The sequence below is a fragment of the Melanotaenia boesemani genome, chromosome 13 (genome assembly GCF_017639745.1).
Source record: "Melanotaenia boesemani isolate fMelBoe1 chromosome 13, fMelBoe1.pri, whole genome shotgun sequence".
Lineage (NCBI taxonomy): Eukaryota > Metazoa > Chordata > Actinopteri > Atheriniformes > Melanotaeniidae > Melanotaenia > Melanotaenia boesemani.
This window is the reverse complement of record NC_055694.1, coordinates 16,831,863-16,976,041: the sequence shown is the minus strand read 5'-3', so window position 1 is coordinate 16,976,041 and position 144,179 is coordinate 16,831,863. Positions and strand designations below refer to the sequence as shown.

General features: G+C 38.4%; 8 protein-coding genes across 10 annotated transcripts; 4 read left to right on the top strand and 4 right to left on the bottom strand.

The window, feature by feature from the left end:
- Positions 1 to 6,453: 6,453 nt before the first annotated feature.
- fignl2 (fidgetin like 2) lies at positions 6,454 to 22,609 on the top strand. Its single transcript, XM_042004351.1, has 3 exons — positions 6,454 to 6,574; positions 8,076 to 8,216; positions 18,040 to 22,609. Exons 2-3 carry the CDS (start codon positions 8,192 to 8,194, stop codon positions 20,079 to 20,081), a joined length of 2,067 nt encoding a protein of 688 aa, XP_041860285.1. The 5' UTR covers positions 6,454 to 6,574; positions 8,076 to 8,191; the 3' UTR covers positions 20,082 to 22,609.
- A 6,815-nt stretch (positions 22,610 to 29,424) lies between these two features.
- On the top strand, positions 29,425 to 54,378 carry stat6 (signal transducer and activator of transcription 6, interleukin-4 induced). The gene is made up of 23 exons (XM_042004067.1): positions 29,425 to 29,769; positions 40,469 to 40,614; positions 40,812 to 40,956; positions 41,631 to 41,711; positions 42,070 to 42,217; positions 42,819 to 42,919; positions 43,551 to 43,699; positions 43,920 to 44,036; positions 44,157 to 44,324; positions 45,601 to 45,688; positions 45,771 to 45,893; positions 46,197 to 46,289; positions 48,939 to 49,142; positions 49,213 to 49,307; positions 49,400 to 49,533; positions 49,996 to 50,145; positions 50,248 to 50,308; positions 50,414 to 50,479; positions 51,071 to 51,154; positions 52,617 to 52,679; positions 52,851 to 52,940; positions 54,142 to 54,234; positions 54,317 to 54,378. The coding sequence occupies exons 2-23, from the start codon at positions 40,481 to 40,483 to the stop codon at positions 54,372 to 54,374; spliced, it is 2,445 nt and encodes an 814-aa protein (XP_041860001.1). The 5' UTR covers positions 29,425 to 29,769; positions 40,469 to 40,480; the 3' UTR covers positions 54,375 to 54,378.
- A 4,273-nt stretch (positions 54,379 to 58,651) lies between these two features.
- Positions 58,652 to 59,970, bottom strand: mipa (major intrinsic protein of lens fiber a). Its single transcript, XM_042003853.1, has 4 exons — positions 59,611 to 59,970; positions 59,138 to 59,302; positions 58,934 to 59,014; positions 58,652 to 58,837 (listed from the first exon to the last, which is right to left on the bottom strand). The coding sequence occupies exons 1-4, from the start codon at positions 59,968 to 59,970 to the stop codon at positions 58,652 to 58,654; spliced, it is 792 nt and encodes a 263-aa protein (XP_041859787.1).
- Positions 59,971 to 62,670: 2,700 nt separating this feature from the next.
- ptges3a (prostaglandin E synthase 3a (cytosolic)) lies at positions 62,671 to 67,203 on the bottom strand. Its single transcript, XM_042004720.1, has 8 exons — positions 67,012 to 67,203; positions 66,006 to 66,119; positions 64,833 to 64,902; positions 64,648 to 64,746; positions 64,281 to 64,370; positions 64,138 to 64,194; positions 63,957 to 63,984; positions 62,671 to 63,575 (listed from the first exon to the last, which is right to left on the bottom strand). Coding segments are annotated over exons 1-8 (480 nt in total). The 5' UTR covers positions 67,014 to 67,203; the 3' UTR covers positions 62,671 to 63,555.
- Positions 67,204 to 72,917: 5,714 nt separating this feature from the next.
- Positions 72,918 to 78,693, top strand: dtx3 (deltex E3 ubiquitin ligase 3). Of its 2 annotated transcripts, XM_042004275.1 has the most exons (5): positions 73,134 to 73,274; positions 73,469 to 73,509; positions 74,012 to 74,814; positions 76,416 to 76,633; positions 76,837 to 78,693. In XM_042004275.1, exons 2-5 carry the CDS (start codon positions 73,497 to 73,499, stop codon positions 76,910 to 76,912), a joined length of 1,110 nt encoding a protein of 369 aa, XP_041860209.1. In that variant the 5' UTR covers positions 73,134 to 73,274; positions 73,469 to 73,496; the 3' UTR covers positions 76,913 to 78,693. The 2 variants fall into 2 exon arrangements, with proteins under 2 accessions (XP_041860210.1, XP_041860209.1); XM_042004276.1 differs by lacking the exon at positions 73,469 to 73,509 and having other exon boundaries at positions 72,918 to 73,274.
- Positions 78,694 to 83,499: 4,806 nt separating this feature from the next.
- On the top strand, positions 83,500 to 86,814 carry LOC121651075 (probable E3 ubiquitin-protein ligase DTX3). The gene is made up of 3 exons (XM_042002942.1): positions 83,500 to 83,889; positions 84,977 to 85,194; positions 86,097 to 86,814. The coding sequence occupies exons 1-3, from the start codon at positions 83,590 to 83,592 to the stop codon at positions 86,173 to 86,175; spliced, it is 597 nt and encodes a 198-aa protein (XP_041858876.1). The 5' UTR covers positions 83,500 to 83,589; the 3' UTR covers positions 86,176 to 86,814.
- Positions 86,815 to 99,413: 12,599 nt separating this feature from the next.
- Positions 99,414 to 110,337, bottom strand: rnd1b (Rho family GTPase 1b). The gene is made up of 5 exons (XM_042004949.1): positions 110,079 to 110,337; positions 109,463 to 109,550; positions 103,388 to 103,497; positions 103,091 to 103,225; positions 99,414 to 102,397 (listed from the first exon to the last, which is right to left on the bottom strand). The coding sequence occupies exons 1-5, from the start codon at positions 110,196 to 110,198 to the stop codon at positions 102,152 to 102,154; spliced, it is 699 nt and encodes a 232-aa protein (XP_041860883.1). The 5' UTR covers positions 110,199 to 110,337; the 3' UTR covers positions 99,414 to 102,151.
- Positions 110,338 to 115,580: 5,243 nt separating this feature from the next.
- cacnb3b (calcium channel, voltage-dependent, beta 3b) lies at positions 115,581 to 140,054 on the bottom strand. 2 transcript variants are annotated; one of them, XM_042005044.1, is made up of 14 exons: positions 139,971 to 140,054; positions 125,087 to 125,206; positions 124,822 to 124,944; positions 124,557 to 124,678; positions 124,278 to 124,330; positions 123,942 to 123,961; positions 123,663 to 123,743; positions 119,105 to 119,163; positions 118,810 to 118,910; positions 118,486 to 118,637; positions 117,865 to 117,960; positions 117,606 to 117,776; positions 117,478 to 117,525; positions 115,581 to 117,379 (listed from the first exon to the last, which is right to left on the bottom strand). In XM_042005044.1, exons 1-13 carry the CDS (start codon positions 140,007 to 140,009, stop codon positions 117,496 to 117,498), a joined length of 1,167 nt encoding a protein of 388 aa, XP_041860978.1. In that variant the 5' UTR covers positions 140,010 to 140,054; the 3' UTR covers positions 115,581 to 117,379; positions 117,478 to 117,495. The 2 variants fall into 2 exon arrangements, with proteins under 2 accessions (XP_041860978.1, XP_041860977.1); XM_042005043.1 differs by lacking the exon at positions 139,971 to 140,054 and adding an exon at positions 128,625 to 128,699.
- Positions 140,055 to 144,179: the final 4,125 nt, after the last annotated feature.

Below are 144,179 nucleotides of genomic sequence, written 5' to 3'. Positions count from 1 at the left end.
TTTGATAGTTTTTAACCCAGTAGCATAATCTTACAAATAATATTCCTTTTACTATAAATTAGCTTTATATTATAGCTATTATAGATCTAAATGTCACTCAAAGAATTGATAAAATAGGGACGTTCAACTAAATCAGAAGTAAATCCTGTCAGCATTTTGTCTGCTGCCCGAAAACAGACCTGAGGCACACCAAAACATGACAACTCTCTCCAGATTGTAATCTGAAACAGCTAAAAGTCCATTTAAAATCTAAATTCAACTTTCTGACCTCCATATGTCCAAAGTTCTGTTTCCACACCATCAGACTGCATGCCTGCATGGTGTGGAAAGGTCAGGTTTCCCAGTGTTGCATGTCCCTCTCCAAATTAACAACATACACGGACATGACCGCAGACCTCCAGACACTGCAGATTCGTGTCAATCATGTATGTAACAGAGAAAGGCCATATGTGCATAGGATGTATTTAGAGCAGTGGAGTTTTAACATGTTTTTTTATTATATAGTGGATTTTCTTCCCTGTTCCTCGCTGCTTCAGGGTCATAATTAGCAGTGTAATGACCGAGTGTTGAGACTTTCTTTGTAAATGCTACACATGCAGAATTGCATGTGTTTAGTTTGAGTTTTAAGCTTTGCAGGCTTGTAACACTTCAAAGTTTTAAGCTTTTAGGACCACTAATGCATCCTTATGTTTTTCAAAGGCTCACTCACTTCTGAAGTGTGAAGCTATTCATCGACCTGTGAAGTCCGTGAGTGTCTTATCACTTCAGAGCGGTAAATCTGATGTGTCTGTTAAGTTTTCTGAATGACCTCTGTGGTGTGTGTCTATGTGCTGCGTCAGTATCTATGAGCGCTGTCAGTGTGAGCAGCAATGCCACAGGGTTTAACCCCTCTGCATTGATCCCCAGGTTCCTCGGGGCTGCGGCCTAATTCTCCAATTTTCAGCTGTTAGAGATAGAATTGGAATAATAAACAGCTGAACCTCCCACTAATAATCCCACTCACACCCCCACCTTTCTGCCCAGCTCTTACACACACACTTTGTCCCTTCCTCCACCAACCCTTCTTAGGACAACTGGGTCTGGGGTAGAGTTTCTCTGTCTGCCCTAATCATAGCCAAAGCTACAGCACTCACTCCTCAGCGCTAATGAAATGATATCAGCCAACCTTGTGAGACTGGAACTGATTATCACCACCCATGCACACTCTATCACATGCTTAAACACGTGCACATTTGTGGATACCTAAAAGTGATTATACTTCAAATAAAGTAGTCTTTGCATATGCACGTAAGTGCACAGATTAAAGTGAATTGTTGTTCAACATAAGACTGCGTGAGCCCTGAGATGCTTTCTCAGGTGGAACACAGGAAATCACATGTAATGTGTTTTGGATAACAAGATGTGAAAATTTGTCTGGAATCTTTTTATGTTTTACTCTCAAGCTAATCTGTTTGAGTTTAGATTGTTTAGTTTACCTAAATCAGGAAACCCTGCAAATAATTACTTTATTTAGTTCAGACCTACCTGAGAGTCAGGGGTATCTGCAGTAGCAGCTAGAGCGACTGTGGACTTTAAATTTGGCATTACAGCTTTTTTTTTTTTTTTTTTTAATAGTTTTTTTTTTTTATTAACTTTGGGTCAATTCTCTAAAAAGAATAATTTTCTCAAAGCAGTATGTTCAGATGTCTGAACAGTTTGTTGCTCACAGTGGTGAATTGTATACCTCGGGTCCTAAAGCATCCAATTTTCCTGGCCTTCCTCAACCCACTTCATAGAGACATAACACCATAGCATCTTGAGATAAATTAGATTGATCAAACTGTGTCCATATATGGGACAAAGTCAGCTTCCACCAAGCTAAATCTGTTAGGTAAGGCTTTACTGGGGATGAAAGGATAACAATAGAGTTCCCTTTTCCATCCTTCTCATTCCTGAGTCAGACAGAAGAGTTCCTTTTAGTTGGAGGTGGAAAATATACGATCATCTGCCACAAGATCAGATGTCTCTGTTAGATGCCACGAATACAGCCTGTGAAGACGTCACAGGCGATCATTGCAGGGGGTGGTTGCAACTACGTAAGGAGGTTTTTCCATTTGATGTTTTCCTTGGCATCAAATGGTGACAAATCTCTCAGGCCAGTTCAAAATGAACAACCATGGATTTCTATCAATATGAGAACTTGTAGATGTTTAATAAATAACCTAAAGAGGAATAATTTACTGAAGATCTTTTACTGTATTCAGGTGTGCATATTTCCTTATAGGACTGACTTTTCTAAATAGTACTGTGGTAATTTAAGTCTAAAAAGCTCAGTGTAATACATAACAGCATTCATCTTGTATAAAGACTAACAAATATATTTCTTATAAAAAGCTAATTTTACAGCCAGACCATAAGTGCAAGAACTCAAAGTTTGACTCATTTTACCTCAGGTGACGATTTGGAGGATGTCTAGCTAATCAGTGGTGCTGCTCTGCATGCAGATTTTCATGTGAACATATTAAATGTAAGTCTGACTCATCCGTTTTGTTAAATGAAAAAAGGCTGACCCCCTAAAACAGCTCATCCTCAGATGAACAACCTGCTGAATGGAGGTGTTGAGCTGACAAGAACTGGAGTATGAGGTCAAACACTAGCATGTTGACCTACACCCATTGTTCATCCAGGAGTCATTTTCAGCCATCATGGCTCTTTTATCTGCCTCTCATGTCTCTCTATTAACATTCAACCACGAGAAAGCTATGTCAACCCTGAGATTTATGTGCCCAAATACGCACTGCACTGAATGTTCATTGAGTATTAAGGAAAGCTGAGCTGTCACAGGTGTGTAGAAATATCTTCATTTATATATTGGAGAAAAGGTTAGGACCTGTAAAACTCAGTTATGATGGAGGTAGTTGTCTGTGCAGGCAGTGCCTGCTCATTCTCGTTGAAACTGTATTTCAGTCTTATTTTTCTCATTTTTTGGCTCAGTTTGAGTCCTGAGGCCCTAAAGTCTTTGTATTGCAGCAGTGCTGGGCTCAGCATGCTGCCTGTGTCCACACACTGCTGCCTCAGCACTAATAAGGCAATAGAGTGATAGAGAGAGCGCCAGTTGTCTGCTTTCAACATCCCTACTCAACCGTACCCTCACCTAACCCCCCACAGAGACACCATTAGCAAATCTATTGAGGATCCCATATTAGGAAAAACATCAAGGCGTCTAATTGTGGTTCTGAACTGGTACTCAATGAGTGTGTTAAGTTTTGTATTCAGACTAATGAGTTGTGGTGTTTCCTTCAGTGGGTTTATTGCCCTACATTCCGATTTGAGCCATGTCACTGACCACTGGAGCATCTCCTAAAATAGCTCAAACCACATGTCACGTGACAAATTAAAAGTGTTTAAAATGCAATTTTAGTTTATTACATATTGTTTCTTTTAAATCTCTTTCTCTCTCTCTTTTTTCCCTTATTTCTGTCAGTTGAACTTAAGGAGTTGGCACAGTTTAATAACTGACAATATAACAGAGCAAAACACATGAGTGGTAATGAGTTGCAAAAAGGACAGCCACAAGAAAACAATGTGCATGCCTGCTGTATCAGGATGTTGGCTGAAAGTTAACTGAAGCTAACAGTGGACAGAGTACAGATTTTCAGACTTCACTAAAGACCTTAACCATAGATCTTAGCAGGAAAGATGTTAGGGATAATAATAATAATTCTTCACATACAAGCATACCACTTAGCAAACACTTTCAGTTATGTAGTCACATGAAAAAGTGCATGGGATGCTCCAGGCACCGAACATATGATCACTCTATTTTCAGCCAGCCCAATGAGTCTTTATGCTAACTTCTGTATGTATATGTGGGGTGGACTGTATATATGTCAGTGATATCCTTGTGAGGCTGTGCTAAGGGAAGCTTGAGTGTACTGGCTCCGTGTAACAGGAGGAGATGACTGGGCCATTTGGCCCTCAATGTGGCTCTAAAAACAGCCTGACAGCTGTGTGTGAATAGCTGAAACAGCCCGATCATGAGCTGGGTAGACCACCAAAAATGTAAATGTGATGATATTCATATTTAATCAAAAACACATAACACAAGTTTTTATAATGTTTGATGTAACTGTTATATGATCAGTGTTAGATTTGTTCTCTTAAAGGTTTTAAGAACAGTAACAAAATACATCTTTGAAATTTAATACAAAACAGTTTAAAGCACCCAGCAAGTGTGGTACTGGCATGCTTTAGTTGTTTATTTACTATCTTAACGGGAGTCAAATGGAAAGCTGACCCACTCCATCTCCTTGCAATCACTTCAAATTGGGTTAGCTTGGTTGTTTTGTTGGATGTGAAATTGATCCTGACACATGCATAGTCAACACACACTGTCCATATGATTTCAGACTTTCATGGCAAACTCTTGCAGAATGTTGCAGATGACAAAATTTACATCACACAGGCCTTACACACAAACAGATACAATAACCATGAAGTTTATTAAATTATCAAACTAAAGCAATGTGATACTGAAAGTATTTTTGATTTAATATGGTTTACCTGGACTTTATGAAAGACTGTTTACTTAGAACAGATTTTGTCTTTAGATTATTTTGCTCAAACCTGACTCTGTTGCTGATATTCAGATTTCTTGCTGCTGTGACCTACATGTTTTGGTTTGTATATCAGTTTACATTGCCTTTAATTTTTACATATGACTCCAATTCACTCATTATCATGTGATCAGCACAACTTCTGTGCAGTTTGTTTGCCAACTCAACTACAAACTTCAAGCATGAGACTCTCAACAAGTAAACAAGCAGCACAACACCAGCTATTCAGGGACATATTGATTGAACTTTAGCACTTCCACCTGCGATGTTTGTACAATTAGAAATGTAGATGATGGTCTACAGTTATTAATGTCTACAGTTAAAATGTTCTGTTTATTACCAAAACATCTTCAGAGATACAATTAGGATGGAAATATATCATACGTCTGTTAAAATTGATCTAAGTATTGCCCCTAAAATTTTAAATAAGGTGTACCAGTTCTGGAAGTGGATAAAGATCATATCCTGTCCAAGTCCTGCCCAAATGAAGCAAATGGTCCAACTGGTCTAAAAACTGGCCAGGGATTCAGATAGTGTCAAGATCTGAATCTTACTGAGAATCAAGACAGCAAGAATCATGGCAAGAAAAGTGGTTTAAAATCCCAGAGGTGGGTGACATGCAAATAGCTTGTTATAAGAAATATTTGTTTGTTTGTGACATAAGTAAAACGTTATCAGTGATTCTTATTAGACACTAAATTATTACACACCCAGTGTTTTTGTGTAAATCCCCCACAACCCCCGCCCCCCCCAAAAAATAAAAAAATAAAATAAAATGAAACATGCATCCCCATGAAATAAAATGAAATATTAATATCTTTAACAGTGTTTCATTGTTGTTTGTTAACAGTTTTGCTTTTCATTCATTCGTTCATTTGTTCATTCATCCATTTTCTATACTTCTTATTCCAGTTCAGGGTCTGGAGCCTAAACAAAAACTGTACAGATTAGAAAAGTTACCATAAACCTTTTAAATGATTGTAAATAAAATAAAATCCACTTTTAAGTTAAAATTTCATCCGAGCATGAATAATTTTGGGTCAAACTACAACACCTATATAAAGCAATACAGCATAAATTGCTGGGTCAGTACAGCCTAGTATTGCGGCTACAGTGGGATAATGGTGTGAAAGTTAAGGATCAGGGTTTTGTGTGTTGCTAGTTTGTGGCTGGTAATTAGTAAATACCTACAAACTGACTGGCCACTCGTTAAACCACATTGTTTTGTACTTTCCCTTGTTACCTACAGGATATGAGAAATGCGAGTATGGCAGCTCGGAATTTTTGAAGGCATCTTAAACAGAGCCGAGCTGCCTAATAAGGTTATGCCACTGGAAGTGTGACATTTTTCTGAGTAATTAGGTAAGCAATGTAATTCCTTTCTAACTTGTTTTTTTTTTTTCCAGCAACGATGGACTGTTTCAGCCAACCAGAGAAGAAACAACAGATTCCTTTGACAGTCTTTTCACCACAATCTGTCCACTGTTTATCTTTTCTAATCCTCCCAGGCCGAACCAAACTTATACTGGTCATTTCACCTCTAAACAAAAACTCTCTGTCCACTGTCCTCCAAGTCCAAGCTTCAATATAACAATCTTCTCTCTCCTTCATAGGATGATTGGTCAGTCCCCCTACCTCCCTGTTGCCCTCCCTTTTCTCTTTCCCCCTCTTCTTACTTAAATACTTTTAGCATAAAGAGAGAGAAGGAGGGGAGGGAGAGGGGGATGGGAGATCAATGGGGGAAGGGATCTGAGCGCTCACTCTGTTGTCACTGGCCAGAGAGAGAGAGAGAGAGAGAGAGAGAGAGAGAGAGAGAGAGAGAGAGAGAGAGGAGAGAAAAAAGAGACAGAGGGAGGGAGAGAACAGAGTTGTGTCCCATATCTGGAAAAAAAGCATAGCAGTGCACACACGGGTCTGGTCTGCTCCAGGGATTATCCTAGTGCTTTCAGATCTGATGGAGGACATGCAGGCATGAATAGGTAAGCCCGCTTGTCTTCTCTGGACTATGTGTTGATCTGCTGTCATGGCCTGCTGTTCTCCCCGCTGTTTGACTTGGCTCTGCTGAAGTTGAAGGAGGACCGGAACTGAGCGTGTTGAAGCAGCTCTCCTCTTTGGCCACTGACCATGAGACATTTCCCCCAAGCAAACCAAAACCTTCCAACTCGGCTTTCTCCACCTGGAGCTCTGTTTGTTTTAAGTGGAAACTGTGGTTTGCTGCTGTAGCATAGGTTGTTATTCAGAGCTGAGTGTTAAAAGTTAACTGTCAGTTAAATCAGAGGAGATTGTAGCCAGAGACAGTATTGTGTGTGAAGGCTGTTGGTGTGCAGAGACAGCCGTGTGGTTATTGCATAATATCTCCTCCATGTGAACAGTACATATGTGAATATAAACTTGTAGATGACTTGTTCTTTTAAAAGCACAGAGTTTCTATTGACACAATAATATTGCTGCATTTAGTAAAATATGGGTTAAAAAGTAATTTTACATATTCTTGAACATATATTCTAATAGCCAAAGTGTCCATTAATAGAAATATTTATTTGTGTCTATAAATATAATTTTTTCAAAAAAAATTTTTTTCCCACCTTATTTTCTTTGTAAACGGTGCAGATTAATATTGTGCTTTGGTGTGTATATAATAATAATAATAATAATAATAATAATAATAATAATAATAATAATAATAATAATAATAATAATAATAAAAACATAAACCAAAAAGAAACAAGTGTTCAGTGTATAAGAGGATAATTTGTAGACAATGAGTTACTTCATATCAGAACAAAACAAGAGAAACTGGGATATTAAACTGCCTTTAATCTTTCCGTGATTAAAATGGACATTTGCAACCCAAACTGGAATGGAGGCATGCTATATTTTATGCTGGCTTGTCTTTTTTTTATAGACAAATTGAAGTTAAGTAATATGTCTTACGTTTAGACTGAAATGTTTCCTATATTTTAAAGAAGTATGATTTTTATCAATAATGCAACTAATTCACAGGTTTGTTGTTAGTTGAGATTGCCTGGGAAACTTTTTTCACTGATAACTTTTTTCTTTTTTTTTTTTTTTTTTTTTTTTTTGGCTTTACATTTTTGCTTGTACAGCTCCGAAAGTATTTGGTGTCCTAAGAATGCGGTCTTTATTGCCTCAGTGCACAGAGCAATGGTATGCATGAGTCTTTTTGTGAGGCAGATTTAGAAAGCCTTCTTTAGAGGCTGGACACAGCTTCACAATCAGCTTAATGCCTGCCTGTAATGAATGCCCTTGTGTGCCTGAATTTGGCAGACTGTGTGCGAGTGTGAGTTCTGTTTTTGTTACACTGATAGGGCTCTCAGGTTGGTCCGTAATTCTATCATACTCTGGTTCAGTTCTGCTCTGTGTATTTGTACTTGCTTTGCCTTGTTAGCTTGCCTGAGAAGGTTGGTTGACATGTTAGTGTTTGCCTCACCTCTTTCTTTCTTTCTCTTTCTCTCTCAGGGCTGTTCTGTTGTCAGTGCAAGCTCAAGCCAGTGATGGACTACAGCCGGACCGGCGCTAACCTTAGCTGGCATTCATGAAACAGCATTCCTCCTTACCGAGACCAGCTCCACAGAATGCTGAGTCCTATTGTCCCCTATAGTGAGTATGAGCTCTTCTTTCTCTCTACCCTACACACCAAAGAACCTCACTTGACTTAGTTGGACTTTGCTTGAATCAATGAGTCCCCACTCTAAAAATAGAGGTGGAGGCTGTTTTGTAGTGTGCAAACAGAATGAAAGATATGCCAGTAACTGAAAATCAGCCTCTGTGCCAAACTTGACTTCCTTGACGTGGGCTGTGGAAATGCTAAACCCTAGGGCTAGCACCAGCCCTGTCTAAATGTTTCATCAGCAGGCGGTAGACATAGATGGGAGATGGGGGACGGAAGAGGGACAAGGTTGGAAAGATGATGGTTCATACTGCCAAAACCCGTCAACTCTGCAAGTGTCATTTTACCTGAATTGCATCGCAGGACTTACCCCACTCACCACCCCACATGCCGCCTTCGGCTCCTCCTTCCCTTTATCCTTTTCTCTCCACATTGTTGACCTAATAACTGACATGTCCAGTGTTGGTGCCCCTAACACCCTCCCATCCCTTGTGCACCCCCCCACTAGGTTTCATTGGAGTCCAGTGCTCTGGCTCTCCAAAACAGCATTGTTTGCTGGCCAGCATGGGGCTGCCTCTGTGGCCTCGGACTCAAGAGCCCCTTTCTCCCAGCTCTTTAACTCACCTCAAAGGAGTATTATTGGCATGACAGTTAGAAGAAAAGAGGGAGAAATCAAACAGAATGGTTCATTTAAAAAGTATGACTTCAAAACTGATAATAGAAACTTCAGATTGTACATTAACATTTCAAAATAAGTTGTAACAGCAGTGTAGGCAAGTGTGTCTGAAAATGGCGCGATTAAAGCATCACTAGCATATATTTGGCAGTTACCATTACTGTTTATATGCTTTTTTGTAAAATTTACCCTTGAAATAGCTGGATAAGTAATTGACTTCTTTTGGTGTTTTCATATACGTTCTCTCACAAGTGGCTGTAGATTTATTTAATTTAGGTTATTCAAAAAATTATTTTGTCATTACATTATCCTTATATTGTTAAATGCTATCAGGCTGACTTGTTTAGGTAAAATTGATCAATGTTTAATTTGCAAGAATGTGCATGTTTTTGCTGTTTTCCACCACATTTGTGTGTAAATCGTCATTCCATCAGCTCCCTGAACCCTGCTGGTCCATTCTGACAGAATACACTCAGTGCTGCTAGAGTGGACTTCTTGCCCAAGAATGTTACAAACTGATGGTGGAATATTTGGCATACCTTCAGAGATGGCACACTGATGATTCTTAATAGGAAACCTAAAGAATACTACACACCAACCTTTGTGACTGATTTTCTTTTATAATGAGAAATCACAGTGCTGGTCTGGTCTACAGTGTACCTCTGTTCTGCAACGGTTGAGATAATTTCAGAACAACCTGTGTGTATTTGCAGATGGAGGGATCATTTGAGCACACACAGCAGTGTTAAGTAGTCACGCTGTTTACTCTCAGAACAGTGACACACAAACTCACCCCTGTGCTTGCTGGTGACACTGCTGCTCACTGTCTTTTAGTTAAAGACTGTAGTCATGATTCTGCTCAGTGAAATCTAACTGTGAGGGACTTTGCATATGTGCTGGACATGCGAAGACTCTCACCTAAATGTTGAAATCCCCTTCATGGGAATGTGGAGCATTCCTGCTTCCTTGGCTACTACTGGCTCCTGCTGTATGGCATTTCTGGTCTTGTGCATGGTTGAGTCCCAGTGTACAAATGTTTACACTGTGATATATAGTTAAAACAAGTACACACAACAAACCCCAGTCTTTCCCATCAGGAATATTCTTACTTTTTCAGTATCAATGGTCTGGATTCCCGTAGCGAGTGTCTCTCTCTCTTCCTTGGCATGTCCGGCCATAGTCCTTTTCTCCGGACAGTCCAGAATATCTCAAGCTGGGCTGAAAAGCTATGGCTGGACCTGAGAAGAAACCTGAGAGAGATTCCAGGGGCCATGGATACTCCTGGAGGGATTTGGTGCAAAGAATCTGTAATCTGCACTTCAAACACACTCTTAAATCAGTCCCAGGCCGCCAACCCAGGAGTGCCCTAACTCTTGTTGCTGGGGGCCCCCGCTAGTGTAGCGATACCTTTTCTTTTAAAACAGCACACACACACACACACACACACACACACACACACACACACACACACACACACACACACACACACACACACACACACACACACACACACACACACAGAGAATGAGTCCAGATCTGGCAGTTTTTATAGCTCTCCTCTGACTGACCCCTTCTCTTTTCTCTCTCTGGCTCTGTTTTTATGTTTTCTGTGAGAGTCTTTGTAAATGACTCTGCTAAGTCATGGAGCAGTTTGTATAGAGAGAAAGAAGTAGATCTCAACCTGGCCCCTGGAGGAACAGGCTGGAGAGCCATGCCAGCATCTATCCCCATTGTAGACAGAGTGGTATGAGTGGTGCAACAGAGGGCCCTACGAGGTCCTTGAGTAAACACACAGCTCGCTAATGTGTGTGTGAATAAGACCTAGGATCATTAGTGTGGGTGTGAATGGGTTCTAATTAGCCTCCAGTGTATGTGTGTGTTTGGTTGTGTGCATGTGTGTGTCCTCAAGAAAAGAAGGTTAGGGACCTAGGCCCCAGTGTGTCCATGGGCCCAGTGCTCTGTCTCTCAAAGGGTTTATCAGCTCATTAAGAAGGCCTCTGCTCCCATTAAGGGTCCAATTAAGGAGCAGGGTGGTGGGGCTCATTTGGATGGCAACACTTCACTGGATTCCTGAGGCAGCAGAATTCAGAGCTTGACAGTGTGATGCGTTTTTCGTACAAGCACAGCTAATTAGTAAATGACTGCACTTGAGAAATACTTTAATGACATTAGGTGTTTGTAGTGCGATGACCATAAAAAAGCTCTGCCAGAGAGGCAGTTGCACATATTGAACTTTCTCTAATTTGTGCTTGTACTTACAGAATACAACAAATCCCAGAGCTGTCCATGTGCTATGAGCATAAGCTGGGAGCACAGAGGGGCCAGGGGATTTGGACAGAAAGGAGGGAATGCAACATGCTCAGTAGGAATGAGGGAAGTAAGGGAGGTGGGGAAGCAGAAAAACACAAATAGAAGTAGATTGGACAGAAAAGATAGAAAAGAGAAAGATTGGTTGTGTGAGACAGATGGAAGGGGTGATTGGTCATCACAGAGCTTTAGGACAGCTGTTCTTTGATATATTAGTGGACACAATGACCCAAAGCCAGCCTGCAGTCACAGAAAATAGGGACCCTGTTTTTCTTGAAAGGAGGGGGGGTCGGTGGACGGGCTTTTGCCATTTGTGGACATGCATTAGCAGGCACGGGGGATGGGGGAGTTGTTTCTAAAATTACGAGCATGAAGTGACGCATCTAGCAATTATTCCCAAGGCTTTCTAGTTTTAAAGAGTACTGAGAAAAGTCTAAAAGTGTAAAATGAGCACATTCTCAGATGGGAGTTTGCCTTTTGCTGCACTATCATTAGCAATGCTAAACACGTTTGTCAATTAATCAATGTTTAACAAATGCCATCAAGTAGTTTGGCTGCTCTTCCTCTCCATTAACTGTGCAGAATAGCAAGCTGTAATGACACTGGTTATTCGTCCTGCACTGATAAATTGGAAAATAGAAGTTTGTTACATTGGTTTTCAGTGATAAATGTCATTTACCCCAAATATATTTTGTGAGAGACTAGAGCAGTTTAATTTCATACTTCATTTTCAGAGCACAGTGCAATTTTGTCCTTTTCTTCTAATAAAGCAAATATAAGCTCCACATACTGACAAAAACTCTTCTGACAGCTGGCCCGCAACATTCCCAGAGGAAGCTGAAACAAAAAACAGAATAAGTCAAACTGTCATTCTGATACATAGAGTACAGATCGCTCTATCCGCAGAACGACAAAAGTACAGAGAGCGGGAGAGGAAAAGAGACACAAACACACACACAGAAAGGACATCCCTCAATGCCACTGCAGGAGATGGGCTCGCTCCTCCTGGGACTGGACTGGCGATGCGTTTTTGAAAAGAGCTGCGTCTGCTCGTGCCCTGGGCAGCAGGTGTGAAAACTCCTCCCCACAGCTCCTGCACTCTTCTGTTATTACATCTTTTTTAGGGCCATGAAAGAGAGAGCAGATGAGCCAGAGGGAGCGAGAGGCAGAGTGGGAGTGTGAGATTGTGTTTCCTTTGACTGAGGGTAGGCCCGTGACTAATGCATAGATTTATAATAATTTTTCCCTGGCAATGCCCAATTATGCATGGCTGATATATGATGATCCCTGTTGTCCAGTTTTCAAATTATCCCTGTCTCCTGGCAGTTTGGCCAGGGCCTCAAGGACTGACCTTGCACTTCCTTTAACAGCTTTTAATACCCCACACATGATAACAGAGGGCACTCAGGATCTGTTGAGCAGAAATTTACAGAGCAATGTGATTTTGTGTAAAGTAAATATAACACAACATAAATATTATAATATATTGAGGAAAATTTGTAATAATCTCCCAATATGTTCAGATGGAAATTGTGCAAAAGCTAATAAAATGTGCACTCTGCACCAAAGTAAGAGGACGCCCCAAGACAATTTTCTACTGTCTTAACCAACCATGCAGTAAAATGTGGCTGGCCCCTCAGATTGGTGCTTTTATGACTGAGCAATAGTATGCACCAGTGTACGGCCAAGAAAGAATGTCCTGTTTGATATTAGTGTCATAAATCACAGTGAACTTGAGAAAAAAAAGGCTTTAGGGCCTTCAAACAACAAATCAAGATAACAAACATAAATAACATATTCTGCTTTGCTTCTCACCCTCTACTTGTGATCATTTGTAAAAAATTTCTTTGTAAAACAGCTCTTTGGACATGTTTGTTAAAAAAATGAACAGTGGTTTTGAAAGATTACCAAAGAAAGAAATAATTTGCTTTGCATATTTATGACCATCAAGCTGCAGTTTCATCCAACAATTCATTGATCAGTTTGTGCTTGCTGAATGCATAACAACAGATGCAGTCATCACTGCAACAACTTTGTGATTTATCAGCACAAAAACACAGTCTGTGATACTTCCACACCCCTTTCTCCACTTCTATCAATTATTCTGGTGTCTGTGTACTTTGTGTTGTGGACTGCAACCCTTCCCAGCAGTTTTCTTTAAAGTGTCTGTTTCTGAAATGTTGTTTAAATTGAATCCTGGAAACACTGCCAAACAACCGGAGCGTCAGTCTCAAAGCAATTACATCCTTCTGTCTCTGCAATGTTTTGTTTAGGTAAAGAAAGAATTTTGTACGATGTTTACTTATATGAATTAAGACCTGCTGCAAAGAAGAAGAAGAAAAAAGTGTAGATATTTATATATATATATTTATATGTATATATATATATATATGTATTTTTTTTTCCTATTGAATAAACAAAATGTCCTTTTTACTAGGGCATTTGAATGACCAAAGTGCTCAGAAAGATAGGTTTGACTGCACATTTAAATATATTTACATCTTCTTTAAAAGGGATGTTGTTCTACTCAATGTGTGCCTCTGTGTGGAGGTGTATGATGTAGTGGAGGTGTTGTTAGTTTTTTTTCTGATTGGTGAATGGAAATTGAGCTCAACCCTCAATAGAGCCTGATTGGATTGATCCACACTGCTCTTGTTTACAAGCGGCCCTTTCACAATCGGCACAGTTTAATAGCATGCTGTCCCAGAAGGCTTGTTGCATCCGTGTACGGTTTGTACCTCACGGCAGGGAAAACAAGTGCTGGGAAAGGAGAAAGGGAAAGCAACCTCATGGGAGCTGTGAAACGGCACTGGAACCCTCCATCTCGGGGCTTCCTGCCAAGATAATGTTTCACCTCACCCACTGATATTTTCTTTTATAGAAAACCACAACACAGTCAAGCGTAATACCAACCTTCATGGGCCAAAAGCTACTTGGATTTCACCCAATCAACTGGAGATTGAGTGACTTTGTAGGTAGCAGTTCTGAGCATTTGGGGGCAGAATTTACAATCACCCTTTAGCCATAAGTGGACTTATTCTAAATGTAGGGCCTCCTAAAAGTAATGTTGCTGAAGAGAGCAACTCCACTGTCTTCATCACACACTTCTACAAAAGGATGCAGCTCACACAGGTCCCTCAATAAATCCCAGGCTGACACAAAAGCTGTCAGTGGACTGCTGTGGAATAGATTAATAAGATTTCCATAATTAGACAGGCCCTTGACAATAGGATCCTTTTGGCTTTGTCTCAGGGCCAACTGGATTGTCCGATCTATGCACGTCTGCTGGATGGTCATCCACTACAATGGCTGCACAGACAGTAAGGCGGTCAGCAGAAGAACATCTGTCTCTCTTGGGGCCAAGAGCACACACACAAAGAGTGTGAAGTTTCATGTGCATACACAGAAGGTTCTTATCAACCTCTTCACAGCAAAGTAAAGCCATCAGTCAACAGAAGAGCCATCTATTCACATATTTATGAATACTAATAAAGACGTTTATGTTTCTTCACTCCAAATTCAGCAGTGCAGCTCACGAATAATAAAATATTGAGTCATTTATTTAGCTCACATCATAGATAAAAGTACGTTTATGCACAGAGCCCTCATCAGACACTCTGATGAAGGCTCAGTGCTGTGTAAGTGTACTTTTATCTGTGTTTTGAGCCAAAAAATGACACATTGTGAGTTCGTTGTTCTCCCTCATTTGGATACTTAGATGTGCACCTTTTCCCCTTTTTTTTCCAATAGTTGTATTTTGGGTTTAGCACTCCACAAAGGATTTACAAGTAGAAGCCCAACTTCTTTCCCCCTTTTTTTGGTCTGTAATAATAGAATATGAAATCATTTTCCAGGCCTACTGTGACTAGTTTACAGATCTACTTATATATCCAGCAGAAACAAAGGCTTCTAAAATAATGGAATGAACTAGATTCTGATTTTTAGACATACTAATGTCCATCTGCATCCTTAATATACGTTTTAAATCTATAATCTTCCTCCGGTATAAGTAAGACTTGATGAGATTGTGACAGGAAAAGAAAAGCATCACTGGTATATAACTGAAACATGTTCTGTAAGTAAATGTAAGTGAATGTTGCAGTATTCTGGCAGTAAGATAGAAAAATTCAAAAGCTGTTTGCATTGTCTTGTTTCTTTGTCATCTGAGGTAATTTTTAGTCTAGCCTTGCACTGAAGCATGCATTGAGGTTGATCAGATCATTTTTACAGCTATCCACAGCATTCCCGCATTGTCCTGATTTCCTACTTCTAATCTTAGCTTTCTTCTCGTCCCTCCAGTGAATTAATCTACATGATGGCTCTGATTTAGGCAGATGTGTAGATTAGAGCTTGCACCGTTTATTGCAGTGTTACTGCTCTAAAAACCACAATCCAGCAGCAGGCAAAATCTAATTACACAGAAAGGGCTAAACTGTGCTTTAACACGCCTGTTTTCATCTGAGGTAAATGTCATCCTATCACTCATTTAACTCTCTGCAGGCTTACCCAGAAAAAATTATAGTATAATGCACTTTTTGGAAAGGTTTATAGAAAGTAATGACTTAGATTTAACAGTGAATTTGTTCTTCAGGTATGGGCAGCTGGTCATTACACTGGTCAGGGGGGTTGTGTACCACTCTGTATTAGTGCTACTCTGATGATGGAGTGGACAGCAGTTAGCCCGCCTCACTGAGTCCTCTAATGTCTGCTCCAGTCCGCTTAGGAAGGACGAAGCGCCTGCTGTCCACTCTTTTGCCTCCCTCCCTCCCTGCCTTCTTCCATCCCTCCCTCCCTGCTGCAGGTTTTATGAGCTCCCCTGGGCTCTCATCCATCTCTGTCACACACAGGCCCCATTATTGGGGCTGCTCACAAACTGGTTGGGCTGCAGATGGGAAGGGCCTGCAGGACATATATGGTTTCTGCAGCCTGGACAAAGACCTGCAAGTCAGACCACAAAAAATATGTGATCATCTGGGTGTGGACGAGCCAATGTCCTCTGCATGTTTGTAAAAAAAAAAAAAACAAAAAAAAAAACTGAAGTGAACATAGTGTGAGAATGTTAGTTTGCTACAGTGGGTGTGTTTGTGTGGGTGAAGCTTAGGGAAGTACTTGAATTGGTATGGCCATTGGGAACTTAAGGCAGTGCATTTGAATATGAAGGACATGATAATCCAGTGGCCATCTGGTCTGCTGGTCTCATCTGACTGAATAAACAACAGGCGTAATCTGAAAACACACATGGGAAGGTTTGGAAAGAAAGAGGCCAAAGTTTAGGAATAAGCTAGAGAGTGGGAGAGGAACAGCAGAATTTTGGCCTGTGGATATTGAGATTTGATTTAAATGGCAATAAGAATCCTGGCTCCACTCACACAGACAGCCATGAATAATGAATCATCAGGCGTCTGCAAAGGAAAGGCAGAGTGCAGCAATGACGGCTTTTGCCATATTCCTCTTTACCTCCCTGTTTCTGGCAGGAGTATAGTCCTCACCTCGGGGTAAATCATGACAGTTCAATAATGCCAAGCTATGTGTGGAATGTCAAGCTAATACCTCAGCAAGACGCAGCACTACCCTTCATGAAATAGATGACTTTATAACTACAACATAGTAATGTAGAAATATTGACACATGCATTATACATTTGGACAACTACTCATTGTATGTTTGTAAAGATAAGAAGGAGAAAAAATAGGATTTATGAAAACTTTTTCTTTTATTTGCCTTCTCTTCTGTAAAGTCAGTGATGATCAATCAGACTTCGACGAGTGCTGAAGTCAGCCAGAGGAACAGACATTCCACTTTCCCAATGTTCCATAGGAGACTGTGCTGATGAATAGCACTCTATGCTGCATTTTCAATAACCCCCTTTCTTTCTTTCTTTCTTTCTTTCTTTCTTTCTTTCTTTCTTTCTTTCTTTCTTTCTTTCTTTCTCTCTTTCTCCATAACAGTGTCCACACACACACACACACACACACACACACACACACACACACACACACACACACACACACACACACACACACACACACACCCTCCTTTACTTCTCCCTCCCTGTGTCCAGCAAGCCAATGGGCCTTTGGCGCTCTGGTGTATGGTGGGTGGGTAGATTGGTGGGTGGTAGGTGGGGGGCGCAGAGCGCAGAGAGCAGGCATTCAGAGCAACATGCACAGGAAGAAAACAATAGCTCCTCTGGGAGACCTGCAAGATGCTACTAGTAGAGGGAATAGTAGTGGGATCTTATCACTACGCCAACATAAGCTGGAAAACAATAAAACAACACTCGCATCCCACTGATCTGCTTCTATTCTCTTTCTTTGTAGCTTTCTCTGTTTCTCTCCACCTCCTCTTTACCTTCCTCTCTCTCTTTAGGAAATTCAGCCACCTTCTGTTGCCATGCTTGATAGTATAACTGAAAAAAGATTCCTTTTCAAACACAAGAAGGGCCTTTTTATTTATTTATTTATTTTAAATTTTGTCAGTGACTGCTTGGAGGGGATGTACTTTGGCCATGTGTCACTATGTATGCGCCAGTGAGGAAACTAGTCATTAAAGAGTCTCTAAAGTTTTGTCTGTTTAAACTGAATGTCAGATTGTGTTTTTGATTGTGAAGCAGCATCCAGCTTGTTGAAATAAATCTCAAAATCAAAATAAAATAAAATAAAATAAAATAAAATAAAATAAAATAAAATAATGGATTTATTAACCACTAAAGCACACAGCTAAGTAATTTTAATTTTGTCAAATCTTATCACTCCAGCACCTTTATAATATTGTTTTCTAACTTAATTGTATTTAAAATAATGATAACTTGTCTGTCTGTTTATTATCAGGCTTGTTAAAGATGCACTGGAACCCAGAGCATGCCCAGCATCTCAGCCAGTGGCCTGAGCAGCACCTGGACGTCTCCTCCACCACTTCCTCTCCAGCCCACAAGTCAGAATTCTACTCTGGTCGCAGCCGCAGTTCTTACAACTATGCCTGGGCCAATGATGACATCTCTGCTCTTACAGCCTCAAACTTGTTGAAGCGCTATGCTGAGAAGTACGCAGGTGTGCTGGACTCACCATACGACCGGCCTCCAACTGTGGGCACCTACCCAGAGCCAGGGACTTTTGGGGGCCTGAACGGCCAGAAGACGGAGCTGGAGCCTTGGCCGCTGACGCACAGCACAGATGCCTCCTATCCCTTGGTTCCCCCTGGAGGCCATGACAGCCTTTCAGGCTCCAAGAATGTAGCCACATCCTCAGGCCCTCCAGGGGTTAGCAGCGTGTCAGTAGTGAACAGTAACCTTTCAGACTCTGGCTACAGTGGCAGCAGCTCTTGTAGTGGTTCAAGCGAGTATCCTTCTAGCTACAATGGCACCTATCTTTCCTCAGGGTTCTGTCCACAACCCAGCGCAGCACTTCCCCCTGCCTCCCTCCATACTCTTCAGTCTAACCCAACTCTGGTGCCCAGCTACAGCCCTACTACACCAGTCTATAACTATCCCGCCAGCACATACCCTCCCCAAACCAGTCTTGCCCCCACCTATAGCCACCCCTCTACCACTTACCTTCCCTCAGGTTTACCAGCTCCTACCCCAGTTCCCACAAGGCCCACAGTGGTAGGAGGCAGCTACAGTTATCAAAGCGCTAACCTTGGGGCATCTGAGTCTGGAGGGACATTGAAAAGAAAAGCATTCGAGATGAACATTGAGGAGGATGACAGCGGGGACAGGTCCCGGTACAGGAAGTATAGCTATGACCCACTGAAAGTTGGAGGACACTCTCCCTACAGTGTGAATGAAAAAACAGAGTGCCGGGGAAATGGCTTCAGCAGTTCAGGCAGCACAGACACTCAAACCTTCAAGTCCACCAAGCCTGCCTCCCAGCCTCTAGTATCTCCTCAGTTTGGGTCAGGAGGAGAGTACAGTCCTCCAGCAGGCATGACAGGAGAGAATGGGGTGGCAGAACAGGGCTTCACTCAGCAGCAGCACCGCTCTCAGGCTCTCAAACGCCCTCCATTATGTACTCCAACTGTTGAAACTATGAAGAGCCCAGACCCTCGACTTATGGAGCTAATCAATGAGGAGTTACTGGACTGCCTTCCTGCACTGGGCTGGAGTGAACTGGCTGGGCTTACCCATGTTAAGGCTGCCTTGGAAGAGGACCTTCTGTGGCCTGTGTTGAGGCCCAGTCCAATGGTGCGACCTCCAAGAACTGTCCTGCTGTTTGGCCCGAGGGGAGGGGGTAAGACCACACTGACTCGTTCATTGGCCTCACAGTTGGGAGCTTCCTTTTACCACGCAAGTGGAGCCATGCTGGCCTCTAAAGGGAAGATTGAGGCCGAACACATTTTGAGCTCCCTGCTGCAGGTGGCAGGGGTACGGCAACCCTCAGTGGTGATGCTTAGTCAAGTGGAGGCCATGGAAGAGGAGGGGCTGAGGCAGGTACTGTTAAGTACTCTGGAAAAAGCTCAGGTGGGGACTACAAGTCTGGTGATTCTTATATGTGCTACTGGAAGGCCAGATCTACTGCAAGATGCCGTACATCGGAGCTTTGCTAAGAGATATCACGTTGGCCTACCAGATGTGGGTATGCGTCGACAGGTGCTGCTGCAGGCCCTGACACCCCAAGGCTGCAGCCTGAGCGAGAGGGAGCTGAGCGCTGTGCTGCAGCGCACAGAGGGTTTTTCAGTATGGGAGCTGCTGCAGCTCAGTCAGCAGGCTCTCTCTTCAGCATCCTCTCCAAGTGGAGCCATGCATGGCCTATCCACATCCCCCAAACCCCCAGACTTCACAGACTTTGAGAATGCTTTCTGCAAGGTGCGGCCACACACAACCACAAAAGAACTGGACACTTGTATAGAGTGGAGTAAGATGTATAGCCACTAAGAAGGCAGCCAGTCACTCTACTTGGACTGCACTATGACCCTGTATTTGCTTTGACATAAAAAACCTTGAGAATTTTTTGTTTGTTTTGGTTGTTTGTTTTATTTTTAATTACAGATTATGCAGCCAAAAGAGCAAGAGAAGCTCAAGACTTGGGGAGTGTGGACAAAGTTCTTTCATTGGCAGAAGATGCCATGGTGTGCTGTTTTGTTGTGCTCAGAATACTCGCAATATTTTATTTCAATATTTTTTCCCAAAGATACAAAAGGTGAATACATCTTGTTGAGTGGGTTGGTTTTGGCTAATGGAAAACTACATTTGCTATTTGGATATTCTCTGAGATCCTGATTAGCCTTGGTCCAAATCAATTATTTGTTGCTAGGTGACATGGTCCAAGATGATGGATAATCAGGGTTTGGAAAATCCCACCCTTTGGCTGGTACTCTCAGGATGATATTTATTTCCACTCCACTTCCATGTTATTCAAACGTCAATTTGGTAATTGGATTGTCACTAATCATTCAGTGCAAAGGGCTTGGGATCAGCAACACTTCAGCATATTTTGACCAAAAATAGTCAAACCAAATACATAATCAAGAAAGTACTGTTAAATTTCTAAAATTGGACTGGTCCTCTGAATCTCATCATGTTAATATTCCTGATAGCTTTCTACCAAATCATGACATAACAGCTAATTTTCACTATTCTAAGACAAGTGAAACATATTTGAACCTGTGCTTAGTCTGTCCTTCAGTTGTTAAAGTGAAATCTTTTTGTTACACTCAGCTTGTTTGGTTGCAGAATTACTTCTCATGCATCCTTATTTAACACAGCAACGGTATTGTGTTCTCACTTAATGTGGTACAATTAACTGATAAAATACTTTTTTATTCACATTCCACATCGACTGCAGTTTTCCTGAGAAAACCACTTACGGATCAACATAAGCACATCCAGCTTTTACCACAGCATGTCTGTTTTCCTATTTCATTTACTCCTTTTGTTTCATATAATGTAGTCTTGTTTGAAATGCTCAGGAAGAATTTCTTTACCTCAGAAATATGAAATAAAGAATGTATGTAATCTTAGGGTCTTAGAAGAAAGTGGCATGAAGCGAGATAAAGGTGCGGGGAGAAACCTGACAGTCTTGTAAAACCCACTGCAGCTGGGCTTGTACCTCGGGTGAGAAACTTGAATATGCTACAAAGAGTAACATTGAATGTAATTCAGGTATTTCAAAGGATATTTGATGCCATAAATCCATGTATTATTATATATGAATATATAAATATGTTTTTTTTTTTTCTTTTACTCTTTTTTGTTGTAGTTTATGGTGAAGTGATGATTGTCTTCAAGAAATGCTATGTAGAATTCAGAAAATATTCCTTTTTTGTTGGACAAACTGTTCTCTTGTGTTTACATATCTTGTATGTGCATGTCTGCTCTTGACAGTTTTACTGGTGCAAAATAGCTTCTAAAAAGTGTAAATGTAACACACAGTAGAACATGTGCAGTCAGAAGGGAAAATTTCGGCACAAAATAGCATAAAAAAGTCTAAACAAGTTGTTACTTTGCAGCTTTGAACATATCCTAAAGCATAATTTTTCACAGCTAATGTGTAGATATGAAGCCAACATGTAGACAATCCAGGAATATCTCTCTTTTCGCAGCAGTCCTTCAGCTCCGATTTAACAAGCTGGAAAAAAACAGTCACGACTCTGCAGGCGAAGAGGTCGTATGTTGTGCTGTTACCATGGTTGTAAAGAGGTACACACAAGATGATGTAATATTTCCAACCATCCTTTCCTCCCTCTGTCTCCCTCTTCCCCCCACCTTCATCATTCTTTTTCTCTTTTTCTTCTTTCCCCAATGCAATCTCATTAGATTGGATTGCCCCCTGGCCACAAGCCTCAGTAACCATGTGGCATTGTATCTTCTCCCCATCCCAGCCCCCACCTTCCCCTTCCCTTATAGCGATTCCTCTGGAGTGGAAGTGGGCTGATTGATGTCCGGCAATCCTATATCACAGCACACCCTTCTGTCACCAGCTGGTGGCTTCAGTCTTGCCATACAGCCAGGTCAATCAGAGTGACTCCCAGAGTGCATCCTTATCACTGTCTTAGAAAATGGAAACGCATGTACAGATTACATAGCAGCCCCTGCCTCAATCCGGATTATGTCAGTGATTTTCACATGTAATTATGGAAATGAAATAATAATGAAGACTTGGAGTTGCTTTGTTTTGATTCCTCATAACTTTTCCTTCACTGACAGTTTGTCCAACAAAACAAGACTTTGTTTTGTACGTTTCAATCTGTTACTGCAGCAACTTTGTTCTTGGTTGTTGTACATTTTCTGTAACCATTTCTACCTCATTTTTGCGGCATATTGTACATGAAAGTATTTATTTCATGTCTTTTTGATGTCTGTTTTAAAAATGATAATAATGTTCTTGAACTGTAATAGTCTACCTCAGAAAAGACTGTATTTTAAGAGAAGAGTATCACACAATATTAAACAAAATTTGTCAATACTGCATTGCGGCTATTTTGTTAGTGCCCCACACTTCACTTCAAATTTTAGCTGTTATTTTAACAGAGTGCATAGCTCAAGTCTCTGTATTTAAAGACTTTCTTAATCCCATTACAGTCAGCATACTAGCTTATAATGATGTTGCGTCTCATCCTGTCAGCTCATCAGGTTGTATTATTAGTTTTTGGTTTATTCTAAGATAAATGTTACTAAATCAGTCAGCAGATGAAATCATTCTAAAAAACATAAGTGCCTACTTTAAGGGCTCAGGTGTGCCCCTACTAAACTATAAACTATTTCATGCTTGTTTGTGTATCTCTATAGACTGGAAGATTACAAAGAAGCTGAAACTGTGTGTGCTGAAGATGAAAAAAAAAAAAACACTGTTGGGCTTTGTGCATCTGTGTACAAATAATTTTGCTGGCCTGCATGTGCATGTGAATCTGTGTGTTATGCAGCGTTCAGACCAGCCACAGAAGCTGTGCTAGCACACCCCTGAGGCTGCAAGCCCAGCACCAGAGCGCAGAGGTCCTTCATCCCTGTCACTGTCTGTAAACAACAGCACGTCCCAGCGGCCTGCCCCGTGCTATTTCTGGCCTTTCCTGACATCTTTCAAAGACTCAAAACTAAGTGAGAGTTGTAAAATAAATTTAAAAGTTTAGTTCAAGCACTAAAGAGGTTCCATCACTCCTAAGTTGTGGAAAGAGTAGTTTGAAACATCTGTGACTGAATCCCAGCAGAACAGCGGTGTGGCTGGTGTTAATGACAAGAGTAATTAATTGTCTAATAATGATGCATAGCTCTGTTGTAAGCACAACCTTGTGCAGCAACTACCCTTCATCCTCTGGTGAAGGATAATTGTTTCTGCAGCTGTTTCAGAATTATCTCAGAATTATCTTTTGCTGTCACCAACTCAACAACAGAATTGGCCAAATAAACCACGTGGAAATGTGACATCACTGCATCTTGGTTACAGGTGGTAAATAATATAACAAGTCAAACTTCTCATTATGAAACACAAATAAAATTAGCAGAGGTTTAACCTCTGTCACGATAATATTGCTTTAGAAAAATTCATGATGGTTACTTCTACCAGTGACGTTACAGCAGCAGCTAACCTCAATATTCCAATTTCTGTGGGTCACTTTCCATCCAGTTAGTGATATAAAACCACTTGTCCTTTTTGTCCTGAAGTGAGTCTTGTCCTCCAGGAAGTCAATCATTTTCTTCTCCCTGCTGATTGGAGGTAATTAGGCGAGCAGAGTTTGTAATTGGATAATAAAAGATGCTAATGAGTTGCTGTCCTATTTACTCATGCTGTGAGAGTGAATAGCAGGACAAGACTCAGCTACACTGTCAACACTGTAGCTATGGCTTTAGAGAAATGGCTTTAATAATTAAATAATATGCAATTAATTATTATAACAATTGCATTTCTTTAGTTGAGTTTAAAGAGAATTCACAGATATGAATGATTTAATGATCCTGTAGCAGCTTTTATATAACCTGATTATTTCAAATGGTTTGTCATTTGTACTCAACAGGACAGAGCTCAGGTTAAACAGCACATGACTGATAAACCCTCTCAGCATGCTCTCAGCTTAAATATCTGATCTTCATGGTGTACATCAACAGTGTGTGCTTCATTCAGAGGTGCCTTGACAAAAAACTTGGATATTATTTATGGTAACAACCTTCATAAAGAAAAAGGTCACTCCCTGAATCTCATTTCACACCGACACAGTCCTCTTCTCTACCTTTGGCCTTCCATTGTGTGGGCCTTGATACTGACAAGGTTGACATCAGAGGAGAGCTCTGACACTGGGTGAGTTAGGACTGCCAGCTGTTAGCAATCAAGTCTATTTTGAAGTCAGGGACACACAGACCCCCAGGGCCAAAGTAGCAACTAGCCCAGCCCCTCACCCTCCCCTAACTTAGCCTACAACCTCCAAGCCCCCCTGGTCCCACAGATAGCCAGCACATCTGTATTGATTCCAGATGTTGGAAGAGGGTCCTTTACCTAAAAGCACCCTGAAAATAGTAATAAATTGGCACAAAATATAGAAAATGCAGCAAGAACATAAACACTGAGGATGGATATCAGTGCTAAAGCTGCAACTAACAAGCTTCTCTTTATCCACATCATTTTAGAGGTTTTACAAATGCCTCTCAAGCTGTTGTTCATGACACAGGAAAAGCTATGGGTTGCAATAAAAAATATCCTTGTCACTCAAGATGTCCTTTATAATGTAGATTTATGTTAAATATTATCTCTGTCCTCACAATTATAAACCTGATTATGTACCATCCAACCTGTGTGACATGAGGCCTGCAATATTTAGCAGTTCACTAAAAATTTAGAACAACTAACTAGAGCTTGTGGGTAAAGTGAATCTGAGTCATTATATAATTTCTAGCTCCATACTAAAAAAAATAAGCTTGTTTAAAGTAAAAACAGCACAATGGAAACTGCTTGGACTGCTTGACAGGAAATGATCAAACCTTTGCAGCTGCATTGTTTCTGCATTAGTCTATCAAAACTTTCAGGAAATTGGATCTGACAGGTGGAATGTCCTTGCAGAATGCCTTGGCCTGCCCCCTCTCACATGACTCAAACATAATCACAAAATAAATAAATAGTTAATAGATATACAGGAGAATAAACAGATGGGTGTCTAAGAGTGATTGAACAGAGGTGTCAGTGAGAGTAGCAGCAGAGACAGATGCTGACTGATGTAGATCAAAGTGTTCATTAAGAAATTCTTCAAAGTTACATTGGCTTAACATTGGGTAGTCTGTAGATTATCATGTGTGGTGTGGGTATAATGGCATCTAATTTCAGACCCCTGAACATGTTGAAGACAGGCAGGTTTCATATTGGTCTGTACTTTCCTCATCCGGCCGATCTGAGAAATGTTGGACCTACAAATAAGATAACATATAACACACATATTAATTACATTTATCCAAAGTTCTGTATACTCACTTGAAATATGAATATCTTATGAGTGCACAGATGGCTTAAAGTTTGTCTGATTTAAAATGTAAATAAAAACCAAGGAGATGGTTCTGGATCTCAGATCAGTGGGAGATCATAGTCCAATGGTTAGACAACATACAAGCATTAGTCAGGTCACTGACAACACCTTCAGCCAGGTGGCATGTGAAGAGCTTGTGTATTAATTTTTCATGTAGACTGAGAGTGTATGGTGTAAGCCAGAAGATTACATTTCTTTTTTAACAAGCAGTATTGGACAGCTTAGTGAGATACAAGATGTTAGCATGGTACAGCAACCTGACTACACAGCTGAAAATTAAGCTCAACCGGCTGGTACACACTACTATGAAGGTGACTGGGAAGAGGGAGTACCAGTCTCCTCCAACCATCTTTGAGCAGTCTGTTCTCAGGCAGGTTCAGAGAATACTGCCCGACTCATCACATGTTCTCCACACAATATATATGAACTTTCACCAACTGGCAGATGATACAGAGTCCTCTGCTGAACCACTGAGCCGCTATGAAAACTTATGTATGCCAACTTCAACTTACATGTCTTACGTCTTATGTGTTATGTTGATTATGTGATTTTGTTGTTGTCTGGTGAAGGCAATAATAGACACACACACACACACACACACACACACACACACACACACACACACACACACACACACACACACGCACACACACACACACACACACACACACAAACAAAACAAAAACAAAAACAAAAAAAAAAAGCTCAGCACATACAATATAATCCAAATAAGAAAAAAATGGATCATTTTAAATTGTTATTAATTGTGGCACAGAGTATGGTACAGTACCAGAAAATACACACAAACGCTTCAACTTCAAACCCTCAGTCACAACACAAGATACACATACCAAACATTAAACACGAGTGCCCCCTGGTGTCTACTTTTGGGAAAACATTGAAAATGGTTTGAAATGTATCTGGTTATTTAAAAGAAAAACCTGTACAGTTCCTCGACAAAAATCAGCGTTTTATGATAACTTATATTAAATATACTTAACCTGTATGATAATCATGTTATCATGTGCCATGTCTAATTAAAATTTTTAGTAGTACATGTGAATTTATATAGTACACAGCATGTCAGGAACATTAATATGCTACAATATATGACGTCAGAGTGAAGGTCTTTTGGGTAACAAAACAGGTTCATGCATAAAACAATCATTGTGATTGTTACACAATATGTGCAGACTTACACTGTTCTATAAGCTTTAAAAAATTGTAATGTGATAACTGCAATAATAATAATAATAATAATAATAAAAATAATAAAAGACATGTACTTATACCTACAGAAACCACATAGAAACTATAATTGCATAACTAATTGATAAACATTTGGTAAAGTTATAAAATAAAGAGATTAAAGTACACATGTTATAAAAGAAAGCATATGTGCTGCAATGTTTGTATGTACAGTTATTTTTCAAAGTAACTGTTCATGCTTGAATGTTTGGTTATTATAATTATTTGATTAAAACACTAACCAATTTCATTTCTTGTCACCCCTGAAATTTCATTGTGGCCACCCCAACTCTGATTAGCAGCTTGTCAAGTTTAATAACATGGGAACCAACGTAAACACCTGATTTCTTGCTTTTATCACTCTCTATGGAAGAATTTATTATTACATGCAACTTGTTTGTTGTATTGTTAATTTTTAATATATATATATATATATATATATATATATATACATATTTGTTTTGTTTGAATTATTTTCATCATTGTATTCTTTCATGTTCTTTGTTGCTCTGTAAAATTTTGGGTTGCTCTTATGCATTTGATTAAGTGCTGTATGAATAAAGTCAAGTTGAGTTTAATATTTTCCTAAAATATAAATCTCTGTTTTCTAAATTAATTACAGAAAGTGTTGACTAATCTTACAGATGTATTTGTTCAGTAGAGCCAATGTGATATATGTGACTAACCAGAATGCAAAATATGTGCAGACACGGAACGAGGGTAGTAAAATTTGAAGGTTTGGTGAGTAACTGTCTGTTTTCCTTAAAAACAGAGTATTTATTTTCTCTGTGAATGTTTGTAACACAAATGAGCTCTTTTTCAAAGTTCATATATTTTATAATATTATTTAAGAATGTGGTGATGGAGTGAAATTCAAAGGCCACAGATGCTTTGATTGCAGTGTTTTTATTTTAATTGTGAAATATGTGTATACATAGATTTGTTTTAGACAGTGAAAAGGGCTCAAAGCTGTTTTGGAAGGGTTTTCAGAGAAGAATTGCTGTCGTTTACACACAGATATTAATCAAAGTTAGCAATGATTCAGTTTCAAATTGTAGTTAGTGTTTTAAACACACCAACTTTTTCTCATTTGGCCACCCTATTAAAAGTTTCCTACCCACTGACTCTAGTATTACTTGTACATTATGGCAACTTTCCAGTGTCTTTTCCAGGACTGTTACTGGCAGTTCCAGCAGAATAAAGCTGTTAGTAAGCGTTATGAGTAATTGCATGTGGCCTTTGCTTGTATTTTTTACATAATCTTGTTTTGGATTTCCTCCCTCTTGCTTCCATCCATTGTTTCTGTTAAGCTCTTTGATGAAGTGCATGGTCATTGTGTCGTCTGCTGTCAGTGTTTTCAATGTGCCTCATTATTCAGATATAACCTTGCCCCTCCTGTGTTTTGTTAGTTTGTTTACTTGGCTGCGTCCACCTACTGTGGCATCAGTAACTGTTGGCCCAGCAGGTGAACGGTTACTTGCATTTATTCTGCTAGTCTCAAACAGTATTTAAGTGTTAATTCTTTTTTTCCTTATTTTTGCTTTCTTTTGTTTGCTTATCCCACGTGTTTCGCCCAGGTACAGCTTCACCTGTCAGATTTAAACTTTTCTTTGAAAACACGTTATTTCACTCTATAAGAGTCAGTGGCTGCAACAGCTTTATGATGTATCACTTTTTTGTTACAAATAAATTATGGGGCTACTGAAATATTTACACAAAGACTCCATGAATTTTAAAGCTTCAGTAATTTGTTTATAATCTGAGACATCTGAGTTGGGAAAACTTACTTAAATATACCATCTATTTGAAAAAAATGTATTTAAACTTTAATTTGCATAATAATTCACATTTGTATCACATTTTTAATTGTGATGGAACAATAAAGGTGTTTTGAAATAATGCGTAAGTGTAGGGTACTTGGTGGTTGCATTTAAACTGGGTCAAAGGTGGAGATCACACAGTTGCACCAAAATCTATGAGGGTAGAGAAATAAATACATAAAAAAAACTATATATATATATATATACTTTCATCAGGCATAAACTGCGGGAGGTCACAGTTAAAATCCTGAATATTGCTGTATGGGTACTATGAGTTACCGTTGGGACGACGTCTGGCTCCAGGGCACTGTCTTGTGTAGATATGGTATCATGTGTCTTACTGGAAGTTAGAGCATGTGGTAAAATGACTCAACATCACGCCACCTACGACTCGCTCGGTGGAAGTCTACCAAGCCCTCGTACACTGGCTTGTACTTTCTGTTTCGGTGTCGGGGTGTCGTGAATACCTATCGTTAAAATTCATATCCTGTTTATATTGTATAAATATGTTATATATAGGCCTATAATACATCGTTAATGACTATACTTAAAGCCACAAAAACAACTTATAGTTTGTTAACGCGTGCCAAATACTAAATATCATAGCTTTTGCAGTGCAAATTCCTCAAAATGAATTATCACACTTCTGTACAGCAAACGTAATACTGACTAGTAGCTACATCACAGCCTTGTAGTCCTGCGTGGACTTGAATATGAAGGCAGGAAATAGAGCGCGCCCCATCGTTTATGACACATTGTGCGTAACGGGGAAGTGAACCTAACATACTTTCTACGTTCTTTCCAGTTTCCCTCATCCCGTGTGAACACCTCGGCCTTCGAAGTGAAATTTTCCACGACCAAAACTACAGTAGGCTTTTTTTCTAGTTTGAGGACAAAACATCAGCGTTAAAGTGTTTGACGGTGGCAGGAAACGTCCAGTATGATGTTGGGCCTGACGGAGAACTTATGAGAGCAAGGAGGAGGAAGAAGCCACGGAATACAGCGTCTATCATTTTTATTTTTTAATGTTTTGAAGTCTCCGTTTAACAAAAGGTAAGACTGCATTATGATTGTTATTTTTATTGGAGCTTTTTTTTTTTATCGTCAAATCCTGTGTCTGTGGCTGATAAGCCTTCGTTATTTGTACGAGTGATACTGATAGCCTTTTAAAATCATAATTAGTTAAGAAAAAAACTGTTGCACGATACATGTCAACCTCAAACACATCCTTAAAACCCGCTTTATGCTAAGTATGTTTCACTTTCACTGGTCGTCCTTTGTTATTCTTTATTAGATTGCACAAAATAGACAATTCAATAATACAATAAGCATGAAAATGGGCTTAATCGCCACCCTTCATGCCTTGTTCCCCGAAGATAGTTGTTGACTTTTAAAAGAAAATTTTAACATCTTAATGCGAGTTATCAGGCATGAACACTAAACTGAATAAATCCTAATGTTGATACACTATTTATACCCAGTAGTACTGCAATCCTGGCTAAACAAACTGAATTAGTGTTACGAAACTGCATCTACTTCTCACACAGTCAACAAATTGAAGACAACAGGTATCAGTTTGGCCAGCAGAGGCGGTGACTGGTAATGGTTGGGTGTGTGTTTGCAATTTAATAACCGAGCCAAGGTTTTGAGAAAACACGCAGGGCACATAAACATGTGGGGACATGCAGAAACATACCTGGGAATACAGAGGGACACAAAGTGCATGGAAAATTATTCACATAAGGGTGCACTTCCCTAATAGATTATGTAGTGTACAATAATAGTTCTTATTGAGTTTCCCAGATGCCTAACAGTCCTTAAAAGATCCACTGTGCTTTTACCACAACCAGGCCTCCCACACTACACGAAAGAGGAAGAAAGAAGTATTTTGCTGCTTTTTCTTTTCAAATAGAAATAAATCACAAGTTATTTGATATTTATGAGTGCTGCTATTTTTGGTGAATGAATTCAAGAAATATACATCATAACTACAGCAACATGTTTAGAATAGTACTATGTTGAACTAATTCTGGTCTCAGAGAGCCTTCTGTATGCTTTTTGATATAGCCTACAGTATCATTTCATTATTTTTTAAAATCTAAATAGCACCTAACACATAAGAGCATTAGAAGTTACCATTTCCTCTCTCCTGGTGTTTTATGCTTGCTTACGTGTAAAAGTAGCTCTTTGCTCCTTGAGCAGGATGACTGATGAACAGCATATTTGCAGGATCAGTAAATTAACAATTTTACTGTCAGTTTTTGGCCCATCTCCCATATATTGGTACTGGTGCATATATTTAACAAGATGAAAACTTTTCTTCTCTTTAAATCAGTGGTTCAGGTTCAGTTGATTATAAATCAGACAAAAAACACATTTGGGTCTAATCTGCTGTAGTTTTGGCATTTCATGACTGCTATGATGGCCTTGTTATTAGTTACAGCAACTGTTGTGATGTGGCAGATGTGATCCAAAGGTTCAGAGAAGTTTGTGGATGTGTGGCTGGGTTTAGGCTGCGTTAAAGACAAAATGTGGGCCACAAGAGCACTAAAGACGTAGGCCATGTTTACACTAAGCATTTTTTCCTATCTAAAAATAATCTGTACTTGTAACAAAGTAAGCGTCACAGCTGAACAGAACCACATGGTGTCTTCACTGTCGGATGATTGTTGAATACATTTTAATTGTTCTTTATAATCCCATACTTAAATACAAGCGATTTCAGGCAAAATATTGAGTTCTTCTCTGATAAAGGATATTTGGGCATTTGACTTTGCATTATGGTTTGTTGATCGATAAACAAGGGTGAACAAATACTTTTCCTGTGCTGTTCATTTTCAAGGACTTCATTTGAATTTAAAAAATTCACATGCTCCTTTGTGCTTTTTGTAACGTCAAAAGGTATTTAGTCTGCTACCAGAAACAAAAGTAACAAATATTTAGACAACTTGAATAAAAATTCTAGTTCCCAAATGATATTTTTACCATTATTTGTAAATTTGGCTGTCTTGAGTTGAATTTATTTCATAACTTTGTTGTTTGATGAGATCTATTAGTAAATATTTTCAGTTAAATAATATACTGTTATCTATTTTGTCACATTTTAAAGAATAGATTGAAAACAATTGTCAGATGAATCTGACATTACACACACACACACACACACACACACACATATATCTATCTATATATATATATAAATATATATATATGAAACATTATGTATAACTGTTCCTACACCCATCTCCCCTGGGTGGGGCGGGTGGCTGTTCATCTCAAGCTCAAGTCCTGTACCAGAGTCATGAGAGCTTAAGGGTTCTATGCAGTATCTAAGCTGTTCCTAGGACTGCACTCTTCTGGATGGAAGGGTCTGATGTTTTTCCAGGTATCTGTTGGAGCCACTGCTCCAGCATGGGAAACACGGCCCCCAGTGCTCCGATGACCACTTGTACTACTGTTGCCTTCACCTTCCAGGCTTCCGCCAGCTCTTCCTTAGATTCCTGGTATTTCTCCAGTTTCTTGTGTTCCTTTTTCTTGATATTACCGTTGTTGGGATGGCAACTTGGATCACTACGGCTTTCTTTTGCTGCTTATCCATGATCACTATGACCGGTTGGTTGTCCACCACCATTTTGTTGGTCTGATATGGAAGTCCCACAGGATTTTAGCCCTCTCATTCTCCACCACCTTGGGAGGTGTTTCAAATTTAGACAAATTTAGACATAGGTGTCTCCAGTCCATATTCTGTACAGATGTTTCTGTTCACAATCCCGGCTACTTGGTTATGGTGTTTCATGTATTCTTTGCCTGCCAGTATCTTGCACCCTGCTGTGAGGTGCGGGATTGTTTCAGGGGCCTCTTTGCACAGCCTGTACCTGGGGTCCTGCCTGGTGTGGTAGATCTGGTCCTCGATTACTCTGGTACTCAAGGCTTGCTCCTGTCCTGCAATGATTAACACCTCTGTGCTGTACTTCAGTCCTCTCCAGCCATTGGTAGGACAAATCCACCACTTAAGCTATCTGTCAGTGGAACATCCCTTACAGCAGTTTTTCCCTCCCATCATGGTTCCTCCAACTTCTTTCCCTCCAGTTTCTGCTGCCTGAGACATTCACTAAGTGCTTCATCCCTTGAGGCCATCTTCCTGATGTTTTTGTGGAGCTTGGATGTTTCATCTTGCAAAGTGGCTCTAAAGCTCATTAGTTCCCTGATTCGCACCCACTAGAGCCGGACTGATGGTGTTGAACGCACTGGAGAAATAAAAAAATTTGACTTACACAGAGCTTGTCCAGGTGAGCATAGACGCGATTCAGCAGGTAAAGGACGGCACCCACATCATCGAGCTAGGGCCGGTGGTCGAACTAGAGTGTATCCATATGTGAGTAGATCATGACTAAAATCAAATGTGACTTTTCATCACCCTGCTTTGCAGTCGTTATGTTGTGTTTGTACTGACATGCTGTGTGGTTTACACAAATGTGGTACTATATATTTTGGTCATATATTGCAGCTTTGGTCTTGTCTGTCCACAAAGATATTGTTAACAAAAATTTTTATTATTTTGCAAATTTGCAAACCAAAGCCATGCTGCTATGTTTTTATTAAAGAATAAAAAGTAGAGTCTGTCTTTTGGCAAACCTTCAAAATGAGCCGCACTCAGTCTTTTAGTAATTGTACCATCATTAACTTTAAAATATTACATGCTAACTGAGGAATGTCTGAGATGTAGCTGTTGTCAGCTGTGTTCAGTGCATTCCACTCGAAGTGAAGTCAGCTTCTTCAACAGCTGGACAATGCATTTTCATGTTTTGTTTATTTTGTTTTTGTCCATATAACAGCTGGTAGTTTAGCTTGAACATGCTCCACACTTTTTTTCACACTGTAGGTACTGATCCATCAAGCTTGTGAATAATCTCTCTTGCTGCAAGTTCTCTAAAATCTAAAAATAGCTGATTTCTTTCCTTCTTGGCATTATGTAAACACATACTCGAAATTACCAGCACAATGTTGAAATTTCAGTTTCTAAAGGTATGCTCACAAGGTTGCTGATGATCACTAAGGGTGTTTAATTTTTAGGTTAATAGCAATGATTCACTCATTTTTTTACATTTAATTTCATTCATGAATGAAGGAAATGTAGCTGTTACACTGTGGGCTGGAACACGAAGTTGTAACGTGTTTTTTCAGTCATGGGATGGTGTAGGGCAATGACAGCCAAAGTTTTTTTTTTTTAGCATGGAGATTAACATGAAGCCAGAAATCAGGTTTCCTGGTAACTATGTATATCTCATTTATAAACTGAAAACATTAAAAAAAACAAAGTCTAAATGTATATAATAGCTTGGATGTCTGATCATATTTTGAGCGGGATTTGCCAGTGAAACTTAATTTGACAAAGACACCAGTCAACATCCTGACTGAATATAGACAGATTAGAGCTGCAACGATTAGTCGACGTTGTCGACAATAGTCGACAATAGAAATAGTCGATAACGAATTTAGCCGTCGACTATTGTCGGCAAAAAAAAACAAAAAAAAAAACAAAACAAAACTACCGACTGATACATCGTCTTCTAATCCTATCTCTGCTGAGAGTTGCACAATGCACATGCGCAGAGAGGGTAAAAAAAATACATCGCACACTACATACACTCTTGGCGATTCGGACACGAAGCGGCCTATTTTTTCTTCGACGCAAACCACGTGACTACCGCCGTCACCACGGCAACCACAACCCGCGTCACTCAATGCAGTATTCTCCATCGGAGAAATGGCACAAGTTTTAAATTCTTATTGACGCTAATTCAGCTTTTAATCGTCAAAATAAGTAAACAACGGCAGAGAAGACGAAGGAGACATGTGATGAGGAGAAAACGGATGAGGAGAATGGCACTTGTTGCGTTAGCAAGACACCATGTAAGTAAATAGTTTTTTGTTTAGTTTTTTTTTTTTTTTTTGTATCCTGTTTATCACAATCAGACAACGCCATCTTCTGGGCAAAGTTAAATGTACTTTTGGTCCTCATCTCAAATTAAAAGCTGCTGTTACAGCTAGTTTTATGGGAGATCAGTCTCCTTTCTCTATAGAGAACACTGAAGGCCTTTATATAGACCAAGAACAGGCCTCAACCCCAGTTTATATCACATCTTAGTTATACATGTTATAAATTGTATGTACACTGGATTTAAACTAAGAATAAATTGAGACACTAAATAAAATGACTATTTGCATAGAATGAACTTTATTGGTTAAAAGAACACCACATTGGAAATTAACCAACAGAATAACATGCTTAACAACAAACAACACTGAGCTCCTTCAAACATTGAATTTTAAGTAGCTACATTACTTGGAAAGTTGTTTTTTTTTTTTTTTTTTTTTTTTCTCATTTTAGTCTTTCATTTTATTTTTTTCCTTAAGTGTTTCACACAAACTCACAAAGTTTTATTTCTTTTAGGGACCACCACTTTACTGCCAGGTGAATAAAAACGTTCTCCTCCTGACCATGTATTTTGATGGTCACTCTGACCTCCGCCCTGACTTCCGCCTGAACCGAGACACCGTCCCGGGTCTGATTGGGCAGCTTTGGGCCACAGATCACCATGATTGGGGGAAACACCTGGACACGCTGGTGTTTCTCTTCTGGCTGGCAAGTGGCACATCATACCATGTTGTGGTCCGGGCCTTTGACATGCCCAAGGCCACGGTCTGCGACATTGTCCACAGGGTTGCAGAGGCCATACTGGCTGTGCGCAGAAGGGTCATCAACTTTCCCTCTTTGGATGGACTGGCAGAGGTTTCAGCTGGTTTCCAGAAGCTTGGTGGATCTGCAGCATTTAGGAAGGTGGTGGGAAGCATTGATGGCTGCCACGGCAGGATCAAGCCCCCTGGTGATAATGCGGAATGTTATTTTAATAGGAAGCTTTTTCATTCCATTTAGTTCCAGGCAGTGTGCGACCATAGAGGCAGATTTCTGGACATTTTTGTTGGAAATCCAGGATCAGTACATGATTCCCGTGTACTGAAAAACAGCCCCTTGTACACCCAACATCTTTACGCACCGAACGGCTTCATCATTATCGGCGATGGTGGATATCCGTGCCTGTCACAGCCCATCACCCTCCTTCCCCCTGACAGGGAGCCTGTAAGGAGTCCCGTTGAAGCCCAGTATAATTGACACCACTCCAGGGCACGAGCTGTAATAGAGAGAGCATTTGGTGTTTTGAAAAGCAAGTTTTTTTCATGTTTAATTCCTTTGTCTTGTTTTGTTCTGAAGTCAAACAGCAAATTAAATATGTAAAAAACATTTCAAAAGAGACAAGTGTAAATAGTTTCAGTAGAATAAGTGTGTCCCTATAAATATGCCTTTAAAAATGCAACTATAATTGAAATATCCCTTGTTATAAGTTATATATAAGTTTATTGTTTGAGTTTCTATTTTTATTTTAAATAAAAAGAACTCATCATTAAATGTTCCAACATTTTCTTTAATTTTCTCAACTAATTTTTCTAATAGAGACAATAATCTCTCCTCCCTTTCCTCCTCCTTTTTCTCCCTTTCCTCTTCTCTCTTTTCTCTCTCTTCCTCTCTCTTCTCCGCCTTCTCCAGAAAATGGAGAAGACTCTTGCGCCTCGGCTGCTTGGCAGGGGTGTTGCTCTCGCCCTCATCTTCCTCATCATGTGGCACTGAGACAGAGGAGGGTGCCACAGACATGGAAGGGCTCTCCTCCCAGGATGAGGCAACGAGGCAGGGAGGTCGTACAGACGGCTTGCTGCCTATCGCCTCATCCATCAGGGAGTACCACTTCCATGATGCAGCAGTGGGCTCCTCCGTCTCAGTGCCAGTTCCTATGGGTGGTTTCCTGAGCTCCTTCAAACATGGAATTTTAAGTAACTGTAACATGGTATTTACAGTGTACTGTATATACCGATCACATTTGAAACTACAAAAGTCACAAACCTTGTAGGTTTTTTTTAGGTTCTCCCACGTTTTGGCTGCCCGGGCAGGGCTGACCTCCCGGCTCAGCCCCATTTTCTGCAGCACAGCCCGTAAACCACACACCACACACAGTATTAAATAATTGCAGCAGCAGTAGTATTTACATTAAATAAAAATAATAAGCTTACTCCCAGCCGGCAGCCGAAGCAAACCTCCTCCCATTAAAGAGGTGGTCCTCCGCCACACGGAGGCGGACCAGCCTCTCCACGTCCTCATCCGTCCCTAAAACGACAAAAAACGGCATATATCATATACTACAACATAACCTAAACATGTACCCAACTTATTTTCTGATAAGCAGTTAATTAATAATTAGTGTTAGAAGATGTCATGAACATCGCTGAGCAAATGCACGGAAAGCTAACAGAAGCTGAGTGCGATCGTTGACTATCCTCAATTTATTTATATATATATATATATATATACGTGGTCACAATGACCAAAAACCTTCACATCATAAGTTGTTTTTTATTTCAATGCATTAACAACACTCAATTATTGAATATGATTAATAAAATACTTACATTTATAGGTCATTTCGCGCCGCTCGATATTTTCACCTCCTTGCGCCATGTTGAGCTTTGGCCCGCAATGCATTGTGGTCTATATTGACCCGTCTAGTGACCATTGATGCTCACTACTTTTTAAGATGCATTGTGGGTAATTTTGAGTGCCCTTCTTTTTTCTTTCTGGACATTCGGACACCCCTACAAAATGGCGTGTTCCCTATATAGGGCACTATGTAGGGAGTAGGGTGCACATTTGGACACAGCCATCGTCTTCTTTTTTAATCTCTGCTGAGAGTTGCACATGCGCAGTGAAGTCCACCAGGGGAAAATTATGGACTTGGAAAGAAAACGGCGGCGGAGAACGTTAAAAGTCTGGGATAACTTAACGTTAAACTTACAAAATAAATAAATACATTTGAGATTTCTAAAGCGGACCTTGTGTACCACGGAAGTACGTCTGCAATGCTTGAACATTTAAAGAGGAGGCACGTTAGACTTAACAACCTTATGCAAAATTTCAAAGCTGAAAGTGAAATAAGATCTATTTATAATAATTGTGAGATACATAATCCGATTGATCGACTAGTCATTTTAATAGTCGATGACTAATCGACCATCAGAATAGTCATTAGTTGCAGCCCTAAGACAGATTAATTAAAAAAAAAATTTCATGCATTTTTTTTTCACTACATCATTGATAAATTACCTGTGTCGAACTAACCTGCTACAGTTTTCCTACATGATAGAAGTAGATGCCAAAGTTAGGCTGTCCAGACAATCAGACTAGTTCTGCAGCTTTATAGTTTAGACCTGACGCACTGTTTAACACATCACATTCCCATGATAAGTATCTGAGTGATTTAAGGTGTTAAGGTGTTACAATTAAAGGTAACCAGGATGGCATTCTTAATTTGAGTAGCTACAACATCCAGTATGTCTATAGCCTGACAATGTTAGATAACTTTCTGATATTCAGATTTTATTAGTTGTGGTGTGTCTAAGGGCTAGGAATGCTTGCTGTCGGCAACATGCTTGCATGTTGGTTTTGCACGTAGGCCGCTCACATTTAGTAGATGCCTGTTTCTTTTGGACCCAATCCAGTCAACAGGAAGAACTGGTTCATTAGGAAAGGGAAACAATATCCTCAGTCTAGGATGTGGTGTTTTTCCATTCCACAGTAGTTACACACTCAAAGTACACCCACTGTAGCTTGTATACCAGTTTTATATAAGGCAGTGAAAGAGTTTTGCTAAAATCAATTCAGTATACCTTTTCTTCTGTGAGCAGGCATGTCAGTGCTACAGAACTGAATCCTGTAGGCTGTTTTTCTGATACTCAAAACTCTAACTAGTTTACTGCTTTTGACTGGACCTCAGATCTCAGCATCACAAGCGGGACTGAGAATATGCTTTCAGCTGTCTTGACTGCATGTTAGAAAACCATGTTTCTATGTGAGACATTATGGATAGTACACATGTGTTTCTGTAAAGTAAAGTGAACTGTGTCTGTCTTTTGTTGTGTTCCTATAGAAGCTGAGCCAAGTTTAATAAACAACTATTTGACGTAGGTCTGAATGCCAAATAAATACTTTCTCACTGCAGTCAAGATAATTTTTGACCAGTGCTTAACAGTCAGTGACTGTCTATTCAACCTTATTTTAAATATCTGCAGAAATGACATTATCTTATGATTGCCTGTTACAGGCCGCATTACATATGATTGTTTAAAGCGCATTTTATACCAATAAATGCAACATAGCTTTGTGTGTGTGAGAGAGAGTTTTTAAATTGCTGTTATGTGTTAAGTGTATGAAAGCTTTTAATTTTTTTGAGCATAAATTATTTTTAACATGTGAAGCACTTTCTGTTGCTTTGTACTTAAAAAGTTCTTTTTAAAAATAAAATTGATTTGATCTGTTATAACATGTTTGTTGCACTGCTGACATGCTATGTTCATATACTATTTTTCTTTCTAAATTATGTTTATAAATTCACCTCCTATATTAAAATAATAGATAATAATAGATAAATACAATTGAATATGAGGGTTATGGAGTTACCTTTACTGTTGAGGATAACATGCTAAATGTTATGTTTATGCTAGTTGATAGTCTTTACTATACTCTTAATCAGGGCTCGAATTACACCGAGGCTTTCAGGGGAAGCTTGTTTTTGGGTGTGCACTGCAGCTTCACAAGTCACGTGCATGCATATTAGTGCACGTACTGTGATAAAAAATATGGTTACTACCAAAAAAAAAAAAAAACCAACAAAAACCTTCTGCTACTACTACATTTTGCTTATTTAATCATAATTATGGAGAAGAAGCAAAGAAGCATATCAGTTGTATGGACGTAAACAAACAAACAAACAAACAATGCTGCTGTTCACGGTGCCGAAGGAAAGAAAACGGATTTGGAGCATTTAATTAAATTAAATAAATGAATAAACACACAACGCTGAAAAATTTATGTTATTCTTTAAACAACATCCAGAACCTTATGGAAAAAGGAAATGTAATCTGAAAGTGGACAATTTTTAGGTGCTGTTAAAGTTGGAGCTAAATGTCTTTAGGGGAGATCCTCTGCTTTTCAGGAGAGCCAAGCTCCCCGTAGCTCCCCTGTAATTTGAACACTTCTCTGCAACAAGATTGTTTTAATCATATGCATGATATTAGACCTTTAATGGGTAATCAGTCTTGATAAAAAAAAAACAAACAAAAAAAACAAACAAGAGGCTTGACATAGTATCTCTAAATGAGTCGTTATTTTTAATACCTAACACACGCCGGAAAGGATTGCAGCTAAAAAAAAAAACCATCATGACAACAATAGGCTTCACACATGACTTTGTCAGCCATTACACAATGCCTTGTTTTTTCACTGTGACTCAACACTTCAACAGAATTGCTCAATGTTGCTTAGTAGATGGCATGCCTAACTCACAGTGAGCCTGTAAGTTATAGAAATGGAAAGAAATGAAAGAGAAAACAAATTTGTATTCTTACAAAGACAGAGAAGTCCAGCTATGACTAAGTGGTTAATCCACATGTGGTAAGCTGATAAAACTGTTAAAGATCACAGAAAACATTGTATTTGTTTAAATCTGTTAGATTTAAGGTATGTCTCTCTGCATTACCATAGTTGTTTTTGTTCAAGATGTTAGTTGTTTGGTATCCCTGCACTTATTGTTGATGTTGCAATATTTAAAAAGGCACAAAATAACAGACTGTTGTACTATTTTTGTAGCTCTGCTTAATCATGGCTCAGTGGGCGCACATGACAAAGTTGGTGCAGTGCCTGTCGGATGAAACAGTCAACAGCCTCTATCCTCCAACCACCTTCCCCATTGAAGTCAGACATTATGTCGCTGAATGGATTGAAAGTGAGAGATGGTATGATGCAAACAAACACATGCTGGATGCATCCACATACTACCTATAGAGCAGTCAGTTTGACCGATTGAGAATGCTTACAAACCAATTAAAGCTACATACAGTATTGCATCTTATTACATGCCGTTATTGATCTCTATGTGTGAATTCATACATACATGCATTATGCATTTATGTGTGTGTGTGTGTGCTCACAGGGAAGATTTTTCATTGGAAAAGATGGAGTTGGAGAGCCAGGCTCAGACTTTGCTCACCCAAATCATCAGCATGCTGCAGATGGTTGCTCAGCAGAATGTCAATGTAGTGGACAAGATGAAGCTGATGCAGATGAGCAGAAACATGGTACGTAAACAACCAGGAGCTTTCAGGATTAGATTTAAGCTCCCGCCTGCATCTCCGGCTCACAGTGTCTGATGTTTGTTGCCCAGTTTCTTCATGTTGTTACATAATTTTGAGCAGCTTTCATCAGTTGCAACAGGTTTGACTGAAAAAAATCGCTTACAACATCAATTAAAGCTGCAAGCAGTGATGAATGACCCTCGTACACCATAGTAACGTGGGTCCTAATATCCACTGTATCAGTGCATTTGGGCCAGGAATCATTTGAGACCTCACTCGAGGAATGTACACATACTTTCTACATTGTATTTCCCTACAGAATTCCCACTAATAACACATCAAATTAAATCACCCACAGATACACAATGTATATTACCTTAAAAATGGGAGGGCACTTATGAAATCAGGCTTTTTGTGCGAAGCAGTACACCAGACCTTATGTACAGACCTTAAGAGAGGGTTGTCCAAATTTCTTTAAGTACTTTGGTAAAATGAATGAATGCACTGCATCTTGCATTTTCAATGCATTGAATGTTTTTAAATGTAATTCCTTAAATATATTTGTACCAACCTGCAACAACATATATTATGAAAGTAAATAAAGGAATCTATCATTAATAGATTGTGGTATATGCGACTGTTTTTAGCATTTCACGAGACTTGTGCTTGCTTTGCAGGGTATGTTTCAGCAGCAGCCACTGAAGTTTGCGGTCATGGTCAGGGATATTCTCAGGCAAGAGAGGGCTCTGATTGGCACGGTAAGACTTTTTTTTAGGATGCCGTTCGGTTTAATTAAAACAGACTTATTATGTTGTAAGATTTAAACAGGCTTACAAGTACATGTTAATAGTAAGAGAAGGACCAGGAACAAACAAACAAACAACAAAACATAATGCTGGAGAGATGCAACATTGGTTTTGCAATATAAAGTGTTGATGAAAAATGTGACATTTATAAACTGATTTTCTAACTCAAGTTCATTCCAGGAGTGTATGGATATGACATAATAATATGGATTTTAATTAATCTGGAGAACAGAGGAGTCATGTGTAAAAACTGTTTTTACATGTAAGTGTTCATAATTCGGTTCCATGTTTGTGGAACAACTTTCTGCAGTACCAAACATTCCCAGCTAGAGAACCCAGCACGCAGGATGTAGACCATCTGGTACAAAAAGTATATGATGTCCAGGAGATCCGAAAGAAAATGCACCAGCTGCAAGAGGAGCTCAACTGGGAGAGACAAAATTATGAGAGTTTACAAGGTAAACATGGTTTTCTTCAGTTAAATCTCTTTCATGTCCACATCATGGTACTAATTTAAAGTAAGCTCTGAAGGAACTGCAGCCTAATTTTTAGTATTTTTCAGTTCTTCTTTGTCAAGATTAGTTGATAGTTTTTCATTTTTTTTTTTTACCTTTTAATCATGCTCAATAATGCCATGGTAACAGGTTGAGTGTCTCTTTCATGTCACTGACTATAAGATCAATTAATTTTACATAAGAAAATAAAAGTAAATGATAAGTTGTTTCAAAAGCAGGTACAGGAGACTTGTGAGTACTTTCTTCCTAAATACATACAAAACAATTGCAGCAGTACCACTCACATCACTTGCACCTTTTCATCTGATAAAGATGACTTTAATTTGTGTGTGGCTTTATTTTTGTGTGTTTGCTTTGGTTTAATTAACTAACATATTGTCATTTTTTAAATTTTCATAGAACTGTCAGTGTCCTTAAATGTAAACCAGCCTCTTTAGCAGATGGGATAGGCTCCCGTCCCCTTTAGACCTTGAACAGGAGTAAGCAGGTGTGGAGAATATATGTATGGGTTAAGCCAGTAAAATAATAATTGTTGTTTCTGCAGTGTCATACCAACCAAATGGACTGGAGTCTTCAAAGGGAGAAATCTCAAAAATTCAGAAGAAAATCCAGCAGCTGGAATTCAACATGAATGCGATGGCCTCGGTGAGCCAGTAGCTTAAGCTGCTAATATCAGTTTTATTAAAAATTTGGAGAAAATGTATTTATTATTTCTATTTAGATTTCTATTTAGATTTCTTAATAAATTAATTAAATATAATGTCAAAGCCCCGCTAATAAACAGCAGATGCATTTATCAAGACAGAGGATATTGTCTGCTCGTCATGTTTAATTATGTTTCTGTATTTATTAGTTTTTATTTAACTAACAAAATATATTTTCTTAGCTGTTTTGTGTATTAATACTAATTAAAACTGGTAGATTTGATTAAAAAAAAGTTTAGATTAACAGCTAAATTTAGGGTTGTTCTCTTAGTCATGATACAGCCCTCCACTTAATTTTATGAAACATTTCCCAGGAGTTTTTATATGACCTTGCTAACAAACAACAGTGATTATAGAATATATCTTAATCTAATGCTTATGTAATGCTTATTCTTAATGGTTGGAATTGATAATAATAATTATTTTTAATTAATTCATAAATAATTTAATATTTTACAATAATAAATAGTTAATTGCTGGAATTTTCTATGAAGTGATACAATCTCTTTTTATAGTACGCTCTGGTATGTGTAAAGTTTCTGTGTTTGTGTGCTTGTTGTTGTTTGCTGCAGAATCGTTTCCAACTGCTGAGGGAGTGTGTCGACTGTCTGGACCACTGTCAGGGCAAATTCATCTCCAAGATTAAGTCGTGGAGGGCGGAGCAGCATAGAGCAGTCATTGGATTTCCCTTTGATGAAAACCTCACCCCCCTGCAGACCTGGTGAAGTTCACTCAACTCTGCTTATGATTGCCTTTGTGTTAAGTTGCTACACACAGTAATGAATTATTACCTAATTTTTATTACCTAATTTTTGAAGAACTGCCCAATGTTCAGTGACCCCAGCAAAGCCATCTTGATGAACTGAAGTTGTTCTGGTCTCAACATGACAGGTGGATGGCTTGGCTGTTAGTGTGCTTATTTTGCCTATAATCACTATTAGGTCTGAGCAGCTGCTTGGAATGAACGGGAACCTGAGACAGGAGTTGATGCTGATTGGTGAACCAATCTCAGACCTCCAGGAAAGGCTTGGGAAACTTCTACAGCTTCTGATTGAAAGGTAGTGGTATTCCACTGTCATAAATCCTGTTAATGTATCCTTCTTACGTCTGAAAAATATGTGTTTCACGCAAACTGTCCCTCTGCTTCTTTCACAATATGTGACTTATGTCCATTTCAGCGCTCTGGTAGTGGAGAAGCAGCCCCCTCAGGTCATTAAGACTCAGTCAAAGTTCTCCACAACTGTGAGATATCTGCTGGGGGAGAAGGTAGCACCTGGGAAGCCTATGGTGCTGAAGGCACAAATTGTTAATGAAATGCAGGCGAGGAACATGGGCTTTGTACCTGGGTAGGTTACATACAACACACAACATTAATTTAATTTAATTTAATTTAATTTAATTTAATTTAATTTAATTTAATTTAATTTAATTTAATTTAATTTAATTTAATTTAATTTAGTTTAGTTTAGTGGAAGACAGCATTTGCGATCTATGCACCCTGAAATAGTTATTTACCAGTTCATCACAATGCTGTGGTTTATAAGTTTTAGGGATCATACTGAGTTATAGGGTTGTAAGTTATGTAAACCTAAAGCATTTGATTAATGATTGATAATAAGGATAATAAGAGCAAGGTAGTGAGAAAAAACACAAGATACTGTTTGAAATCTTTTTAAAAAGTCTCCTAACTCCGTGAAATGACCTGGAAATATCTAACTGTCAGCCATGATGAAAGCTGGGTGAATTTTGCAAAATGCTGAGAAACAGAACAGTTCTTTCTTTTCTTCAGTATTCCTTTATCTTAGGAAACACTGGACCCTCTTTTATGAAAGGAAAGGAGAGGATTTTGTTCTGCATACTCCTGCAGCCACAACTTTCAAAGTAATGCTTCCTTATTTTATAGGATTGATGTAAAGAAGTAGGCCGACATCAAAGCATAGTCTCAATGTGATCAGAATCAGATTTCAGTACAGCTGTCTTTTCCTGAGTTCTACAATTTTCCCTACAGCCATTCCTTAACTCCATAACACTTTCCAACAAGGCCAAGGAAAAGTATTTTGGAAAAGACTAAAGGATACCCGGTTTTAGACTATTTGATAGTTTTCTGGGTAAAGTAAAGAATGAGAGTGGTTCATCACACTGTGAAAGATCGACTTAGAAGATTCTTCGTCAAGTAGATTTTTTCAATGCAAATGTGAAAAAAATTGGAAATCTCATCATCTTCATCAAAAAGTGAGGATGGAGCGAGTAAAAGAGTGTAGGTGGGACATGGCTGAGTGGGATGGAGGAATAGTAGTGGTGTCACAATATAATAGAAGTCCTTGTATGAGCTGCATTCTACCTCTCTGTCCACTGATTATTTATATTATTTGATAGTATCAGAATGTTTTTAGAAGATTTATAAAAGAGAAAATATTAGGTTGATCTTATCACCTTGCTTTCTTAACTACATGAAAGTTCACCCTGTTTGTTTTTCGGATTCTCATTCATAGTCACATAAAAAAATAGAAACATTGAGTAGAATAAAGTTGACATACTGAAGTGGGTTCCTTTAAGCTACTTCCTTTAAGAAGTGCTTCGTACTTCTTAAAAAGGGACTAACAATAAAACTGTTACTTGCAGTGACAATGTAGGGGAACTGATCAATGCTTCCGCCATCCTAGAGCACAACACAACCACCAAGAGCACATGTGCCACCTTCAGAAACATGGTATGTATCAATTATTTAGCATCTAGCATGAATATTTTTGAGCCTCTACTAATCAACTGAAATGCTTGTTTTGATTCAACAGTCCATCAAGAAAATAAAAAGAGCAGACAGAAAGGGATCTGAGTCTGTGACAGAAGAGAAATTTGCTTTCCTATTCTGCACAGAGATCACAATCACAGGCTGTGACACTCCCTACAGGATACAGGTATACACTGTTGATTGTACACTATATCCTGTTCTTGAAGACATATAATTCCTTTGGGTTTGTAATATTTTTTCCTGTGTCATAATACATTTAGGACAGCTGCATCTGACACTCTGGTATATTATAATGGTATATTATGGTACATAATTTGTCACCATACAGCTTCATGTGAATGCTTACTAATCTTAGATCTCTGTTATGTAGAATTCCAAAAAAAAATATTTTTATAAAACTTTGATAATTACCTGTGGTGGGAACAGGTCTGTTATAAAACATGGACTGACTGTACTTAACTAATTGCAGACTATCTCTCACCCGACTGTTGTCATTGTTCATGGTAGTCAAGACAACAACGCTATGGCCACCATCATCTGGGACTGTGCATTTTCTGAACCTGTAAGTGTCAATTCATTATTTCGTTTTTCATTTTTTTAAACCTGTTATTGATTTAATATTCCATTACTTCTCTGTCATCAATAATGCATTATTTCCATCAGTGCTGTTGAGAGCCTCTGTGAGTCAACACATTGATCTCCAACACTGTATGCACACCCTGTACATATAGTGTAAAAGATGTGTCGACTTGTCTTGGCTTGGCTTTGACATTTACACCAAGGAAAACCTAAGCTCAGTACAAGCAGAGATTACCTCTGTAGAGCAATTTTACGGTGTAAGGTGTGTAATGTACACACATTATGAGATTAGTTTAAGCTTTGCTATATCTAGTACAGATTCAGAGACCTGCACCAGTATTAAGTGTGATTAGCAGACTTAGTTTTGGCTGTGTGGCCTTGCACCAACAAACACCTATTATTATTTCAGGGGAAATGTAGTGAAAGTAGTACTAAACTCACATACAGCCCTGCCGGCAAGGCGTAGGCGGTTATGTTGTGTGTATTTCAGGGATTATAAAAAGTTTATTTTCTTTTGTGATTTTTAAACAAACAAGGGTAGAAGCAGTATAGCAGACCATAAGTTTCTTCCAAGATTAATAAAAATCGTGACAAGGTATTGTGACAAAGAAAATAGAGCATGAGGAACAGTTACTATTGGGGATTGCATCTCCTCCATAGATTTATAAAATGTGATGTGTTTAGACGTGATGAGATTTTGTCATTACTTGATACCAGAGAACAGAGACTAACAGAAAAGGATTCAGATAAACATGAGGCATCGCCATAATGTGGGATGTCCCATACTTTCCTCATTTACTACTACTGACCACTGAAAGTGATTTAAGGGACTTAGTCACTGAATGTGTTGCAAAATTTGAAATCACACTTTTTTTCAGCCATGTGGCTATTCTTACCTCTCATCCTAGGGTAGTGCAGGCAGAATCCAGTTGTTTTATCTGATAAAAACCAGCATCAAGGATTCTTTTTAGTGACCACCCACAACTATATGATCTCAAACACTATAAAAGCATGCATATTTCCAAAAAGGTATTGCATTCAAATGCTGAAACAATACATTCACTGTTGTTTAAGCTCTAAATCTCACCAGGTAATGTGATGTTTCAGTTCAGTATTTATTTCTTTGTGAGTCGCTGTTTCACTGAACTAGTATTTATAGACTGACCTGTTGGTCGAGGTGTGCCTGACGATTTATGTTTGTCTTTGAAGTAATACATCATGCCATTTCTTACCTTTTGTGTTATGTATAATAGTCTTTAAAAATATATACAATATTATGATTATTATTATTGTTGTTGTTGTTGTTGTCAATATGCCCAGCTGTGGAGGATGTCAGACTTTGGAGTTCTTAGCTAACTAGATAGAGAATAACTGTAAGACACGGACCCCTCAGAGAAAAGTGCAGGTAAACAGATCTTTATTAAGAGGGAGACAGATAAAGGATCTCACAGAAGCTGACCTAGGTGGAGCAGACGTGGAACCTCAGGGAACCTGGACAGGATAGGCAAAGCGTCCATAGGGTGCGTAGATTATGTCAGACGGGGAGTGACTGTGGTGCTGGGGTATATAAGGACTGGTGAGTAAACAGGAGACAGGTGTGACTTGTTGGGCTTGATTGGAATGAACCAATAAGGCACAGGTGTGGAGGATCAGGGAAGTGCTGATGGAGGAGTGGCAGGACAGGCTGTGGTAATAACCCAGTCTCTAACCTAATTAAATAATATTTGAAGTTGTTTTTATTAAGGAAATTTAATTTAGGAAATTTTCCTCGTGAATTTACAGCAGAACAGCTGTAGATTGAAACTTTTTAACAATTGATTAATTCATATTTAAATTTTATTAGGAAAACTAATAACTATTTTGTGGCCATTTGGGGAATTATGTTTATGTTTTTTCAAACTACAAACTGATTTATTTATTTTAATAAAAGATAAAAGATTTTGTTAAGCCTTTTTTTTGGGGGGGGTGATTGACATGGCAACGTACTGGTAATGCACTGTGGGACTTGTAGTATTATGGTGGTGTGTGCACTCTTATCAGCAGGCCAGCTCTAATAGTGATTAGTCTGACACATGTGAATTTGTGGAAGATCATCACCGTATTGATGGGCTCTGTGATTGACAGAGACCATAATTGTATCTGACATGCCAGTAAAATGTTTGGATAAACTTTCCTATTAGATTTAAGGGAAAGTTTGACTGGTAGTGTAAATATAAAAAATATATAATAAAGTATACTAGATAAAATATGAGTGTCTGCATGTCCTGCTCTGTGGTAGTCACTCACAAAATGCAGACATAAAACAGGATTTTTTACAGAAATTTTATTTCTTCTAAACAAAAAACAAAACACCCAAACACTGTATTTAGTAGTGTCTATATAAGCTCTATGAATTTTTATCAGTTGAATGTTAGTTATATTTTTTCTGTCAGTCAAACTACTCAAGTCCAGGGACCGACTCATGTTACTATATACTGAATTATATTACCACTTACATAAAAATAACTCGATCTACTGCAGTGAACAGCATGGTTGCATATTTGTAGTGTCTTTCCCTTTTCTTTTTCTCTCACATTCATTTAAATGGATGTCAGTCTTCTTTCCATGTAAGCCTTTTTGTCATTGTCATCAGGACCGAATTCCCTTCGTGGTCCCGGAGCGTGTCCCTTGGAGGAGTATGTGCGAAACTCTCAACATGAAATTTGTCTCTGAGGTCCAGACAGACCATAATCTGGACCAATTCAACCAACACTTCTTGGCCCAGAAGATATTTGACAAACCTGACTACATTGGAGACTTCAGCAACATGATGGTTTCCTGGGCCCAGTTTAATAAGGTAGGCATCTGTATTTCCTCGAACATACACAGAATGACCTGTGACTCTTACGCTGCCCTAAACCTTACAGGAGGTTCTCCCAGGTCGAACATTCACTTTCTGGCAGTGGTTTGAGGGAGCGATGGAGCTGACCAAGAAGCATCTGAGTAAATACTGGTCCAAAAGGTGAGAGGGTTCCCTCTACTGTTTCACCAAGAAATGTTAACAGCCTTTAAAAGCTGGTAATAATTACATGTTTGTGATGTTTTCTCCTACAGGCTGATATTTGGCTTTATTGGAAAGCAGCATCTACACCTGATACTCAAAGACAGCACCAACGGGACATTCCTACTTCGCTTTAGTGACTCTGAGATTGGAGGCATTACCATTGCTTATGTGTCGGCTTCTGAAAGTAAGTGTGGTAGCAGGTTCTGATTTTTTTAGTCCTTCACAGTCTCATTTCCCTTGTTTGGACTGCAGTGATTCAAAAGTAGAATCAGTAGACACAGCTTTGACATGGTCTTCGATGGAAATCATTCAATACAACTTTTTCATGTTGGTTTTATATGAAGAAGTGCAACTACGTATGATAATTTTTTAAGGAATTTGTTACGTTGCTGTTACAAACACAGTGTTTTAAATGTAGAGAAATATAGTCTAAGTGTGTGTTAGTTCATTGTACATAGTTTTATACATTTTATGTGGAGTCTACTTTTGCAATTTATTACGTTTACTGGTGCTGTTGACTGTGAAAAGTGGCAGTAAAAATACAAACAGTAATCATTACAATACTAATAATATTCGCTCACTTACCTTCCTTCATATGTCTGATAAATACTTCTTTGCCCTGACAAATCAAACATTTTTTTCCCAGATGGGGTTAAGAGGATCCAGAATATTCAGCCTTTCACAAAGAAAGATCTTGAGATCCGAAGCCTTGGGGACCGCATCCGTGACATCCAAGAGATAGCATTCTTGTATCCCAACTTACCTAAAAATGAATTTTTCAAGAACTTCTACTCAGGTAATACCCTATGTAAAGCCCTACATGCACAGAATAAAATGGCATTTATTTAAGACATGGATGGCAATTTAATGTTTTTTTTTTCTCTTGGATTTGAAATAGAGCCTCAGCAGCCAACCATCACTGGCTACATCCCTGCGATTCTCCAAACTAAAGTTGGCCCGTAAGGAACTATTTAATGCAAATAAAAAATGTTAAACTAATTTTAAGCAAAAACTAAAAACACTCACAACATGTCATGTACGTGTGCCTGTTTATACATGTGCAGGGATGCCACAGCTCCGGTAACCACTATGGCACCTATGCATGACAATACTCATGTTGCCTTTTCTTCGTAAGTGGCATTTTATTTTTCTTCCACATTCTCACCCTTCTGTAAAATTATGATGCACCAGCTAGAGGTAAACCCTACAGCAACAGAAACTGTCTGTAAATTTGATATGATAATTATATAGAAGTACAAATACACACCAAATGCTCCAGTATTGTGAGCAGGAGACCTTTAAGATAATGCCCTCACCTCCTTTGATTCTTTGTTAACAGCATGTAATGGTAATGGTGCAGTAGTTGAGCATTCTTTTCCACTTTCACCTTTCTGACTTTGTGGTTTAATTTTACAAACATGTGCAGGGAATCTCCATCTCCGGATCTATTATACATATACGATGCATCTTCTGTGAAATTTTTATTAAGTTTAGAATATCTGTACAGGGAAAAAATAACTCAGATATTTTGGTAATATCAGTACAGTAAAATTATTTAAGAAATCTACTTCAGCATCCTCTAAATATAAGTTAGATTTTGTTTTTTAACTGTAAAGCACATTTACTGCTTATGAATGTATTGTAGCCTGATGAGGTGATTCAGGTCTTAGTGATTTGAAAAGTCTTGCTAGCAGTGCTGCAACAGCTGCTGTTTCTTTCAGTTCTCCGTTCCAGCAGTTCAACCCAGTAGACATGTCTGAGATGATGGAAAGTTCAGCCCAATCTCCTGGCTTCCTTGATCTTCAGTAGGTTTTTCTCTTAATTTATTTCTGTGAAATTCACTAAGTTATTTTTCCTAATTAATTAAATAAATTTAAAGTAGTTAATTGTCAAGACACCACCATACTGTATCTAATGGAATTCCACCAATTTTGCTCAGCATAGAGATACAAAACTTGACAATAGTTTCACCAAAAATGAATATCCAAAAGCATTAGATTGATGTGCTACTTGGTAAGGAAAATACGACTAAACCCCTAATAATTTTTTGTTGTTTATCTTTATTTTAAAGATGAGTTTGCATAAACAAATCATATTTAACAGTGTGTAGTGGGTATTTAGAGGCTTGCAAAAGTATGCACTCTTGGCCTTTTTTTCCATCATGAACTACATGGCCCTTAGTTTGGCAGCATCAGGCCCATCATCATGCCTTAATGATAGCAGTGAAGACGTGACACAAGAGTATTGTTATTCAGTTTACAAGTGATAATCTGTAGCTGATTCAAGTGAAAGGATCTTAGCAACAGTGTTTTTTTGTTTTTTGTTTTTATAGCGTTGGATCTGTCCTTGACAGAAGGGTATGGGGCCCACCAAGATGGTTTAAATGGTTAGATTTAGCCATTAGATTTATTAGGAAAGAATTTTTCTAAATATGTGCCTGGTAGAGTACATAGGGTCCAGAATGTTGTGCTATTCTCCTGCATACACATGCACTATTTTTATTTATTTTTGAAATTTTTCATTTTTTTTAATGTCATTGTTATATATTTTTTAAATACATCAATTTAAATCCAAAATCCTTTTAAATTACAGATTGTTTATTTTTTGCCATGGAAGGTGAATATTTTTAGGTGGATACAGATGAAAATAAGAAAACTTGCAGTGTACAACAGATGCATAAAATGACTGTTTTTAGCCTCCTTGTGTACTAAAAGTAGGCTTGTACTTCTAGGCTACTATTTGTGCACATACACTACCATTCAAAAGTTTGGGGTCACTTCCCTATTGAATCCCATGGCAAAGTGACCCCAAACTTTTGAACTGTAGTGTACAGTGTGTGTGTGCATACATATTAAACAGGGAAAGGCTTGCATAATAATTACAAACAGGCATCCCAAGAGTGTGAATAAAGGTACCTGAGCTTTCTGGGTTCTGGATGTTTCACCTCTCATCTGAAACCAAGAAAAAAGAAAAGTCTAGTTGTCTTGATTTAAGCTCTAATGACTACCGTGGCCTGGCCTTCAGAGAATCTACACCAGTAATTATGAACAGGCTTTACATATGGCTGTTTTTTTATTTATTTTTTTTTTGTTGTTGTTTTTTTTAAATTAAAAGCAGATTAAAAAAAGTCATTAAGATAATGCCCTTAGCCCCATTTAAATATTGAAGTTTTTTGTCAACAGTCTGCAGTGTTAATGGTGCAATAGTTGAGTATTCTTTTCTATTTTCACTTGACTGATTTTGTGATTTCATTTTACATATGTGCAGAGATGCTGCATCCCCGAATCCTAATATGTCAACTCTTGGTGACAACCTACCTGGTTTTAACATGTAAGTTTTTTAACAAACTGTAAACTAGAGATGTTTTCCCGTCAAGCGTATTTGTGCTTATATTTGATACTGACTGTAAGAAAAGGTGTTTGAAGTGTTGATATTAAAATGAAATGATTGCATGAATTTGTGTCCACCTTGAATTATTACAACAGCTGTTTTTCTTTTCAGGTCCCCGTTCTCACAGCAGTTCAACCCAGTCGAGACCCCTGACATGATGAGAAAGACAATGGAAAACACTTCCCTCTTCCCTGATCTCAAGTAGGTTTTTCTCTTAATTTCTTTCTGTAAAATTCACCAAGTTATTTTTTCAATTTAATTGAATAAATTTAAAGTAGTTAATTGTCAAGACACCACCATACTGTATCTAATTGAATTCCACCAATTTTGCTCACCATAGAGATACAAAACTTGACAATAGTTTCACCAAAAATGAATATCCAAAAGCATTAGATTGATGTGCTACTTGGTAAGGAAAATACAACTAAACCCCTAATAATTTTTTGTTGCTTATCTTTATTTTAAAGATGAGTTTGCATAAACGAATCAAATTTAACAATGTGTAGTGGGTATTTAGAGGCTTGCAAAAGTATGCACTCTTGGCCTTTTTTTCTATCATGAACTACATGGCCCTTAGTTTGGCAGCATCAGGCCCATCATCATGCCTTAATGATAGCAGTGAAGACGTGACACAAGAGAATTGTTATTCAATTTACAAGTGATAATCTGTAGTTGATTCAAGTGAAAGGATCTTAGCAACAGTGGGTTTTTTTTGTTGTTTTTGTTTTTTGTCTTTTGTTTTTATAGCGTTGGATCTGTCCTTGACAGAAGGGTATGGAGCCCACCAAGATGGTTTAAATGGTTAGATTTAGGCATTAGATTTAATAGGAAAGAATGTTTCTAAATATGTGCCTGGTAGAGTACATAGGGTCCAGAATGTTGTGCTATGCTCCTGCATACAGATGGGCTATTTTTATTTATTTTTGGAATTTTTCATTTTTTTTCAATGTCATTGTTATACTTTTTTTTTTTAACATACATAAATTTAAATCCAAAATCCTTTTAAATTACAGATTGTTTATTTTTTTAAACTAACTAACCAACTAACTAAATAAATAAAATGCCATGGAAGGTGAGTATTTTTAGGTGGATGTAGATGAAAATAAGAAAACTAGCAGTGTACAACAGATGCATAAAATGGCTGTTTTCCTTGTGTACTAAAAGTAGGCTTGTACTTCTAGCCTACTATTTGTGCAAATACAGTGGGTGTGAGATGTTTTCCCAGCAAGCATATGTGTGCTTATATTTGATACTGACTGTAAGAAAAGGTGTTTGAAGTGTTGATATTAAAATGAAATAACAGTGTTTTGAGGCTCTAGATGTGTACAGTTGTAATCACGTTGTAATGATTGCATGAATTTGAGTCCAGCTTGAATTTTTGCAACAGCTGTTTTTTTTTCAGCCCCCAGTTCTCACAGCAGTTCAACGCAGCAGAGATTTCCCCTGACGTGCTGGGAAAGTCAATGGAAAACCGTCCCGTCTTCCTTGATCACAAGTAGGTTTTTCTCTTAATGTCTCTGTATGAAATTCACAAAAATGTGAGAGTTGGTTATCATTTACACGTGTTTGTCTTCTAGTCCTATAGACAACCCAGAAAGCGACATGGAACTCATTATAGATGCTCTGCAATCTTAGACATGAAAAATCCCACCTGCTGTTTTGACAAAGAATCCATGGATTGATTTGAGACTTGAGCCAGACTCACTGGATATGACTCCAGTGTTCTGTTCCATTTCTTTGTTTTTTCCTTTCACTTTCAAATCTATCATTTCATCTACTTTTGAAAAGAAGTTTGTTAGAGACTGATTTGATATCTCTTGGACTCAACACATTGAGCTTCTGCTACATTAAGCAGGAGATTATTTTAAGGACAAAGCACAACTGAAACCCAACAGAATGAGCAGCTGTTGCTGTGAGTCAGTGGTCAGTATCTCATCATGCAGTTCTTCAAGAAGCTTTTGTTTTTTGTTGATTTCTTTTTTGTATCTTGTATTTAGGTAAATAAGTGTACAATGATAGAGCCAGTGGCCTGTCATCTACCAGAACCTTTTCTGTGTTATCCTCTATGCCCACTGTATGTTTTATCTGTGTTAAAGGCAAGTTTATTTTAATAGTTTTTTCCCTTTGTATATATACTTTCCTTGTTTATGAGGTGTGGTGGCTAAGCCTCAGTTCTGGCATGTTGTACATTTAGCAGTAATACAGATATGCATGGTAAATAGCAGCTAGGAAGCACACAGGGAACAATATGCTTTTTTCATGAACTACCAGAGTCATACTGCAGCAGATATTAGAAATGGTGAAGTTTCTTTTGGCAAAGTTAATCTTCTCTCTATATAAAGACCCTTTAACAGATTTATGTATATAGCAAGTTCTGGTTAATTTGTCAGCGAGCAGTTTTTACTCTCCTTGCAGTCTTCTAGTAACACCATAAATGTTTTAAGATTTTTATTTTTTTATTTAGTTTTTTTCAGATTTTAATGCCCAAATGCACTCAACGTGTGAAAGAAAAATAGACCTGGTATGTCAATAATAAAATTGGGATAATTTAACTAAGTAAAAGTGTATATTTAAACCTTATTCCTAAACACAAACTCTGTAAGATCTAAAAATTGACTGTGTAAATACAGTAGTCTAGTGTTGGTTTACGCTTAATATAGCTTGTTTGTTAACCACGTGTATTTTGTAGGACGAGTGATTTGCTTATAAAGATTTCAAAAGTATCTGTGACTATACTGCAAGATACGAGACTGGTAGGGGAATGGAAGTGCCTCTGCAATTAATTGAAACAGTACAGTAATGAAGAATATTAGTCTTCATGTTAGCTGACAATCTTTTTTTCAATTTTATCAGGTTTTAATTTGCTTCTGAAAATCAGTTTTACTCATTAACTAAAAAACACTTTTTTTTTTATAAACTTTTCACTACCTTCCCTTTCAGTGTTTTGCATGTAATGGTGTAAGATTGTGTTGCATGTTGCATATTTCATAGCCTTCATCTTACATGCTGACATTTAGGTGAATCTTTACAAGGTTATTGCAGTACTACAATCTATAATATTTTAATGGGATGACAAATAAAATTGAGTTTTTTTCCCTCAAACTATAAATAATATTTGTGTGATTCTTTTAAACATATTATTTCTCTTATATTATAACCCCTTTGTGTCAAATTTGAAAACAAGGCTAAATTTTTTTACTATCAGCAGACAGATCAATTACAACTTTAACTGCCTGTGTTATGTGGCAGGCAAAACCTCATTCTTTGTTAGTCTGGGTTGTACATTTCTGGTCCTCGAAGGTCACTGTCCAGCAGGTCTTAGATGTTTCCTCCTTCAACATATCTGACTCAGCTTAACGGGTCATTTACAGGCTTGGGTAGAACTTGACAACAAGTTATGACAACAAAGAAATGAATTTAATTTGAATCAGGTGTGTTGAAACAGGAAACAGTTAAAATCTGCATGATGGTTGCTCTCGAGAACCATCATTTGACAACCCTGGTTTATGTAAAGAGTTTAGATGGGTACATATTGTAAATACTGCATGCATCTAAGATATTTTGCCTGCATATGCAATTGCCCTGTAAAAGAACATTGTTTAAGTCCCCATATAAATTTACAAGAACACAGACAAAGAAGAAATTGCAAGCTGAAGAATTTTGGATTTTTTTTTTCTTTTTTTTTTTCTGACATATAAAAATTATGAATCATGGGCAATTTGAATGGAAAGGTATCCCTGTTACCGTGCTGGCTGTCCGTTGAATAAAAGCATATTGGCATGATTGGTATCACTCCCATAATCCATCAGCCAAAGAAGAAACATTGCATAGCTAGCATCTTATATTTCCTATCATTCCAGTTTTCATCCAATTTCAACAATCAACATTTAAAAAAAAAAGAAAGAAAACTTTACACTGTACATCACAATTTTTTCCTTTAGAAAACAAGTTCTAATTTCAACATTTCATTATAATGTAAATTCTACTCAACTACTTCCAGGGAAATCACACTGAAAAAAGGGGGGTCATGTTTATGAAGCAGCTTACATGTCTGGTTCAATAACTGCTTTGGTGAAATGTCTGAAATAATAACCTATCTCAGTGCCCTGTCCCCTTCCCTCCATCCCAGCTGCAGCAGATCTCCCCTCATCACACCAGAGCAAGATGGCTGCCTTGCATACAAAGGAATGTAGGAAGAATGGGGGGGTGATGAGGCCAAATTATCTTCAAAGTTCATTCTCTCCTGTGTAGACTGAAAATAAAGGTGTACATCTAGCACTCTGTACAAACACACTAAAGATTTCAATAACCTTGCAATAACCTCTTCTCTCAAATATCAAAGTGGGCCTTGTTTTACTCCCAAAGAGCCACCTGGCTCAAAGCAGAACAGAGAAGGCACCAGGTGTTCGCCAACACCAGCAAGAAGCCACCAAACCTCGTGCACACTTTCATTTCTAACCCCGAGTTGAAGTACAGAATCTTCAGTTATGTCAAACAACACAAGTTAACTAGAAAATGCTTGCTCTTTATGACAGCTTGTCAGGCTTGCTCTCTTTGTTTTCCCATGGCAAGCACGCAGAAATAAAAGCAAACCAGCTATTACACACCTGTACATGAATCATAAGCACTGCTCTAAAGCTTTGAGGACAAGTCAGAAAATCATTCTAAATGTAACCCAACGCGAATACTGTATAAGTTACCAAAAATGTAGATCAAATTTCCCACTTATAAAATAATTTGCAACACATTTGGGTGCAATAATAAAACTTTAACTAACTTCTTTGAAGAGCAAGCTCAGAAAAGACCCAATATATATATATATATATATTTTATACATATAGGATTTTGTTTATTTCAATTTATATATAATATCAATTAATCTGGGCCTCACTATATTGAAAATGGTTTTAAGCCATGACTTAAATATAAAATTATTTTAATGTGATATAAAAATTTGAAAATTACTAAACATGAACTTTGTTGGTGAACTTGTGTATTAAACTTTTGCAGTGTCATTAAGGGCAAAAAAAAGGCAGCATGTTTCCCTAAAATAAGCTTGTATGATAACTCAAAATCTGAAAGAAAATCAATACAGACAAAGGATTGTGGCAATGAAAATTGGAAAAATAAAAATGATCAATTAAAGCTCACAAGCTTACACATGCACACAGACATGCAAGCACACCCAATTGCTGTCTTTCGCTCTCACTCTTTATCACACACACACACACACACACACACACACACACACACACACACACACACACACACACACACACACACACATGCATACAACTAAAAAAAGAATATAAGCCAAATAAATATTGGTAAAATACAATACTGACGTGTAATTTACCCAAAGTTCATAAAACAAAACAAAGGGCGAGATCACACTGGATCAAAATGGAAAAGCATGCAGAAGTCCACTGCTCTAATGTAGCTTCACTCCTACCAGACTACAAAATAGGAAGAAAAAACAGAAAAAGATAGAGAGATAGAAATAGCGGCCCCTGTCCTGAGCAGTTATAGCCACCTGGTCAGCCAGGAGTAACTGATTCCCCACACCACAGGGCACAGGGTGCTTCCTTCAGTGGCAAGTTTTCTTCTAACCCTCCATCTTTATCCTGCATTCCAAGAGGGAAGAGGAGAATGAAGGATTGGTAGAAATTAAATCAGGAAAGGTGGTTAGGGCTGTGAGTGCCCCCTCACTTTAATTCAGTAGGTCCAGTTCTAGATGAGGAACAAGGATGACAAAAGGGGTTTGAGAATGCTGTTAGCATATGTGAAGATGGGGGAGGAGGTATGTGTGCAAAAACAGTGTGTGGGCTGAGGATGGACCGGGAACTGAGGGTGCAGAGTGAGGCATGACAGGTGCAGGATGGGGGTCAGAAAGCCGATCTTCTTCTCCAGGCTTATAGGGCCTGTGTTTTGAGCTCGATGGGTTCTCCCCTGGTTTCCTGCTGGCCATCAGTCTCTGGAGGCCGGGTGCCCTTCAGTGTGGCAAGCCTCTCGGAAAGACCACGCATACGTGGGAATAGCATGAAGTCATACAGCAGAGCACCCATAGCACCGCCAATCATGGGTCCCACCCAGTACACCTGGAAAAGACAGAGAACAGTCAAATGTTGAGTCTGAGGTAGTCACACTTCTATGGTTGCACAAATTTGTAGTTATAAAATATCCACAGATCTTACCCAGTGGTTAACAAAATTCCTGACCAGAACAGCTGGGGCAAAGGACCTTGCTGGGTTCATTCCTGCTCCAGTGTAGTACATCTAAGTAACACACAGAGAACCATTCAGGAATAAAACTATACATATATCTATCTGAGGTGTGACAGAACACACATCCTTGTATGAACCATGAGAGCAATTTTTACACCTTGGGATAGCCCTTACCCCAAGAAGATGCCCCATGAGCACAGAAAAGCCAATGGCCAAGGCAGCAGAGCCCATGCGTCCATTGCGCCTCTCATCTGTCACAGCAAAGACGCAGACGACAAGCTGGAGGGTGAGGAAAACCTCCATTGTTGTGGCCATGCCCAAGCTGACGCCTGGCTGCAGCTGTGACAAAAGGAAAGAGCCATGAAGTGAAAGATGTGAGCTCATAAATTTAAAATCCACACATATGGCTAGAAATCTGAATGAAAACTGAAAAAATAAATACAATGTTTGTGATGCAAATACATTAGGTTTTTTTCTTACCTTTTTTCATTTCTGTTATTGTTATGTTTACAATATATTTCGTTAACTAAACTTAATTCAGTAATTTATCTTAGTTTTAAAATTTGTAAAAGCATCATGTAACATCTGAAGTAATGTAGAAGTAATAATGAATGTGGAATATTCCAGTAATTTTCGGGTAATCTTACCATGTTCAGAGCCAGGTTTCCTCTCATGTTGTTGGGTGTAACCCCATACAGCACAGCAGCGCCGGCCAGTGCTCCAAGACACTGGGCCACGATGTAGAAGAAAGCACGAAACAGAGACATCTGAGATCCGATCAGGTAGGCAAAGGTAACAGCTGGGTTGATGTGTCCTCCACTGATGTGACCGATGGACTGGATGAAGGTGGCAGCCGCCAAGCCAAAGCAAAAGGCAACATGAAGAACATTGTGTGGCCCGGTGGTCCAGCGGAGGGCTGCCCCCATTCCAAAGAATACAAAGAACATGGTGCCGTAGAACTCGGCAAACACCGCCCGCCAGAAAGACATTGACCTGAACTCCCACATGGTGGCACAAGGTCAAAAGGTAAACTTCTAAACAGTGGAGGGATGGAAAGTCAACAGAAAAAAACTAACTAATCAGCTAAAGGGAGAAGATGCTTCTCCACACTTGAAACCAAAAAATACAAAGCAAAAAATAACAAAAAATGCCCTCAAACAGGAACTGCCTCTCTAAAGCTAAATGCTACAAAACATAAACTGCTCAACATGTAACTGAGAATAATTTGCTGCTCTTCCTTCTTAATTCTGATTTCTGTCATAGAAAGCTCCTGTGTGGAGCAGTTCGCCAGTCTCTGTGCATCTATGTGCCAAGCCTGCTGGTTGTTAGTAGAGGAACATGGATGGACAAACGTTAAGCATGTCCTGCAGACATTCAGCCTCTTTATCAGAGCAGGGGGAGCTCAGAGGCCTTTTTATAACACCCCAGGGCCACCGTAGTACCACAGAGCCCAGGGGAGGGGTCAGTGCACAATACTACAAATCAAAACAAAGTCATTTAACCCTTCTCCTGCCTTGCCTTCTTCTGAATCCAGACTTGCAGTTTGCAAGTTTAAAAGATGGAGATTAAAATCAGTAAATCTGAAATAAGGTCAACAATAGTCCTGTGCTAAACACAAGAAGATGATTTGGAGCATCTGACATTGCCCAGCTTTTAATGGGTTTAGCTTATCATTTATTTCTCTTGTAGCTGTGGAGATCTTATAGGTAAGACTGCAAAAGTCTGGTTTAAGCATTAACCAAAGACACTGATAGAAAAACATCATTCGTGGCATCAGCTCTCTCTCAGGACAATTCTTTTTCTCTCTGAACACAGAAAGGTGGTGGCCTATATTCAGCAGAACCTGTGAGAGGAAAGAAAAGCACTGAGAGCTATGAGATTTTGCTTGGTATCCAACCATTCAGATATCTCTACATGAACAAAATCAATAAGCTTACATTGTATTATCTCAGTGAAAGTCCTTAATTTTCCTCTTACTGACTCAGTTGTAATGCATATTTACTCAAATCAAAGCTGCGATTCATAAAGCTCGAGTAAATTCTCAATTTCTCCACTGGTATAGTTTAGGTTTGTGGCAACAGAACTGATTAGACAGAGTTTTACATTGTATGTGGTGGATTGGTTTGGAGGCTCAGGTTGGATAAAGCGGTGGAAAATCCATGGTGGCAGGGGAAGAGGGAAGAGCAGGCCTGGCATTGAGCATCTGCACTGGAGCATCGTGCTGACCAGGGCAGCTACAGGGATGGCTGCAGCGCTCTGAAAGGTTTATGCTGAGCTCACTACTTTTGTCCTTTCATGCATGGAAACAAAACGCTGGCAGTAACAGTTTCTGCTAGTTTCTATGATCTGTTTGTCTTGCTCTCACTGTTGAATGTGCAAGTTCCCTTTTCCATTGGCAAGAGTGACTAAATAAATATTATTTAAACCTCTGTGCTGTAAATGTGGAGTGAAACAAAAAAGGGAACAAATAGAACAAACAGAAATGTTTCATTTTTAAATGCCTGGAAGAGTAAACCTGCAACTGTTTATTTCAATGAACAGTTGCAGTGATGGTGAAAAAAATCTTCTTAAAAAAAAGAAGTTTAACACTACTGATCTGCAACTAACAGTTTGCTAGTTGGGGCATCTCCATTGTTTTGAGTATTATGTCCTTCTCGTGACTCCCTAAGCCACCTATTGTGGGTATAAGCCCACAGTTTAGTTTTACAGTGGAGGGTGTTGAAAAGATGCTTGCATTGTGTTTTCCTGCTCCCCAGGTCCAGACTGCTGACGCAAACATAACATGCAACCCCTAAACATCTCACACTGGATTAGATGCTCTTTCCTACACCAGCCAGTGTGAAAACATACGCTGCAGAACACAGTAAAAACTGAGGCAGGTGCTTGCAGTGCAAAAGATAATTATTCCAAGTTAAGCATTTATATAAGAAACTCTTTTATGAATTTTTGGATTTATGAAGAGTTTCATCAATTTAATCCAGTTACTGTTAATCAGTGTTGATTGTAGGACAGATGAGCATTGCAGAACGAACACACAAAAATCACACTTATATACACAGAATGGGGATTTTGGGGTTCTATTTCCACATTTTTCCTTCCTTTTTTAAAAATCTGTCTTTAATACAGAGGCAATGGGAAACCCCTGAAATTCCCATTTTAAGGTTAGAGGTAAATGCAGTGACATTAGCACAACACAGTGGCCACATAGAGACATTTCACAATTGATGTAAAGCAGTTCTTGGAGTCACAATTTTCATGATTTTCCTTTTTTCAAAACTAACATGCCGACGTGCACATTTAATAAGATTGCTAAGCTTTCCTCCCTTTAGATTATGGCCTTAACATGATTCCTTTTCTTGTGTATTGCCAGTATCAACAGTGGAAGGCAAAGTCCAAAGTCCTCACTCCATGTAGCAACTTTGTGAAATGCAACTGAAGATTTAAGGACGAGATAAATAATTGAGAGGTTGTCAGTTCAATATGAAATGTGGTTACAGTGGGAGCTCACTAAGGAAATCTGTATCTAGTGAAGGTTTTTTTTTTTCTGATAGATACCTTTAACCAGGCATCTAATATGACAGGCAAGGGAAAACCAGCTGAATGCTGGGAAACATTTATGCAAGGCTTGAGCAGGTTATTTCACCCTCTATTGCTGAAAATTGAGTGATATTGAGTTGGTTTGTAGCCGGTATAAACAGAACAGTAACCAGGAGTTGTTACAAGTTTATTAGAAACGTTTAGTCAGTCTCACTGCATATGACAAACAGAGAAGTGTTTGACATTCGATCAAACACACAAAGCTTCCAAAGGATATTTCTGGTGAATGTGATAAACATTTATAACCTAAGTTGATAACTTTTAGTAGACTATAAAACATATCCGTTCTTGCTTTAGTGGGCATATGGAAGATTTTTTTTCATACACCTGCTACAATGGTGTTTTGCAAGGTGACACTTAAGGAAAAAAGACTCACCTTTTCCAAAGTAAGGCTATATAAAAATGATGTAGCACTCCACTACCAAACTTTCAACACAAACTTTAAGTTGCACAAGCATTTCTGTTTATTTTAAATGTGGAAACATGTGGAAAACCCATTGAAAGCAGAACTCTTGCCTTTTAAATTAACAAACATAAGTGCAATTTACAATACAAACATTAAAGGGGGGAAAAAAATCTGTCATTAAAAAAATCTCATTTTTTTTGGAAAATAGGCATTGTGAGGGTTTTTTTTTCTATTAGAAATCACAACATTTAATACGTTATCTGACATCGCAAAAAACAGAGAGAGAGAGAAGGTGTAAGACATCAGCACATCCCATTACAGTCATTTAAGTCAAGGAACAATAACATTTTCATTTGAACAGAATTGTCCATGCAGAACAAAACAGCAAAGCACAGAACTGTATGTTGCTATGGATGTCTGTGCTTGTCTGTATCCAACAGTCACTCCCTGTCACTCCCTTGAGGAGCTTCGCTTTGGAAACTGCGTGGAGAGATTCTTCTCAAACGTGGCTGCCAACTCATGTTTTGTCTCTCTCGTCAACAGACTTATAACTCACTTTGAGAACTACTGAGGTGGCAACCATGTCTGTTTACTCAAGGTCTGGCATTTCTGGAAGAAAGTTCAAAACACAACATTTGTAAGTATGTGATTAGATCTGAATGCCAACTGTCAGCAAATGATCAACCAGTTTAAATTAATAATAATTGATGGTAAATAAGATGAGCAATGACGCTACAAAGGTCTCAAAGGATTTTTGAATGAAGTCATATTTAAGCTAATACCTAGAGAGGAACACTAGTGATGCAAAATGTTAACTGTCCCTTTAAAGAGGGGTTCAGTGACATCTAGTGACATCTAAGTTTCATATTAGAATAATTATGTTATGTTGGCATGAAAACAAATGAAAGTTTTCCCTGTCTACATATCCTGTGGGGATAAGTGATAATTTAATAGTAATTATAAGACAGCTCTTTTAAAATTAATACTTACTTTCATCATCACTGTCTGCTGAATCATGCTGGAAAACAAAACAAAAAACCATTAGAAATCTTCATCCATTGCTTTCCCTGGTAAATTCCACTTCAACGAATCCTCCACACATTAATTTAGTAAATCGTATGAATTGTATAAAAGAAGAACTACAAGCATACGTGCGTCTTTAAAATCATACCTCGTCGTCTGCACCATCTAAATCGGGTAGATCATCCCCACCCATGCTGTTCATCATCTGGAGAAAATCACAAGTGACATTCAACACATCTGTAAATCTAAACATTTTCACATTTTAAACTCTTAACTGTTTGACACCATTACCTCTGAGAATTTGTCAAAACTTGACAAGTCTTCATCCGAATCATCTTCCCAGTCTTTCCAGTTATTGAAATCCACGCTCAACCAGTTGCACTAAAGGAGAATTGATTTATGTGCTCAAACAAATCATTATTTGATATGTAAATCAGTGTACAGCTGTGTTTTTTATTAATGATTACACCCATCTCTTAAGTTAGAATATGCTAGATAAAATGCTAGATAATTAGCTTTTCTAAAACAAAGATTTGTGATGCTTTTAAATTTACTTAAATTAGTTAAAGAGCTAAATACTTGATGAGATTTACAAGTAGCAGTAATTTCATTTCTGACACATTTGTACCAATAAATGTCAAACTGATGAGTTTGTTACCTTTGTCTTGTCTTTGGTAAGCCGTGGCCATGACTTCCCAGCCTCTGCTTTTCGTAAACAGCACAACACAGACCTGTCAGTGCGTCTGTGCTTAGATTCCTGTGTGTTAGAGAAAATATTTAATGTCTTTGATGGAATAAAACACAATTTTATACTGCAACTATGTCTGCAAATGACTAGCTTACTTTGGGGTCAATCTCCCCAAAAAGCTCCACTGCATTTTGATGTTTGATTTTTTCTGTTCCACTGGCACAGCTGAAAAAAAGAAAAAGAAAAACCGAATAATGATTCTGAATTTACACCTAACAAATGTTTTCATTACTTGGCTCTTATACTAAAGCTATGGTTTCTTATTATAATAACCTTCAGGGATTAATGAAGTTTTTTTCATTTCATTGCTTACAAACACCTCTGAATGTGTGCGCATCTAGGGGGCTAAACTGTGAGATTTTAAGAAATTTCTTTAACAGAGTAACATTTTCCACTTGTAAATTTTGGTTACTTCAATTACGAAAACATCTTTATCATGAAATGTCATTTCATCACTCAGTTTTTATCGAGACTTGAGGAGACTTGTGTGCAAGCTGACTGCATTATTTTTTTTTACATTAATTGCATTACTGCTTCTCCCCTTATTTGGCAATATCAGCAGCTTGGTGGCAGTGATGTTAAGTTTCACTGGGCTGAAAAGGTTAAGATTTCTGACAAGCATGTTTTACAACAGGGATGTCCTCCATGGCCACCTGCAGTTTTTGATGCTTCCCTGCTCCAAAACGCGTGATTTAAAGCAAATGGCTTTAACAGCTTGTTGTCAAGTTCTGTGCAATGACCCAATGACATCCCCGCTTTACAACTGTAAATATACTGCAAAGGTTACAGTGACAAACTTATTCTGGGACAGTGGCTACTATTGATTGCATTGTTATCTGCATGCATGCATCTTAGATGCACATAATAATGTTCTTTGTATAGTTCCAAGAAATAAAGTCTTATGATACTGTATCAAACTTATGCATTTTGAGACATGAAGTGGGCATTCCTGGATTGGACCTAGATCATATCTTTTGCTACTTCTGGAATATTGAACAAATTTCCTGATGCTTTTTAGGAAACTGGCACACACAGTTAACTGACTTATCTGTTTTTTCAATTAGCTTGGTTCTGCCAAAATAATTGGGATGAGCACAATTTCCTGCCTTTTAGTTGTGCACAAACCTTTTGAACAACAATCCACAAAAACAGTCTATGCCTCAGATTAGGTAGACTTTCTTTTAAAGATCTCGCTTGAAGCTCAGCATTGATTTAAAATGATTCTCATAAATGGGACTATTATTCACCATACTTTTAATGCAACTTACCTAAAATTAAATTTTGACTTGTCAAAATTAACTTGCACATCTTTGCTGTCCTCCACGCAGAACTCTACAAAAACAGAGTCTCGTCTGTCATACCATTTAGCTGTTGCAGGCTGCCTAGTGACAATAAGTAGAAAGAAGAAATTAATTACACTTGATCAACACAATATACAGCAATCTATGTGTAATTCTATGTCAGGTGGTGTGTATTTATTACTGAATAGTATATCACTTATTACTGAATAGTATATCACATATTACTGCGGTGGTCATTCTGCTCTGATGACTTGAATGTATAGGGTGTACTTCACCTGAGTCATTATGAGGAAGAGTAAAGCTTAGTTGCACTGATTATCATAGGACTTCACGCAGTTTTTCCCCTAAATAAAAGCGTAAACTTCCATGCGGGAAAATCCTTAGATTAAGCTTTAAATCAAGGCACCTGCCATCAAAGCAGAGACATCAGGAAAACTATGACATTCTCACACAGGAGTGAATGGTGCAAAACTGCAATTATTTCAAGCTACATGATTACTTATACGTGAATCACACTAAAGAAGTAAAAGTATGAATGTCATGTATTACAAATACCACTTACAAAAGGTGTGGAGGCTGAGGTTTTCCTTTGTTAACATAAAAAGAAATTTTATGGACACGACACCGTGACTTTTCAGAGCAGCTAACTTTACCCTAGTCACGTTAGTTGACATTAGCCTAAGAGCTAACAACAAATGAGCTGGTGTAAAGCGCACATACAAAGCCAGCCAGCCCTTTAAGCTGAAGACATGTAGTGCTGTATTATATTAAACTGACAGAGACTAATTTATAGAGGAATCTGACGACGTGCGATGGTTTTAGTCCTATAATGTTGAGTACAGTTGCACTGCTGAGGCCAACTCGTGTGCTAGCTGAGTTGGCTAATGTTAGCTAGTTGATCCGCATTATATCATTTAAAACACTTGTGGTTGGTTAGCTACGATAGCAGCTAAACAGTAAATTAAACACTTACATTTTCACCGTTTCAGAAATAAAACTCCCTCGTCGGATCACGATATTAATACTAGTGTTATCTAGCAATGAAGCCGGCAAAAATGATTAGAGACCGAAACAGTTAACTCAGAGGTTTACAACAGAGGTGCTGGTACGTCTCCAAACATCGCGTGTTTTCCAGGCTCTCTCGTGACGTTGCGTTTTACCCACGTGCTTGGAGCTTAGGCACCGCACGGTGCGAGATAATTCTGGAATGACTGTGCTCAATGTCAGAGCAGCACAACAGCACCACCACCAGACTTGTTCCACAATTACCACAATTCAGTTAAATAATTCAGTTATCTGATGATAACGACTATCTCGTTAAAACAGCCATGAATAGGAAGCACTAAAATATGCTACAAGTTTATAGTAGCTGATATGTTTGATGTTTATTTTATTTTTCATTTATTTGTTTGTTTATTTATTTATTTAACACCAAGCTTGTGAGTTGCAGACGTTGTGTGTCACTTTCCATTTTTTTATATAGTCAGGTCAAGTTCAAATTTATATACAAGGTCGAAAAAAAAAAAACAAAAAAAAAAAACAAAACCAAAAAGACAAAACGAAACAAAAAACATAAAAGCTGACTAAAGTGCTTGTGTTTGTTTTGAATTTCGTTATAACTGTTTTTAGTCTTCTGGACAGGTAATAATTTGTATAATTAATTGGGTTATTTTGGCTGTGTTATGTCACATTTATTTATTTATTTAAAAGCATTGTTTTGGTTTTGCTTTGTGTCACATAGCTTTGTGTTGCATTTTTTTTCTTTTAGTTTATTTATTTATTTGTTTGTTTGTTTGCTTGCTTGTTTTAAGCTTTCAGCACACATCATTATGCTCTTCATAAATCTGGCCTCCTCACCCTCATTGACCCTAAGGAGAAAATGGTAAATGGTCCATATTTATATAGCGCTTTACTGTACCTGGGATGATACCCAAAGCGCTTTACATTATACATCACATTCACCCATTCACACACACGTTCACACACTGATGGCGGAAGAAAACATCACTAGTAGTCTACAAAACTGTGATTGGTATACCACTGTGTTATTTGAGTAGTTTCATAATATCAGTCAACAACTTTTAGTTGTCTTCATCCAGATTACTGCTGTATAACAGATGAAATATGTCCTTGGAGCTAAGTAGAACTGCATTTTCTAATTATGCGCCTTGGCCCCAGAATTCCCAAAAGCTTATTTTATTGCGTGTTGTGTTTTATATGGGTTGAGTGTCATGATGCGCCTTCTTTACTAAGCCCCCCTTTAAAAAAAAATAGATAAATAAATTTTTTATCTATTGATTTATGTTTCTTTTCATTTCATCTCATGTTGGTTTTCTGGTGTCTCCTTCTAAGTTATAATTCTAGGATAGGACCAGGTGCCCGGTTCTATCTGCCCATAATATTGTAGTAATTGGTTTTATGTTGCTATTCAACAGATATTGAAATTTCAGTTTGGTTTTATATGGTTGTCACCTACCATAACACGCTATGTATTTTTATAATTGAAAATCAGCAAAGATATAATGATGGAAACTAAAGAATCTCCATTAAAGCTAGCCTCTCATTCTGCTTGTTCATTAAACAATGCCACTCTAAAACTGCTATTAGCTGTAAAATCAAACTGAAACTTAACTTTATCTATCTGGATTCCAAAGGATAGGAGGGTGTCTGATACACCAGCTGCTTTTGTCTTGGACTTTTATTGGGTTTCCTTGTGGCACTGACTACAAAAATAATTGGTTACTTCAAAGGCTAGAGGAGGGTTAATCAGGCTGATTTCACTTTGGGGGGCAACTTCAAGGATTTGATGGATGGATGGAAGGACTTGAACCAGCACATTTCTGTATACAACTGGCATAAGACAAAAGCAAAAATAGAACAACAGCCAACTCAGGGAAAAAGAGAACAACAGCAGAAGAGGAGTGGGATATGTTTACTGTTGACTGAGCCACAGATTACTCTGATGATGATTTAGAATAATAAAACCAAGCAGTCTTTGAACACATGTGAGGAAAACATAAAATTAGTTGTAAGTGGCTTGAAATACAGGAAAGAGCTGTGTGTTCATTTATTAGAAATCCAGTGGACAGCTGACAAATATTGAGGGCTGTGCAGACGTATCAGCTTAATTTTGGTATTGGCTGATTGACTTTGACCTGAAACTGACCAGATATATCTCTATTTTGTTGAGTAGGAAAAAAAAAAGGTTGGACTATGTCAGCACAAAACCTCCGTAAGTTGCTAATATTTCAACAGTGTAAATACATATTTTGAAACAGTTATTTTATTTACACAAATAATAATTTTATGTGAAAGTTCATTGATGTATTTTATACAATTATAGGAATTCATTTGTGTTCATTTAAAGATATTGTGCTGAAGAGCTGAAATACTGTAAAAGTGTTTGGCTACTTATTTATTTATTTAAATCATGCATAAGTAATTTTCCACTGGTATTTAGGGGGTAAAAAATGACAAAAAGAAATAGTATTGCATTTTGGATATCAGCTGAATTATTATTTTTAACATCCACCCAGATATTTCAAAATCTGCACACCCCTATAAATAATCCTTTCTCATTTCCAATTTTTCTCAGCTTGTCTTCAAGAATGAAGAATAAAAAAGATAATGGAAAAAAACTGTGGCGACAAAGCACAGGAGGTTGCTGAGAGATCATTTTAACAGGGCATAAGAAGGACGTAGTGGCAGTACTAAAATCCTTTATATGGTTCACTGAATGGCCACAACTGTTTAACCATTGCTATGAATATTCACATTACTGAGGTAACTACTCGCTATAGCTTATAGGATGAGTGCACAGAAAGCCCATGAACAAAAGGCAGGTTTACAGTTTTAAACTTCTTATGTCTAAATTTGGGATAATATTGTGAGGGTTGTGTGTACTTATTCTCTTTCCTTGTATGTATTATGAATATTAGAAACCCTATTTACAACCATCGTATTTGCTCATGAATTAATCGTTCTTAAAAAAAAAAACCCAAAGATATCAGTGAATTCTCATAATCTCCAGGAGCTTTCTGCAGCTGAATTATAAATTACTTGCTGTACTACTGAGTATTTTCTAAAAGTCACTTTGCAAGAGAACAAACCATAATGTGGTTGCATCATTATGACCTATATAATTTCCCTTTTCTGGGACTACATGTTACCTACAGATCTGACTGTAACTGTGACATTTAAAGTTTGCCAAGTATGCAGAAAATCTGTTATAGAGATTGTGTAAATGGAAAAAAAATTGACAGAGAAGATAATTAAACAGATTTTGTTTTAAACAACAGACATCAAAGTGCTGTACAGTTTAAAACAATAGAATAACACCCGAAAATAAACAAAATGCTGCAAAACAACTTAAATGACTAAATGTCAAAACTCAAGCTGATTTAAATCTCTCAGTGCTCTGTAGGGAGTGAGCACATTTAAAAGGTCAGAAAGATAAGAAAAGGCTGATCCACTTAAACACCTAAAAACAAATACTAAGATCTTAAAATGCATTATAAGATGGACTAGCCAGTGGAAAGAAGCTAAAATTGGTGTGATATGGCCTCACTTACCAGTGTCTGTTAAGAGTAAATCAGCTTAATTCTAAACAACCTTGAGGGCAACAACAGACTGACTTAAACCTGAATAAAAAATGTTGCGGTAGTCAAGTTTCGACTAGCTGAAAATATGGATCACATTGTCAAAATCAGAAAAAGGAATGGTTTGACCTTGGACACGATTCTAAGCAGAAAGCAGCTAGCTTTGACAGCAGCTGTCAAATATAAAAAACATGGTCAAACATCACCACCTGATACTCTGAGTGACATGTTGATTGGACGGACCAAACAACACAACTTCAGTTTTGTCCTCATTTAAAATTTTGTGCCATGCAGGATTTAACATCCTTCAGGAAGTCTAACAGAGCTTTAAGAGTGTCTGTGTTGTGCTTGAGGGTACATAAATGTGTGAGTTATTGCTGTAATAGTGGAAAGAGACACCATGATTTTTAATGACAAAGCCTAGAAGTAGTGAACGGTATACATGAAGAGGGCTGAACCGCTGACGAACCCTTAGGGGATTCCACAGGTGAGGGGGGTTGAAGAGGAGAATTGTCATATCTTAAAAGAGAAGCCTTTGTTACTTATGAAGGATTTTAATAATTTTAGAGGCTTTTCTTATATCCCAACAGTACTCCAGACAAGAAATGAGGATACATCAGTCAACAGTATTAAAGACAGCAATAAGACAGAAAATAACTAAAACAAATATGTCCTTTGAGTTTGTAACTAATAAAAGATCAGTGAACAAACGTAAACGTGCTAAGACAGTACTGGGAAGTAACAACACTTGTCTAATGTCCCTATTGGGGCAATAAAGTGTATTGTATCATATGGTATCACATCGTATCATTGCATTGCATAGTATGGTATCACGTCCCACTCCATAACTTTTCTACCTTAAAATTCTGCATTCCAGACTCGTTTGATTGCACAGTGACATCTATTATGTGTATTTCTGAAGCCGTCGCTGCCCAGCAGCATCCCGTGGCTGAGAAACCTATGCAACTCCTTCATCCAGGATGCTGCATGAAGTTGCAGCTCAGTTTTGCTTTGCACAGGTGTCACATGATAGCAAGATGCAAACAAACCAGCTGTTGCGAATGTGGTGGATTCAGCAAAGAACCATTAAAATACATTATCGGAGGAAGACAGAAAACAAAAGAGAGCCAGAGACTAAGGAAGAGATATGACCAGAGTCAACATAAGACTGTTCTTTACTTTCTGGAGAGAGCTCACAGTACAGGTAGGATGCAAGAAGGATGCCAAATTAGCCATTGATAGTGGGTGCATCACTGAGAAAATGGCAAAGGTTAAATTGTGCATCTTTAAGACTAGACTGGAATACTTCAGTCAGATTGTTGTTGGCTAACCAATTTTATTACATGGTTTATTTATTTGTTTGTTAGTTCATTCATTCATTGTGTTGGTGGATGTATAAGGTTTCACATTATTTTTAGAATGCAGATAAGAATGGTAAGATGACAATAATGATGAAGCTGATTGTTGTTGTTATTATTATCCTTCATTCGTTCATTTTAGTCCATTATCGCGAGTAAGCTGGAGGCCTATCCCAGCATTTTACCAGGTGATAGGGAGGGCACACCCTGGACGGGTCACCAATCCATCGCAGGGTCAACACAGAAGAAGACAAACAACCATTCACACAGAGTCACCAATTAACCTAACATGCAGGTCTTTGGACGGTGGGAGGAAGCCGGAGAACCCGGAGAGGAACCAAACATTCACGGGGAGAACGTGCAAACTCCACACACAAAGGCCACCGCTCCCCAGGTTCGAACCTCCCCCCATATATTTTTATTATTATTTATTTTAACAAGATGTTAAGTCTGTTAATAAAAGTCTATGATGAAGTTATTTTTTATATATTTTTATTAGCTTGTCACAACTGCTGTTTCTATTATAAGCACATTTCCTATCATCCCAGCACCTTTTTCATTGCAGCAATAAACTACAATGAAGGAAAAACCAGTGTGCATACATAAAAGCTGATCCAGGCTACTCCAGCAGTAGTCAGTGGGTATTCCCTGGGTGGCGTGTAGGCTTGACTCTTGTATGTACTCTGAGTACCATTTAAGCTAATAATCAAAAGTATGATTCAGAACAGATTATAAAAACCCCGCAAAATATGTAACCACCATGACAGCTCTGTGACGAACTTCCTGAGTACGTTTTCCTCATGTAGGCCAAAGTCCCTAAAAAAACCGTGTACTTACCCTAGTACAATTTACAGAAAAGGTTGAGATAAATGGTACAAATAAAAAGAGAGAACAAATTATCTGAGTTATACAAAGCAACCACACAATTCGGGTGGTGGACTCCGATAAGAGAGGGAGAGAGACCGCAAACGCCTTTTACTTTGTGTTCCGCTTACAGCCCAAGGACGTACGAGGAAGACAAACACAGACGAGTCCAAAGAGGCGGGGACGAGCCGTGGTGGTGGGCTTGAATGGCATCAACCAGAGCCAGGGAAGGGCTACTGAAGAGATATACCGACGTGAGCCGAGAGTCTGGATATCATGCCCTGACCACGAAAATACTTATTATCCGCCGATAAACTGCAACTGCACGTCAGAAATAAAGGCCTCTACAGATGGAGCTCAGCGCTCTTTAATCCAGCCAGACCTCCCTGACAGGCAGCGACGAGCTACAGAGAAGGGTGAGGTTACGAAGTAATCATGGAAAGAAATACATGAATGCTAAATGTTAACAAAGTGGTCGGACTAATGTTGCAAAATCGCTGAATTTGCCTTCGGGGCTGCGGAGAATTGCTGTGTGTGGATATTAGCGAGCATTTTTGATAGCGTTGTTCTGGTCGTTTAGTTTGTCTTCTTTTCTTTCTCTGTTCAACAGGACGCTTTTTTCGCAATTGAAGGGATTTATGGGATCACAAGGTAACCATTTGGTTGAAATAAGTGTCGCATTTGTGTTTGTGTGAAACTGTCAGCGCTTCCATGCTTTTTCGCCTCAGAGGGGCTTTAGTTTCCTTTGTTTACAGTCTCAATATCTCAACAGCTGATTTGTCCTCAGCCTGTTGTGTATTTCTTCGACCCGTTGCAGCCACAACAAATAGCTGCACGTTTACAGATACTAGATTTACTTTCTGCTTTGAATTCAGTTTATCTGAGCTGTTAAATCACATAAGAAACTAAATCCAACACAGACGGGACAAATAAATAAATAAATAATAAAAAAAATTGTGTTGGAGCCATGTCCAAGTAAAAGCTAGCATCATCCCCCATAATGCAATTGAAAAGCTAAAAAGGGGCTAATGTATCCTCATGGGTAGCAATTCATTAAAGTGGATTTGCATCCATGCAAAGTAATTCGACTGCAAATGATTGTTAAAAGACCTTTGTTCAAATTGTGATGACTTTTATGTGCCTCTCTGTGCAGTTTCCTCTGATGAGATGAGTGTGCGTGCTGGCCAGGGCAGTGATGAGGTGCTGGTTTCTCAGGCGGTGTGGGATTACCTGGCTGCAGCTGGGCGTCCCTGGCTCATTGACTTCCAGCACAAGCAGGGGATGAGCGCTGGTATCATTAGGCGAGGCGAGAGAGGGGGCTGCTGTGCCGTACGGCTGCAGCCGATGGAAAGCTCAAGGAATGCTGGAGCTGGAGTGATGGATGGACCCATCTCCAGCGAGACACGAAAAGCCTTCATTGACTTATGCCGTTGTGCCCGCAAAGAAATGAGCAAACAGGAGGGGGGACCCAAGAGGAAGAGGGCTCTGCTGCCTTGTGTGGGAGCCTTGGAACAGAATGGGGAGGGTAGCCTGCTTCAGCCTCCACTTCCCCAACCTCGGCGCTCCCAGAGACAGCAGCAGAGGTTCAGGAAGCCTGCTGATGAAGAGGCATGCGCCATGCTCCATGAGGCAGCCCAGAAGAAGGACACGGACTCCAGCATGGCTTCCCACAGTGAAGCAGAGGACAGTAATGTTTGCTCAATCTGCATGGGGGACATAGTGGAAAAGAACACCCTGGAGAAATGTGGCCATTCATTCTGTGGCTCTTGTCTGGACCAAGCCTTTAAAGTTAAGAAAGCGTGTCCTGTGTGTCGACTAGTGTATGGCCAGCTGGTTGGGAATCAGCCCGCAAATGGTTCCATGATTGTAGAGAAAGATCCTGATCTGGAGCTTCCTGGCCATGAGGGCTATGGGTGTATCTGCATCATCTACAGCTTCCCTCCTGGATTACAGACAGTGAGTTCAAATGCATGTTGTTAGTGGAATAACTTTCACAAATTATTTAAGGGTACAATGAAATGTAGCTCACTTTTTTTGGGGGCGGGGGGGTAATACTATTTGTTAAAAAGTTGTCAAATAATTATGAGTCAGCTTAAGATTTGTCCCATCTTTCTCTAATTAGTCATTATTCTTGTCTATTTTACTGTACATCCAACCCTCCAAGTTTTTTTAATTTTTATTTTAAATAGAAATTCATTCGATGAAAGATATTATTCCTGTGTTCTTAAACTGCACATGATAGACTCAAAAGTCTTTCTTACTTCATGATGTTAAAAAAAAGTCTTTTGATGAAAAGGGTGTTTTTGGTCCTTTTCAAAATGGGAACTTTAAACAGGTTTTACAATGTCATACTGGTATTGTTTTCCAATACCAGGAAATAATCACTAAACATATCCACCAACTAAAATTCATGATTGTATAAAATTAACTGCTTTATAAACGGATTTATCACAAAATAAATAGAAACTATGACAAAAAAAAAAAAAAATACTTGCACAATCGCTGCTCACGAGAACATTTATCAGACAAGCTTAAAATTGCACAACCTAACTGTTCTGTAACAGTCATCCTAGTAACGTAGTTTTACAGACCTAACCAGTCAGCCTTGATTGTCAAAAGCCTTTCATGCACCTATCTGCTGACCTTGTTTTAAAGAACCAATGTTGTGCTCCATTAAATGTTCTTCATTTCAGTCCAGGGGTCAAATATAATAGGTTTACCTCCTCTTAATAATAATAATAAAAAGCATTATTTCTCATACTATACATTCTCATTGCACCTCTTGTCTCCTCCTCTCTGTGGGTGCCAGCATGGTTCTGTGTCAATTCAACATTGGTCCTTTTCACTTCTTCACAAACACATTTCTTCTTATAGCACTTGGGCGTCTCTCAAAAATATATGAAACAATCTGCGGGGCAGGTACCTCTACATTGTTGCTGTCAATGGTCCTTTAATTTTTATCTGTTAAAAAAAAAAAACTAAAAACTAAAAAAAGTCATGGTTGATTGATATTTGCTTTGTTGTGGATTGAAACTAAATTTAAAAAAATAATTAAGTATTATTTTGGATAGCTGTTGTCTGTGTTTCTTTCTTTCTTTTTTATTTGTTTTTATGCTTTGTGATTAAATCCTCTGCCCCTTTCCCTATCAGTCTGTTACTCATCATGCAAGGTTTATGCCCTGTTACCTTATTTGAGATAAAAGCCAATCTGTGCTGGTATTCAAATTCCTTATATCTGTTTAGCCAAGAGTGACACTGATGGATGGACTTTGAATAGGCTCTAAAATGTAAGTTGTAGCTCCTGTAACTAGCCAGCAGGCACGCATACTGTAAATTTTCACCTTTGTGATGTGTAGAGAGAAAGAAAACAAAAGCCTGGGTTGTAAATGAGACTTGTCAGACAGCTCGGGAGTACAGTCTGTGGGAGAATTGGGAACTTCAGCATTTGTAACTGCAGACCTTATATGTGGATAAAAAAGCCAGATAGCTACTGAAGATATGGAGGAAAACCATAACAAAACATACCCTAACTTCTTTTACACCTGTGCTACCAACAGCTAGAACACCCCAACCCGGGTGTTCGATACCCAGGAACAGACCGTGTGGCCTACCTCCCTGACAGCCCTGAGGGGAACCGTGTGCTGGGTCTGCTGCGCCGGGCCTTTGAACAGCGCCTTATATTCACCATAGGTACCTCCATGACTACGGGCATGCAAAACGTCATCACCTGGAATGACATTCACCATAAGACCTCAATATGGGGCGGACCACGCTGGTATGTATTGGTTTTTTGCTGGAGGTGAATGGCTAGAGATTTGATTTTGTAATATCCTGAACAGCTATTTTAAATGTGGTAGCAAAAAAAGGATTCCATAAAGACTGACTGATAGAATGTGTGTTCCTGACAAGGAAATGAAGTCAGTTGACGTCTTTGGCTGGATGACACTATTGCTATTGACTTTTTATTTCTCCTTACAGCTTTGGTTACCCAGACCCCACTTACTTGGTGCGAGTGACAGAAGAGCTCAGAGAGAAAGGTATCACTGCAGACTGACGGCGTGAAAATGACAGATTCTTCCAGGACTTTGTTGGACTTTCTGAGTGTCCTTGGTGCGGACATGACTCAGCTCCAGGTTGTGCTCTGTGACTGCCCGTCAATTAAAAGATGGCTGAAGACAAAGACATCAGCAGACAGGCATCTAATGCTGCAGCAGAGCCCATATTTCCCACACTTGTTGTTCTTCTGTTCGTTCATTTTCCTGTAGAATTCAACTTATCCCAGTGCCACATGCCGAAGAAAATACTCTTGAGTGCAGTACATTTTTGTATTACAAATCCTTAGACTACTATTGCTGGCAACAGACCTGGTATCTGATGCACTTAGAAAGAGACTTTTGGCATTGGAATTCATGGTACTTATATATTATTTAGGAAATTTAAGTTTAATGTTATAAAGCTTACGTTAGATTAATGTTTTTTCTCATACTCTGAGGGTTACTTTAATTCTTAAAAGCACACATCCTTAGTTGTATCCCCCAATGTTTGTTCCACAAGTCTGATTGTTATTACCTGTTTAAGGATTGTACTTAGGCTTATATCGCAGAGTAGCACTGCTTCTATAAACAGAATAAATTTTCTGAAGTTTTTGCAATCTAAAGCACTCACAGGCACTTTGGAAAGGCAGTTTTTTTTTTGGTGAAGTAGGAATGGTGGTTTTTGTTTGACACAAACTGGTTTGTCCAGCCATCAGATAGCTGGTTACAGGTTGATGTCGGCTGCTTAGTTTGTGTGTGATCACCACTGTATTTGTACTTAAATAAGAGGAATGTTAAATGATGTCTCATTGTGGCACCTTTTAGCATGCATTAGGAATTTCCACTAGGTTTTCCCATAATGCCACTAGTGTTATTCAAGATGTCACTGAGGTGTTGAACCCATTACCTCAGTTGTTAGTGATGCGCTTTTCTGATTACCAGATTTATGACGATGTCAACTATGAAGGGCATATTGACCACTTAAACCAAATCAAAGGCACAAAAGCTCTTTAAATATCTATGCTTCAGTCCCTGTTAGAGCAGGAGATTTGCCTATTAACTCTCATTTAAAATGAGCTTACTGTTGTAAATTTATTTCTCTAAATGAATAACCAACAAAAAAGAAAAAAAATTATAAGAAAAAGAATATTGCAGGAACAATTTGATTTAGGATAGGATACTAATCTCATTTTGTTGTGCCTTTCTTCTACTCATTTTAGATAAAAAATAAGCATGATGATTCTGATTATTGTCAAGATGTCCAGGCATATTTTCATGTTATTTGACAGGTAAACAGCGCTATGTTCCTAGCTTTACTATCAGGCTTTGGTACAAATACTAAAGTTCCTAAAAATGTATATAAATGTGTTTATAAAATTACTTTCTCCCTCATAAACATCCTTATACTCGCAATGCAGAAAACCCCCCCTCAGATCTGATAACCTGTATGCGTGAAATTGGAGTAACCTACTTGGCTAAATTTAACATTAATTTGAACAGTCATATCTACTTCATTAAATACTTTTATTAAGTTTTTCCCCCTTTGTATTTTCGTTAAGGGACCAATGGAGGTATTTTTGGGACACAGGATTGTAGTTTACTAAAGCAACTGTGCAAACATTTCTATGCATTACATAAATGAGGAGAAGCCAGGAGAGTGGATTGTTGGAGGGATTCCACGTTACAAATTGATTGTTAAAGAAAACAGAGTTTTGCTTTTCTAATTGTGTTGATTCGTACTTTGTTGATATTCAGAATAATGTGCTTTACATTTTAATACTTGAATAAAAAGTTATGTTTGGGTTTGTGTTGGATATATTTAATGATGGTCCTCAATAAACAAGATGCACCATTTATTAAATGTCAGGCAACAGACCGTTAATATTTCCTCCTATGCATGTAAAACAGCTAATGAGTTTGGTTTATAGTAGATAACTTATCAGCAGTAATTCTGACAGATGCCACCCACTGACTGACACGATGGAGAGTGGCTGATATGCATGATGCTACAAGAAAGAAACTGGTCTGCTTTCAAAGAAATATCGACTCAGAAATAACTTGATGATGAAACTCTATTCTTGAGAGACTTGACAACCCCACCTCAACCTGCAAGGTGAACACTATTACATACAGTGAATGTTATGAGCTTGTTGAACATTATGAGTGAGTTTGGGCCCCATGTATTTAGACATAAAATTGGTTCAGTTACATGTAGTAATGTTTTAATAGCTTATGCTTATCTTTTATTTTCAGGAAAGTACATGTTAAATAAAAACTGTTCTTATTACCTTTTGCAAATTAACACCATGTTGGTTGACAGTGTTGAATTACTTAAAAACAAATGTTATGAATGAAGGAAAATTAAATGAAAGAAATTAAAAATACTTTTTTTGATCTTGGAGGAAAAACTTCAGCGTTGTAGGTGGGTTGAGATTTTTTTGTGTTTTAAAATGGCAAAATAATTAATTGGATGATGAAGAAGAAAGTGAATTGTTCCAGAGGGTGATGACTGCTGGCAGGAATGATTTCTAGTATATTTTTGTCTTGCACTGGAGTTGAAGAAGTCTCTCATTGAACACACTTTTTTGTTTCTTTGCTGTGGTGTGTAGAGGATGTGGGGAATCATCCACTGTTTCCAGCAGCTTGTGCAGCATTGTTTTGTCTAAATGTGAACCAGGGACCTTCTTGCCGTGATGCAACTAACCACCGAGCAGCCGGTTACAAGTCACCATCGCTGATGGCATCGAATTCCACATTTCACTGGTCAAATTTCCTGTTAAATCCTTCAGACTCACCTCCTCTGCAGATGTCGCTGTCCTCTCTGTCCCTGTCCTGTCTCATTCTGGATACAGCCGACAGAAGTAATGGAGGGATAATTATTAAGAGATTTTTGTTTTGTTTTTTCATTGATGATAACAGCAACAAATGGCTCTTTATTTTCAGAGCTAACCAGTAGTAACAGAACTGCGTTCATTTTATTATTTGTGTTTTTAAAACATATAAAAGCATCTATTTTATCAATAACAGCCACGTTTTTGCTGTTTACTAGCTGAAGTTAGTGATTGCTACTTACTTATATCTTGTAAAAAGACTCCCTATATATCCATTTCAATCACAGACTCACGGTATGAGGAATAATAAATTTATGTTTTTTTTTAAGGGGAGAGTCAGAACATTTTAGGTGGCTCAAGACCCCGTAAAGAAGGCCTAACAACACCCATGCTGGTGATCCAGGGCTTGTTACTGGGCAGCACCTCATTGTTCTTGTTGGCACGATGCTGTCCACACAGAAGTTGATATAATATGTCACACTCATGGCACTGAGGTCCTCTCCATGTGGTTCACAGAGGCTATTCCAGTCTGTAGCCTCAAAGCACCCTCTGAGAGCATCTTCAGCTTCATTAGACAAGGTTTTAATAGTCTGTGTGATGACCGGCTGCTGCTGAATGATTAGTTTGTAGGTGGAAGTGAAAAGTACCAGATTGTGGTCTGATCTTCCTAAAGGAAGCGGGCAGAGGAGCTGTATGCATTTTTAACATTTGCATAAAATATGTTCATTATCTTATTTTCTCTGGTGATGTTGGTTTTGTTCATGCTGCCATGTCTCGGGGAAGCATGAACTGTAGTCCCTGTATTCTTTTTGAGACCTTGTTAGCACTTTGAACTCATTCATTTTGTTAGCTAGCAATCTCACTCACCCATCAGAACGATTTGAAGAAACTTTTTGAATTTCCTCTGTTTTTCTCTCTGCCTCGCTCCTGCCCTGCATCTTCTTTGCTTCCTCATCAACTCGTTTGGAATTTGGTGTGTTATTTGCAGATTGGCTTGGTTATGGAGAGCATTGATCCCGCTGGCAAACAACTATGCCTTTGCCATGGAAACTCATCATAACAGACTTCAAAGAGTCCAAAGTACCAGAGAAAACACTTGCGCAGCACAGCCACCAAACCAGCGTGAAAAATCTTCTTGAAAAACTAACTTGACTGTGATTGTATTGGAAAAAAGTCTGTTGTATCTAAAAAAATTAAAACAGAATGGTCAGACCTACAACAGTATATTGTCAGTATATATTTTCCAGTGCACAATACAGACTACTCCATCTACTGAACAGTATAATTCCTTAAAATTAATAATTATACCATATTTTCAACTTAATTTGAGAAAACTGCTAATAACATGAATTACATTTGCTTTTCAAGTTTTAGAAATCTGGATTTGTGGCCATAATTTAAAACACTGCACAGAGTAATGCCAACTATGTCCACCACAAAGGTTTTTGCTGCATTTTATATCATCCTCTTTCTATAAACTGTCAACTAAGGGCATAAATATATATTTGGATTGAATAATACTTTAATTATCTCTGAATCCTGAAACAGTGCTAATATAATTACTCTGTTTACATATATATTAGCTTGTTAAACATTATGAATCAGTTTGGCCCCCATGAATTAGACATGAAAATGATCCAATTATAGGAAAATAAATAGCTAAATTATGAAATATGTTTTTATATTTTGTCTAGATCTCTGTTCCATCTGTCAGTCATAACCCACACATTCACTTCTGTGTTCACAAAATTTGTGATGTACACAAAAATGTTAGCACTATGATCATATTTAATCTTTTCTTAGTTGTCTGGTGTTTGTCTGTGGTTTCATATATACATTAGGGCTGTCAAAAATAATGCATTACTTATGTTACTAACTTATGTATGTAATTCATTTAATTGTATACATTCATCATTTCTCTGTTATTGCGACGGGACGTGGAGAGGCAAGATGGAAAAAATTAGCCACACCCACATTTTGCCCAGATTCGTTTTTTAAACTTATCCTGCACCAGCATGTCTGCTCAAGCAGCTCTCTGGTAGACTGTGTAGTTTGTGCAGCACTGCTGTTTCCTTCCTCTCCCCCTCCTCTCATGTTGTTCCGTGAATCATGACGGCTGTCCGTGATCAGCTGATCGGCTTTTCTCTCTTGTTGTGTTTGTTCATCGTTCAGCCGAGAAGGAGGAAACAAGCAGTTCATGGTTCACATATTTACCCAAAAGTGTTGTTTTTGGCAGGACCTTCTCTAACACAGTAGTTGGCTGGTGAGAGACAGGGTTTATTCTTCAGATATGCAGGGGCGGGTCTACGGAAGTTCTGATGGGGGGGGGGGAGCACTAACCAGGACAAGGGGGGCACAAATGAGACCTTTTTTTTAATGTCTACTTTATGAAATATTGAACTGATTATTACAACTAAAGCAATTATCTGATGTAAAAAAAAAGTGAAGAAAAATGTGCAAAACAAGCAGCCAATGATCTATTTTTATCAACAGTTGTTTACTTTGGGTGATGCTACTACAGGACTTTTATCACTGCTGCACAAACACTCACACTTCAATGATAAAAGGAAAAACGTGTTTATCCAGATCATAAGTTTAATCAGTTTCTTCATCAATGTTGGCTGTTTAACTTCAGTTGTCACATCTGCTGGTTTAATGAAGGAACTTTTCACCAAGGAGACGATTGGTGAGATGATATATGAATTCTGAATTATGATCTGGAACATGGTAGAGATGATTTAGAACAGCATAGAGAAGTACATTACGTGCTGCATTTACTGACGCTTGGACATCTGATGTTTACCCAAGGGTCAGTTAACAGTAAATATTTGTAAGCATTGGCTCTTTCTGTTGATACAGTACAGTAAAAACGGGCAAATTTCAGGCATAGTCTTGAATGGTGATTAATCGTGATATGTCTGAAAGCTGTGATTAACCTGATTAAAAATATGAAGAGACGTTTTCTGTCTGGCACTTAAGAAAAAGCATTGACATTTCTCTTTGTCCATCAAAACCCATGCAAATGGGCAGAAAGTTGTGATTTCTGGACAGGAAACTGCTCCCAAAAGTCAATGAGAAACACAGTTTTGTTTGTTATTTATTTATTTTACTTAAATGCGGTTTTATCCTGGTATTCATAGGTTTTGAGGCAACACGGCAAATTTAAAACATTTTATAACTATGTTTTACAAATGAAAAGCATAAATTGGGCCTCCTTTTGCCTCTAGCTTGGTAAATCTCAGATAGAGTTCTCTGTGACAGCGGAGCTGGACTAGTCTCCTGGAGAAGGAGCTCTGCTGTCTGTCCACTGTGAGGTGGAGAGGGTGGTCTGGATTATCCATGACAGATAACAGTTTGTCTGCAGTCCTCTTCTCCACCACGGTCTCCAATGTTTTTCATGCCCGCAGCCAATTACAGAGCCAAAATAATAAATTTCACATTATATGTTTGAATGTGTTTTTTTAATCTATAGTTCCAGTGGTGTATAATAATAATAATAATAATAATAATAATAATAATGCTATGAAGGTATTAATTGGAAAGATAAAGTGTAAAGATAAAAAAGTTATGTTGTAAGAATTGAATTAAAGTCAAAAGCCTGAGCTGTTTCATCAGCTTTTTTAAATCTACTCATATCCCACCACAATGAGAATCCCTTTTATGGAAAGTTGTTTTAAAAAATATGACTTTAATGCCGACTGCCAACCACTGGGAGGTCCATCTTTTCATCACTTCCTTACGCATGAGGCGTGCAACGCCCAGATGAACTGAACCCAGTTTCCTTTTTGTGACGTCACCAATGTTACAGAACTGTACGCGGTCCCGTCCAAACACGGAAAAGCAGCCGACATTGTTGTCGGAAAACCATGGAAAATCCTCCGAGCAGCTACTCGCATACAGAAAACACAGGAGATTGCGCCATCTGCTTGGACAAAATACAGAATAAGAAAACACTGACGTGCCTTCATTCTTTTTGCTCTGAATGTATTGATTCAGTTTTCAGCCTGAAGCCAGCCTGTCCGATATGCAACACCTTCCACGGAGTGTACACCGGGACCCAGCCGAAGGGCACCATGACGGTGTCTCGCAGCTGGCAGGGTCTGCCAGGCTTCGAGCACTGTGGGTCCATTACCATTCAGTACAGTTTTCCAGCAGGGATACAAGGGGTGAGGATGACAGTTTCAACACGCATCACATTTCCAGTCAACGTGCTTCCGCCACGTTTATACTCGCGTGTGTCCACCAGAGGGCGCTGCTGTCCGCTTTAATGACAGTACAGTAGTTCTGCATAGTCACGTCCTGGCACCTGGGTTAGGTGTGATAAAATGGCTGCTACGATGTGTCAAATGTAAATAAGACAGTGCAATGATATGAAAATATGAAAAACATAAATTTGGTTAAATTTATAAAAATCTAATATGCATTTTTATATATTTATATTTAAAAATAAAATAAGGAAACTAATGCTAACTGTGATCCTTCAGCACTCAGTCCAAGGATGGATGCATTGCATCAAAAGCATTAGTGTTATGTAACGCAAATCACGGAAAACTTTTTTCAGTTAACGAAGTTGTTGACTGAATTCCACAAATAAAAGTTAAACTCTACTATGTAGATGACAAACACATAAATAAGATCTATAATTGCAGCCACTTCACTGGGCCAGAGTTTAAAGCTGAAGTAGCCTGAAGGATAGAAAATGAATTTCTCTCTGAAAATAACACTGTGTCCTTAAGGACAAAGAAAAAATGGGACCAGTCTTGTTACTATAGTGCACATCAGTGATGGTAAGGGAGGGCATTTATGCACATGAACTTTGCATGCTGAGCAATATAAATATGATTTGTAGCAAAGAATGCTTTTTTTATCAGGACATTTCTTGCTTATATCAGCAAGACAATAATAAATCCCATTTAACAGCATGGCTCTATTATTTAAGGTTTATACTGATCTGAAAGTAGGCTATATCAAGCAAAACTGGAAATTGGCATCCTCGGTTCTCAAATACTCAGAGTTAAAAGAAGAGGCGATGCAGTACAATGCATCCACTTTTTGACGTGTTTCTAACTTCAAATTATCAGATATATAAATATGTATATATAAAAAATCTGTATGTTACATTTCCAAATTAGTATGGCAATAAATCATTGGATCCTGTTTTTATTTACAGTTTACATAACTTTCCAACTTCTTTTTTTTTTTTGTTTGTTTAACAAGGCTGTTTAGAGTATTTTGTTGTTTACCATATTACAGCCCGAGCACCCAAACCCTGGTGTGAGGTACAGCAGCACGTCTCGTACTGCCTTCCTGCCAGCCAGTGAAGAAGGAGAGAAGGTCCTGAGGCTGCTGAGGAAAGCTTTTGACAGGAGACTCACGTTTACGATCGGTCGATCTGCAACCACAGGTCTCAACAATGTCATCACCTGGAATGACATTCATCACAAGACCAGCATGGCAGGGGGTCAACAGTGGTATGCACCAATTATTTCAGCTGTAGTCAAATAACTAAAATATTCCTAGTTAAAAAAAGCAGTTCTGACCCTCTTAAAGAAACAGTGTGTAACAATTACTGACATTTAGTTGTAAAGTTAGCAATAGCAACTGTTTTAAATCCTTTTACTATGAAGCAACATGTTGTATCTACTGAATATCCATAAGGTAAAACGATGTAGGGCTGGGCAATATATCAAGATTTTCAAATATATCGAGAATTTTTCACACGTAATATAGAAAAAGGGAATATCATTTATATAAGGGGTGCCTCAAGATCTACTAACCTGCAACTTTAAGATGCACCCCCTTCTCCAACACACATGAATCAAATGGCTGAATTCCCTCATGCATGTCATCTAGCTCTGTAGAGGCCTGGGAACGAGCCATTCCTTCGATTCAGGTGTGTTGGAGAAGGGATGCATCTAAAAGTTGCAGGATAGTAGATTTCAAGGACCGGACCTTATATCGAGGTAGCTTGTTTTGAATTAAGAGTATCTTTTCTTTTTGCATTTTTTACAACTATATTTTTATTACAGTCATTGAAAAGGATTTTTATTCACTTTGTTTTATTCACTTTGATTTAATATAAAGCTACTTTAATTTAAGTCAACTGTTTTAATGCACATATGCTGCTGATCCTTAAAAAATTGCATTTAGCTCTCAAGGCTGTAAATTACAGCTGTCTCTTTGGTTACTTGACAAAAAATAAAAATAAATAAATAAAGCTAAAAGGAATTAAGAAACAATCTGGGGCATCATTGATAAATTAAAAGTAAATGTAAATGGAGCTAGTGAACCTGGCTGTTATTTAAACCAGCAGTTTTAGAGAATTACTATTAAATTCATCATTTATCATCTTACTCATATCTTTCCAATACAGTTTTGGCTATCCAGATCCAGAATACTTATTCAGAGTTCAAGAGGAGCTTCGTCTCAAAGGGGTGACAGACGATGACTGATGGGTGAAGACATCTGACATTTAATATCATGTTTTCTTTCTTTCCCAGTGAGCTGTCTGAATGGATGTAGAAATTCAGGATCATTGAAGGTTTTTTTCAGCTGTAAATCTTAAACTCTTTGACTATGTAAAGATTATCCTTTAAGCACAGTCATCATCTTAACAAAAACATTAACTTGAATACTTGGATTTCTGCAATGTTGCTATGGTATATCCTGCAGCACGTTTCTGAAGTTGATGCTTACATCAGCCTGTTGTCTTCATAGTTTGTTTCAAGGTTTAGTTTACACTGATGAACACATACTGTAAAATACCGGGTAATGGTTTGCAGAAAAGTGTCTGTTATGAGACTTTGATGATATTGTGTATTTTGTTATTTTAAAAATATCACATTAAAAATCCATGATGAATAGATCATGTTAAGTAATGCCTGTGCTACCAAATCCTATGCAAAGTGTAACTAATGCAGGTGTATTGCTAGTTTTGAGCTGATTCTATAAATACTGCTAAATTGTGCACAAATACATTTTATGTAAATTAAAAGTTTACAAAAATGCAACATGTACAATATGTAGTTTCTATAAAATAATGGAAATGATGGTTAAAATATAGTAAATAACTGAATAATAAAATGAGAGTTCCCTGGGATTAAAAATTGCCTGTATGATGCACATTAGTTCAATTTGTGCCTTAATGTTGCCTTAAAGGTTTAGAGCCTTATGAAGTATTTAATGGATAAAAGGAGGAGGGTCATTAGCGCTCCAACCTGTCAAACTCTCTTGTCCAAAAATGTCCAGAAATTCTTCCAACCTGACTTTTACATTTGTGGTCCACTAGAGGGTGACGCCTCTCTCAGATAAGGCAGTTTGATGCCATCCTCACCAACCCACAGCCCTACAGCACCTCCCCAATCTCATTGCACGAAGGGGAGTGAAACATCTGCTTTACATGAGTCATGTGTTTCTATGGCGTTAGGGTCAGCTTAACCAGCAGCAGCTTGTACAGAGAAACAGGATGTCACCTTGTGTTTGACCACATTGAACAGGTTTTGTTAGGATGTGTTAAGTGATGGAAGACTCACAAAAATTCAAGGGATGTAGTGTTAATATAATGCTGTTATGTAAATGTATGTGCACCATCACAAGAACAAAAAATAGCTTAAAACACTGAAAGGATAATTTATTCTCAGAACTGTTTTCATGCAGCAAATTTAGCCCTCCACTGGTTTTTTCCATTGAACCAGCAGCACATCAAGTTAAGTCTGATAATGTACCCTTCAAAGCTGAAATAAATAATAACAGTGTTTTTAGATTAAGAAATATCTCTAACCTATATTTCTTTCAGAGCAGTATACATGTGTTGAAGTGGGGTTACCAAACTTGGCCTCTTTAGCACCGTGGTGTTTGTGTCTGGGGGTAATTCTGTGGCCTACAGGATCTTGAGGCATCTGCTTCTCTCACAAATCAGACCAGAAACCATCTGCTCAAATTTCGATCTGGCTTCTCCCCTTTTTCACCCATTTCTGCTATAATTCATTAGTAAAATCCACCCACTTCCCATTATCTATTGTTGTAGAAAAATTACCAAAAGTCTGGAATGAGTAAAAGTATATAAGGTTTATTTACAGGAGAAGTATTGAATACAGAATTTCTTGCAAGTAATGAGAGTGGTCGTCCCGACTCGCATGAAGTCGAGAGAGACTCTGGGGAGGCAAGAGGAAAAACAATAGTTGTATATTTCTGTAGAAAGAATCATCCTTCTTAAAGACCTTGGGTGGACACACAACTCCAAGAGCTGGCGTCAAAACAACCTCACATAGTTGTGTCTCCACCAGAACCAGCCTGACTAAGGGTCTGAGGATGGACCAGATAAAGGTCATCTTACCCTTGTGGTGAACTTTTAACAGAGCATGCATATGAAGAGAATAAACCTTAAAAGTGAATAAAAGCATGATGAGTAAAAATGTACAATGTGAAAACATGTAATATAGTAACAATCAGTGTAAATACAATTTATGAATGAATATAGTAAAGGAGGTAATTATAGGTGTGATTATAATATTATATATAGAGCATAATAAGTCAAATTTCTTCCACACTATATATGATCAGTTTCTTAATATCAATCCATTATGTTTTTTTTAAATTACCCTTTTTGTTGTGCAGTGTCAGTGAATACAGCATCACTTGTAATAATTATTACTTTATACAAACTGAGATCTTTAGTGTTTTAGCAGACGGAGAAACAGACAAAATCGTAAAAGAAAATTTGGGCATTAAATAAATGTTATCTAAGGATAGAAAAAAAGGAAATAAACATTTCTACTAAAAAAAAATATTTTTTTACTCAGTGGATGTAATCAAAATTTGAACATAAAATTTTCCATGTAAATATTTCTGGACTGTCTCCATAAGAGGACATATTCTTGACAGTATTTCTTCAGGCATTATTCCTTAAATGCAAATTATATTCTTGATTAATCTCAAAGTGATGTCGACTCTTGTTTGCTCTTAAATTTTAAAAATATTTCCTGTTTAGATATTATATTGAAAATGAGAGATTATTTGCCACTCTCTGCAGGTATTTCCCTTTCCTGTCAGTCCATCTGGAAACTGGGAAAATAAATACAGAAAGGCAACCAAAACTATAAATATAAGTAAACGATTATTCAGCCCAATATTGAGGGTGGATTTAATGTGCAGTAATGCAATTTTACGTGACAAACCTTTCAGTGTATATTCAAAAATGCATACATCCATAGCTACTTCCATTCATTTCCATCAAATCTTGCAGTATGCTGTTTTACCAGGACAGGCTGAATATTCTGCCCCTGCAAGGCTCTGAAAATAACTTCAAGACTGTTGATTCCATGTTTCTGGGTGTGACTAGACGGCTGTTCGGAGAAGCTCCCAAGAAATACACAGATGCGTATAGCAATGAGACAAGAGATGTACAGGGTTTTCTGTACAGGAGATGATAAGAAAATCATTAGGTGACAATGCAGAGCTGTTGTTCTTGCCCTCTCTCCCCACTGTGCTCTTTAATTAGAGTGTCTCTGGCTGTGGGGAGAACTGTGGCACATTGCCTGCCTACTCATCCACTCATCCTCTGGTGTTAAAGCCACCCAGCCACAGATATAGTACCTGTGTATGCTATGCCTCTCTTCTTTCCTTGTCACTGTAACAAGGATCAACTCCTCCAGACGTAACCTACTTTTGAATACCTTTGAAGGTGCTTTTATATCTTCACCCAGTTTCTCTTTTAATGCCATGGTTTCAGAAAATCACTTGGTTTTAGTGGTTTTAAAATTTCTATTTCTGAATTGTAAAGGATAAATAATGTTATATATAGCTGTGCTTGTATATTGGACGATAGGTTCAGGATGCTGAGGGGGCATCTGTTTCCATACACACTCTTTGTGTGACAAAATGTCAGCCCACACCGCTGACATGCTCATTCACTGTGCCTCAGGCTGTTTGTTTAAGGACAGCAAAGTGAAGGTGGGTGTGTGGGGGCCTGTGTTTCTGTGGCTTTTGTCTGTGTGCCTTTGCCTGCATCTGTGCATACAGTATGTACGGATATGCACAAGTGAATGCATGAAAGTGCGTGCGTGCGTGTGTTTGGCAGCCAAGGCTGTGTCTCCTTCTGTTCTCTGATTCATAGCTGGGGTTACATGGCTTTTTGTCAGCCTGATTTAGCAGAACAGGCCCTCTGCTTTTCTTAGTAAAGCTGACAGATTTACTGACTTACTTCACTGACAGGACACAACAGCAGAGCTGGCATGTATTAGGGTCTTTGGCTGGGTTACCAGCATCGCAGATTGAAGGCTGTGCTCAAGCTGCTCTTCATTAGCAACAGCTGAGTTTCTCCATGATATGAGAATTGCAGCTTTAATCATCTGTCATCTGGGAGAGATTTCAACAATGTTTTGTAATTTTTCTCTCAGAATTTTAATCAGGATCAGTGTTATCATCCATTCATAGTGTTTCTGTTTGTGACACACATAATCCCCAACCTCACCATGACTTCACATTCACATGAACTTGTGTTAAATAGGTTCATGCCAAAGCAAGCTGGGGTATATTTTACGGTGGATTAAGTGTTTCTCAATCCAGGTGCTCAGGAACCAGTGTTCTGTATGTCTTGGATGTGTTCCTACTCCAACACACCTGATTCAGATTAATGAACTTCCTTATCAAGTTATTTGCAAGCGTGTTACTGAGCCATTCATTTAATTCAGGTGTGTTAAAGTAGGGTTAACTTTAGGTCCTGAGGACCAGGATTGACAAAGAAAGGATGCCAAACTAAAACTCATCCCTCCTGAGAATACGTTGTCAGCCTTGTCAATCAACTCTCAGTTAGCTCTGTCTACCATGACAACTAGCATGACCTTTCCGTCATTTTACAAAGAATCTTTACTAAGGCCTGTCTTTCTTTTGAACAACAGCTATCTGGAGGATATTAGTATGAAAACTGGCTCTGTAGATAACAAAAGCTGGAAGAGGCAGGCTAAAAATGCACCTTTGCAAAAGACATTTAGCACATCATATTTGCTAATGACTACCAAAAGACTTGTAGTTTAGTGATAAATGATGAATGATTAGTTATTAATGTAGCCATATAAGACTTGGGAGTATCACAGCTCCCCTTGTATATATGCTTCTTTGATTAACAGTAAATTTCTGTCAGAATTCTGATGGGACATTTGACCACCAAATTTGGTAGTTTACTTTCAGATTTCTGGGACAGACCTGAATTTTCAGTGGTTTTGAAGTGGATACCCTCATTCCATAGTGATATAAAACCGAAAAGACTGTTGATAATAAAGCAGGTGTCCTATCAAGTTTTTGTCCAGTGTTAATCTGTGTCCTACGGCTCCTGGTTGCTCTTGATTATCTAAAACCGTTTCCCTTCAGCTTAGAGTGACAGTTCATCTCCCCATGAACTTGTGCTAACCAGTGATCTTCCAAGAGACTTTCCTGACATGTAGGAATGTAATGTATGATATTTTTTCTAAGCATAAAGTTCGTTTTACTTTCCTACCGTGGTCTTAGTTTATTCTGGTTAATCCAGCAGAATATTTACAGTCATGATTGTAATCAGACTTTAGCAATGTTGAAGACATTTTGGAACTGGCAGCACCACAGAATAAATAAGTATTTTTATGTTTTTACCTTGAATGTGGATATAATCTTTATTTTACTTTGTGTTAATTTAAGAAAACACAAAACAAAACAAAACTTGCAACACAATCAGTTTTATCAGTAACATTCATGCTCATGATGAATGGGAGTAAACCTCTGCCTGGAAATGTATCTGAGTCATTCACATATAGATGTTTAAATCAAGGAAATGTGTAGTTCAAGACAAATCTAAAATTTGGAATGAAAATGACATATGTATGGATTTAATTTATTTGTGTGCTGTAGTGTAAGATTAAGGGAATCAATGCTAACCTGCTGTTTTCAGTTAAACTGCTATATTGCAACATCATGATTATAGGAAAGACGTGGCCTCGGGCATGGTCCTGCGTACAAGCTGTTCAGGCTTTACAAATCAAATACACACACTGTAAATATAAATATAGACTTGTTCGTGGAAAGCTTTGTGTTTGTGCAGCTGGATATTTCATGTAGCTGTGCCAAAGTGTGGGCTGCTGCAGCTAGGTCCATTTACAGAAACTGCTGGCCACAAAGATTTTATTTGACAGTAAGTGGTGTAATTCTTTTTTTTTTTTTTTTTTTGTACAATACTCCTGGTGGTGCATCCATGCAAAGACCTGATCAAATTAAAAGATGATATAGATAAACCTGCAGGAATATCAGAAACTAATAAGTGGTCTTCAAAGGTCTCAACACTGGAAAAAATGCCCCTTACCTCACCTGTGGTTTGTAGATGTGGGGACATCATAATTCTCAAAGAGCTCAGCGTGGACCATTTACAATTAGCAAATGGAACAGATGCACCTTGTAGCAACAGACAGCTTACTCAGCAGTGTACACATGAATCATGAGAGAAAACAGAAAGCTTAATCATATCCGACAATTAGAGCAAGTCTTGTGACTGTCACATCAGGAGTCATTCACTGAGGGTAACCATGAAACATCAGTGAGTCATTAAACATATTTTCATATTCATAATAGTTTTTCTTCCTTTTGTTTAGAATATCATTTAATTAAAGGAGAGTGGCTTCATTAAAGAAACCTTAAGAGGAAATACTCTAACCCCAGACAAGTCACTTTATCAACAGCAAACACAATTAAAACTCTAGATTACAGAGTTGCAAGTGAGAAAATATTTGTTTTAAACTAAAACTAAAACTAACTAAAATAAGAAAGCTCCTGAAATGTTGCCTATTAGACCAGCACATTGCAGATCTATTAATGCCTTGTCTCCCCTTAAGAGCTGTTTTGAACATACAAAGCTACGTCAGTAATTAAAGAGAGACAGAGAAGTGTGAGACTGTGTTTAAAAACTGCATACTGATTCCTGTCAGGAAGGTGGCCCTGAGTCTACTTCCATCAATATTAAGGCAGAAAGGAGAACAACTGGTAGAAAAAAAACATATTTGTCTTTCAACGAAGCCCCCTTAAGCAGATATGAGAAAAGGAATATGTTAGTCAAAGAGAGGAGGAAGAAGAAAGAGAGGAAAAGAAGACAGCTTTCAGAGAGAGAAAACAGACAGATGGCAGATGAAAATCCTCTGCGGGATCTTTTGAGCTGATGTGTTGCATAGTAACAGACTGCATTCCAGTATCTTGACATTGTATTGATTTAAAACTTCTCTTTTATGTTTTTACAGGCAATTATTCACAGTTAAACAGATAACCTGGCTTATTTATAATGGGCATTAATGGGATATGATTGCATAATGAGGAGAGAGGGTAGAGATGAGGCAGCAGAGAACAGTGCAAGGATGTGGAGATAGGAACATCAAAAGAAATCTGACATCCACTGCTTTTATCCTCCTGAAATATTTACCCACCTTCCTTTTTACCAACAGTAAATCTTATGAAGTCTGGTCTATCAGAATTTGGTTTATTATTTTATATTAGGTTTATATATCTATATTAATAATTTAATCATAATAATTATTATTATCATTTGCAACTTCCCTCTAGGGTAAATAAAGTATATTTCATTAAGTCCAGCAAATTTATTATTTCTTGTTCTCATTTGGATGTCAAATTCTATGAGAATAGACTAACACATTTAGTTTAAATTGAATGTTTATCAAAATTAATTGTGTGGTTTTAATTATAAATCTCACTACACCACTACAATATGTAATGAATAAAAATATTTACTGTTAACTAACACATTATTGGGTTTACTATTTGCATGATTTTAGGATAAAAGAAAGCAGGTAAATGTTCCACAGACAGTCCAACTAACTAATAAACTTCATCCAAAAGAAGCGAATACAGCCATTGACTTTGTTCCTGTCCCTTGAAGTCAGAGATGTTGGCAGATGTTAGGTGCATGCTCAAGTTGGTATTAATATGTAGCCAGATTGTAGCATACAAGATTAATTAACTGTCTTGTGTGTATGTTGCTTCAACATATTTTACTGCATATGCTCATGAGAAAACATTTCATGTAATCTACAGCAATCTTTGTAATGTAAACTTGATATACTTCGAATTTAAGGACTGCTCTTAAGATGGCAAAATGGTGCTGTTTCCTTTGAAAAAGTATCTGTGCAGCTTCACTGCATCCATGAGGTCTATTTTGCTCATGACTTCTTCTCACTGACATCGTTGCTGATCAGCATGTTAAATGGCAGTTAAATAATTACATATGAAGTCTTTCTGTGTGTTTCTTCCCTCAAAAAAACACCATACCCACCAAAAGATTTTTAGTTTTCTTTTCTTTTGTTTTATTTCAACCAGTCTTTACAGCTGCTTGGCTTATTCCAGTTTACTGTGGATGCTGCCAGACAGCAAAGACCTCTTCCCAGTGCAGTATTTATATAATCTGTATTGGCATGCTTCAGTTTCCCCCTTTGAGTATGTACATGCAAGAGCATCCCTCTAGTGTGTATTTGTGGTGATTTTACAGCTCACTTGTCACTAAGGATTGATGTCATTGCTTTGCTCTTGTGTTTCTTTTTGATCTACCGCTCCTTCTTTAACACTCCAGTGTCCATATCTGCTGCAGCAGGACATGTATACATCAGTTTTCTCTTCAAAGCGTCAGTCATTTGGAAGTCAAATTCACATAAGACTTAAGGGCACTGAGCTAGTGAGGATATCCACTTCTCTGCATCCACCCACCCTGATTGACTCACACCCCATTTCCTAATTTCTTTTTGCCCAACCCCCCAAGTAAGCACAGGAGAGTTATTGCTTAGTGGGAGGACCCTACAATTCCATGTGCATCCCGGGTTAAGCTGCACACACACCCTACATTCCTTGAGACCTTTAAAAGCACATTTTCCTGTAGCCATGGTTCCCTAAAGAAGAGAAACAGAGACAAAATGAGCAGAGTGCTGTCTGCAGTAGGCTAGGCCATCCCTTTGTCTGCCTTCCATCCTTCACCCCGACTAATACTTCTCTGATAGCTGCAGGGACTTTAAGGATAACACTTGCACACATGCATGCACACTGACCATTGATGCTCTCTTTGAAGGAATGCACTGGCCCTTTCAGTGACAGTGCACACTTTCTCTGAGTCACAGAAGATGTCTTGGTTCTAGGTTTGGGTGATTGAATCAGTGTTTATGTACAGGACCATTAAGTAAAAGTAAGATGACAGTGGTGAACAGTACACATACTATATGGTTTAATTAGGGAGTAATTATTACTGCTGTGCACTCAATCTGCTGCAGCCGACCTAATCTAGCGTTTTAATCAGCATGAAGGACAAAGCATTGGACCCTGCTTATTTCTCCACTGGTGCAGCTGAAGGGATGGTGCTTATGGGCACTGCAAAGGATCTCTACATGTTATTTTGGCTTGTGGAGACACATGCAGGATGTAGCCTGTAGCCAGATCCATAGTTTGTGTCTCTGGTTGCATGTCTCTGTGTTAATGGTACATCTCAATGCTCCTCCTTACCGCTCATGCACAGTTTCACACTGTTTGCAGCAGAGCATGCCTTGGCCATTGTGTGTGGTTGCCCCAGTGATAAGAAAGAGGGGCACAAAGCATGTTGCTGTTGTCAAAGTGTGTTTGTCTTCTTCATTTTTCAGATAGAAGGTTTGGAACTGTGGGGGAAATCTGTCATTCTAACATCTCTAACAATTGCTATAAAATATGTATATATGAGCTGTGAAAAATGACATGATAGTTGTTCATTTTTATATTTTTATTCAACTTTAAGTAACATAAGGCAACACACATAGAGTATAAGGAACAGAATAAACCAATGATTGCTCAGTAGTTTCTTTGTTTCTGGTTAATGTCCTACAAACAATATAATCTTTTAATCCCCCTTACTTCAATGACTAACAAACACAAAAACTGTTCATTTTCAGAAGCATGTCTTTGTGCCATTGTGGCCACAGGGAACATTAAGCAGCTGCTCACATTTGACTGAGCTCATTGCCGCTCCAAGTGAAGCACACAGTCATGAGACAGCTTTAGGCGAGCCATAGATCAACACACAGGGACTTTAGGGTTGAGGCTCACACATTAAGGTGGTGGTTGTGGAGGAGCCACAGTGTATCGTCCAGCCCTGCTTCTGATACATTTTTTGTGATTGCTTTCAGGTGAACAGCTGCTGTGCTTAAATAGTGATGCAGAAAGTATGTTTGTTAGGACTTGATGGTAAGATTATGAGTCTTCAGTCATGTCATTGGTTCTGAAAGCCTGGGATCTGTCCTTTGCTGAATAGATGTAAATGGCAGGAAAACATGTTCACAATAGTAATGCTGCCACGATGAAGTTAATGAGGCATAATATTTATATCATATTAACTCTCAGTTTGCTACGTTTGCATGAAAACATTTGCCACCTAACATCAAATCGAAGTACAGCTGTATATAATGTGGATGCCATTAGCTGTGTGTTGGAAATATTTTAATTTTAATCTGAGAAATAATAAGTTAGACAATAACAAGAGTTATTACAGTTAGTTTGTTTGGGGCTTGGTGTGAGGTGAATTTCATTATCTGAGAAAGAGTTGTTGACCTTTTTGTGATTAGGGTGCTACAAAAGAAGTCAGCATTTCACAGAAGTCAGAATAATTCAGGGAGAATTACGGATGTCTGTGCAGAGCTTACTGAGCCTGTTAAATATGTCCAGTAAATGTTATCAAATTCCACATGATAAGTGAAAAAAATAGACAAAGAAGTTGCTAAAGACAAAGAGACAAAAACATTGTATGTATATTTTCCTCATTAACATTTGCATAAAATGTAATGAGAGTTAAGTGTTCTGTATTTTTCTTTTTGGCACAAAGAGGATAACAGACTAGTTTGACTAAAATCATTCCACTAACATAGCTCAAAAAGCAAAAACAAGTAAAGAGCATTTTCTTAATTGCCCATGAATATATTATTGATCTTGTGGACTATGCATTTAATAAAATTATGCTTTACTTTCAAAAGTTTTAGGTTTATTGGGATTATATTATGTTAAATCCTACTTGTGCCATCATTTACTGAGCAAAACTGTGAGCAGGAAGTTGATAGGTTTGGATATTCTGGCCCTTCCCTGCAGTGCGGCAGAGGCAGATGATCTGGTATCTGTATGTCTGTAAGCAAGCAAGAGAGAGAAAGAGACAGAGCGCACACTGCAGGGCTCGACACCTCATCACACCTCATCAGTAATCAAAGATGAGCACACATTTGCACAGATGGTTGTCGAGGGCATTGCTGGAGATTTTGTTGTTGCATTTGTGTGTTGTGCAGCATTTTCTTTTACAGTATAGCAGTGTGTTTTGTGTCCTTGCAGAGACATGTTTGGGGACCTAGAGACTAATATAATATGAGGCTAATATCACTCATCTTAATTCCTTGCAGATTGTTCTTTACACCCTCATCCAGACTTGCAGGAATATGATCCACTCCCTCAGGAACTCTGACTCTATGTACTGAACTGTCAGTTGTTAATCATATCGGTTCTATCTCTTTAAATGTGAATGTATTCACTAAATGTCTGTTGCTGCATCATTTGATTGGTAATGTATATTTTTATTTATCGGTTTAAATGTCAGTGAGGTATGGAATGTTATTGCCACTCCTGTGAAGTAAATCGTAATATGGATTTACATTCTGATAAATTGAAGTAGAATATGAATAAAAGTTCATCAAATGTTTTTTTTTAAATCTCAGTAAACCCACTTTGTGTGGGTAAAATGAGCTCCCTCTCCAGTTTTTGTCCATCATGGCAACCCTTGGTCAAAGTCAAAAGTGGCTTCTGTAGGAGATGAATAACTTGTCTGAAGTGGCTGTTGATGGCAAGGTACTAATAGTAATATACTAAAAGTACTAAAGTACGTTGTTGATCCTGAAAGTGCACTGGATTCTGCCCGGATGCCACTACTCCTTAACCAAGCCTCGAGGTACAAACTACAGTTGAGTGGGCAATTCTCTCCCTGTCCAGATGTTGGCCTAAATTAGCAGCATATGTGGCCCATTTACATGCCCTCACACCCAGTCTGTGTGTGTGTGTGTGTGTGTGTGTGTGTGTGTCTGCATGTGCACAATGTCAGCCTCTGCCTCAGGTGTCCCAGCATTCAACTAACTGACAGCAAATAATTCACTTTGTTTTAACTGTTTTCAGCAACCTGGCCAACCATTTAGAGTCAACATCCCACCACATTCCTGATATTCAAAAGCATTTTAATGAGTTTAGTTAAGACATTCAGCATTGTATTATTTTATATTCATATAATTTTGTCACTTCATGTTGCACAATTTAGTGCAAGCTTATTGTCTGAGGTTTCATTGGTGGCCTGGTCGTTTTAGGGCAGATGTCAAAGCCCTTTCTGAAACTGGACTATTAACTGCACTTTGAATAAATCTCTTTTGGGGAAAGAGATTTACTGCCCACAACTTCACCTTCTTGGTTAGGTAGTGGACAGTGGAGCATTTCACTGCTGAGAAGTTGGGTATTTTATTCAGGGGTTGCAGGAAAATCAGTGAAATCTAGAATTACATTAGTTATGTGATCAGAAAAATGGCCATGTTGCTGTAGTTCAAGTTAAAAGGTGCACTTGCACTTGTGACTTATATGCCATTAGTGTCAGGTACAACAAGGTATAACATGTAAAAAATTGGACTCTGACATGTTAACCTTTACACTGCACAAGAGAATTAAACACTTGGAAACTGAGCAGGGACTCTTCCAAGTTTATGGGGGCTTTAGCTTAGGAGGTAGAGAGTAAAATGTCTTCTAATGTATCATTGAGTATATTTGTGATGGAAAAAGCTTTATATCAAAGTGCATGTATGTGCATGTAAAGCCCTTTGAACCATCTATAAGACTGCAAAAGGGCTATACTGCATTCTACTTTTCTATTTACCATCCCACTGCATCTACTTTACTTGAAAACAGCCAGTGACATTGCTGACCCTTGTTGCTTGTCTACCTTGCAGATGTCACTTCACTGCACTGTCTCATTAAAGCTGATTAGCACAAGCTGCAGTCCATGACATAGAAAGAAAGGCAGTGTGAGGGCACATGTGCTGGTTAGCCTGCTGGCATCACTGCCAAGTTCATGTGGCATCAGGCCAGTCTTAGACACAAGTGCAGCTGGCAGCAACCAGATGTGGTGTGTTTGAAGACAGATGAGAGCAGCTGCTCTTATCTATAATTCTTTCTTTTACATGTGCAAAACTTGTTTTCATTAATCCATCCAATTTTTGCAAGTTGTAAATATCCAAACATGATCTTTTTATTAATCTTGTCTTTATTGCACCTATTATGTTGTTTAAACATGCCACTTAGAGATTTGACATTATTTATGTTTTAAGTCTGTGATTAGAACTCCCTGAATAGTGACTATGATCTGAAATCAGGAGTAAAGTAATGGAAAATGACACTAATCCCCCCTCCATCCTGATTTAAAATTCTCTGTTTAATGAAACAAGCTTTTCATGCATGCAATGACACAGAGCTTGTTTGAGGAATTAGAGGCACTAAAAAGATAAGCACCTCATTTTCTGCAAAGATGACTGACTACATGAGACATCTGTTCTCTTTCACTGAAACAATTTAATGAATGTGTGACATCTAAAAAAAGGGGGGAAAAAGACAAGAATAAACATTTTTTAGTTCTGCACAGGGCAAGCTTTATTTTACACAGCAATAAACACAAAACAAACAAAAAATAGGGAAAAGAAAAAGTAAAATTTGAAAATAGATTTTTAACAAATATTCATGTTAAAAAAGGGCAAATGTAGCCACCAAATAAATATCCACATCAGCAACAATATTCTTATTGACATCCTTGAAGGTGTCTTAGTGACTATAAAACAAGAGACAGTATGTACAATCATACAAGTTTAATAGGACATGCTTAGGAGTTTGACTGTACCATTTTACCACACACTGACTACAACACAAAGGCTGCATATTAACTGACATGGTCACTGAGTTGCCGTGCAACCCATCTTTAGAGAGTTTAGCATCAGCTCAATAACCCAAAGAAATATATCTTATGTTATTGTTATTTTTTTTAAATTACAAGCAATAAATGCATAAATGATGCAGTAATACTGGATGTTGGGATGTCTGCATGTGAGCACAACCTATCTGTCCACACAAGCAACCCAAGAGCGAATGCCTGCGTTTTCTGCACGGAACTGTTGCTAGGCAATGCCGAGGAATTTTGGTGGGTTACCATGAACTGGAAGCCTTTGTGCAAATCCCCACTTTAAGTTCCTCCGTCTACCAGGGGCAGTCCGCAGCCCCATTAAGACACAATAGCCATGTCAGGAAGATTTTTCCAAAATAACATGGGAGCTCACATCATGCCATTAAATACACAAAAACATACACGCACACACACAAAAGAAGAATGGAAAAATAGCTTTCTTTGGACAGGGCCAGCCTGTGCAATTTGATTTCTTGTTCTTTGTAGTCCCACATTATTTTCTTTATTCACATACTAGCCCTTAATTATTAATTGATTGAGTTTTGAAGTATATTTCCAATTTTAAAAGCTTTTAATTTAATTTTCAACTCACTCAATCATTTCAATTAAATCCTACTGCCTCAGTATTCTTCATTTTGATAATGTAGAACTGGCAGAAAAGCCTGGTATTTTCAGCTTAAAGAGGCGTGTTTCCTTTGAGTCCCATACTCTGATCTGTTCCAGAGTACAGTGTTATCACTGATTATTCCACAAACCAGTGGCTACTTACACAGAAGAGGAGGCAAACAGAGATTAGCAGCCTTTTTGTATAGCAGAGATGGTTTCAATCTATCACATCTGTCCATGGAGCACTTACAGCATGACGGTATTCACAAAGCTGCATCTTTATTGCCACATAGGTCACCTTGCATCACAAGCACTTAGATCCTTATTACTTTATGGTCAGAAGTGTAGAAATCAATGCTGCACATAACCATGAAGCCAAAGATTTAAGCACAAAAAAAGCATCCTTCTTTTTTTTTTATTTGTTTTGTTTTTGCTTGCTAGTCATTGCAACCTACAGTAAGTCAGTAAGTGCTGATTATAGACGGTCAATAGGTTGACAAGAGTGTGCAAAACAAAATTAGAGTAAATTTGGAAGAGTAGAGTCATGTTGGGAGTGCTACATTAGATCAATGAAAAATGTAAGAAATCCACAGGCATGGTACAGTATTATAGGAGTGTATAGGAGTGCAGAATCTCAATGACTTTAGAGAACATGATATGAAAGGCATGTTTCAAAACTGCATACAATTTGGCAACTGTTGAAAAACTGTCAACAATGCAATGCTACACATATTTTCCAAAGAATCTGAAAATACTAACCAGGTTTTCTCATTACTGCTCAGTCTGACTCAGGCAGGAGTTATTTTACGCTTTTAAATATGTTTCCCAACACTTTAACTGGCCTCGATAACTAGCTACAGCTTAATAAATAACATTCAACAGTTCACCAGCTTGAACGGTATGTGTTCGTGCTGCCACTTGCAATAAAAGCAACTTTTCCTTTTATTAAAATGTATCTGTTTCATTACCAGAAATAAGTCTCCAGCAGCAACAGCAGCAGGGCAACCAGAAGCCTTGCTAAACTTCATTTAGATTTGGTGCCCTCAGTTCTTAGTTTTGTCATTTTTCCCAGTTTTTGTATACACAGAGCGTCTTCAGCCTCCTCCATTTAGTCCACCGAAAGCCTGCAGAGCAGTGCCATTCAGAGCTACAGATTTCCACATCAACAAGCAATGCAGGTTGATGATGCACAGCAGTCTAAGCTCTTATCCCTGCCCTTATCACCACTGTCATAGTAAGGAAAACCTTCTGTGTAATAGCTCTCTCTGTGGTTTGCTCTGTACTCCCCGTACATCTCTGTACTTTTATCAAGAAGGGAAACCAGTGACACGCTATTTCACACCTCACATACCGTACTAAGAGGGATGTACAGGATTTTACTAATTCCTGATGGTATCATGCTAGATTTATTAGAAAAATATCCATTGAGTTTTCTGAGAGGCATTTACATCACAAGATTAACGTCACACGTTGCACATTTCCATATTGGACAAAATCAACATGTGCATATAGATAGTAAAATCAGACAGATGTAACACCATTGTAGTTGCATACTGTTTACAGGTGAGATAGCTGGATGATCGATTCTGTTTTGTTCAAAAGCAAAATAAACAGTGGAAAAAGATGGATGTGCGCTAAAAGGTTCCGGAGCAAGTGGACAGCGAAGTGTCCACCTCCTCTGAGAGGTGTTTGGTTTCCGGGGGGGTGAGGGAAGGATTCAGCAGGAAACCCTGATAAAACCATCATGCCCACCCCCCCCTTCCCCGAGACCAAAGAGGCTGGGGCTGGGAGTCGCGTATGAGGACTGTAACGCAAGAAGTCTCCACTCACATGACTGAGCAGCTCTTGGTCTTTTCTTTCTTGAAAGTGGAGGAGAGCAAATCCGACTTGCTAGGCAGGTGTAGAAGTCTTTTGGAGAGGCGGCGAGTGGGGCTGGGCTTCGGCAGAGGCTGTAGCTTGTTGATGCAGGCCATCGCTGCGGTGCGGAATACACTGTGGATGCTTTTCTCTGAGGTGAATGCAGAGCACTCTAGATAAGCTTCTGCACCCAGTTGCTTGGCCATAGCAGAACCCTGTAATAAATTAGGTGATCGATTATGCTGTGCATAACATCCTTCACCAAAGCTCACTTTTTAAACTATTTTACTTTGTGGAGCCTTGATGCTTTGTGAAGACCTTAGAAAAAACAGGAAATGGGACAAAGAAGCATTGCACATTGACTTTTTGAAAACTAATCAATACATATCTGTCAATTTCTGTTTTGTTTATATTTTCCAAATGAATTTGAGCAACTTTTAACATAATATTTCTTCCTCCAATATCACATTAATTCTTTTTTTTCATAGTGGAATTAATATTATTCATATCATGATGACTCACTGTCAGATGCAAATGTAAATAATTTTTACATAATATGCACACTCCTATACTAGCCTACTTTAGCATACTTGGAAGCTGTTCTTCCAGTCACACAAAATGGCTAAATCTGAGTGAAGTTGACCTAATCTGCTCACTATTGTTTCAGTAGGGCTGTTGGTGACATTTCATTTCTTCATTGGCAGAACCCAATATCACTTTGTATCATTAACAGGATGCTGATTAGGTTCATGATATCCTGGTCACAGTAAAAGCAATTAATGGGTCAAATCCATTTTATTAGCAAAGATCTGCAATAAGATCTGCAATAAAATAACTCAAGACAACTTGTTAGTTTCATGTTATATTCATATTTTCAGTTCATGACTATGTTAATTCTTTGGTTTTACCTGCTCATAAGTGATTGGAGTCTGTTTCTGATTGGACAGCTCCATCAGTGTGCAGACATCTGTGCGGAGGTCAGTCTTGCAGCCAATGAGCAGGATGCGTGTGCTCGGGCAAAAGTCCAGGATTTCAGTTTTCCACTGTGAACACAAATGGGGAATGAGTCAGTCTAATTTCATATAGTGCGCAATTTAATGTGCAAACATAAAATGTGTTGTTCTCCACTATATTAGGTGTTCTTTAGAAGAAATTGATATGGGACAGAAGAAAGAACTCTGACTATGAAGTACAAGAGTCGTTACCTTTTTGAGACTGCTGTCCACAGTGTCTGGACGGCTGATGTCAAAACATAACAAGACTGCATCTGAATCACTGTAGCAGAGGGGCCTCACGTTATCATAGTATGGCGAACCTTATAGGGCAGAAAAGAGATCATCAGCAACGTAGAAACAGGTTTTTGTTGATTGCTAAATAAACAGCACAGACGTCTCTTGCATCACATTACAAGATGTTTTTTCTAATCAAAATGAAATTAAATTAAAAATAGAAACCAATGAAAAATACCTTATCAATCCCCTGAGGTACACTATACAAAGCACAACACTGTGGACTAACTTCGCTGAAATGTGTAAAAGTTTGTTTGCTGAGTCAATGATACATTTAAGATTAGTAGTTGGTCATAGCGGAAGAAAAGGTGTGAATAAGGTGAAGCAGCAGGGATTTTGTGCACTTCCTCCTGCTGAGCTTCATTTTGCTGTTCCTGAAGCTGCTCTTTTCCCTGCTCTATCGTTCTTTCAGAGGGAGAGAAGATGACAATCAAACACTAAATCCTCATTGATCTCCTCTTGCAGTAGAATTACGCAAGTGGAACGGTAGAGCTTGGGGCAGGCAGACGCTCCCACTCATGCTCAGAATCCTTAAGTAAGCCACCCACCCCCCAAAAATCCTATGCTCGGCGAGCAATACCTCCAGTCCCTCTGTTACCACAGCAACAGCCTTGGAATCCACCATCTACATCAGGCATTCCTCCCACCTCTCTATAAAGGCTCGCCTTAACTGCCAGTCAATCATTTTCACACCACAAACTGCCCACCCACCCACTGCTGGGGACACTCCTGCACTGCAACAGAGTTGGAGAAACTCAGTACATCTAGCAGACAATAAGACACACATTTACACGCGCATACGTAACAACTAATAACACACAGACTCACTATCTAAATTTGGCTGCAGCCAGAGGTGAGCCCATTCTGTTATCAGATGAAACAAGAGGAGCCCACTCAATAGGATTAGCATGTTTACTTCAGTCTCTGCATGAATCCCAGAAGGGATTCAGTGTTCCTTTTATAGCTCCAGATAACAAAAGCAGTCTGTGTAATCACTCGTTTGATATTACACAACCATTCTAATTGATTTATATTGTGGAATACAGCACATTATCCAAAAAGAAAAAGGAAAAATATGAAAAAGCACACACAACATGTATGTGGGCATGTTAAACAGTTTAATGAATACGTAATGATCTTCCACATTATCAAAGGGTGAAACTGAGTTTGCCAGCTGCTAGGCATTGTGAGTGGAATAATCACAAGCTGTGATGAAATTCCTCAGGACTCAATGTCCCTAAAGAAAGTAAACACTGAAGAACAAAGGGATGCGCTTGTTGTTTTATAAACCTGATGCTGTGCTTTGGAAATAAAAATGACTATCTTCTACTCTTAAACAAATTAACTCAGACGTGTTAATTTAAGTAAATTACTTACTATCTTACAAAGACAAGAGACATCACTATTATTAGAATGCTAATTATATTAGTTTCTTATACTGCCAGTTATGTGACACCAGGGAGACAAAGGAAGCTGCACAAAACTTTGCTGACTGTGAAAATTGGCACACATTAGAATCAGACAAAATTATCACCATTGGGACGATGAGTGTCAGTATGTATGTTGTCTCTTTCAGCAGAGTCTACACGGTGGTCTCAATTACCTGCAAGGGCTTATCGTAGAACCAGGAAACAGGGTGTGATTCTGCATTCAATGGCCCCTGATCTTAATGCAGCAATCAATAAAAGGCTGCACCAGGTGTCCGAGAGACTTTCCAATTAAAGCTGACAAATAAGCTATCGTGCTAAGATGGGAGATGAAAGGACATAAGATATATATATATATGTATATATATATAGATAGATAGATAGATAGATAGATATGTCTTAACCCTCCAAGTTTTGGGGAACTTATAATATAATATAACATAACATAACATATCATAACATATTATAATATAATATAATCTTGTGCTAGAAGCAGCCTCCGTAGCACTTTCATGACACTCAAGAATCCAGGCAGGTTCTTATCTTTGAAGGGAATACCTGTATATGTTGTGACAAGGAAAATTAAAGGAAAAAGCAGTAGTGTACCACACATATACCAGCACATCACAAAGAGCCCTCCTGTATCCTCCTGTATGAATCTTTCACCCCCTGCAGTCGGACAACACAGGATATCAGTCTCCTTCACCATCTTCCTCTGTCTTCTTTATTGTAACAAAACCGGGCATAGTTTGGACTATGACGGATCAATGCCCATGCAGCGATAAGCATGGCCCAAATGTTTCCTCTCCTCCCTTTTCTCAATAGCCTGCCTCTACAGCAGATGGAGAGTTTCTGAGGCATGAAACGTGGGGAGTGAGGCCGACAGACTGGGGAATGGCAGCAAAAGAAAAGAGCACAAGAAAATTGTTGTGGCTGAGATCAACTTCATCTGCCTTGATGGTGTGGTGCCCAGAGATGAGGGCCGAGGTAGAATATGGGCCAAAGCAGAAGTACTATAAGGCTTTATGGGCTGAGACGCTGAGCCTCGTGTTGAGCATACAGGTGGGGGAAGGGAGTATCTGTTCTCCTCTGTGTGCATGAGTGAGTGTGTAAGCGTGCTTCTGCGCTTGTGTGCTAAATCAAGTGAGCGACAAAGGCTGTTTTCATCATTAGCGTTTCTCCTCTCACATTGAGAATGCAGGGGTCAGATGGACTAACGATCCAGTGATGGGATGACTCACAGATTTGGGAATGAGAGCAGCCTCAACACTCCCACAACTAGAAGCTATGGTGCTGTTGCAGCTGATAACTACAGACTCAATAGCACAGCCCAAAAAAACACAATACATTGCATCAGACAGTTGTTCCATAGTTTCACATCAGCCAGGCAGAATCTCTGCTGAAGGCCCCTGCAGGCAGAAAGGATGGTTCTTTTTTCCCGAGCATCCCCACATCTGAACTGTTAACAAGCTTAACTCTGAAACTGCCAAAGTTGATGGCACTCAGGGCATTTAACTTGAGTCAAACATCATAAAAAGCTTTGATTTTCATAGAATACAATGAGTACTCTCCAACTAACACTTAAAATCCTGCACAAACATTGTAATAGGTACCTTTTTAATTGTCGGAGGAAACGTTTTTCCATTTGTATTACATACCTCACGGTGCAACCTGGACCTATTGTCAGTGAAAGACCTGGTGTCATTGGGTGCTTCAGGTCTTATCTTCAGACACCCTCTTCCAGGTGACATGGCTGGGGGTGATCAGCCCCCAACCTGTGTCCAAGTAGCTAATCATGCCATTCATCCGGAAAGCCTTTTCAGCAGCTTCCAAGATGTTCTTGGTGGCTCTGTGTTTCTGCGGCCCACAGATTCCTAAGAGTTCCAGGAGTAATGATCGCCCTGTGAAGCCCCTGCAGCCTACTTCAAGGCTCACAACACACACTGACTCAAAAACTGACTTAAAACTGCAGGAGCTGATTTTAGTTAGAGGTCAACTATTGGGAATGTACACAACAAGTTGACTAATCAATTAGCCGAAACAGCGCGCAAAGTCGACGGCTTTTTTTAGAAGTCGACATTTTGTTTGGAGGAGTTATGTCTCAGCCGTACAGTGACATGATGCTGTTTAGAGCGCTGTGTTAAAAACAACAGTGCGCCTTCCACAGAAAACACATCTCCTAAATTGCCTGAAATACTCTATTCAGAGTCTGATCTTTTCTTGAATCATTGTCTTCATTATCATGTAACACAGTTGCAAAATGTCTTTCTTGTGACTGGTTTGAGGAGACGTCTCTCAGTCCACCAGCTTCTGGACTAATCAGCTGACCAGTCAGAGTAAAGTGGAACTTGCAGGTAGGTCCCTTAAAGAGACAAGAGCTAAAACAGGAGTTTCAGACAGAAGCTGCAACATATCATTAGAGATAAAAAAAAGCTCTCTCAAAACATTTAAGTATGCAAATCTGTTATAACAGAAAACAAACAAACAAAATGAACAATTATTTTAGAATACACAAAATATGGGCTCTTTAAACAGACTTAATTTTATGAAATCCAATATTACTACCAGCTGAGGGGTGTTTAGAAATGACTAATATTCTGTCCCGATGATTATTTCCTATTAACAATACAGCTCTTTTCCAATTAAACAGATTATTTTATCAGCTTAAATGGATATTGGATTAATTCCAAATCAATCTTATTTATACATCATACAATACATTATTACATACACATTATTGTCTACAACTCAAAGGCTTTATCAGCAAGATAATGAAACTGAAAGAACTGAAATAAATTACTCACTAGCACCATAATGAGATTCATTATTAACTATTCATGAGTTACAGCCACTGGACAGTGTTTCCCTCTCCTCTCTCCTCCCTCCATGTCCGATCAGATCAGGCTGATTAAAACCGGAGGATTGATTTTAGTCTGTAAATCCATGGTGGTGCTGGAAGAAGGAGCTGTCTGCCATGTGGAGCCAGTGGTGAGGTCAGTCCAATCAATGAAGGGGAGCTGGGATAATGAGCAGACCCTCTTGGTGTGGTGGGGCCATGGCGGCAGTGCTTCACACAATTAGAGCAAATTACATCAAGCAGTGGAAAGTGTCAGCTGTGATCATCAAATAGCTCCTGTGACTGCTATCTATCACCAGTCTGATGGGACAGGAGTCATCTATGACATAAGTTCTCCTCTAAATGGAACGTAAAATATGTATGCAACAATGTATGAGCTGTATCCATAATTATCTGCGGCCCATAAGTGGTGTATCATATACTTGTACTCTATTGCATATTTGTATTGGGTTGCACAGCATGCATGTTATTGGGTGCGTCCATTGTTTCTTGTGTCAAGTGGTGGCCTATGCAAATCAGCCAAGAAAAAAATGAAAGGACAACTCATTGGTTCAGTAAGAAGGGACGGCCCAGCGGTCCTATTCAATCTTAATCCTTTGGATCATGCTGTTTGAGTGGGTGACCCAGGGCAGCATATGGAGGAGAATGCAGGTCACTGCAGTTTCTGCACTCCGTCTGCTCCAGAAAACCTTCCTACTCAACAGGCCTTCTCTCTGTGTGCCCATCATCCCTGGGCACCAGGCCCACTCCTGCTGGCCAGACCAAAGGTCCCCAGTCTGGGATTAAAAACAGGATTTGGTCTGGGGAGAGAATTACACTTTCTCTCCCTATTGATAATTTATAATAATGGAGGGAAAAATATAAGAACACACTAAATGTTGCATTGTTACATGCAAATGGGCCTGTTACATAAATGATTTGTTGCATAGAGACGCACATGACATGCAAAACATACATGCAATATTCCCTGCCACAGTGACCCAGTGAAGTAGCAGATGCAAGCAGGGTCAGCATGGATCAAGAGGATTTTTGTACTGGAGCAAGAGAGAGAGAGAGAGAGAGAGAGAGAGAGAGAGAGAGAGAGAGACTGTGGAGCAGTGAGCATGAGGGGGAATCAAACAGGTGCTGCAGACCCACGCTCGCAAGATTCAGGTCAACGCAGTAAACAGCAGATCTCCTGGGAGATCTACAATGACACATTGACCCTCTTTTTCATGCTTAGTGTAGATTTACATGATGCACAAAGTCGCCATTAACAGAAAGTGAACCAGAATAATTAGTCATTCTGCCAAGTTTCCACTAAAAAACACTTGACACATACAAAACTGTCTGAAGATCTGCCAATCCTTCATCACACCATGCAGAAAAACACAGTTTATTTGAAAAATAGCTTGAAAGAGTCTGCAGTTCAACAAGTGTGCATCCTGTTTACTTTGCATTAACAACAGATGAAACTGGAGAGCATCAGACCTGTCTGTTAACCTTCAACTCATGCAACAACACCTACAACAATGTGATCTCCTTATTCCAAAATGGACAGTGCTGAGACAGTTTCATTGTGTCAAGACAAAGAGGAAGACATTCAAAAGGCTGGCTCTCCTTTCAGCTGAGACAGATGCGCTTTAAATCAGCAGGGTATTGTCCTATTGCATCTATTTGTGCGGGAGACAGAATGGCAAGGCCACTTAAATAAAGGTGATCAGTTACCTGAAGTGTCCCACAGACTGAGCTCCACTCGCTGCTCCTCCAACTCCAAACAGGCTGTATAGTTTTCAAACACCGTGGGCACATAGGTCTGAGGAGCAATTAGCAACAAGGTGCCATTAGTGGGGTGTCAGTTAGTAGACAGACAATAAAGTTATCTAGCTGTTTAGAACAACACCCACAAAACAAGTAAATGAGAAACGGTTTTTAAAATTTTCATTAATTTGGCATAATTTTGGATTTCCATCAATCTCTGAAATTACTGCAGCTGCAGGAAATATGCAGTACAAATAGCTTAAAACTAAAATGAAACAATTATGAATGCGAGGATGACGCATCTTCATTATGAATACAATAAAAACATTATAAAGTCACTAATATTACAGTAAGTGAAATAAAATGAACCCAAAGAAGCTAAATTTAGGAAATGCGCATTGAAACCGTCAGTCAAACCGCAGCAGACGCATCATTTAATTTCCTGCCTTTTCCCTAATTTTACGATAACTTAAAACGCCCAGATTGTTACTACACGCAGGCAAACTTTGAGTGTTGGAATTTCCATTTATTTTTCCATAGTTTTTTTTTTTTTTTTTTTTTTGTCAAATTAAAGCACACATACCTCTGGATAACAATCCTTCGCCAGGACTTGCAACATCGCCGTTTTTCCGCATTGAACGTCTCCCACGAGAACCAGTTTACATCTCACCACCAGCGGTTGTGTGTTTCTCCTTTCCTTCATGATGCAAAAGCACGACCCAGTGTTTTGTATTTAAAAGAAAAAGACAAAAACAAGCAGGAGAGCAGCCCAAAAATCGTCCCGGTGTGATAAAGCTTCCTCGTGCCTTTCTGTGGGAGGATGGCCGCAGTTGATCTGATTGAATTTGCCACTGCGGCTCTTTATACAGACGAGCAGCAGCCAATAGGAGCTCACCATTCCACAGGCTCTCTAACATCCCTTTACTGCACTCTGTGATGCTCTCAGAGAACAAAAATACTCAAAGTCGTTCTGTCAAGGATGATGAAACAAAGGAAGCTAATTAAATTAAAGTAAAAGATCTTGTCAAGAATTTAGTACAAAATCATACTAAGGACATTTATGTTGACTTAAAAAATGTATCGCCCTTTAAGTGCCAAGTATTGAATTTGAATGAATCTGAACCCCTTCTCTATTTAAAAGAGCTTTAACGTGAAATTTTAGGTTGCAGTCCATTTGCCAACACAAACTGATTGATCTATTGACCTGACTGGTTGGGTCAATAGCATTCCACTATGGAGACAGCAGAGCAGACAGACCAATCTGCGTTGGACTAATTACTTTAATTTGCACTCTAAGTCAGTTTAATCTTACTTTCTGAAAATTGCTTTGACAGTAGTTGTTCTTTTTAAATTCTATTGTGGACCTGATGCTGGACTGAAACAACAGTATTTAGTCATACACAAGTGTTACACATTAACTAAAAAATCTTTGAGCTGTGAGTTTGTTTTAAAAAGTCATGCCTGACTTTTCCAGTGCCAATATTTTCCTAAATGCAGTGTTTCTTATTTTCCTATACAACTGATAGAAGTTAAAGACCATGTGCGAGCCTGTTTATGCTCAGGGGACTGACCTGTGTCACTGTGGCGTTTAGTGATGCCACCATATTGACACGTGGCAGGATAGTGTGAACCCCCCCCCCCCCCCCCACACTGATAACCAGCTATTGGCTGTCCATAGGATTAAGTGAAAAGGCTCTGTTCTCTCAGTCAACCTGATAAAACCTCCAGAGGCTCTCAAAGACCAACTTTCACACCCTGAAGGCTGTTACTGTATGAAAACAGTGTGACTGTTTGAAAGGAGCAAATTAAAAGATAAAAAACAATTAACTACTCTCCCAACCGTCTGCCGGCCTTCTTGATTACTTATTGTTGTCAGTCCCAGCCCTTGAAGTTTTCCCTTTGTCCCTTTGTTCACAAGAGGGACCCCCCCCCCCCCCATGCTGATACCTTTCATAGGCCATTATGTGTTATTGTCTCCAAACAACACACTGTTGCTCTGCATACTGTTCAATTCCATCATATAAAATTAGCAAGTAGTTTCTCATTTATCGCTGTGTTTTTTTTTTTTTTATAATGTAAATAGATTGTTATATTTATGCCTCTAAGTTTCTAGTTTCATTTGCCCTAATTTACTCCAATTCAGCAAAAAAAAGTTTAAATTCACTCTGGTTTTATTCAGTTGTCTTTTACATTGCAGTAAATTTTTAATACTTTGTCCATTAATTCTTTGGCCATGGTTAAAGGATTTTGTCTTTTGTATAATGACAACCTGATGATTGTGACAGGAATGACAATGGGCTCAAACTCTAAAATGATAAGAATAAGGGTGATAAGGGTGAGGTTTCATTTAGCTTTTTTTTAAACTATGATCAATTTTCAATATAAAAAAAAATGTTCTCATTTGTTATAGACAGGTTTATGTTACAGAGTTAATGCTGAAACTGTGTGCAATGTCAGATCAAAGCAGTTACAATAACTGAACTCTGTCCAGCCCCTCTAAACTAACTATAGTGTAAGCACAAACGCCTCTGGAAGCACCACAGAGCTCCTGTGTTGAGACAGAGACAGGTGGCTGTGAATAATCGTCCAGCATAAAGTGACACCTTCCAATATGGACTGTGTAACAGGATGCAAAAGAGGAGGCTGACTACTGACAGGAAATAGCTTTTCTCCTGAAACCATGATACTGGTAATTAACATAAAAACAATGACAGAGAGACAGCAGTCAACACATAGCCTCAAGAAAGAGAAGAGTTTGGAGGCAAGACATGCGGGCTGATCCACTTCCTTATGTTTCTGCATTAAAACTGTCAGCAGGTGGTGTTGTAAACCAGGATTTTTGGCACAAATCTTTAGCCTGAAATGTTCACTTTTTCCTGAAAATGTTTGTTAATCATTGATTATAGATTATAGATAGATAATTATAGATTTATAAAGTGACTTAATGAATACAATTTCTATGTTTTTTATTTTTGTAATTAGCCATGTAATCCATTAGATAAGATCAAAACTGGATTAGAACAAGATCAAATGTTTGAATGGCAGAAAATAAAATAAAATTAAAGAACACATCCATGCATTTTTGTTAGGTAAGAATATTCATTTTTCTTTTAAAATATTTCAAAGCATTTCAAAGAATTATAATACATTTCTCAAATTTATTATATGCAGCAGGTCACTTCATATAAACCTACAAATGTCCTGTATAGTTTCTGTTGTTAATTCTTTTTTTTTTTTTTTTTTCCATTGTTTGGATTTATCTAAATTTAAAAGTCACTGACAATACTTTTTTAACTCAGTTAATATCTTTTCAAACGTAATAAGTAATGGTTGCTGTCCAGCTTTTTTTAAGAGTACAGCATAAATACTGATAATGTTTAAACTGTGGGGTTACTATGGCTTTGTCTTGAGAAAGAATAAAAAAAAAGAAATATTTAAATGAGAAAAAACTAACCCTCACCAAGGTCAGACTAAGAGCTAAAACACATCTTTGTTCCAAACTTTCCAAGGGTCATATGAGGATGCAGGGTCATATAAAATAAACACATAGTTTCCAAATGATGGCACTTAAAAAAAAACAGTTTTCTATTCATATCAATGCTCATTTTTTGTATTTTCCATGGATTATGTCTTACTCATCCCAAACTGTCAGAAGAAATTAAAAATAAATTGACATCTATAGCTTGGATCCTAAGCGTGTAAGGTTCTAATGTTTTATTTATTTATTTATTTATTTTTTGTGGGACTGGATCAATGTCTGATCCACAAAAGTGTCCATAAAATCATCATATGGTGTATTGTTCTTTCATCTTAGTTTTAAAAGTGAGAACTCTAAACCAAACTGACCAAAAGCACGTATCTTTGCTAAGGCGGTGTACAAAATTTGGCTTTAAAACACACACTATGACCTAGTTTATCAAAATGTCAACCACATATTTGTATTCAAATTTCACAGTTTTAGTTCCATATTTCCAAGGTTGAAAGGTATACTATATCTAAACTCCACATCCGCCATTTGATACATTTCATTTATTGGACATTGGAAAATATGATAAATGTCTTTTAATTAGTGTAAATTTAATTTGCACTGCCTATTTTACAGCATCACACAACAGAAAATTTTCCACTTCTGCCCTCTGCTGGTGGTGCTATGAATTACCTAGGAAAAATAACTACACAATGCACAGTAATGTTACTTAAATATTTTTATTCACCCCCTCTTTCATGTGTGCTATTGACAAAGATGCACCCTGTACACATCATCCTTAGACAGTGTTGGACATCATTTGTCTTGCTGAATTGCTCGATTTCAGGAGAAATGTCGACACCAACATTTGGCCTACCAACTTGTTCACAATAGAGGGTGCATACAGCATAAACTTTGTGCCTTTATTGCATCGGTAAGCATACATATAAATTATAGTAGTGCAATTATACCCCATCACAACTGAGGAAATCCCTTGATAGTCTCAGCTAGTGTTTAGTCAATGCTCAACTTTGTATTGCATCCATAATTTAGGTGAGTGGAAAGCAGTAAGAAATAATAAAAATTGTGCTTTGGACATTGAAAGAATAATTCACTTTTTGTAGAAATTTCTTGCAATAAAAGGTAAGAGAAACTGACAAAATGAGGGTTGAATGTTTTATCAAAGAAAAAACTGTGCTTTTTCTGTTTCACTAGTTATGAATCGCGATCTTGATCCTTTAGAAGTGAATGTGAGCATCGGTGGAAGCAATCTCTACAGTGATCCAGTGCATCAATCAAAAGAGGGAGGTTATTATATATAAACACATGCTTTTTGAGGTGTTGGACAAAGAATTATTTACTGTGGCAAAACTCCTCTTTTTTCCATCAGCATTTGTAGCATTTCTGTGCAAGTTGATAATAGTCATATACAGTATTTACAGCTAAAGATAATTGTTAATTATCAGTTGATAATGCATATATGAAAGTGGTTATGTAGGCCATGTTGATTTACTCTGATGAGTTACCAGCTTTTGTGAGGATGACCCTAAAAGCCCTTCTGATGCAACAGGAGTACAACATGTCATGCACATACCTTACATTATTTACATGTGTGGTATATAAGCTAAACTCCGTAGTTGAACATGATACAAGCAGTTGCATTTTTGTGAAAGTTTCAGTGCTCATTGAGATGCATTAATTTGTGTTCATTACTGTTGGACATTGAATGGAGACAACTTAAAGACAGTTGGTGGATATGCAGACTGTAGTACTGCAGCTGGAGCAGTGAAGACATCTGCTGCCATAATTCATCACCTTCCATATACTAATGCTGAAGAATCGCTGTACTCAGAGATGTTTGCATCTTTAGGGGAAATGAGATCTTAATAGTAAGATGGAGGGCTTAAGTTTTTGGTTCTCCACTGATTTAGTCGACATGCTTCTTTAGTTACTACTACACCACCAGGTAGCAGTGAAGACTAAAATCTGAATGATGACTAAAGAGAATTATGTGGTCTGTTTAGTGATATATATTATCACACTTGATTATGTTATTAGACTACAGGCAGGGTTGTCTGAAATAAAATGATAAATTTGCTCTGGAGTTTTTCGTCTCTTCAAATTTGATTTGAAAACTGAGACTAAATTATCCTACAAATTGAAAACTGAGGCTAAATTAATTTTCAATCAAGTTTTTAAATCTCTCAACAATATTTGAATTGTGGTTGTAAAAAAAAAAGTTTGTGAGCCCTTAGGAATGATTTATATTTCTTTTTAAGAATGACTGAAATCATCATCAGAATTGGACAAAGGTACCAAATGTTGCCAAAGTGAAAAAATGTGAAATTTTTTTATATCATTGGGCATTTATTTATTAAAGAAAATGATCCAATATTACATTTCTGAGTGGAAAAGTGAACCTCTGCTTTGAGTTTCAGGTGTTACACCCTGAACTGCAACCAAATGTTTCTGAAAACTATTGCTCTGTGATGTGTATCGGCTTGAAGGAGTTTAAGCCCATTTGTGTCTACAGAACAGCTTAAACTTTGAGCTGTTATAGGTTCTCATCATTAACTGCTTATGTTTGACTCTCTCTGACTCCGTTTCTGAGACCTTATTTGTTCTTTAATTCACTTCTGCAAAGATGTTGGGATGATCAAACTGCTGTTCTGTGACTAAAACAAGATTCATGTGTAACTGTTATACCACTAAAACGACCTGAGTGTAATTTTAACTTAAAAAGAACTAGAAATTCTAGAGGTTCCAATACTTTGCCACTTATAGATGTTATATTTTATAATTTCCCAAATAAATAAACACTCACATATAATATTTTGTTCTATTTTTTTAAACCAGGTCCTCTTCTTTGGGTTTAGGGCTTGTGTGAAAATGTCTTCAGTCATATCCATACAGAAATATGGAAAATGCACAAACTTTGTCTTGCAGCTGCATGCTAAATTATGTTTTCATTACTTATCTCAAATATATGTTTATGACCATTGTTGCTACAGAAAAGTAAAGATGTTTTTGAACGTTTTATGGCAGAAAAGCTATATTTTAAAGATGATACACTACTTTCTTTTCCTCTTCTATTTTTTTAAAGGTGGCCTGAACAATTTTTTAAATATTGATCAATCTCAGCTTTACAGTTTTACATAAACAAATGTTTCTATATGGCTCAAACTGTCTTTAGTTCATTTCTTTGAAACACAAAATCATAAGATGCTGTTCTAAAGAAATATATTTGACTCATTGATTTGTCTTGTATTTGTCCATTATTTGTAGAGAAATTAAAATTTTGTCAAAGAACTCTAACAAGATTTGCCTCCATCCATCTGCAAACAGTTATTGTAAATAATCCTCCCTAAGCCAATAGACCAGCATTATTTTACATTCACAGCTGTGACAAAGATGCATATAGACTGGATGTCTGTGCTTGCTATTCACGGGTTTTACATGACTGCTACATACAGATTTGCAGTTAAACTGAGAGCAAAGATATGAATCATAGATAGTAGCATAGAGTTTAATAGAAAACGGTTGATAGAAAGAGGGATTTAAGAAGGTTTTTTTGATAAACAAGGAGTTAAAGGAAGTGATAAAGGAAGATAAATTGTTCATTGTCCACGAGTCTGCCTGCATAGGTGACACTGGAATGACTCTGACAGAAGCAATTGTGTCTCAGGGAAAACATTTGGTTAAACATTTGGAATGACAGCTCACTTAAAGCTGTAGACGTGGAAGACATACTGAATCAATTTTCTGTCTCTTTATACACCTGATGGTGAGGAGTATCAGACATGAAGATCTAAGATTCCTGTACTAGGAAAATGCACGTTCTACTGACAGCTTTGCCACGCTACAGTACCTTTGTCTAACATAGAAGAGCTTCATAGGTGTGGAGTTTGTCTACAGTGAGAGTTGAATCAGCCTGTGTGTGTTTTGGACATCAGCCTGTGGGTGTCTGAACACACATGGGCTGACTCATCTAGGAACTGGGATACGTTTTAAGATCAGGGTGGTGAAGGAGGGGGCAGTCAGGTGTGAGCAGTGATTATGCTGCTGTACTGGTTGTTGTTACCAGTGTGTCCAGCTGCAGAAAGCGGCCCTGAGTGATGGTGGGAGAAGGGAGCTCTATCCGAGGGGGCAGCAGTGAGGTGGAGGCTTCTCTGTCTGCTCCAGCCTCTTCCTGCCCCTCCCTTTGTATTTGTGTCTTCTACTCCTCCAGCTCACCAGCATGCTGCTCTTTCTCTCTCCTCAGAGAACTCGCTTTTGCTCTCTCCCTGCGCCAGGTGTGGCTGGAGAAGGTGGTGGCTGGCTTTGGAGAGATGTGGGCTGCTGCTGCCCCCTGGTGGTGCCCTGGTCCCTGTGCTTTTACACTTGACTGGCCTGTCTCCAGCTGACAGCGCAAGCTACTTCTGTAGGAAAGCAGGAGGCAAGTATTAAGTGTTAGCCAGAAACAAACAAAAAATAAATAAATAAAAATAATATAATAATATATAAACAGTATACTCACCTTCATATGTGGTAGTGATCATTCTATCAATTCTTGAGTTTCAGAAAACTACAGACAGAGAAAAGAGAAGAACCATTGAAAAATGGCGTTCTAATGTTGATGAACCAAAGCTGAGTTGTTTGTCTTACTTGTTGGCTGGAGTTAGCTGAAGGTGGGGTGACCACACTTTGGTCTAGTAAGGGGTTAACTGGGGCAGAACAAGGGAGATGTGTAGCACGCCAATAAATTTCCAGGTACTCTGCGAGGTGATCGCATGCATCTTCCAACTGATTCTCATCCAGGATTACGTCAAACATTTCCTGATAAGCCAGGAGAAAAAGAAAGTTTCACAATGCCCATTAAAAAAAAAAACAATGAATCCAAGCCATTACACAAAGAAGGACATACAGGTGGACACTGAGCCAGCTTGTCTCCTGCCATCATCTGGACATTGAGGTGTTTGCTTTGTGACTTCCCCCGTGATTTAATCAACCTCTGAAGAACCTGTGAGATAAGTCAGATATAAACATATTTAAGAAGTTAAAAAAAAGAAAAAATTGATATAATGAAGATAATTACAAACATGGTTAGAAGTTACTTCAATAAAGTTAAGTGATTCATGCTGATCTCTGTTTTCTTAAATACATTACCCACTTCCACCTGAAAATTCTTAAATCATTACTTGTGTAATGCAGAAATATGATGAAACTCATAAATTCGAACAGTCTAAGTTCAAATATCTTTTAAAAGAAAGACTAAACATAAAAACAACAAAACAAGAGTCTAAAGTTGAAATACAAAACATAGAAAAACAACAGAAACACAGTTTAATATGTCAGACTAGAGAAGCAGCAAATACTTTGAACTGAATTAAAAAATTAAAATTAAAAGTCACTAATCTGAACAGCAGCCTTTATTCTTTCTGTCAACAAACAAAGTGATTATTCCTCTTTAGCTTTAAACTAAAAACTGCAACAGGAGCAAAATCTCATGTCTTCATTGGGTTTCTTAATGCAGGTGTCACTTTACTTTGGGTGAGGACACTTTGACATAGACGATGATGGGAGCCAGTGAGGTTTTCAGGAGCTGTGCCGGGTGGTTGATGGTGTCTGCATCCAGGACAACCAGCTGAAGAGACTTGGCCAGCTCAAAGATCCTCTCTATTTCACTTTGGACTTCAGCTGAGAGAAAAACAACAAAGACAGGGAATCTTTGGATGAATCACTTTGAACAGCATCACTTACTTAAATTTACTTAAATAGACATTAAAGACAGAGAGACATCTATTCTTAGCACATATTCATAATTTTTCTAGCAAGAAAAGATCAAAGTCAACTTCCTCATCACTCTCACCCAGACTGGAGCGAGTGTTGGATCTCTCCATTATGGCCTTCTTGTTCAGCACTGAGCGCTTTGCCAGCGACAGATCAGCAGTCACCCGTGTAATAGAGATCCTAAGGAAGAAGAGTCTTATCACTTTATATCCATAACTGTTCAGTTTCAAATGATGGCATGAACTTGTACTCTCTCACAGCTAAAAATACATTCTCTTCATCATGCTTCCTGTTGACCATGAAATGTGAGAGGCAGAATTCCACAAACAGCTCAGACACAGTTACACTGAGCTGCATCAGACAGCCATACCCACCTGCCATCAAATCTGTGCTTAAGGAAGTCAAACAAGGCTTTCTGCATCATGTCAGTTACCTAAGAAACATGAAAAGTGAAGTTAAAAAAGACAAGTGTTATTAAATTTACATCCATGTGTGCTTAGGACATATTTCTGGTCATATTTGACAGTGACTGAGTTATTGCTACATTTATTTTGGGACTATTTCCTTTTATGATCAATAAAAATAAGAGTCAAAGTAGCAATAGAATGGAAAAAGACTGAACTGATGTTAAAAAAATTTAAATAAGATACTGAAAAAAAGCAGAAATCAGGTCATATCCAATCAAATCCAACTTTATTTATAAGGCAAAGCAAGTTTATTTGTATTGCACATTTATGTAAAGCACTTTAAAAACAACCACATGGGACAAAAATCCTGTACAGAAACATCAACAAGCAACAAATAAAATAAAAAAATCAATAAATTAAAATTAATTAAAATATATAAAATCAGATTAAGTCAACATCTCACAAAGTGTCAAAAGCCAAAGACAAAGGGTGGATTTTAAGAAGAAAATTTAAAAAAACTGACAAGGAGGCCTGTGTGATGTGTTGCAAGTTGGGAGGAACAACAGCAAAGGCACGATCCCCTCTGAGTGGTGACACTAAACCATAAAGGGGTTTAAAAACAAATTAAACCATTTTAAATTTTATTCTAAAATGAACAGGAAGCCAAAACAGGACAAATGTACTCATGTTTATGTGTGCGAGTTAAAAGACGAGCAGGAGTGGCATTTTGTACCATCTGGAGACGAGTGATGGAGGATCCACTAACTAATACAGTGCATTACAGTGATTTGACTGAGTGAGGATAAAGTCTGGATTACAGTCTAAAAATGATGCCTCTGAATGATTGGATTCACTTTGGCCAGCATATAAAACAAGTCATGGCAACCCTAATCAGAGCCACAGCAGCCTTCCTCCTAAAATGACATCATATCTCATCAACTGAAACCTTTCTGCAGCAGCTCAGGCAGTGTAACTGACATAACCTAAAATGCCACATGGCAAATATATCCTAGCATCATATGTAGCATCCTAGATCAACAAAGACAAAACCAAATATAAAAATAGCTCTTCAGCAAAAACATAAAAACTGACAAGAGCTTTTCTGCATTCCCAGTCTAGAAAAAGCAGGATTGGGTACACTCTAACCAGAGTTTATTTCCTTAGACACATGTGGAGTGAAAAACCCCAAAAAATACAACTCTGGTATTTTGTTTTAGGTCCCCTTTGTCAGAAAATGTGACTTAACGTGAGCTGTTGAGATTAAGGGGTAAAGTCATGCCACTCTACGTCCTTCAAGTTTAGATGAGGCTGCATTTGCTGTTCCTTGAAAGTTTGAAATTTGAAACCCCTTTGCTCTTGCTTTAACCATCTAATCTAATCAATATTTATGTATTTCACTTAACATAAGATACACCTGAGCTTATAATGCTCTTCCCGATTTTTAATATTATATACCCTTAGAAGGAAATCTGACTTCTGACATAATGTAATAGTTTACTAGTTTAAAACAAGTATGAATTTTAAATTGTAGTTTAAAATTTGCCACTGAAAGCACCGTTAATACAGCAATGTCACTACTATTACAACAACAAACACGGGTGAACTAACCAATATCTGACAGAACAAAAACAATGTCATTTCTCAATGGTGTTGTAAATTGCATTTTATACCTCAATAGAGGTGCCGTCTGTGGTGCTCTCAGTCCCTGCAGATGTCCATTTTTTCATTTTGGAAGGACAGACGAGCAGTCCTCTGACAAATCTAACAGCTTTCAACCAGCTAAGTTGATGAAATTCTGACTGGCTGCAAGTCAAGCCAGGAGGGACCAACTTGGGCCAAAAACAACCAGTTTCACATCAGAGGATGAACTTCCAAACAGCAAAGAACCACAGGTAGAAAAGCATTGATAACAGATGCGCTGAACCATTTTCCTTATAGACTCAGTTTCACTCCATCACAAAGTAGATTTTTGTCCACTTTATATTCTGCGTTTCCCTTGCCAGACAACACAAATGATCAAATAATGAAAGAAACAATATAAGAAGAACATGTAGGTATTTCAGAACATAAAGTTGCCAGTCAAATATTTTTGTTTTACCTTGATATGTGATCTGAGCTCTCAAGTCATTTACTTTATGTTTTCCCTCATGCTCCAGGGGTAATTAAGTACAACAGATCTCAAAAAAGGCAGACTCTGAGGGAGAAACAGGTGGACTGGAGCTGTGTGTCACTCCATTCCTCTTATAATGATTTGCCTGAATAGAAGTGTAAATGAATAGAAGAAACAAAATTCCTGTACTGTTGGCCTGTGTTACTTTTACCAGTTTGAATTGTTACCCTGTGAAAAGGATGTCTCATTTAAGGGTAGAGATAATGTGTGTTTGTACTTTCTATTTTCAAACACCCATAAAAAATGAATGGCCTCTGAATAGAAGATAAAGCCCACAGAGCCGCTGCTCTTCCACAGTGTAATAGAGAGAAACAGACATTGTTGAGGAGCATCAGGGAGAGGATGTATATAATATGTGCAATGGCAAACTGGTATTCAACACTGGAGCATCCCCAAAGCACATCACCAGAGTGATACATAAATATTTCACACACACACGCACACACACACACAAACATCTTGGCAAACTGCCTGTGCAGTCACAGCAGAGCAGAGAAAAGCTACAGCATGAACACACACTGTGCAATTACATGCTTCAGATTTCAACATATTCAACCACTCTCATTCAGAGTTGACATATTGTGCAGTGACTGCAGTGTATTTTTATATAACTCATCAATGACGCATGTGTGTGTGCAAGTATAGGTGAATATCACACACATTAGCGGATATGAACTGACATACATGCTTTTCTGTTTCACTCAAATGGATCTAGGATGGTATTGTTTGTGCAACAGTTTCAGAGGAATGCAGCTTTTATGCTGAGTATGAGTGTTAATGGTGTAATGGAGGCAAACCACAGAAATCCTACTGAATCAGGAAACACAAGCAAGATTAAAGTCAAACACACAAAAACAGTCCTCAGAAGAAAATCCCACTGCACTAAACCAAAACGGAGTAATTTATAGCTACAGTAGCTACTGTTCATTTAATGATTAATTTAATGATCATCAAAGTGTCCGTTATTGAAATGTAAGTGTACAAAAGGCATGAAATAATAATATAATCCCATTTTACAGTAGTACAGCATTTTGAGATGGGAAAAACAACAAACTGTGCTTGGAACAGAAAATAGTGACAATTTGCAGTTTTGCTAAATAGCGCTGCTCACAAGGATTATAGACTGCATTAATATAATGTAGTCTGAATTTTTTGTCATATTAACCATTCAAAGCTCTTTATAGTACAAGCCTTATTCACCCATTTACATGCACATTAATACAGGGCTGTTATTCTATACATACAGCACATCAGCTACAAATAATTTGCTTGCCTAAGCACACTGCATAGATTATTGACGTACTCCTAACCAATGAAACGTAAATTGTAGCAGAGGCAAAGGGAAATATCATTAGGTTTTAAGCCCTTTTATCCTTAGTCAAAGTGTTGAACAATTTCAAATTTTGAACAGATGGTTGCACAAGATGACAAGTTAGTCAAATAAAGACGCCATGACTCTCATCCAGAAGGACCGTCTATGGGCACCTCTCTAAAAAATATTAATTTGATTCTTGTGGTAGCGCTATAGAGAAAAAAATCATTAGTATAGCTCTTGAGATATTTTAGTCTGGACCCAAATAATGGTATCCATAAGACCAGAAAAGCCATCCAGTGAGCTATGCTACTACAGATGACTAGCAAACAAAACTAAAAACTAACATTAAGCTTCTTGGTAGCTGCATCTACATGTCTCTGGAATGTTAAAGGAGGGAGGATTCATTCTTCGAAAAGTTATTCCTTTATTTGGTATTCTGCTGGTGGCTGTCAAGGCCAAAGCATAATATCACATCATTTTTATACTCGTCAACCATTCAATAATCTGTTTTAGTTTACTAATGACAGCATGTCACCCTGGAAGTGTACACTTCTATTAGGATAGAAATGTTTCATTATACTGTATATCAAAGATCATCAAAACAACTTTGTATTATTGTGTTTGCAGTGACCATGCCCCAACAATGCCAAAAAATGCTCCTTGTAGATTAAATGAGCTAATCAATGCCATCACTGTAGGGTTAAAAAAAATTCTGATTGTTTCAAAGGTGTAATTTTGTGACAGTTAAAGTACAGGTTCTTGGGTAATATTGGTATTGTCAGAGCCAAAAATAAAATAGATTCCCATGTGGTTTTCCTGGGTTTTAACATTCCCGACAAAAACTTTAAACGAGTCGCTGCATAAAAATCTAAACATTAAGGAGGAATTTAAAAAAAAGAAAAAATACTGCAACAATGAAAGACCATCAGATCAAACTTCATAAATTATTTTAGCACATGCTCCATCTGACTGCTGTGACTGAGTTTTCCTAATAGAAGGCAACACACTTTACTAACTGCAGATCAGTGCTGATTACTCACTTCATAGCCTTTCAGTGAAGGGCCCACCAGCACCACTGGTCGCATCGAGGGAACCACGTCATATGGAGGAACATGTTCAGTCTGCATGGGCCACAATCAGAGAAATGCCTAAGTGAATTTAATGACACACTATAATCTAATTCAGCAAAAATAAAAGTGCTCACTAACAAAACGCAAAAGGTAAAAATATGCTGCAGTACATTTAGTATGGCAGAATACTGGATGTAGTCATATAAGTTGTGGGAATAAAGTGGGAAACAGAGGGAAACAATAACATACCTGTTTCTGCTTCTGTTTGGCTTTTAGAATAAACAGAATGGACATTAAATAGGACTGATAAGAAGGCTATAAGCAATTAATGACTAATTCTATCAAATGAAAAAACAACCTTGCTGGGTTGAAGAAATGTTCATTTAAAATTTGGTTAAAGAGGCAGCCTTCTTATTAGGTAAAAAAAAAAAATTTAATAAATAGAATGTTTCCAAACATCAAATACCTGTAAGAGGAGCACTTAAACTCAAAAATAGTCCCTACATTACACGCATATCTCACCATGTGAGATCATGCAGTCCCAGCAAACAGATGAAACAGCAGGACTTCTTCAGCACCACTTACCTGCAGATGGAGGGGTGGACCTCCAGCCTCCGGATGACGCGTTCCCTCCTTTCCTGTGGAGCAACGTAATGCAAAGTTTCATTGTGCGTGAATCCCCTCAGGAGGCAATTTAGAGAGAACGACTTCCAAAACAAACCAGCACATGAGCAATAAATACTTATATTTAAGACAAGTTTTCAAAGTTTGCTTAAGAAAGAAAGAAAGCTGGTGGAAATGGGGCACAGAAAGATGGAAATACATAGACAAGTAAAGGAGTAATAAACATCCTTCATCTCTGACCTTGCTGCTGCTTTCTGCTCTTGTTTTATCCTCATGGCCTCCAGTTTTACTGGGCTTGGGATGAAAGTGATATCTGCCCCTTCCTTCACCAGGCGACCAATCCACCAGTCATTGTTGTATTTCTGCAAGTGAAACACAACCACTAAGAAATAAATATTTTAAATGGTTTCACATTCATCATTTGATAGTTACAGTTATTAATAGTTTAATAATGTGTCTTCACTTGTTTGTGAAAATCTTAATGCAGAATTTCAGGGGGTCTCACCTCTTTTATGTGCAGAAAGTCTTTGGTTTCAAAGTTAATAGCGGCTCCTTGGACTGGACAATCCTCATCAAGGGCTCCACAATAACTTACATTGGTCTTTACTGCAAAAGCTACTGGCTTAGACTGTTGGAAGATTAAGAAATTGAGAAATATGAATGAGATATGTGGGAATTTACTTAATTGGTTCATTGGAAGGTGGGTTTTATATGTCCAGGTCGCTCAGAGATAAAAGGTGAAATAAAATCTTTGACTTTGGTGCTCTCACCTTGGCTCTCTCCAGCTGCAGCTGAGCCTGGCGCTCGGCTTCACGCCGAGACGCCTCCTGGTCCTCCTCCAGGGACAGGTCGGAATCAGAGGGTCGACTAGTGTAGGAATCGGCTGAACCCTGACAGAAACAAGAGAGGAGAGAGAAGAAGAGTACAAATAACTCTCACAGAGAGAAAGAGGAGATAAATCCACCACATTACAGCACCTTGTTGCAGCTGTTCAGGATTACCCATAACTGATAACTAATGTCAGGTAGCAAAACTAATGCTTCAAACAGATTATTTACATCTCCTCTGTATCACTCATATCTTTCCTGTTGCACCTGTCTGTCCTCTATCTGTCTGTTTGGTATGTGTTCCTTCTCAAATGAGGCTTTGCAGTCCATTGTGCATTCTTACACGGAAAAGAAGACACTTTTTTGTTTTGCTTTGTGTGGATAAGTGTTCAGAAATAAGTTATTTGATCATAGATATGTATACTGTGAACATCAAGAAAAGGTTTGTGTTGACAGGATTCTCATACCACAACCTGTGCAAACCTTTCAGAAGTTTAAGAAATGGATTTGAAACCAGGTAGCTAGCTCTGTTTTGTCCTAGCTTTCCAAAACAGCTGTACATGTGCATGAGAACATCAACAGCCAGCACAATCTGGTTGTTTGTCTATTCACTCAGCCAGACAGAAGTCAGAAGTTCAGTGTGCAACCAAACACATAAAAAATGAACATACTGAGAATACAAAGCAAAATATCTAGCTTCATATTCTTGTATTCAAATTTCAGACTGGTCACTCTGGATTGGTCTAAAAATGGACAATGGACAGCAAAACTTATTTTGCGAAGTCATGGCTATATTCATCTGATAAAACTAATTTAATTTCTTCTCTTATAGCTGCAAACTCAGCTGAGTGAAAAGCTGGAGGACACCTCACATACCAAACAGGAACAACCACATAAAAAAAGCCAAATATAGCCCCATAAGAATGTTGTGCTTGTTTTAATCCCCCTTTTTTCAGTCCATATATCTCCTCCTTCCCACCAGCTCCATCCTGTCTTTGTTATTCTTGTGTCCCTAGAAAAGTTTTAGCTGAATCCAGAACAGAGTTTGTGGGCATCATTTGAATATCAAAGCCTGCTAGAGGTGGTACCGTCTTCCAGCAGAGAAAACAAAACCTAATTAAAGCACAAAATGTTCTGCAGATTGTTGACGAAAAGTCTCATTAGCAGACATTATCTATATATCGCTGTCACCTATACTCACTGCATTCTTTTACCACAAACTTGTTATTGTTTTAACTTGATGAATGACTATATGCTGCAACAATCCGTTTGTCTTGGTCCACTGTCCATGTCTTAAAGTTGCTTGTAAAAACATCACACCTCTTTACATCACACTGCATGGATATCTAGTAAGTGTCCACAACAAAAAAAATCAACTTGCATGAGTAATAACACAAAGAAGAGTCTTAAAGTAACCCCCAATGCTCACAAGAAAACATTAGACAAGTACAGCAGTGTAAGATGATTAATGGTTCAAGTTTTAATGTGGGGTACATTGTCAACTGCAGTTAGGTGTTCCATCGCAATTACTGATAATGCATCATAATTTAAAAAAAAATTAACTGTGTAAGAATCTCAGGAAACTGATTTGATGTTTGTGGTTCTTTACGTCTACCTTTACCGATCTTGTTCTTCTGCTGCTTCAGTACCTTTCAGCTGTCTGACAAGTGCATGATACATTCACACACTGCTGCTTACTATAGAATGTACCTGGATGACAAGTTTGACACATTTCTGCTGTCTTGTTTAAAGCTAAACACAGTCTGAGATATCAGAAGTATGCCTATCAAATATCTGTAAGATAATCCAATAACCTTCAGTATCCACATGAAACAACAAAAATCTAATGAGGAGAAACAATCACATCGTCAGACTCAGTAATATATTTCACCGCAGAGTGCTCAGTACAGGCTCACTCTAAAAATAGCACCTCCATACAATACTAGGATCAATGGAAGAATCTAATATAATTACAGAAACAAGGGCTTGGGTGCTGGAAGAGCATTAATGTGTCTGACACATTCAGCTCACTGTGTTTTCTGACTGTCTCAACTTTTATAGACGCACACTCACAATGCAGATGTCCTCTCAGTGAGAGGAAACAAGAAATTAGATGGTAACGAAAAATGGCTGGAAGTCCCATTACAGACAGAAACGTGAGGTGGAGACACAACAGCAGTTGCATATTGTCACCAGCAGAGGGGAGCACATCTTCATCACAAACAAGATGACTTTATCACAACTCATTGACATTTTTACTTGATCCAGTGGCTTATACTAAACCTTAATATTGAAGTTAGACTATGCCATATTTAATAAGAGAGAGAAGACAAGTGGACAAGTGTTTGCATGTAATTATACATAGTTATTAAAACTGCCTATTTTTGTCTTTTAAATTACAGTCTGATTTTTTTTTATCTTAAAATGGACTTGCACATTTGTAGAGACATCATGAAAAAAGTATGGGTTTGTCTACAATATTGACAAGTATGAATGGCTTCATAGAGACAAGCATGGAAGAGCAGAACACACAGAGCTCAAGGGCTGACCAGAAGTATGATATATATAAATATACAAAAAACAAAAATTACATTAGAAATACATAAGAGGACATAAAATGACCACAAGAGGATAAAACAGTCAAAAATGCCATCACATGTGATGAAATGACCTAAATCACCATAAAAGACAAGTAAAATATTCAAAATAAATAACCACAAAGGTTCACATTATTACACATAATTGAGGAAAATAAACATAAACAACCAAATGAGTCACAAAATAACATAAATGAGACACCAAATGATTAAAAAAAACAGAATGCGAAAAAAAAAAAAACAGACACCAAAAACAAATGAACATGACAATAACGGTCAAAGATGACCAAAACAAGTTGCCAAACAAAATAAGGAAACTGATAAACATATTAAAGATCTGCAAGTAGCACATATAAAAACAGAAATAGCATAGGAATAGCAAGAAATTATGTCAGCATTATTGTTGGGGTTTCTTTCAGCCTCGATGTCTTGGTCCTCTGCTGGACATTCAATACATCTGTCCCCAGGGCAGAAATGTTATGCCCAAACATGCCAAAAGACTACATGCCAAAACCAAAGATAAGCTTTTTAAATAAATTTATGGTCAAAATTAATTATGATCAACAGATGGGTAATAACCATTAGCCACTTGCTTAATGCAGAGCTGTAATATAACCTGGACAAAGTTGAAATAAATAAACTAATAGCATATGTACAACACCGTATGTCCAAAGAAGAAGAGGATAAAACAGGAGAAAGGAACGGGAGGACAAGTGGGGAGATGCTGCCAAAGTGAGTGAACCAGAATAGACTTCTGCTGAAACAACATGGGGAGGGGGGGCAGGAAGAAGATGTCTCAGAACAGACAGATAGGGGCCACATGGATGAAGAGGCTGAATTCGCATGCAGAGTCATTAAAAAAAGAGGCAGCATTAACAGCATACCTTGTTACAGATGAGTCCTGTAGCGCTCGAGTCGGAGGCAGACATGATTCAGCTGCCAGGGCTCTGTTCCCCCCATGGCACACAAACGGCGGAACCCTCCTCCCATCACCCCGTGGTTACAGTGGGGAGAGAGAGGGAGGCGCGCTCAGCCTAAGTGCTTCACAGCCATTGCTGTGCTGCCTCAACAGTCATTTCCTATACAAAATTGATGCCCAGACTGCAGCACTGTTGTGCACAAGCCTGCATACTGGTGGTGTACGGTGGATTTCTTTTGGTTCTAGTCAGCCCTTTTGTAAGAAAAGAAGCTTTCTTCTGCCGATCTCCTCCTCGTCTTCTCTACTCTCTTCCGAGCTGCTCTACCATGCCACAGATCTCACATTAGCCTTTTAGACTTTTAACACATTTCTTTCATGTCAGTTTCTGCTTTGAGAGATCCTGTAATGGATAATCCTATAATAACTGGTGTTTACTGTCACCCTGAAAACCCAAAAAACTTCTTTAAAAAAAGACAGAACATAAACTGAGCATATAAACCACACAATGAAGTTATAACAATGATCAACCAGAGAAATGGAGAAAAACAGTCACACTTTACAATAAGGTGTTCACAACTGTTCTTCGTTACTAGGGAACGACATAGCAAGGAATCAGAAGCTAATGGATGGTTGACCAGAACTTACTGGTCAACTACTTACACACAGCCCAGACTTATAAGGGAACTAATGGTTAGTTAACTGTGTCCTCATAGTCTGTGTATGAGACCAAAAATTCTGTCACCTATCTCACTTGCTTGCTCCACTTTTTAGCAAATGTGTGCTCAAACGGGTGAGTCTGAGATCTTTTCCTTTGTGACCTCACAAAGAGAAATAACCATTGCCCCCTGGCTAGCTGAACCTGCCTTCTAAAATCACTGAGCGGGTGCCAGTGAAAGCCGGATCCTCTCCTAGCGAGGGGCGTGAGGTGGGTGTGACAGATACCACTTATGAACATTTAAAGGTTCAGACACAAAAACTGCCTATTCTCAGTAGAGCTCACCAGAGCCACATTTGGAATGGCTGAAATTAAGAGCCAAGGCAGATATTGGGGTAATACACTTTGAAAACAATGTTGTTGGACCTCTGACACCCATATGAAATTGTTGAAAATATGTATAATATGGGACCTTTTAATATTAAATGTCACATGTCCTTTCTATAATGATGCCTGGCCAAAAAAGAAGTTGGCACCTGGATTTACCTTAGCAATCAGATACAAGCCTTCTTTTAGATAATTACTGCATGAGCGATAAACTCAAACTGGGGGTCCCCAAGATAATTTCAGGGGATCAAAGGGATTTTAAATAAAATTGTCAAAAGTAACACGTTAATGCAAAGAGATTGTGTGAAATTAGCATGTTAATTTGTGTTTATGCATTAATGTATAAACAGCAAAAATGATTATTTATGCCCAGAGGCATCACTTGCCAACAGGCAAACCAGACAAATGTTTGGAGCCCCGGGCCAGAAGGGGGCCTCCAAGGGCCAACCAACCTTGAATCAAGACAGAGCAGTGGTGTGGAGAGTATGCAATGACAAGATTTACAGAACTCCCTAAAGGGGCCCCACCCCTCAGTCTTGCTGTGGGTAGTGGTGCTTCTAAACAAACAGGAACAAGCGGGTTTATAAAACTGCAAAGTTTTCTGTCTGGCAGTGACAAAAGAAAGACATGAAAAACGGGGAAAAGTAAAGAAGAGCGTGAGATAGAGGTAAGTAGGTAATCCAGAAGCTAATTTAGCTCATAGCAGCTCAGTCTGTCCTGGTGACTACCTGGGCGTCAGGATGCTGAAAATAAATACAGAACTTGCATAATTTCAAATTAAGTGCATGGATGAAAGTTATTGTGTGCAAGTGTTTATATTTTATTTTTCGTGTCCAGTAGGTTTAATGCTTCTGAAAACTACTTATGTACGGGTCAAAATGCAGGTTTCAGCACCTAGTTTAATCTCTTTCGAGTGGAACTGTAAAAAAATGTCCATTACTGGCAGGTTATATTTCTGCTCGATAATTAGCCGGGCAGAGCTTCACCCCACTCTTTACCTATTTATCCTTACATAGTATTGTCTTATTTCCACATTATGCCTCTGTATAACCTCAGGTATTGCATGATGAATATGTTTATTTGTAATTCTTGAAGTGTTGGTTGTGAAATGTATGGCAAACTGCTGAAATATATAGATAATTTATTGTTATATTTTTTTCCCTGTTTAAGAAACCACACATACATACAGTTACCTTTTTGTTTAATGGTAATAAACACCTCAAACCCAAATCAACCGCTCATCTATATGCATTCTGATCAATGCCCCCTGCCGCCCACAATTAACAAACTGGTAAAAGTGCACAGTCCTAACCAGCCAATAGAACAGGAACTACATTAAATCGTATTGTTCCTGTTTAATTAAATGAAAATAGTAAATAATGAAGTAGAAGTCAGAAGAAGTGAAAGATGTCAAAGAACATTTAAAAGTTGCACCTGAAGAATTTAATTCTGTAACAATACGTTTAAAGATAAAATTATTAACATGTTACTGTCATCGTTATAAGTATCCAAGATCATAATAAAAGGGCAATAAATGCTGGTTGGAGACCCAAGAATCACCTCTATTCAGGCCATATTAAAAACATCAACCTCAACCTATGTTAGCTTGGTTGATGTTGATGTTGGTTGGTTGGTCTACCCAACGAGGAACTGAAAAGTGTTGTTACTGATGGAAGGTATGTTGATCTTGTTCCTACATCTCTGAAAGCAAAGTGTGTTCAATTCAACCACCCCTCTTTTGTCCTTATGCTGATTTTGTGTCTTGTTGGAAACAGACTTGACAATGAGGCGCGCTGTAGTGTTTTATTTATCATCCTTTTTGTTGGGGCGGTACTTTACAGACTAGAATAATGAATTGTATTTAAGGGTTGGAATAAATGACTGATATGATCACTGCAGGATCAGTGATCATATCAGGATCAAGGATCATTTGGTATGACAACAAATTAAGAATATAAAGTCATTATAAAAAAATTTGTTTAGCATTTTACTAATGTTACTTTTTGCACTGTGGACCAAAGTAGCCATAATACATTCTGACAAGAGACTGTTTAATTCTGAGAAATAGCCTGCAGTTGCCATTCCACTACATGTCTATGGTTCCCTTTTGCTGAGCAATGCATAAAACATTTACAAGGGCGTAAATTGCTGGATGACAGAGGTGTGTTCATAAATAAAAAGAAGTGAACAGGGACAGGGTATTAACAAAAGAGGGCAGGGCTATGCCCCTCTTCCTGTCCATCTGCCCTGCACCAACCTTCTGACAGCAAGGTGATGCATGAGCCTACTGAACAGAAATGCAGGGGTGAGTCAGCAAGCAGCCATGTAAAGTACATCAGATGTCTTAATAAAGCAGCATAGAGGTCTCTGTTGTTGCAAACAGCCTCATTGTTCCTAGCAAGCCAGGGCTGCATGCCCACTCATCAGGTCGCCCCAGGCACTGAGGACCCTACTTTGGGGTCCATTAATGCTGGCAGCATGCATGCACTCTCACCCCCGTTCAACTTTAGCTGCTCAGGAATTATGTGCACTTCACCAAGGCTTTTAGCTGAAAATGTCTCAGGGCTATATTTCTGCATGGCTTTTTAAAATTAAAGGGAAGCAAGCATACACAGCCACACACAGACACTAACACACATTATTATTGCAACAACTCTCAGATGCCTGTGGTATAGAGACGACATGGTGGCTATATTTTCATCATTAGTGCTGTGCATGAAGCAGTGTTCAAAAAATGGCAAACAGCTGCAGAGGGAGGCAGAGATGGGAGACATACAAGCAAGAGAAACAAAAAGGCCAGCAAAGAAAATGCTAAAGCAACTCAAAAAGATCTTAAACACAAGTTTGTTTTTATTTTTTTTACTTGTATTTTCATGTGTGCTTGACTATTGTTAATTCTCCAAGTTCTATTTATAATTAAAACAGGAAAAGCAAGATGATTAAGATGAGAAGAAATGGTGGAAAAAGTCCAAAGAGAGCTAAAAATAATCATCTGGAAAGAAGAACATGGTAAAACCACTGGAACAACAGAAATGGAGATTAACAGGAGTATTTCTCTTTATTATTTCTTTGCTGTTTGTTCTAAATATAGCTCTCTTCTCCTTTCCTCACACTCCTCCCATCACAGAATGGGACTGGCAGTGTGGAGTAGATAGCAGAGGATTGTCAAAGTTCACTGAGTTTCAATGAATTCCCCCAAGGAGCAAAGCAGATTTGGGACTGGGCTCAGCTACATTCACTGACTTGAGATTGCCCATCTGAATGTGAATTCAGTGCCTCTATGGAAAACAGTAAACAGACAGAGACTTGTCTCTCATCAGCCAACAACATTCATTCTGTCTCTGCACTATAGACAGATCCCTTTTTTCTCTTTTAAAGAAAACTGGTGAATGTTTTTGAATGTGTTTGTGTTTTTGTTCAAAGTTCTCACAAGTCTTCATGTTTTGGTGAAAATACCACTAAAGACTAGACTGTAGTACCACAGCTCCCTTTTTAATTATATATTATATATATATATATATATATTTTTTTTTTTTCATTAGAAGGGTTAAATGAGGAACTTGACTCCAAATGCAAATCAAAAGCCCTGTTTCCACCAACGTGTATTGGTTGGGGCTTTTTTTTTATTTTTTTTTTTTTGCGTTTCCACACACGAAAACTGGGAAGGATACCCTAATATCCGACCCGTCCTAATTTGTTTGGGACCCTTCTATTGGGGTACCAATCTAACTGATCCAACCAAAAAGGGTGGAGTTTGAGACACAGCAATCCGTCGACTGGTTGGAAAAACTGGCCTATTCTTCTGTGTGTTTTTTAAATTTTTGGAGATGTGTGTTGAGAAGAGCAATTGCACTGCACAGAATGCAGCACAACTTGAATATGTGTATGGAGATAAAGATGGGGAGGCTGGATAATTCTGCTCTAAGCTGAGTCTGCAAGGAAACACCAGTCTCTCTGAATTGCATCATTTCAGACCTTTGTAGACCTAAACGAACATCTGCAACTGTTTTGGATGGTGTTGCTGGTCAGACAAAAAGGTACACCAAGTAATTAAAAAGGCGACTCAAACTTTAACAAATTATTAAATGATAAATGAGAGCAATGTGATATCTGAATTTTGCAAAGCTGAAGATAGTCATCATGAAGTTGAACCACTGCTGGTAACAAATTAAAACAAATCCATTTTTTTTCTTTTGTTTGTTTGTGTTTGATTATTTCTGCATTAACCTGTTCAAAAATTAAACTGTACACAACCTCTTTAGTGTAACTAATCACTATGATTGAAAACCTGGTGACAGAGAGCACCATAGAAAATAGAAATTAATGTTAGTATCATCATTTATATAATAATTTATACCACATTAATCAGGTACAAATCTTACCAATGATTCAGTACCAGTGTTCAGAACGTAGCAAGCACATGTGTCAAAAAGTCTTCAACAAACTGTAAGTGAAGAGCACATGAGGGTCAACAGAGTTTAAGATTCTCCAAAAAAATCTGGGAACAGCATCATGTCCAGACTTTTAACTTCTGAAGAGTGTGGAACCCAACTACAGTATCTTAGTGCAGCCTTTCTCAAACTGGGGGTTCAGACTCCCATGGTGGTCCTAAGATAATGCCAGGGGGTCGCCATTTCGTTTTAAAAAAACATAAATTGAAACTGATGTTTTTATGGGGACTATCAAAATTAAGATGTGATTGAAAAATCATTAATCTGTGAAATTAATGTGTTTATTTTTTTTTAACACATTACTCCATAAACAATGAAGCTATAACTCATGCCATATTAAAAGTCTGGGATCGCGAACAGAAATGTATGTTGTCTTGGGGGTTGTGGCTCAAAAAGGTTGAGAATCACTGTCTTAGTGCAGCAGGAGCTGAGGCAGCATCATGGAGAGAGGTGGATCATTCAGAGCTAGCAAGAAATGCAACCAGAGTAGGGCAGAGTGGATCGATATAAGAGCCACCCAGATTGATACTCCATACTGTCCTTTGCAGCTCCACTCTCCCTTTGCTCTAATCTTACTTCAGAATAATTTTCCTGTCTGTAATAGCTCTTGACAGACCTCAGAGCCTTTCTACTTTCATTCCATTTCAGCATTCACTTTTTATACAGTTAAGTTGTCTCTAAAGACATCAATTTCTTGCAGTAACTCATCATTATTTAGCCAACTGCTCCAAAGAAGTGCTGCTCGAGCAACAATGTCAATGTAAAGATGTGACTCATCTCAGACTGACAGTGAAGCTTACGTGAAGTAGAGGAAGAAGAGCAGAATGCAGCAAGCTTGGCAAGGAATCTATCTTTCATCCACGCTGTCAACTTGGCCTTGTCGGCTACACTGCACATAGGCTCTCATCCCCCCCAGGGATCCCTCAACCTGACTTCACCAAACTGCTTCAAAGCATAGAGAGGCTGGAGCTAACCCACATAAAGCTGTGTACCTTGAGTGCAACGCTGAATTGCACAGTGCTGCATCCTTCATTAAATCAGATATGTTTGTTCAAAGCTGACCTGATTTAGGCTCTAGGTTTGAGTTAAGCCTAATTGGTACATCTTCACTGGTGGGTTGAGCAAACTGAGGGAATGTCGGATTTATCAATATGTAATGGCGTCCTACATATTCACTCATTGCAACTTTACATCAAAATATTTTTGTTGTCATGTGGCTTAAACCGTGTTTATGAGCACACAGCATTGGGACAACAAAAAAAAGCTCATTTGTAAGTAAAGATTGCAAGGGTTACAGTAAAAAAGACAAAGAAAACTTATAGAAATATAGAAAAGAAATGCAATTTCTCCTAGACTAGACCAGTTCTATGCATGAATGAAAGAATACATGCAAACTGCTCTCTTGCCTCATTGTTCAACAATAAAGCACAGTTTTCTAAACAGGAGTTCAAAGCTGGAACTGAGATATCAGGTCCTTTCAACACTGCTGGTTCATCAAATTTAATCAAAGCTTGCACATTGATGCACCAACACACACATATGCACGCACACAAACACACAAAGCACTTCGCTCCTCGCGGGACAGGCTTTTAGTGCTCTGTCTCATGCAGTATTTAATTGACCCCGCACAGGAAGCCTAGCGGTCCCAAATGCACTCCTTCCCCCTACTGACAGAGAAAGCATGAGCGAGTGTGCCCACAGCTTCCCACCACTGCTCCTCTGTCACACCACTGCTCTAAATACCAATTTTTGCTTTAGTGCAACACAGACTTTTCACAGAAATGTCAGTGCTGAAATTTGAGTATACATCACATTTCCTCAAATGCTCCAATATACATAAAAATCACAGTGTTTTCCACTTTGGCAGCTACATACACAAACTCCACTTCTCAAACTTTTAGTCAAAATGAAAGAACAGCAGAAGTGAAGGATTTTATTTCTACAAACTAAACCTACATCTGTTCACACCAACAAAGCAGGAACATTTGAAAAATCATGCACAGATCTATTGCCAATTTATGGAGGGTGTCTCTGAAATTTGCAGCAGAGAGAATAGATGTAGCTCAGCTAGCAGTGCACTTACTCAGATGGAGGAAGGAGAGCTCACTCCCCGTCTCTTAACTCCCCCTGCTAGTCAGTCATGGTGTGCGCTCTCTCTAGGGTAACACTGAAGTGTACTGTAGCGTGCTTGGAAGTAGTCTAGCCCTTTCTCTGTCTTTACATCCCCTCCTCTTCTATTCTCCACCACTCTCAGTACACAACCCTTTGCTACGTCACCGAGGCGCCTTATGCTCTGCACATCATCCTCTCCGCCCTCACTCCTCCCCTCCCTTCTTTCCTTTCATCTCCACCTACCCTGTCCGGTGGGATTGTGTTGTGTAGTTCATTCACGACTATTGTGTTCAACCATGGCACAGGTTAAGATGGCCATGTGATATTTGGTTAGAGGCAATGGCATCTTTCAGAAAAAATGCATGGTTTGACAACCAATGTCTGACGCTGACAAAAACACATCATACAGCATCCGACTCAAAACATGTACAGAAATGGATGTTACTCTTCGTGTAGGGTCATTTACATTGAAACTGACTAATTTTATTCAAACCATATGAAATGCCCCCCTTATTTGAACACACTCACTAAATTACACTCACTACATTACACACTAAATTAAAAGGGGTGTGTGCACACAACCATTGGATGTAACTCATAAAGACACAATCTCAACAAGGAAACTGAGGTCCCATCAGAATTATTTTGGTAACTATGGATTCCAACATGCCAAAAGCCACAAGTTTAGGGATGATAGAAAGTCTTGCAGTGATGAAGGAATATAAGGACTATGTTTGACATTTGGGGAGTCCCCTATGTGGTTCTGTGTTCACAGAGTGTGTTCTGTAGAAGTAATGGTTGGCTGTGTTCTCTGACAGCTCATTTTTTTTAACTACCATCTAACCAAACATCTAAAATGGAGAAGGAAGATTTGTATTCTTTCTGACAGCCTTTAATTAGATCCAGTGTAAACTTAACAATATGCTTGTATGACTCCACAAAACCATGACTTTGGCTTGATAAAAAAATCTCTAGCATGGCTGATATTCATAATTCATACAATAGGTTGCAGGAAACAGTGAGGCAGAGGAGAGAAAAAAAAACTGAAGGAGAGCAAGATGGAGGAGGCGTAGAATTCTGCATGAGCAGAAGATGTGAATAAAATATGAATGAATGACTGGAAAGTCAAACTTTGCAGTGCTTTGCACTGAGCAGGAGAAAGGCAGGAAAGGGAGAGGGCAGCTTCAGGAGATGCACCCAAGCATTGAGTGCAGATGTCTGTCAGTGTGTCCCATATGAAGTGCCTCTGTGGGCAGAGCTGCTGCTGGTGCATTATGGATGAGGGGCTATTTTAAGGCATCAAGGATGCTGATTTTTATTTTCGAGTAGAGGACGATGACACCTGGCTGCTGCCAAATCCTTTTGTGAGGCTTGTACAGTACTTTATAGGTTCAGACACTCAGGTACAGAATATGTTTCAGGACAGACCTGATCGTTGTTTGAAAGGGCAGGGAGGAGGTAAACAGACTAGGAAGCCATTTAAGTGACTGAAAGTGTCTCCAAGCAGCACCTCACACACAGAATACTTCATGCAGTAATAAAACATGCACATATAGATCTTACGTAAGCTCAGCTGAAGATGTTTGCTGAGCAGTTTTTTGTTTTTTTTTTACTGATAAGCAGAAAGATAGTTGAAGGTGGAAATATCTTTACAATGTGAGATATTTCTCTGAGATATCCCCCCCTTAATGTTTTTTGTTTGTTTGTTTTTGTTATATTTATATCACAATGTTACACATTACTGATCGTAAGTACAGAGTCCAATATATGATCAGCATTAATATGATCATCATGCACACTTAAATGAGCTTTTTAATCCTCCTGTATTTTACTGATATTTCATTATTGCTAAGCATTAAACCAAATAAAACTGCTCCACATATTTCTGAAATAGTTTTTGTCTAGTAAATTGAAATACTTTGTTACTTTATTTAATCAGTAACTTGCTTTCTAAATCAAATTATGCACAAATGATTTGCCAACTGTTTTACAGTAGGACACTTTTTATTTCAAATGTTAACTCTTCCTCAGTGAGATGCTGCGAGACTTTTAGCACCTCAGCATGAGTCTGGTGAAAGCAGACCAGCTAGACCCTTTGCAATTTGCCAACCAAACACACAATGAAGCAAATGATCTCCCTTTTGCCAACTGTCTGGCTGGCAGCATGGCGAAAATTATCATTCTTAACTTTTTAATTACCTTTAGCAGAGTCCAAACCCTTTGGGTGGTGAACAGGCACAAAGAGATGCAGATGGTTGTGCTGATTGTATCTGGGATGCATGGTGAATTACCTTTCTAACTACGGTTTTCAAACCTGCAGCATATATGTTCATTAGAAAAGTTATGGTATCTGTCTTTCTATCTGGGTTTTACAAAAATCAAAGAATAATCAAACTAATGTAATAGTTGCTTTTGTTTTGATCTTTAAAGCATTTCAGATTGATCATGCTTAAGCAGGTCTGCCAAACTCACCAGACTTAAGGGAATACAAGAAGAAACCATCTAAAAGAGCAGATGAAAGGTATAAATACTGAATTACTGCATTTTTGTTTCGTCAGACTGTTTTTCATCATTATACAATTCAATACCTTAAAATAAATAAAAATTAAAAATACCTTTAAAAGTCTTAAAGTGTATTTGATTATTGGGAGAGAATTAATAAAGTGGTAAAATATTACGCCGTGAAGTTATTTGAATTAATGTTGTTACACTTTTTAACGCATATTGCTGCATCATTTGTTATTTTTGCATCATTGACTGCAACACTTAAAGTGGTAAGAGGGGAAACGTTACGTTGTCATTACAACCTATTTGTGGAATTCCTGGTGTCACTTCCTGGAAAAGTGGAATGAAAGTATAAGCTGTCAAAGTACTGGAGGCAGAATTTACATCCTTTACTTGCTGTCAGTAAATACAGATGCCCCATTGTAAAAGTGCTCTTTTCCAAGGAGGAACACTTTTATGAAACGATTACTTAACTAAAAATATTCCATTTTTTTCTTCATTTGCAAGGTAAGCTGTAACTGCTGTCAGGTAAATGTATTTTAATGAAATCTGCAATATTTGCCTCTTAGACATAGTTGAAAAGAAAGGGGAAAAGTCGAGAACAAGTAGGAAACTTGCACTTTAATACAGCACTGGAGCAAATGCATTTAGTTTAATTCCACTACTGGTCGCAACTTCATACTTAGTGACCGATCAGCTGTCTTGCATAAAATTACTTAGTTTGAACGTTATTTATATAACAGTTTTATCACACTTTGACTTACGGAATGGCATATGATTATAATTATTATATGATTACAATAGCTTGCCTTGGATCATGAAAGAAAGCTGGAAACGTAAACATAGCCACAGTCCATGTGTTGCATTGCACTCAGGTGACCATCAGTGCAGTTATTTTGGTCAATATAATATTAAATGAACAATTAAAAGCCCGGCTCGTGCGCCCCTAATTTCAGCTGACACCCTGACATGCCGATGCGTGTCGAGACTCTTCAGCTCGAAAGTGAAAGATTCCCGCTGAGGTCAGGCTGTCTAATTTAATCAGCACCATCTTGCTACAAGCAGGGATGTGATCCAGTCGTCGCTGCTTGTTTATGTCCGAATGTTAATGTAATGGGGAGAGATTGCACGTGGATAAAGCACTGCAACATGTCACCCGTTCGTCAATGATCTGGAGCAGGAGAAACTGAGAATAGCCCACCTCTTTAAGCAGGAAGACGCTTGAATTGGTCAGGGACATCGGCAGTTAACGGGGAGCTCGTGCACCACAGCTCAACTTGGGTGAAAATAAAGAAGAAAAAGGCGCGATTTCCGACATCAAAAAGGCACCAACTAATAGCAAAGCACCGCGCCTCGTCCAAACATTTCCTCCAGATACGGCTTGGCTGCTACTCAACGCTTCACGTTGATGTGAAGCTCCGGCAGCATCTGCGCGGTCACATCTGTACTTTTTGATTCGTGGCATGATCAATGTCTGTACACAAAGCCATTTACGCACCGACACATGGGGGATAGATTACAGCTTAAGTAATAAATTATGCAAGACCTACACTTTTCTCATAGCCCAGTCCCATCTCTTGTCTGATTTCTATTTTTGAATGTGATATGATGATCATTTGGGAGTTTGGTGTCAGCCCTTTAAAATCTGCGCCCAAAGTCAAATTCAAAATGACATCCTCTTTTCTTTCTTCTCTTTCAATGTGTAAAAATATATATTAAGCTTCTCAAAATGTGTACAAAGATAATATGACCCTTTAGGCTCGATGTTCGGCAGAATTTGTTGCTTGCAAGAAATGAGTAAAATTGGATGAGAAGTTATTTTAGGGCTACATCCGGCTGACATTTCATTAGGCTACATATAGGTGAAAATCAAATATTTGCTCTACCTTATTTCACATGCATATACAAGTCAATTTATTGAATATGATGGACCATTTTTCTTTTGTTGTGCAAACAGGCTACATGAATCTTTGATAATGATGCTGTTTTTAGACCTTCTGTGGTTGCTGCCTGTCCGGGCAGGAGGGGTTGGAAACAGGTCATCTCGGTTTTCACTGATCCAGCACTTTGCCCCCCACCTCTCACTCCCACCTCCATCACATCCTGTAAACGTCCTCTATTTACAGGGTCGATTGACCGCTTCTGTCAGGTAGCTTATATGCTGCCAATGTCAAAGTCAAAGATACATCCATGTTTTAGAATGAAGTCATGTTATTGCCCTTGGTCTGAAGAAGTAATAACAGAAGAACTTGGTGCTTAGAAACAATAGAGAATAAATAAACCCACTTTGACATGATGAAGTGCAAGCATAAATAAAGGAGAAACTAAAAAAATGAGAATATCACACAGAACGGTATTGATTTCAGCGATTCAACTTGAAAAGGTAAACTAATATATAGACTCATTATATGCAAACTGAAATATTTCAAGCATTTATTTGTCATAATTGTGATGATTATGGCTTACAGCTTATGAAAACCCAAAAATCAAAATCTCAGAAAATTTGAATAGTGTGAAAAGGTTCAGTGTTGTAGCCTCTAAGTCCCACACTCTTATCAGCTAATTAATCCAAAACAAATGCAAAGGACTCCTGGGCATTTAAATGGTCTCTCAGTGTATTTCAATAGAATTCCCAATCATGGAGAAGGTTGCTGACCTGACAGTTGTGCAGAAAACCATCACTGACACCCTCCACAAGGAGGGAGAGCCTCAACAGGTAACCGCAAAAGAAGCTGGATGCTCTCAAAGTGCTGCATCAAAGTTTATCAGTGAAAAGTTGAGTGGAAGAGGGGAAATGTGGAAGAAAAAGGTGAGCAACCAGCAGAGATGACTTCAGCCTGGAGAGGATCGTCAGGAAAAGACCATTGAAAAACATGGGGAGCTTCACAAGGAGTGGACTGAGGCTGGAGTTATTGCTTTGAGAGCTACCACACACAGATGGATCCTGGACATGAGCTTCACATGCTGTGTTCCTCTTGTCATGCAGCTCCTGAACAAAATGCAACGTCAGAAGTATCTTACCTGGGCTAAAGAAAAACTGAACTGGTCTGTTGAGCAGTGGTCTAAAATGTTCTTTTCTGATGAGCAAATTTTGCATCTCATTTGGAAATCAAAGTCCCAGAGTCTGGAGGAAGAATGAAGAAGCAACAATCCAAGACACTTAAAGTGCAGCATGAAGTTTACTTATTTTGCATTGATTTGTGGAGCCATGCCATCTGCCGGTGTTTGTCCACTGGGCTTTATTAAGTTCAAAGTAAACACAGCGTCTACCAGGAGATTTTACCGCACTTCATGCTTCCTTTAGTAGAAAAGACTTTATTTTCCAGCAGAACTTGGCACCTGCCCACACTGCCAAGAGAACCAGAACATGGTTCAATGACTAAGAGATTACTGTGCTTGATTGGCCAGCAAACCCTCCTGACCTGAACCCCATAGAAAATCTGTGGGGCATTGCCAAGAGAAAGATGAGACACATGAGACCGAGCAAAGCAGAAGAGTTGAAGGCCGCTGTTGAAGCATCCTGGTCTTCCATTGCACCCCAGCAGAGCCACAGGCTGGTAACATCCATGTCACACCGTATTGAGGCAGTAATTCATGCAAAAGTCACTCAGTGCAAGTACTGCATTCATATGCATGACTACATTCTTCAGATGGTCAATATCTTTTTGTATTATTTCATGTAATATTCCAGTTTTCTGAGAATTTTATTTTTACGTTTTCATAAGCTGTAAACCATAATCATCAAAATTATAATGAATAAATGCTTTAAAAATCTCAGTTTGCATATAATGAGTCTATATAATATATTAGTTTCCCTCTTTTAAGTTGAATTACTGAAATAAATTAAGTTTTGTGAGAACATTCCTGCAGACAACTGTGCTGCATCCTGCAGAGTAGAGGACTGGGATATATTGTACTTGCTATTAGTAATGCATCCACGTATATGTAGGAAATTTTCAATGCAATTAACAGACTTATTGAATCTTTTCAGTTAGACTTTAGCATAATATAATTCTGCACATCGTCAGCATAGCAGTGAAAGGAAATGTTGTGTTTAACTATAATGGATCTGAGTGGCAGCATATACCATGAAAATAAAACAGGATAAAATAGAGCCCTGTGGGAAACCACAGAAGAGAGAAGCACTATGAAGACAGGTCCCAAATCATTACCAAAAAACTCCTGCCAGACAAATATGATTGGAACCACTTGATTGCTGAGCCACAGATGCTAACATGATGGTTAAGATGTGACAGTAAGCCTTATCCGATATTCACAGCCCAAAAGAAATAAGTATGTCCAGAGTCTGCCCAAGTTGGTGTGAGGGTTTATCCACAAACTGAGATAGATTAAAAGATTCCAGAAGTCTTTTGAAAAATATTCCCAACTGGTCAGACAGATAGCAGACAGGGTAACTGCACCTTATATTGGACTACAACCATCAGAAGCCAACAGTTGTTTGTCATTACTATTTTGGAAATACTGAGTTGATGTAAAGTTCATATATATATATAGATTTGAACTTGTGATGAATGCTTGTTATCATATTCTTCAATCATATTCTTTTACTGCATTGTGTGGGGTGTCAGATTTTATGTACATTTTTAAAGAGAAGGTAGAGAGACCACTTTGAAACTGTAAACCCTAAAGTACAGACTAATTCTATCAAAAAGGATTAATACAAGCAATTTATAAATAAAATAACATTATGAAAGCATCTACAGCAACCACAACTTTCTCAGTTTTGGTTGTTTCTATTCCAGTTGGATCAGGACCATAATCTCAAATACACACTGCAGCACTTATGTACAAAAAAAGTTTCAAAGACACTGAAAACTGGCCTAGGAGGCTATGAAACTGTTCATTCAATATAATACCATCCATTCATTCATTTATCCAATTTCTTCCATTTGTGTGAGGTTGGGTTGAGGAAGCAACAGGTTCTGGAGGGAGTACCAGACATCTCTTTCCCAGCAACATGCTCCAGATCCTTCTACAAAAGCCCAAGTAGTTCCCGTGCCAGCAGAGAAACTATCCTTTTGGTGTGTCCTGGGTCTGCCCCGAGGTCTCCTCTCAGCAGGACATACCTGGAAAACTTCCAAGGGGAGGTGATCAGGGTGCTTCCTAATCAGATGCCTGAACCACTTCAGCTGACTCATTTCAACATGAGGACCAGCAGCTGAACCTCAAGCCCCTTATGAATGTTTGACTTCCTCACCAAACTTTTAGGCTGAGCTGAAATGAGTTTCAGAAAGAAGCTTGTATTTACTATATCATTCTGTTGGTCACTACCCACATCTTGTGACCACAGGTGCAGGTTGGAATATAGGCAAGTAAGTCAAAAACTTTGCCTTTTGGTTCTGTCTTCAATGGACCAGTGCAATGCTCTTTGGATTCCAAATGGGTTAGG

Excerpts from the sequence above, each read along its gene's own strand:
- mipa (XM_042003853.1), bottom strand. The coding sequence starts at position 59,970 with ATGTGGGAGTTCAGGTCAATGTCTTTCTGGCGGGCGGTGTTTGCCGAG. Across the intron at positions 59,303-59,610 it reads GAAACCTGGCTCTGAACATG|CTGCAGCCAGGCGTCAGCTT; the intron begins GTAAGATTACCC and ends CTTTTGTCACAG. Across the intron at positions 58,838-58,933 it reads GGAATTTTGTTAACCACTGG|GTGTACTGGGTGGGACCCAT; the intron begins GTAAGATCTGTG and ends TGTCTTTTCCAG.
- cacnb3b (XM_042005043.1), bottom strand. The coding sequence starts at position 128,669 with ATGTCTGCCTCCGACTCGAGCGCTACAGGACTCATCTGTAACAAG. Across the intron at positions 118,911-119,104 it reads AAGCACAGATTTGATGGCAG|GATCTCTATTACACGGGTGA; the intron begins GTGGGTATGGCT and ends CTTCTTCCTTAG. Across the intron at positions 117,777-117,864 it reads AGCTGGCTCAGTGTCCACCT|GAAATGTTTGACGTAATCCT; the intron begins GTATGTCCTTCT and ends CTGGCTTATCAG.
- stat6 (XM_042004067.1), top strand. The coding sequence starts at position 40,481 with ATGGCTCAGTGGGCGCACATGACAAAGTTGGTGCAGTGCCTGTCGGAT. Across the intron at positions 45,894-46,196 it reads ACACTCCCTACAGGATACAG|ACTATCTCTCACCCGACTGT; the intron begins GTATACACTGTT and ends AACTAATTGCAG. Across the intron at positions 50,309-50,413 it reads CTCCAAACTAAAGTTGGCCC|GGATGCCACAGCTCCGGTAA; the intron begins GTAAGGAACTAT and ends ATACATGTGCAG.
- ptges3a (XM_042004720.1), bottom strand. Across the intron at positions 64,747-64,832 it reads TTGGGGAGATTGACCCCAAA|GAATCTAAGCACAGACGCAC; the intron begins GTAAGCTAGTCA and ends TCTAACACACAG. Across the intron at positions 64,371-64,647 it reads TTACCAAAGACAAGACAAAG|TGCAACTGGTTGAGCGTGGA; the intron begins GTAACAAACTCA and ends ATTCTCCTTTAG.
- dtx3 (XM_042004275.1), top strand. Across the intron at positions 74,815-76,415 it reads TCCCTCCTGGATTACAGACA|CTAGAACACCCCAACCCGGG; the intron begins GTGAGTTCAAAT and ends TGCTACCAACAG. Across the intron at positions 76,634-76,836 it reads ATATGGGGCGGACCACGCTG|CTTTGGTTACCCAGACCCCA; the intron begins GTATGTATTGGT and ends TTCTCCTTACAG.
- fignl2 (XM_042004351.1), top strand. The coding sequence starts at position 8,192 with ATGCTGAGTCCTATTGTCCCCTATA. Across the intron at positions 8,217-18,039 it reads GAGTCCTATTGTCCCCTATA|GCTTGTTAAAGATGCACTGG; the intron begins GTGAGTATGAGC and ends GTTTATTATCAG.
- rnd1b (XM_042004949.1), bottom strand. The coding sequence starts at position 110,198 with ATGAAGGAAAGGAGAAACACACAACCGCTGGTGGTGAGATGTAAACTG. Across the intron at positions 103,498-109,462 it reads CAGTCTGTGGGACACTTCAG|GTTCGCCATACTATGATAAC; the intron begins GTAACTGATCAC and ends CTGCCCTATAAG. Across the intron at positions 102,398-103,090 it reads CTCCAATCACTTATGAGCAG|GGTTCTGCTATGGCCAAGCA; the intron begins GTAAAACCAAAG and ends AATTTATTACAG.
- LOC121651075 (XM_042002942.1), top strand. The coding sequence starts at position 83,590 with ATGGAAAATCCTCCGAGCAGCTACTCGCATACAGAAAACACAGGAGAT. Across the intron at positions 83,890-84,976 it reads TTCCAGCAGGGATACAAGGG|CCCGAGCACCCAAACCCTGG; the intron begins GTGAGGATGACA and ends ACCATATTACAG. Across the intron at positions 85,195-86,096 it reads ATGGCAGGGGGTCAACAGTG|TTTTGGCTATCCAGATCCAG; the intron begins GTATGCACCAAT and ends TTTCCAATACAG.